This window comes from Sapajus apella, unplaced genomic scaffold, assembly GCF_009761245.1.
Source record: "Sapajus apella isolate SASKATOON/1434 unplaced genomic scaffold, GSC_monkey_1.0 scaffold33, whole genome shotgun sequence".
Classification (NCBI taxonomy): domain Eukaryota; kingdom Metazoa; phylum Chordata; class Mammalia; order Primates; family Cebidae; genus Sapajus; species Sapajus apella.
This window is the reverse complement of record NW_022436973.1, coordinates 23527355-23671533: the sequence shown is the minus strand read 5'-3', so window position 1 is coordinate 23671533 and position 144179 is coordinate 23527355. Positions and strand designations below refer to the sequence as shown.

The following is a 144179-nucleotide window of genomic DNA, read 5'->3' as shown; positions in this document are numbered from 1 at the left end:
CTAATTATTTCTTCGGGTGACGTTACCCTCAATTCTTGGAGACAGAGATTGAATTCTGTGCAGTGAGACCTGGGATGGGAGTCATAAGACCTGAGTCATCATCCTGGTTCTGACTCTGTGACTTTGGGTGACTTGTTTCCACTTTCTGGGCTTTGATTTCTTCATCTGGAAAACGAACTAGTTGATCTCTAAGGACTTATCTGGCTTTAAAAATAAGGGTATTCTCCTTGAAGGATTTTTATTTTACCCATCCTAATCCTGCAATGTATGTAAATTTTACAAGTTTACTGAAAGGAATAGGGCAGGATAAAACGAATAGATTAGGAAATTGAGATGAAGAGAAACTAAGAGGAGGCCACAGACTTACACTTAGCTAGAGATTTACCTTATCCTTAACCTTGAAGATCAAATTTATATTCAAGGTTTCTAGCAGTCAAATCAAAGAGATGGCCAAGAGTTGTGACAGCAACACTGTTAAACAGAAATTTCCGCAATGGAGGAAATGTCCTATAGCTGCGGCGTTCTAATCTAGCAGCTGCTACCCACATGTGGCTATCAAGCACTTGAAATGTGGCTGGCATGACTGAGGACTGGAATTTTACATTCTTATTTAATTTTAACTACTGTAAATTGGAGTAGCCTCGTTTGGCTAGTGGACTGCTATATTGGACAATGCAGTGTTAGATAATTTACAATGTTTGTTCCATGCGGCAATTATAAACTTACTACTTCTCAGCTCCAAGTTCACCCTTTATTGCCTGGTCTGCAATAATAGAGTTGGGCCTTGTGAAGATTTTTTCTTTGCCAGCTAGCACTATGTTAAACTTTGACATTAGGGGACGCAGGAGAGACACTGAAGGAGAAAGGTGTTTCTCTTTCCATTCCCAGTGCTCTTCTCTGTGCTGGCCTTTATGGTGTATGCATCACCTGGTTCTGGATGTGCAGGCTGCTTTTGCAGGTCCCAGTAGCACATGTGGCTTCTCCAGTGCCTGGCTTCTGCAGTGCATCTGGCTTCTGCAGCACCTGACTCAACTCCAGTATCACAAGTGGATTCTCCAACATGCAACTCCTGAAGGGCAGGCACCAATCCCTACGGGGTGCAGCAGCCAGCAGTACCCAAAGGCAAGCAGGGCTCCCCAGAACCTCTTTAGGCAAATTCAAAGTGGAATGCCACAGATGAGGTCCCTCCCTGTGAACAGCCTCTGGGGGCACCCCTTTGGGCAGTTTTCCAGCAAGCTTCAAGGCACAGCATCTCTGCACAGATGCTCCTCACTGGGATGCAGGAGGGCAGATTTCAGCAAGTCCTGCCGGCGCAGTAGCTTGAACACTGCTCTACTAGTCATCAAGCCACGCCATGCCCTCTCCAACAAGTCCAGAGCCAGGGGATCTTCTGTGAGCACTCCATCTCAGTCCTAAGGGGCGTGGGTACTCCTCATACCTGCTATTCCTACATCCTTTACAGCTCTTTACTTCTTACTAGCCAATCCCTTATGACTCCAATTCTCTTCTATAGTTAACAGTGTTTATATCAAACTTTCTCTGTTCAAATTACTGTGCATTTTTTATCCCCTGACTGGACTCTGGCTGACATAGGAGTAGTCTCAGGAAATAGATCTGTAGAGATGGGACTTGTGCATTGGTTTGGTCATGCCCTTGGGCTTGAGTACAGTAATGAGCTCCTTACCCATGGGAAATGGGATGCTAGCAATTCATTGCATGCAGTGCCAATTAAACAAGCTACAACCAACCAAAGCAAGTGCCCAGGGAGCCCAGGAGGATGCTTAACTTGATTGTTACGGCAATAATGATGACTATAATGATTGCAGTGTGGAATATATTCTTTGAGTGGACTTGAATGCTTACAGAAAGTGCCAAACTCAGCTCAAATCATGACCTGAAAACCAGAGAGGTTAAATGAATATTTTATTTCTTATAGATACAAGGCTGATATTGCTGAAAACAAAAATCTAATTGTGCAGATTGCCGAATTATAGTGTCAGTCAGATTCACAACCCTACTAAGTTGCTCAAATGAGAGTTGATTGGAAAAAAATGGAATCATAAAACTGGAAACAGGAACATCTGGTTGGACCTAGATGAAGTTGATGATCGTGAGTCCCAAAATCACTGAACTTCCATTGCCAGTGGAAGGAGCTTGCCCTCTGCTGTATTAGGACACTAGCATATCTTTGCTTGACAGCCCTGTGACAACCTCATCTGAGACAAATGCCTTGAAAAGTTATGGCCTTTCTCTTCCACACCCACCACGACCACCTTTTGTTGCCATTAGACCCATAACTAGGGTCAAATAACAGCATCCTCCAGGGAGACAGGTACACATTATGACCTTGAAGAAAATAGCTTAAACACCAAAAGAATCGCAAAAATTTGCTAATGCATATCAGCATTAACCTGAGTAACACATTTGCGTGTGGAATTGAAAGGTGTTAGACCAAGGAGGGTAGATTATAACACTGTAGTGAGCAAATTCACTGATATGAGTGAACTTACGAGTGACAGGATGTGGGGGAAGCGTGAGAATGTCATATTTTTAAGGAGGATAGCTCTAGCTCGTGTAGACCTAATATTGCTGGAAGTGTCTCTAACTGCTTATTCGGTTGTTGACTAAAACTTGGGTTCAACAGTGACTTGCATTTAATGATGTTGAGATGCCAGAACTTCCCTGAAGTCATACAGAGGAGGAAATTCAAAGGCTTAGGGAGACCAGAAGGTTTGCCTGGATGTGTCATGTGCAACCTGCCCACTCATCTACCAATTGTCTTAATAAGAAGGCCCAGCAGACACTCACTTGACTAAAGTAATGAGAAATACTAGTTCTGATTATTTCCCAAGGTGGAAATACTTCAATCAGAGGACACAAAAATAAGTCCATCCAATTGGAAGGTGAGGCTGTCACTTGGCCATTTCGGGACTGTTTATGCCACTGAGTCAATAAGCAGAAAAGGGGGTTACTCTATGGGTTAGAATGATTGATCCTGATTAACAAGAGAAAATTGGACTGCTGCCACAAAGTGGGGTGAAGAAGATCTATTCCTGGAGTGCGGTGCATTCTATGGTTTGCCCAATAGTAAACATTAAGATAAAACCATAGCAACCCAAAAAAAGGTAGAATAATTGAGGACTCGGGCCACTTGAGAAGAAAAGTTTAGGTTACCCCACCAAATAAGGAACCCCAACTAACTCTGTTAGGGGGCTCTGTTGGAGAGCAAAGAAACACAAATTGAGTAGTGGAGGCTGGGCGTGGTGGTTTACACCTGTAATCCCAGCATTTTGGGAGGCTGAGGTGCGTGGACCACTTGGGCTCAGGAGTTTGAGACCAGTCCATCTCTACAAAAAAATAATTAAAAAATTAGCCAGATGTGGTGGCATGTGCCTGTAGTCCTAGCTACTCAGGATGCTGAGGTAGAAGATCGCCTGAGTCTGGGAGGTCGAGACTGCAGTGAGCTGTGATTGCACCACTGTGCACTCCAGCCTGGACAACAGAGCAAGGCTCTGTCTCTTAAAAAAAAAAAATGGTAACGGAAGAAAGAAACCATGGATATCAACTATGACCTCATGACCTATTACAGAATAAAGCCTGTAGCTGCTCTGCATATGTTCCCTTTGCTTGTTATAAGAATGTGCTAACTATTTTATTCTTTTCCTTCTTATTTTTGTTTTATATTCAAATTTTTGAAGCTTAATTTTATAATTTACCCGTTGGATAACAGAATATTCAGTAGTACTATAACAGATTGAAAGATAATATATCCAACAATAGATATAATGACATCAGGATGGTGCAATTCCTCATTTTGGGGAAAGGGTAAGAACTGCTTACTCTTAATGAGGATAGCTGTTATCTTGTCAGATGGGAAGATGAATTGTTTTATTATATGGGACTCTAGATGTGTGTAGAGGGTCCACATGGAAGCTGAGTAGCTGTGGTGACACAAAAAGAGCATAACCTAGAAGACATCTGGACTGCAACCTGATGAGACCCTGAGCACGAAACCCAGCTAAGCCAAGCCCAGACTCCTAACCGGTGACAACTAAGATCATATTTATATGCTGGGTTTTTTGTTTTGGTTCGACTTGGATTTTTTTGTTTGTTTTTTAAATTTTTTTAAATTATACTTTAAGTTCTGGGATACGTGTGCAGAACGTGCAGGTGTGTTACATAGGTGTACACGTGCCATGGTGGTTTGCTGCACCCATCAACCCGTCATCTACATTAGGTATTCCTCCTAATGCTATCCTTTTCCTAGGCCCCAAACCCCAAAAGGCCCCAGTGTGTGATGTTCCCCTTCCTGTGTCCATGTGTTCTCATTGTTCAACACCCACTTACAAGTGAGAACATACAGTGTTTGGTTTTCTGTTCCTGTGTTAGTTTGCTGAAAATGATGGTTTCCAGCTTCATCCATGTCTCTGCAAATGACATGAACTCATGTCCTTTGTTATGACTGCATTGTATTCCATGGTATATGTGCCACATTTTCTTTATCCAATCTATCACTGATGAGCATTTAGATTGGTTCCAAGTCTTTGCTACTTTGTTTTTTTAAGTGTACAATTCAGTGGTTTTTAGTATGTTCACAATGATTTGCAACTATCACTAGTATTAATCCCAGAGTATCTTCATCACTTCTCACAAAATAACATCATACCTCTCAATTTTTTGCTGTACCCTTCTCTTGGTAACCACTAATTTACTTTTTGTCTCTATAGATTTGACTATGCTGGACATTTTATATAAATGAAATCATACAATATGTGGGCTTTTGTGGCTGGTTTCCTTCACTTAACATGAGGTTTTCAAGGTATATCCATGTTGCAGCATGTGTTAGCACTTCATTCATTTTTATGGCTACTATATGAGCATACCACATTTAGTTTATTCATTCATCAGTTGATGAACATTTAGGTTGCTTCCACTTTTTGATGGAACATTCAATCATATGACCATTCATGTACAAATTTTTGTGTGGATACATGCTTTTCATTCTCTTGGGTATATACCCAGAAGTATAATTGCTACATCACATGGCAAGTCTCTGTTTAACATTTTGGGTAATTGCCAGATAGTTTTCCAAACTGGCCGCATCATTTTTCCATTTCTACCAACGACATGTAAGGTTCCAATTTCTCCACATCTTCAACACTTGTCATCTGTCTTTTTTATGACAACCACCCTAGTGAATGTAAAGTAATATCTCATTGGAATTTTGAAAATTGAAAATTTCCCTTATGTCTAATGGTGTTTAACAACTGACTTTGCCCATTTTTAAATTGTTATTTGTTTCTTTATTGTTGAGTGGTAAGAGTTGTTTTTGTTTTTGTGCTTGTTTTTGAAACAGGATTTCACTGTTTCAAAAGGCTAAAGTGCAATGGCGCAATCTCGGCTCCCTGCAACCTTCGCCTCGTGGATTCAAGCAATTCTCCTGCCTCAGTTTCCCAAGTAGTTAGAATTACAGGCATGGGCCACCACACCTGACTAATTTTGTGTTTTTAGTAAAGATGGGGTTTCACTATGTTGGTCAGGCTGGTCTCGAACTCCTGACCTCAGGTGATCCACCCACCTCAGCCTCCTAAAGTGCTGGGACTACAGGCGTGAGCCACCGTGCCCGGCCAAGAGTTATTTCTATATTCTGATACCAGACTTTTATCAATTACATGATTTGTAAATATGTTCCTTCATTCTGGTGGTTGTCATTTCACTTTCTTAATAGTATCTCTGGATGCACAACCGTTTTTAATTTTGATAAAGTTCAATTGATCCATTTTTAAGTTTGCATTTTGTGCTTTCAGTATCACATTTGAGAAGCCATAGTCTAATTCAAGGTCACAAAGAGGTATGCCTGTGTTTCCTTCTAACAGTTTTATGGTTTGAGCTCTCCTATTTAGGTCTTTGATACATTTCGAGTTAATTTTTGTCCATAGTGTGAAGTGAGAATCCAAAGTAATTTTTTTTGCCTGTGGCTATCTAGCTGTCCCAGCACCATTTGTTGAAAAGACCATTATTCTTTTCTCATTGAATGGTTTGGCACTATGTCAAAAAATCAATTGACTATAGATGTATGGGCTTATTTCTGGACTCTCAATTCTATTCCATCAATCTATATGTCTATCCTTATGCCAATACCCCACTGTTCTGATTACTGGTAGCTTTGTAGTAATGTGTGTTGCCTGCAGCCTCCAAGTTTATGATAATTTGTTACATAGAAAGAAAACTAACGGAGTAACCAAAGGGTAGACTCAATCAGTTCTCAACATATTACCTCTGAGCTCTAACTTTACCCTTCATTCTCTCTCTACGATGATGGAGCTGGGCTCTGTAAATATCTCATTCTCAAGCTTTGTCCATAAAGAATGCTGTGAGACACTGGAGGAGGAAGAGATCCTCTTCCCGGCTCCTATGTGCTCCTCCAGGCAGGTTTCTGAAGCACTGCACGTTTGCCCAGCCCACAGGGCTTTTTTTTTTTCTTTGAGACAGACCTTTGCTCTTTTACCCAGGCTGGAGTGAAGTGGCGCAATCTCTGCTCACTGCAACCTCCGCCCCTCAAGTTCAAGCAATTCTCCTGCCTCAGCCTCCCGAGTAGCTGGGATTGTAGGCACCCACTACCACACCCAGCTAATTTTTTTATGTTTTGTAGAGACAGGGTTTTTGCCATGTTGCCCATGCTGGTCTCAAACTCCTGGCCTCGTATGATCCACCTGCCTTGGCCTCCCAAAGTGCTAGAATTACAGGTATGAGCCACTGTGCCTGGCCCCACAAAGGGTTCCTGATAACGCAAGTGAGCCACTGTGCAAGCACTGGACTGTCTGACTTCTGCCTTCCTGTGAGATAATCAAATGCCTTCATGTTTAAGTGATTTTTACATGACAATTGTTTACTTGCAGCTAAAGTATTCCTAACCAATATAGCTAGGACAGAATAGCTCTCCATCTTGTGAACTGGGCAACCTGGGCCAAATCTCCTGACCTCTCTAAGTCTCATGTCTTAATCTGGGGTCCTTCACACCCTAAGATAAAGATTAAGTGGAAGCAGTTTATTCAAGAAGTGAAGGGAAGGCTGGCAGGAGAATGGAGAGGTGAGGGACAGAAGAAAAGACAGACAACGGATGGTGTGTGATTAAGGCGGCTGCTACCGTGGGCCACTGGAGCTCAGTCCCACTGGGGATTTCTGGAAGATAGTATAGAACGCACACCTCAGGGTTACCCCCGAGGGTCAAGGGAGATAGGATATCAATGCACAAGCTCCCATCAGTCAATGTTTGAAAGCTGCTGGTGAATGGGGTTGTAAATGCCTCTAGCCTGCTAGGCCAACAGCAAGAGGAACCTCTTGGGCAAAGGAATGCAGGTGCTAGCTGTTAGTGTTCACTGAGTTGGTTGAGGCAAGAGGATATGAGTGAGGACCTGAACGTGTCTGTGACACTGCAGTTCCCTCTTCTGCAAAATAAGGAAGAGAATTCCTGCCTCACAGAGTTGCTGCTGTACTGCTGCACTGCAAACTCCAAGGGTTCCTATTCGTATCTTGGAGACCCTGAGTTGCTGTGAAAACTAAAGGAGGTGGTGTAGAGAGAGCACATATGTCAGTAAGTCCTCAATATGAGTCCATTCCTTTTTCTTTTAACAATCACATCACCCTGTCAGGGACTTACTCTGCGCCAAGCACTGTACTCGATGTTAGCCATGCCTGAGATACAGATACTAGCCATCTTTTACAGAAGAGGAAAAGAGGCTCAAGGGGTTTCAGTTACTTTCACCAGGTCACGGAGCACATCAGAGCCATGTCCATGTGACTGCAGAGCCCTTGCTCTTAGCCTCTGCTATGCACTGAGTGACCAGGGCTGATACTGACACACTGCCCAGCTGTGCTTAGTTCAGAGGTCAGGTGCCAAACGGCCTCCATCAGCATCGTCCCTTGTCAGACACAACCCAGATTAGCTTAGGGAGAAGCTGTGGCCAGGAACTGACATGTCCTCTACTGCTTCTCTTCCTGCTTAATTGGTGTCCCCCCAGGATAGCTCAGGGGGGTGGGAAAAAGTCTTATTTCAAACTGCCTGAGGCTTTGGCCTCTTCTGCCCACATGTGCCCCACAGGCATCTCGTAGCACCACCTTTGGAGGAATTAACTTTGGCATCTTAAGCACCACCCTTGGGGGAGTTCATTTTGAATCTCTGCCTCTAGGCTGGCAAAGACAAGTGGCATGGCAAGGCCCTTTGTTCTGTCAAACTGGTTCAGCTAAGCCCCAAAGAAATGAACGTTGTGCCCACTTTTGTCTTTCTGCCTTGGGAGGTCCAAGCTGTGACTGATAACCTTTCTCTCCAGGGCTCCTAGGGTAACCAAATCTGGGTACCTGCACAGAGGAGATTATTCAACCTTCATGGAGTGCAGGCCTCAGGGCAGGTCCTGACTGGGCTCTGGGAATAAAAGTATGATGGACATTGTGGCTGACTCCGTATCGTCCCTTCCATTCAGTCCTACTTGTCGAAAGACTATGGCTTTTAGGATTGCTCCAGTTCCAGAAACAGGTCCTGGTATTTTTGGCTATTCACCACATCCATTTTCCTTTCCTCTGGAGATGCAGCTAGACTACATTTCCCACATGCCTTTCAGTTAAGTGTGGACACGTGACTAAGTTCCAGTGGTGTGCTGGTAAATGTTTAACAACCAGGTCACCTGGGTGAGTGGAGGCCCTGGTTGTGGCATTTGGTGATTCCCATGTACAGCTGATTTCAAGATTCCAATGTGATGTCGCTGAAAATGGAGTTAAGGATGGATGTATGCTAGCATACTATTACAAAGCATTCCTCCATACAGATACAATGGCATTCATAGCTCTAGAGCATGAGTACTACTTGCCAGGTACTGAGTATGTGCTTTGCATGCTGTCACAGCTGAGGCAGAATTTAGCGTGCAGGACACTTATTAAAAAGGGCCCTTGGATCAACACTTGATGGCAGAGAGTGAACACAAAAAGAATTTGGCAAAAGAAGAAGTCAAGCTACGATACAGGTCCAATAACAGCCCTGGCCAAACCCATGGACAACTCTGAAGCTAGAATGGTCCTTCAATGTCGTCCCAAATTGGGCCACTATGCTGCCATGTCAGTCAATCTTTGGATACGAGCCACCATGGGAAGACTAAAACCTTGGGCAAGAAGACTCTCTGCAGCTGACACCCTCCCAGCATCTGGAGCATCTGGAGCTACAAATATTAGAGGAACTCTGGGAAACATACACATTATTTTATTCGACAACCCTATGAAGAAGAGACTATTCACAATCACATTTTATAGATAAGTAAATAGAAGTTCTGGGTGGTTAAATAATTGCCTTAAGCCACAGGTCTGTGTGATTGGCAAGCTCATGTTCACTTTTATTCTTTATATCCTGTCCTGCTTGCCTCCAGCCCTCATCTGCAAGGCAGACTGGGCAGATGGGGCAGGAAAGGCAAAGAGGACTGCCTGGAGCTCAAAGCACAAACTGTCCTTGGAATGTCTCAAAGTTCTTTGGAAAGTCCTTCAGGGCCTGGGGCATTCTTCTGAAGAAATTTCTTGATTAGAAAAATCCTGTGCTTTGAGGATGGAATTGGAGGTGTGGGCACAGCCAAAGGTCACTGGGAAAGGAGCCACAGTTGCAGGGAAAGGGAGCAAACTCAAGAATACCATTAGAGATTGAGAGCCAGCCATGGCTATACAGAGAAGGGCCCAAAAGGACAGTCACCTCCATCAGGGCCATGGCGGTTTCCATGGAGGAAGTCCTAAGCTGCCCAGAGAATGAGTGACCCAAAGTTGCTCATTAGCTGTGCAACCTTAGGGAAGTCACTCCACCTCTCTGATAGTCTTCTCATGTGAAAACTAGGGACAATGACCTGCTCTGCTTGAGGCTGCACAATGGAGCGATTAGAATTGCTGGCTTTCAAATCAGACAAGGAACCCTTGGCTCTGCCACTTACTGTGTAATTTTCAGCAAGTTCTCCAATTTCTCTACGCCTGTTTCCACATGTGTAAAATAAGAATAAGAGTACCTGTGAAATAGGGCTACTGGGACAATTACATGAATTGACATAGTAAAAGGATTTTGAACTGTACCAGGCATACTGCAAACACTCAATAAATTTTAGCTGTTGGTTTTACTACCTGAGAGTGGAGTATGAGGATTAAAGGAGATAGTATGTGTGGAAGGTTTGACATATAATCTGACCTAGAGGCTCAGCTCAGAAAATGGTGGCATTCTGGTATCGAAGGCTGTATCACAAGTCATTCCAAAGCTTAATGGCTTAAAATAACAACAGTCATTAGCTTTGCTCATAAATCTGCAATTCAGGCAGGGCTTAGCAGGGTTAGTTCATCTCTGCTTCATGCAACATCAGCTGGGGAGGTGTGAATGGGGCTGGAGGGTTTGCTTCCAAGCTGCTCACTCACATGGGTAGCAAGTCAGTGCTAGCTAATAGCTAAGAGCTTGGCCAGGGCTATACACCAGTGGCCTCCATTATCTCTGCATGGGCCTCCCTGCAAGGCTTCTTGGGATTCCTCACAACATGGCAGCCAGGTTCTAATAGCAAGTTTTCCAAGAAACAGAATGTGGAAGCCTCCATTCTCTTAAATTCTGGGCCAGAAAATGCATACAACTTCACTTCTGCAATGTTCTATTAGTCAACATTCACTGAATCTGCTCAGATTCAAGGGGAGAAACATAGACCCCTCCTCTTAAGTGAAAAGAGTGTCAAAGAATTTGCAGCCATCTTTAATCTACTATAACTAATTTGCATTCTCACTTCAGGTACTAGCCCCAGGTAACTATGCTCAAACACAGATAGGTAAGTTCTTCTTCCCCAAACCATGTCCCAACCTAGAATTAGATGAATCAATGGGGAATGGAGAATTTACTCCTCAAAATCGAGGTAAGTCCTACTTGTCATTTAAGATTCAATAGAAGATAATTAGAATCTCTGATCTCCTAAGATCCCTGAGTCAAGTGCTCTCTCTGCACTTCCATATCCTGGCTTCTCTGTTCCTGGAGCTGGTCAGGGAGTAGACAGTGTGTTCAGGGCCTGCAAGTCAGAATGGTGAAGAGCACAGAGCTTGGGTGGGTGTCCTAAACTCACTGTCTTTCGTATCTCATCTGGAAAATGAGAATGATAACCCCTACTTCATAAAGTCATTCTGAAGATTAACTGAGGCCACGAGTAAGTAGGGTGAAAACAAATTAACAAGCAGCAAATCAAATGCCTTTCTGTCAAATGTGGCATTATTTTTTGTTTTAGAAATAGATCTCCTCTTGCTCTCCAGCTTTCTACCCCACTAGGTTGTGGTGAGTGGGCAGAGGAAAAGGAACTTTAAATAAGCGATTAAAAGTATGCCTTTCTCAGATGGGAAGCTGTATATATGCTTAGCATGATCTCAACTATGTAAAAAGATAGGCACTAGAAGGAAATGTGCCAAAATGGTAACAGCGGTTGACTCTCAGAGGATGATGAGATGACAGCTGATTGTATCCTATTGCTTCTTTAGACTTTTCTGGCATGACTCTACATCTCACCAATTTATGTGTTACTTTTATAATAAAAAAAACAGACGCACATATACAATGAAATAAATATGTGACAGAGCCCTTCCACCTACACCCACACACTTCCACACAAGTTCATCCCTCTACAGAACAGGCTTTCTACAAATGGTGCTATTGGAGCTTTAGGCCTGACAGTATTCCTATCCTGAAGTCAACCACACATTGCAGGACATTTAGCCTCTCTGCCCTCTGTCCACTTAAATGCCAGTAGCACTCCTAGTGTCAACCAAGAGCATCCCCACATGATGCAGAAAAACGTTCTTATTTTTCAGAGATGCATTTAGGGGTTGAAATGTCATGCTAGTTGCAATTTGCTTTAAACTGCTTCAGAAAAAAATAGATAAAATGATTACAGCCAAATCCCCCACATAACTGAGAAATCCATGTGATAGATATAAGTGTATTTGTTCCAGGATGTTTTCTACTTTTCTGTAGTGGGTGGAAGATGCCCCACCTATTTCCAAATGCCCCCTCTGGTGTGATGTCACACCATGCCTTCATTGCATCTCATCCTCTTTCTCATAAGTATTGCATCTGATTATCAGGTTAAAACCTCTACAGGGGCTGCTTTATTTTTCTTCTAATGTTTTCTCCTCTGCTTCCTTCTCCTCAAGATGACATCAAGATGTAGGGAAATGTTTTCATGGTAATGGGGAGAGGTGGCCCTTGTACAGTCCTTTGAGTCCTGGCTGGTTTCACGAGATGCCCCTTGCCTTGCCTAGCCAGTGGTGTCTTGATGGCACTCACTGCTAAAGCTCACACCCACTGAAACTTGCTGCCACCCCACTCCTGGGTACCTGGGCACCCCTGAGCCCCAGTTGCAACCTCCATCCAGCCCTGCCTCAGCTAGTTACCCCACAGCTCCCCAGGCTCCCTGGATTTCAAGCCCCTCAGCAATCTCCCCCGTCCCAGATCCACAGGGACTTCTAGATCTGTCCCAGGCCATGAATATCCATGACACTGTTCCTAATACAGGAGACAAACTGAGATGAGATAAGATGCAGAAATCGAGGAACCTCAACCCTCCACCAGTACATTACATATATATGGTATCTTACACATGTCATGTCCACTCTCTTTAAAATAACAAATGCTTTCTGGGTTCCTACTCTGTGCCAGGCACTGTACTAAGGGTCTGGGTTCCCCAGCTCATTTCAGATACATACCACATACTTGCTGATATGGGAAAAGGCAAATTTGCCTTTTCCCATATCATGATGCCCCTATGCAAGTTAATATTGGAAAGCTGTTGAAAACGATAAAATTAATTGACATGTGCTGATAAGGAAAGGTGTTCAAGACGTGTAGTTAAATGAAAAGGTAAGTTTCTATACAATAGGTGGGGTACGATCTTTTTTTCCATGAAAAGATATGTATAATAATGAGAACTGTGAGCAACACACTTTTCTCCCCTGCCTTAAACAATACTGGGACCAAGTAACAATAATGTAGCTGCTTGCTCCAGGAAATGCCTGCTCTTGGAAGATAAGACTGAACCAACTAAACATCTTACTTATCAAAATAGATAACTTGCTCATCAAGAATTACTTCAAGGCTCTTGCCTCTCTGGGCTCACCAATCCAAAGCAATTATGTCATAAATTCTGCCCAAGCCCAGCCAGTTTCCTGTCTATATCACTTACCTAAAAATCACCCAGAGCAGCTTAAACCCTATGTGTCCTTGCCTTAATTTCTTCATTTTGAAATACTAGAAGAACTTTTCAAGGTGTTGTTCTCCCTTACTACAGTTAACTTAATAGGCTTAGCTTTGTTTGACCAACAATTTTTTTCTGGTGGGCTTTCAGGGAATTAGTAATCAAAAAGAGTCATTTACTATGTGATGAGAACTAGGCTGAGTGTTTTATACACTAATCCCACTGAGATTTTTAATGTCATTATTCCCATTTTACAGATGAAGAAAGTGAGGATTTGAATTTGAGTAACTTAAGGATATGAACAAACATTTCTTAAAAGAAGACAGGCATGCAGTCAACAAACATATGAAAAAAGCTCAACATCACTGATCATTAGAGAAATGCAAATCAAAATCACAATGAGATACCATTTCATGCCAATCAGAATGGCTGTTACTAGTCAGGTATGTGGCTCATGCCTGTAATCCCAGCACTTTGGGAAGCTAAGGTGGGCAGATTACATGAGTCCAAGACTTTCAGACCAGCCCTGGCAGCATAGTAAAACTCCATGTCCACTAAAATACAAAAAAAAAAAAAAAAAAAAATAGTACATGACTGTAGTCCCAGTTATTTGGGAGGCTGCAGTGGGAGGATTGCTTGAGCCTGGGAGATAGAGGTTGCAGCAAGCCGAGATCATGCCACTGCACTCCAGCCTGGGTGACAGAGTGAGATTGCATCTAAAAAAAAACAAAAAACAAAAAAAAAAGACAGAAAAGAAAAGGAAAAAATAGAATTGCTATAATTAAAAAATCAAAAAACAATAGACGATGGCAAGGTTGTGGAGAAAAAGTAACACTTTTACCCTGTTGGTGGGAATGTCAATTGGTTCAACCATTGTGGAAGACTGTGTAGCAATTCCTCAAAGACCTAGAGGCAGAAATACCATTTGATTCTGCAATTCCATTACTGGATATATACCCAAAAGAATATAAATCACTGCATTACAATGATACATATACATGTATGTTCATTATGGCACCATTTACAACAGCAAAATCGTGGAATCAACTTAAATGCCCATCAATGATAGACTGGATAAAGAAAATGTGGTACATATACACCACGGAATACTATGCAGCCATAAAAAGGAATGAGATCATGTCCTTTGCAGGGACATGGATAGAGTTGGAAGCCATTATTCTTAGCAAACTAACAAAGAAACAGAAAACCAAATACCACATGTTTTCACTTATAAGTGGGTGCTGAGTGATGAGAACACATGGACACATGGTGGAGGAACAATACACACTGGGACCTGGGGGGTGGGGAGGTGGGAGAATGGGAGAGCATGGAGAAGAATGACTAATAGGTGCTGGATTTAATACTTGGGTGATGGGACAATCTGTGCAGTAAACCACCATGGCACACATTTACCTATGTAACAAAACTGAACATCCTACACATGTATGCCTGAACTTAAATAGAATTTGAACAACTTGTTGATCAGGATGGTCTCGATCTCTTGACCTCGTGATCCACCCGCCTCGGCCTCCCAAAGTGCTGGGATTACAGACTTGAGCCACCGCGCCCAGCACAAAAAAATTTTTAAAGCTACCAGGGTATAGTGGCATGTGCATAAAGTCCCAGCTACTTGGGAGGCTGAGGTAGGAGGATTGCTTGAGCTTCGGAGTTTGAAGTTGCAGTGAGTTGTGATCGTGCCACTGCACTCCAACCTGGGGGCTAGAACCAGATCCTATCTCAAAAATAAATAAATAAATACAAACTACCAGTATACATAATTACATTAAAGAATCTTAAAAACATGTTGAGCAAAGGAAGCCAAGTGCAAAAGAGTTTATATATATTATTCAATTCATATAAAGTTCAAGAACAAGTAAAACCACGCAGATAGGAATTAGGACAGTGGGTTGAAAATGGGCAAAGGACTTGAATAGATAATTCTCCAAAGAAAATGGCCAAAAAGCACAGGACAAGATGCTCAGCATCACTAATCTTTCAAGAAATGCAAATCAAAACCACAATGTGATATAATCTCACACCATTTAGGATGACCAGTATCAAAAGAACAGAAAACAAGTATTGGCAGGAATGCAGAGAAATAAGAGTCCTTGTGCACTGTTGGTGGGAATATAAAATGGTCCAGCAGCTATGGAAAACAGTATGGAAGTTCCTCAACAAAGTAAAAATAGAATTACCATATGGCTCAGCAATCCCACTTCTGGGTTTATATCCAAAAGAATTCAAAGAAGGATCTCAGAGATATTTGCACTCTCATGTTCATTGCAGTATTATTCATAGTAGCCAAGATGTGGACACAATCCAAATTTCCAGTGACAGATGAATGGATAAAGAAAATGTGATTTGTAGAGAAACAGGAATATTATGCAGTCTTTAAAAAGAAGGATTTGTTGGTGGGCTTGTAAATTAGTTCAACCATTGTGAAAGACAGTGTGGCAATTCCTAAAGGATCGAGAACCAGAACTATCATTTGACCCAGCAATCCCATTACTGAGTATATACTTAAAGGATTGTAAATCATTCTACTATAAAGACACATGAACATGTATGTTTACTGCAGCACTATTTACAATAGCAAACACTTGGAACCAACTCAAATGCCCATCAATGATAGACTGGATAAAGAAAATGTGGCACATATACACCATGGAATACTATGTAGTGATTAAAAAAAAAAGAATGAGTTTATGTCCTTTGCAGGGACATGGATCAAGCTGGAAACCATCAATCTCATTAAACTAACACAGGAACAGAACATCAAACACTGCATGTTCTCACTCATAACTGGGAGTTGAACAATGAGAACACATGGACACAGGGAGGGGAACATCACACACCAGGGCCTGTTGGAGAATGGGGCAAAAGGGGAGGGAGAACATTAGGACAAATACCTAATGCATGCAGGGCTTAAAACCTAGATGACAAGTTAATAAGTGCAGCAAACCACCATGGCACATGTATACCTATGTAACAAACCTGCACATTCTGCACATGTATCCCAGAACTTAAAGTAAAATTTTAAAAATATAAAAAGGATATCCTGGCACCTGCTACAACATGGATAAACCTCAAGGATATTATGCTTAGTGAAATCAACTAGTCACAAAATGACAAATACTGTATGTTTCCACTCATACAAGGTACCTAAACTAGTCAAAAGCATAGAAACAGAAAATAGAATGGTGATTGCCAGGGGCCAAGAGGAGTTCGGAAAGGAATTAGTGTTTAATGGGCATGAAGTTTCAGTTTTACAGATGAAAAAAATCCTGGAGATCTGTTGCACAACAATGTGAATATAATTAATACTACTGAATTGTACACATAAAAATGTTTGAGTGTAAATTTAATGTTATGTGTTCATAACCACAATTAAAAACAAAAAAAAAATTGTTAAGGAATGGGAACACTGAGAATTGGAAATTGCCAGGGAAGGGGCATGAGACAGCCCTCTGGAGAGCTGGAAATGTGCTGTATCCTGATCAGGGTCATGGTTACAAGAGTGTATACACATAAAATCTTTCCCAAGCTCTACGCTTAAGATGTATGCACTTTATTGTATGAAAGTCTTACCTCCGGTTTAAAAATGTGCCACCAAAGAGGACCCAGTTCTTTTTATATTTTCACTATGACAGCCCCAGTGTGTGGGATTTGTCTTAATCATAAGATGGCAGCTGCAAGAGCCAGGCATTACATGTAATAAGGAATATGTCTGGTGTAAAAAGAGACTCTCTTTTCCTGTGTGTTTTTGAAAAGTAAAGAAACATTTCCCAGAGCCACCACCCCTACCAGCAGATGCTTTCTCACGTATTAATGTCCACAGCTGCATCACACATTCTGGCCTATGCCAATTACTGGCAAGGGAAATGAGACTGTCATGATCAGGGTTTACCTTTCCCCAGGTCACATGGACTGTTGGGTCAGTAATCAATACTATCAATACTATAATCTTTTTTTTTTTTTTTGAGATGGAGTCTCACTCTGTTGCCCAGGCTGGAGTGCAGTGGTGCAGCCTCAGCTCACTGCAACCTCTGCCTCCCAGGTTCAAGAGATTCTCCTGCCTCAGCCCCCTGAGTAGCTGGGACTACAGGCATGCACCACCACACCCCGCTAATTTTTGTATTTTTAGTAGAGCTGGAGTTTCCCCATGTTGGCCAACCTGGTCTCAAACTCCTGACCTCGTGATCCACTGACCTCAGCCTCCCAAAGTGCTGAGATTACAGGCATAAACCACTGTGCCCGGCCAACTCACAATCATAATATCAAGTCCCTGAACAAGGGACGACTGGACTGCCCCGCAGAAGACAACTACAAGGACAAAACAGCATCTCTTCCCCTGCACCTTTCTTTTTTGTTCTTTCTTTTTTAAAAAATATTTTTTCCAAAATGGTATATCATTATTGTTTTTCTGATTATGTGATTAATGTTCATTGTGAAAGTTCAACTAGCAAGTGAAAATAATCCAAAATTAACCCTCCCCACCCCGCCATCATAATCAGTATTAAAAGTCTGATCTATAGTCTTCCAGATTTTTTTCTTGTCATATATGTCATTTTATGTACTTAATTCTTTAAACTGCAGAAATAGGAGCACAACATATGTGTCAAATGTTATCACTGGTCTACATACATAACAAACACTTTCTGATCATTTCCTCTGCTAACAATCCAGTATTCTTCAAGGGCGAAACCAGCACCTTCCCTAGTCCCAGGAGGTGAAGTATAATTAGCATAAAAGAGCAGTTTTGAACCCTGCTACGCATTGGAAATACCGAGGGAATTAAAAATATACACAAAGCCCGGGTCCCATCCCCAGAGACACTGAGCTACAGACTGTTGGTGTGTCGTGGACTCAGGAGCCTAGACCTTGCAGGTAGTGTTGCTAACATGGGGCTGGAGTTAAGGGCTACTGGTCTCAAGTCGTTATTATACTCCTGTTCCCCTTACCATTGACCAGTGAAAGACTTGTTATACTCCTGTTCCCCTTACCACCTGATGGAGCTTCTGGAAAAGTTTTCCCCAGTCTCAAAAAGGCACATGGTAAAGATATTACCTTCTGGAGCAATGGCAACCCTCCTGGGCCTTGGAGGGAATAAGACTAAGACAGGGGTTCCCAACTCCTAGGCCACTGATGAGTACCTTTTCATGGCCTGTTAGGAACCAGGCCACACAGCAGGAGGTGAGTGGGGTGAGCATGCCTTACTGCCTAAGCCCTGTCTCCTGCCAGAATCAGCAGCGGCATGAGATTCACATAGGCGTGCAAACCCTACAGAATCAGCAGCAGCATTAGAGTCTCATAGGAGCGCACACCCTATTGTGAACTGCACATGCAAGGGATCTAGGTTGCATGCTGCTTAGGAGAATCTAATGCCTGATGATCTGAGGTAGAACAGTTTCATCCTGAAAGCACCAGCAGCACCCTCTCCCACCTTTCCCCCCTCTCCCTGGAAAATACGTGGAAAAATTGTCTTCCACCAAACTATTCCTCGGTGCCAAAAAAGGCTGGACTAAGAGGACGAGCCAATGATCTGGGGATAGTAGAACAAGTATATAGAAAGAACTCAAATCTTTGATGATGTATCATAAGGCTGAATTAGCCAACCCTGGAAACACCCTACTTCTGAACCTCTTGAGTGACATTGCATTTCATTTGCATTTTCACATTTGAGTTATATACAGCCAAAAGCTTCCTAACTAGTAGTACAAGCTGGATTACAGTGGCATAATTATAGCCCACTGCAGCCTCTAACTCCTAGGTACAAGCAATCTTCCTGCCTCAGCACCACAAGTAGCTGGAACAGGCAAGTGGCACCACACCCAAATAATTTTTTATTTTTATTTTGTTGAGACGGGGTCTTGCTATGTTGCTAGTCTTGAACTCCTGACCTCAGGCAATACTCTCACCTCAGCCTCCTGAGTTGCTGGGATTACAGGCATGAGCATGAGCCACTGACTGTGGCGGTTTTTTAAAACTTCTTCCTATTTAACTCCTTCAGGTATTGTTTATTAGCTCATAATATATTTTTATAATTTTGTTTTAGAAATAGAAAAAAAGGGAAAACAACAACCGCAGCATCCAGATTGTGTTTATAAGCACGTGGAAGACGATATGATCAAAAAATGATCTAGATTAGCTGGGCACAGTGGCTCACACCTATAATCACAGCACTTGGGGAGGCCAAGATGGGCGGATCAGCTGAGGTCAGGAGTTTGAGACCAGCCTGGCCAACATGGCAAAAGCCCATCTCTACTGAAAATACAAAAATCAGCCAGGCATGGCAGTGCATGCCTATAGTGCCAGCTACTTGGGAGGCTGAGGCAGAAAAATCGCTTGAACTTGGGAAGTGGAGGTTGCAGTGAGCTGAGATCACACCACTGCACTTCAGCCTGAGCAACAGAGTAAGACTCCATCTCAAAAAAAAAAAAAAAAAAAGTATATAAATCACTAAAATACTGATATGTCTCATATAACAAGAAGTGCTGGGTATGCCGTATGTCTGCTCTTTCCTTCTTTCTTCTCGACATCACACTGTGAAGACTCATCTTCAGGCTTTGTAGTCTCATGGCTGTATGCTGTTTGCTGCACTATAGACAGCACTTCCATGTTCCAGACAGAGAGAATGGGGAAGGGGCAAAAAGGCAAAAGAGAGGCAAGGAACAGGGTCTGTCCCTTCCATAAGAGCGTTCCTCAAAGTCTCACCCAGTGACTTCCACTGCACTTCATCAGCTCGGACTCCTTGCTGCTGGAGAGTTTGGGTCACTCAGTTGTGTTTTTATATTTTTACATGTAATTCTGACCTTCAATAAACTTATTTGGGACATAATGAGTAACTTTTTCCCCAAGATAATTTAAAAATATTCTATTGTGTTTTAGGGATATAAATATGTTTTTCCCATGTAGGCATTTGCCAAAAAAGGCGTTGTTCTTGATAGATGTGTATTCTCTCAAGTTTGGGTATTATAAACTAAGAATGATTCCAGTGGAAAATGTTAACCAAAGAACTATTCTGCTGGATATACGTGAATACTGTGGAGGTTTTTCCTCACCTCCAGCTGCACCTTATTTCTGGTGAGTTGCATAGTAAACATACCATTGTGTGGGTAACCAACATACCTTGTCTCCTACTGTTGAACATTTAGAATGTTTCCAATACTTCACAATTATAAACAAGGCTGCATTGAACATCTCTATACAAATACCCTTGACCATTTGTCCAATTACTTCTTTGGGATCCTTGAAATGAAATGCTGAACTCAAAGTTCTACAATTTTTAAATTTTGATACACATTGCCAAATTGCCCTCTGGAAAGGTTGTACCCACTCCACTGCTTCTCCATTGCTGGAATAATGAACATGCATCACAATGGCACCCTGGCCCTCTTACATGGAGAGGAGGATGGATGGTTCTGTTAACGTAGCCTTTGGAAGCAGAGAGCTTCATAATTCAGACACCAATTACATTTGGAAATGAGATTAGTACAAGGAATCTTCCCATTTATCTCTCTAAAAGCTTCAAGGTTCCATTCCTGGGCAGACGAAACAATAAAACAAAACCAGTGAAATAAAGTCAATGTGGAGCCAAGACATTTACTTTGATAAATGTTTCCATTTGGGACCAATTTTCAGGGCAGCTTGCTTAGCTCTGACTTGAAGGAGCATCACTACCATGCTCCACCCACAGTTTCTCTCTATTAGTGATTTTTCTACATAAAACACATACATTGACTTCATTAGATCCCTTCTCAAAAGCATGTCATGATGCCTACCTCACACATGCTCTTGAGAATGATGACCCATGTCCTAGTAGAAAAGTCGCAGTTGTTTACTGCATAGTAAAAACAGCATCAACAATCACATAAAAGCTCGCAGTTACTTAACGGGGAGTTAGTATTTAATGGGTACAGAGTTTCAGGGTAGGGTGATAGAAAAGTCTGGAGATGAATGGTGGTGATGGTTGCACAACAATGTGAATGCATTTATTGCCACTGAATTGAACTCCTAAGGATGATTAAAGTGGTAAATTTTAACTTATCAATTTTACCACAATGAAAAAATAATTTTTTTAAATCACGGACTTCCGGTTTCCAGTTCGGCATGTGAGATGTTGGAAGTTGTCATTTCATCCTAACAAGTCAACAACTGAACAATTTGAATAGGCCTACATCTCTTAAAGAAATTGAATCAATAATTAATAACCTTCCAAAACAGAAAGTACCAGACCCAGATGCACTCTCTGTTGAATTCTACCAAATATTTAAGAAGAAATTGTACTGGCAAAGCACAGTGGCTCAAAACTGTAATCCCAGTACTTTGGGAGGCCAAGGCAGGAGGATCCCTTGAGTCTGGAGTTCAAGACTAGCCTGGAAAACATAGCGAGACTCCTGTCTCTACAAGAAATTAAAAAATTAGCAAAGCGTGATGGCACACATTTGTAGTCTCAGCTACTCAGGAGGCTGAGGCAGGAGGATCACTAGAGACTAGGCGGTCAAGGCTGCAGTGAACCATAATGGAGCCACTGCACTCTAGCTTGGGTAACAGAGTGAGGCCATGTCTCAAAAAAGAAGAAAAAGAAGGAGAAGGAGAAGGTGAGGAAGAGAAAGAAGAAGAAGAAAAAGGGGAAGGAGAAGAAGAAGGAGAGGAGGAGGAGGAGGAAGGAGGAGAAGAGAAAAAGAAAGAGAAAGAAAGAAAGAAAAGAAAGAAAGAAGAAAGAAAGAAAGAAGAAAGTAAGGAAGGAAGAAAGAAGGGAGGGAGGGAGGGAGGAAGGAAGAGAAAGAAAGGAGGAGGAAGAGGAATAAGAAGGAGAAGAAGAAGAAATTATAGAAATTCTCAAAAATCTCTCAGAAAATAGAAGCAGAAAGACTATTTCCTAACTCCTTCTATGAGGCCGGCATTACCCTAATACAAAAAGCAAAGACAATATATTAAAATATCCTCAACAAAATATTAGCAAATCAAATCCAACAATGTATATAAAGGATTATACACACCATGACCAAGTAGAATTTATCCCAGATATGCAAAGATGGTTCGACATTCAAAAATCAGTTAATGTTTCAATAGCAGACAGGTACTAAAAGCAAATTAAAAATAAATAAATGTAATCCATCACATCAACTGACTAAAGAAGAAACATCACATAATCATATTAACAGTCGCAGAAAAAGCCAGTGACAAAATTCAACATCCATTCATGATAAAAACTTTCAGCAAACTAGCTGGGTACAGAGGCACACACCTGTAGTCCCAGCTACTTGAGAGGTTGGGGCAGGAGAATCACTTGAGCCTAGGAGTTTGAGTCCAGGCTGGGCAGCATAACGAGACCCTGTCAAAGAAAGAAAAGAAAAGGAAGAGAGAAAGGAAGGGAGGGAGGAAAGAAGGAAGGAAGGAAGGAAGGAAGGAAGGGAGGAAGGAAGGAAGGAGGGAGGGAGGGAGGGAGGGAAGGAAGGAAGGAAGGGGGGAAGGAAGGAAACAAAAAATTAACAAAGAATATCAACTTTCAGAAAACTAGTAACAGAGGGGAACTTCCTCAACTTGATAAAGAACAGATAGAAAACCTTACAGCTAAAAACATATTTTGACCAAAAAAAACCCTGCTAGAACTAATGAATGATTATAGTAAGAGTGCAGGATACACAATTTATGTTTAAAAGTTAATCAATTTCCTATATGCCAGCACTGAACAAGTGAAATTTGAAACAGAATATTCTTTACATTAGCACCCCCAAAACGAAATACTTCAGTATAAATTGAACAAAGTATGTCCAAAATATATATGAGAAAAAATACAAAATTCTGGTAAGAGAAATCAAAAAAGAACTAAACCAATTGAGAGATATTTCATATTCATGGATAGGAAGATTCAATATTGTCAAGACGCTGGCTCTTCCCAACACAGTTCAATGGATTGAATGCAATCTCAGTTAAAATCCCAACAAGTTATTTTGTGGATATCAACAAATTGTTTATATTAAGAGGCAAAAGATCCAGAATAGCCAACACAATATTGAAAGAGAAAAACAATATAAAAGGATTTAATATAATGCTACATACTTCAGAGGCTGGGGCAAGGGAATCGCTTGAGCCCAGTAGCTCAAGGATGCAGTGAACTATGATGATTCCACAGCACTAAATAGATATAACCAATAAGAAGCAAATTGCTTTCCATTGCACGTGGTTCTGAGTTGTTGAAAAAAAAAAAGCAAATTGCTGTGTCAGATAACACTTTGATTGCTCGATATCTTGATAAATACGGCATCATCTGCATGGAGGATCATTAATGAAATCTGTACTGTTGGGAAGCGCTTCAAAGAAGCAAATAACTTGCTGTGGTCTTTCAGATTATTCTCTCCACAAGGTGGAATGATGAAAAAGACTACCCATTTCATAGAAAGTAAAGACGCTGGCAACAAGGAGGAACAGATCAACAGGCTTATTAGAAGAATGAACTAAGGTGTCTACCACAATTGTTTTTCTAATTTGGTCAGTTAATAAACAGTCCCTGCTCTCAAATTGAAAAAAAAAAAAAATACACACACACAAAGCTACAGTAATTATAGTAATCAAGACTGTAGTATTGGTGAATGAATAGACAAATAAACCAATGGACCAGAATAAACAGCCTAGAAATAGACCCACATAAAAACAGTTGACTGATCTTTGACAGAGGAGCAAAGGCAGTAAAAATGGAGAAAAGATAAGTCTTTCAAAAAATAGTACTGGAACAACTGGTCATTCACATGCAAAAAAAATTAATTTAGACACAGATCTCACACTCTTCACAAAAATTAACTCAAAATGGATCGTAAACCTGAATGTAAAACACAAAACTATATGACTCCTAGAAGGTAACGTAAAATAAAATCTAAATGACCTTGTGTACGGTGATAACTTTTTAGATACAATACCAAAGGCATGATACATGAAAGAAAGAATTGATAAGCTAGCCTTCATTAAAATTAAAAGCTGTTCTTGAAAAGACAATGTCAAGAGAATGTTTTTTTTTTTTTTTTTTTTGAGACGGGGTTTCACTCTTGTTACCCAGGCTGGAGTGCAATGGCGCAATCTCGGCTCACCGCAACCTCCGCCTCCTGGGTTCAGGCAATTCTCCTGCCTCAGCCTCCCGAGTAGCTGGGACTACAGGCATGCGCCACCATGCCCAGCTGATTTTTTGTATTTTTAGTAGAGACGGGGTTTCACCATGTTGACCAGGATGGTCTCGATCTCTTGACCTCGTGATCCACCCGCCTCGGCCTCCCAAAGTACTGGGATTACAGGCGTGAGCCACCGCGTCCGGCCAATGTCAAGAGAATGAAAAGACAAGCCACAGACTGAGAGAAAATATTTGTAAAAGGCACATCTGATATAGGACTGTTATCTAAAATATACAAAGAACCATTAAAAACTCAACAGAAACAAACAACCGGATTTAAAAATGGGCAAAGGACCTGCACACACACCTTTGTGTGTTGTGTTGTGAAGATATATGGATAGCAAATACACATCTAAGCAAACGCTTCACATCATACGTCACCAGGGAACTGCAAATTTAAACAACAATAAGATACCACTACATACCCATTAGAATGATAAAAATCCAAAACACCGATGACACCAAATGCTAGTGAGGATGTTGAGCAACAGGATCTCTCATTCATTGCTGGTGGGAATGCAAAATGGTACAGCCACATTGAAAGACAGTTTGGCAGTTTCTTATAAAACTAAACATACTCTTATTATATGATGTAGCAATCATACTCCTTGGTATGTACCCAAAGGAGCTGAAAACTTATGTCCATGTAAAAACATGCACATGGATGTTTATAGCAGCTTGATTCATAATTGCCAAACCTTGAAAGCAATCAAGATGTCTTTCAGTTGTAGAATAGATAAAAACTGTGGTACATCCAGACACTAGCATATTATTTAATACTAAGAAAAAAATGAGTTTTCAAGACATGAAAATAGATGGAGGAAACTCAGATGTATATTTTTAAGTGAATGAAGACTATCTGAAAAAGCTACATACTGTACGATTCTAACTATATGACATTCTGGAAAAAGACAAAACTACAGAAACAGTAAAAGAATCAGTGGTTGCCAGGGGTTAGGGGGAAGGATGAATAGGAAGAGCACAGAGGAGTTTCAGGGCAGTGAGACTACTTTGTGTAATAATGTAATGGTGGATACATGTCATTCTAGATTTGTCCAAGCCCAAGATACATACAACACCAAGAGAGAACTCTAAGATAAACTATGGACTCTGAGTGATAAAGATGTGTCAGTGTAGGTTTGTTGATCATAACAAACATACCACTCTGGTTTGGGATACTGATAGTCCAGGAGGCTGCATGTATGTGGGAGCAGGGGAAATATGGGATATCTCTGTACCTTCCACTCAGTTTTGCTATGGACCTAAAAGTAATCTAAAAAGAAAGTGTATTTTAAAATTTAATTTTAAAAAGCTAGCATTTAATGTGTGCCAGGCACTATGTACACATAATTTTTTTTATTTTTTGAGACAGAGCCTTGCTTTGTTGCCCAGGCTGGAGTGCAATGGCACGATCTCAGCTTACTACAACTTCTGCCTCCTGGGTTCAAGCCATTCTCCTGCCTCAGCCTCTCGAGTAGTTGGCATTACAGGCACCCACCACCACGCTTCACAACACTGCTATAAGGTGGTTCTATTACTGAGCCTAGCTCACATGACCATGCAATTTTTATATTTTTAGTAGAGATGGGTTTCACCATGTTGGTCAGGCTGGCCTTGAACTCCTGACCTCAGGTGATCTGCCCGCCTCAGCCTCCCAGAGTGCTGGGATTACAGGCATGAGCCACCACGCCCTGCCCATGTACACAGAATTAATCTTCACAAAACTGCTATAAGATGGTTCTATTACTGGGTTGGAATATACTTCTTCAAATGAAATTCTGTACCAAAACTGACCTGCAAAAGACCTCAGGAGTCTTAGAATTGACCATGGTTTATCCCATCTGGAGGACAAAGGTATGAGGCAGAAGTCATTGAATGAATTTTCATGCCTCTCACCAAAACCAGATTTGGATTTTTGAGAGTTTACTCTGGCTACAATACAGGAGATAAATGGAAGAAGAGGAGAATGGCATTTGAGAAGCAAGCCAGGAAACTGAGCAGGCATCCAGATGAGAGACGGGGTGGCCTAAACCTGGGCAATGCCTGGGAGGAGTTGAGAATTTGGGAAGAAGAATCCCCCTGGCCCAGGACTATGTGCATTGCCAGGGCAAGAGGAAGAGTGTCTGGGCAATTCACTCACCTGTCTCAGTTCACTCCTTATCAGTGAGGGTTCCTAACTGCAAGCCACGGACACCAACTCTGATCAAATGTAAGCAGAAAAGAAATAAACTAGGAAGATACAGGGTGGTACAGAAAATTGCCAGAACTGACTAACCAAGTTAAGGGCAGAAACAGGTACTTCAGGTGACCCATGTTACAACTGCTTGGTCCCAGCTGTGATGGACGGCTCTATTCATGTTGATCATGTTCTACTTCAGGGGCCTACTCCATCTCTGCTTTTCTGCCTTGGGACTTTCTTGAAATCTCAGGAGCCTGCTCAGCCCATGCATAGGTTCAGTTCAGAGGTGCAATAACATGACCACTGCTGGAGGCAATCCAATGGGGAAGGATTCTGGTACATAAATGCCTACTATTCTTTTTGCTTCTCAGAGGTCACTGGAGGACTTGAGCCCCATTTCCTTTAAAAGCCACCTTGAGAATGCACCCTTTCTAGGCTTTTCCTGCTATCATTCTCCTTACTTCCTCATACCTACTTCCTGGGATCACCTCCCAAGAAGTAAACCATCTCCACCTGAAGTTCTTGTTTCAAGCTCTGCTTTTGAAAAAACCTGAAGGAAGACAGAGAACTGTGGCAGGTTCTGCAGCAGGGAACCATGTTGAAAATCAAAGTAAAGGACTGACTGGTCCAGGAGGTACACTTCTGATCTGGGGAGGCACTGGACATGGTGGAATGCACCACTGACCCCTCCTACCTGGGAGCTTGGATGCTGCCTCAGCACCACAGCCATCCCTGCTACAGGAACACGTACTTCCTGTGACTACTGCCTCTGTCATGCAAGCCTTCCTCACCATCCTCATTTCCTGTGTCAGTTGCTTTCTCTCCAAAGTGTGGGTGAGTTTACCTGTCTGAGCCTAGCTCACATGACCATCCTGTAGCTGCAAGGGAAGCTGCAAAATTGATATGTCTCCTTGGAGGTTTTCGAATCTCAAGTGGTGTCTGCCTCCAATTAAGACTCATAACATGAGGAATTCTCCAAATATAGCAAACGGAGGCAGGGTGGCCCCCAAATGAATAAATCCATCTCACGTATCACATGGATTAGGGCTGGACCCACTTGGATACTTCATTTTGCTGTCCCGAGAACTGGTAGCATCTGGTGCTGAATCAGATGGTTGAGATGTTGCCTTGACCTTGACTTTCCTTTACCAAGTTCAGATTCACTTTTACAGTATTCAAAAGAGCTTCAATAAACCCAGCCCTACTAGGGAACCTAAGGACAGAGGCACAAAGAGTTGTGATAATTGCCCTGCCTTCCCCTTTTTCTTTTTTCAGACAACACATTCTGCCTTCTGCTGGGCTTTGAAGTGTAATTCAAAGGACTGAGCTGATTTACTCCTAACCAGACCAGCTCTCAGCCCAATTAACAAGTGCTTCATTCTGAGACTAGGGACGTGGGTACTGCTGGGAGAAGCTGGGCTTCTCCACCCAGAGGCAGGAGGCACATCCCTCTAAAGGAGATGGGGAAAGTCAACAGATGGGGAAACACCAAGTGGTCACCTAAACTCAGAAGGGAGGTTGGGGGCCAGGAAACACTTCCTGGAAAAGCTGATATTTAAGGTAAGTCTGGAAGGAAGAGTAGGAATTAACTCCACCTAATAGGAAAAAGATGATCCAGTCAAATTACCTGCATGTGCAGAGGCCTGCAGATGTGTGAAGGTAAGATATATTCAAGGAATAAAGCCAGGGAGAGAGCTTAGAGACCCAGAAAATAAGTGGATGGTTGGTTCTTTGGGGATCTGAAACCCCCTTGAAGAATCAGATTAATTCTACCCCCAATTGAGCCCATAGACCTGCATATACAGAAACTGGCACACACTGCCAAGGGATGCAGGGATCCCAGCTTAAGAATCCATTATGTCGCCAATCCTTCATTTGCAGATGCGCAGCAGCCCCTGAGAGGGCCGAAGTGGAAGTCGCAGCAAAGCATTGTTTCTGCAACAAGATTTGGTTTGGTCTCTCTCATACAGGTTGGAAACTTACCTCAAGGGACTGATGATCTTTCTCTCAAAGGGAGGCAAGGAAAGCTGATGGAAAGTTTAGTAAGCATGGAGAGGGTTCGACAACTGATGTATTTCCTTATAGGGCAACTGAGTGTCCAGCCAGATTTTTCACTGAAAAATTCCAAAGGTCACGATTGCAGACCTATTCTCTGGGGCAGTTCAATTTCTTCACAGAAAGGAGCTCCAGTCCATTGTCTGCTAGGGGATGGGGGACATTGCCTAATGAGCCTAGATGTAATGTTCTGATGCCGGGCTAGGAATGGGCTGGAGGTGTCATCATTCAGGATGCAGCTTTTTAGTTAACCCCTATGTTTGGTTCAGCCCCCTACCGCCTCTCCCCTATATTGCAGCCAGAGTCAACGCTCTCTTTGTGGCCACTAAATCTGAAACCTGTCTGATTCAAATTTCCCAGAGATCAAATCTCCAGTGGCCTCTGGGGGCAAAAGTGCATGACTGCATAAGGTCAAAATGTCCCCACGAAGACTTTCAGTCAGTCCTCATGTTTTCAGCACCCTACTTTCCCTCCAGCTCCTCAATGTCTGGTTCTGCCAACTCCTGAGCCTTTCTGGCATTCTGGGGTGAATTGGATGTTCCTCAAAAGATTGCCCCTTCTAAGGCTGCATGGCTGAGCTTCTTCCACTCTGCCAAATTGTTTACGATTCCCCAACACAGTTTCTATCTTCCAGTGTTTATATCTTCCACAGTTCTATCTTCCACAGTTTCTATCTTTACAGTGTTTCAGGACTAGAGATGTTCTACTGGTTTCATCAAAGATGGAAAGGGCGTTCCTGTTGCATGTTCTCCTAATTGTCTGGAGTGGATTTAATGAGAAGAGAAGTGGATAGAAACAAAACTTGGCTCTCAAATACACTTAACAGTTTTTCTTTACACTTCGTAAAGTTGTTCAGATGGTCAATTTAAGCTATGTTGTGTGTGTGTGTGTGTGTGTGTGTGTGTGTGTGTGTGTGTTTGTTTTTTTTTACCACAATTAAATTTAAGACAAAGAAGCAAAACTCAGGCATTTTACCAGAAGTGGCCCCGCTGAGTTTTCCATAAATTTTGAAAAACAAACACAACAGGCCATTTCCTTTGAAATGTATTTACATGTAGAACACGAACGTGTTAACTCCTCCTAAACAATGCATTGAGGCTATTACAAGGAGTATCTACAGTGGTGCCTCTTGAAGTGTGGTTCCTGGACCAGCAGCAGCCGCAGCACTTGGAAACTTGTTCTAAAAGCAAATAATTCTTGGGCCCTACCTCAAACCTACTAAATCAGAAAGCAAGGTTTCTGAGAGCTAGGTCCAGCAGTCTGTGTTTTAAGAAGCTCTCCATGACAATAGATGATCAGCTTTGTGATAGTTGATGCCCAGTTAATGTTTAATAATCACTCATCTAGAACAATATGGGGGAGGAAACAAACGAAGAAGGTTGAAGATCAAAGGAAGGGTCCAACTTCATAACCTGGAGAAAAGGTAAAGGAAAGCATGAAAGGAGAAGAAAAGGTGACTGCCATTCACTGAGTGCCTACCATGTGCAAGGTACCATGCTTCCCAGTTTATATATGTACGTCATTTAATCTTCACAGTTTCCTTCAAAAGAAAGACTTACTTCCCCCATTTTACAGATAAGAAAACTAAGGCTTAGGACAGGTAAGTAAGTTAGCTATGTAAAAAGGATTTCAACCAAGGGTCTGTCTGACTCCTCAGGCCCTTCTATTTATTTTCCATATGTCACTTTTTAAAAATTAACATCTTCACTGAGAATAACACTGACTATGGAAGACCAGAAAAAAAGAAAACAAAATGTCTTCATTGTTTGGTAAAATCCTATTCTTCCTCCTAAGCAGAACTCAAATGCCACCTCCTCTGGGAAGTCTTCCAGGAGTGCCCTGTTCAAAGTTAACCTTCCCATAGTACCTGGCACATACCAGTATGCAGTATTTCACACACCTTCTTGTAGAAGTTCTCAAACCTTGGGTCCCAAGGCCACTTAAAAATAATTAACATTCACAGGCAAATTTAAACTTTGACCTAAGCCTCACACAAGAAAATTAATTCAAAATGGATCAAAGGTTAGATATAAAATATAACACTATAAAACTTTTATTTTTTATTTATTTATTTTTTTTAGAGACAGGTTCTCACTCTTTCTCCCAGACTGGAGTGCAGCAATGTGATCATAGCTCACTGCAGCCTCAACCTCCTGGCTCAAGAGATGTTCCCACCTCAGCCTCCCAAGTAGTTAGGACTGTACTCACAAGCTACCATGCCCCACTAATTATTTTTTATTTTATTTTTTGTAGAGATGGGGTTTTGCCATGCTGCCCAGGCTGGTCTCAAACTAGTGGCCTCAAGCGGTCCTCTCAAGTTGGCCTCCCAAAGTGTTGGGATTATAGGCATGAGCCACCATTCCTAGCCTATAAAATTTTTAGGGGAAAAAAAAAAAACAACTATAGGATATCTTTGGATATAGATATCCTATAGATGGATGTAGAGCTGGGTGAAAAATTCTTAAACTTGATACCAAAACATGATCCATAAAAGAAAAATAGATAAGATGAATCATTCAAAAGAACAACCTTTTGCTCAAAGACCCTGTGAAAAAGATGAAAACACTGAAAGTATTTGCAAACCACATGTCTGAAAAGGCAATGGTATCTAGGTATATAAAGAACTCTCAAAACTCAAGAATGAAAACAAACAATCTAATTAGAAAATGGGTGAAAGACATGAACAGACATTGCACTGAAAAGGATCTACAGCTGGTAAATCAGCACGTGAAAATAGGTTGAGCATCATTAGCCATTAAGGAAATGTAAATTAAAATCATAATGAGACATCACTACATAACTATAAGAATGGCTAAACTAATACTAGCACCAAATGCTGGTGCGAATGGATCACTCATAAATTGCTGGTAGGAATGAAAACTGGTACAGCCACACGGGAAAAGGACATGTTTCTTCCAAAATTAAACATGTGTTTACCATTACAACCCAGCAATTGTACTTTGGGCATTATCCCAGGGAAATGAAAACTCATATCCACACGTGAATGTTCATATCAACTTTATTTATAATATCCAGAAATCAAAAATATCCAAATGTCTTTCCACAGGTGAATCATTAAACAGATGGTGTTGCATGCACACCATGGAATACTATGCAGCCGTAGAAAAGAACAAACTATTGATACATGCAAAACTTGGATGATCTCAAGGGAACTATGCTGAGTGGAAAAAAAAGACAATCTCAAAAAAGTTGCATAGTGTGTTATTCTACTTGTGTGACATTCTTGAAATGACAAAATGAGAGAGCGAGCACACAGGGATTAGGGATGAGGGAAGGAAGAAGGTGGCTGTGGCTACAAAAAGGGGAGCATGAGAGATCCTCATGGTGAAATTATTCTGTATCTTGACTGTGGTGGTGGTCCTACAAATCTACATGAAATAAAGTGGCATCAAATTAAATATACACACGCACACATATGCAAGTGCTGCCACGCGTGATATCTGGATAAGGTAAGTGGATTGCATCAGTGCCAATTTTCTGGTTGTGAAAATATTGCACTAAAGTTATGCAAGATTTTACGTAATAACACCAACCACTGGTAATGCAGGGAATGATGCAAATGGAGAGAACAGATTGCTCATAAATTGCCGGTAGGAATATAAAATGGTACAGCCACTGTATTTGGGTGAAGGGTATAAAGGATCTCTGTATTATTTCTTACAACTGCACGCGAATCTACAATAATCTCAAAATTAAAAGTTTTTTAAAGTATTGAGGACTCCAAAGAGATTTTTATATCAATATTTACTGTATCAGAAATTAAGAGACATTTCACAAGTATTTATTAGTTTTTGTGTGTTTTTGTTGTTTTGAGACGGTCTGTCTGGTCTGTTGCCCAGGCTGGAGTGCAGTGGCGCAATCTAGGCTCTCTGCAACGTCTGCCTCCCAGGTTCAAGGGATTCTCTTGCCTCAGCCTCCTGAGTAGCTGGGACTATAGGCATGCACCACCACACCTGGCTTATTTTTTTGTATTTGAGGTAGAGACGGGTTTTACCATGTTGGCCAGGCTGGTCTCAAACTCTCCTTTTTTTTTTTTTTTTTTTTTGAGACAGAGTGTTGCTCTATTGCCCAGGCTGGAGTGCAGTGGCATAATCTAGGCTCTTTGCAACCTCCGCCTCCCGGATTCAAGCGATTCTTCTGCCTCAGCCTTCCGAGCAACTGGGAATACAGGCGCATGCCACCATGCCTGGCTAATTTTTTGTATTTTTAGTAGAGACGGGGTTTCACCATGTTAGCCAGGATGGTCTCGATCTCCTGACCTCGTGATCCACCCGCCTTGGCCTCCGAAAGTGCTGGGATTACAGGCATGAACCATCTCGACCGGCCAGTCTCAAACTCTTGAACTCAGGTGATCCGCCCACCTTGACCTCCCGAAGTGCTGAGATTACAGGCCTGAGCCACCATGCCCGGCTTTATTAGTTTACTTTTAATGCAATAATAAATCCATTACATATTAATGTAAACAAAATTGTGAAATATCGAGTATATTTTTAAAAACCAATAGTGTGAAGAGTGGCACTGCCTTACATTTCTGTAACTCTCTTTGATACCTGCCTTCATGGACACCTGGATTCGAGTATCTGTTTCTCTATTACGATGTGTTGATAACCACTCATCAGGTAGCCTCTGAAGGGTTTTCTGGAGGTATGCAGTTGACCCTTGACCAACACGGGTTTGAACTGCACAGGTCCACTTAGACACTGATTTGTTTCAACCAAATGCAGACTGAAAGTACAGTATTCGCAGGATGTGAAAACAGCACAAATGGAGAGCTTTGGTTTCCAGGGGTTCCACAGGGCTGACTGTGGGAATCACGTATGCATTGATTTGGGTATATTCGGGAGTTCTGGAACCAATCCCCTGTGTATACAGAAGGGTGACTATATAAGCATCTGGGCTCGATTCTGGGACAGAACCCTCTGTATACTTGTGAAAGAATGACAGTGAAAAAGGCAAATAATGCCTCAGTGTCATTAAACCTCATAGATCCCTTCAAAGGGTCTCAGGGTCCCCCAGGTAACCCCTGATCACATTTGGTGATGATTTGTCCATGCATGCTCTGTCCCTTACAAGTGAGTTGCGGGAAGGAGAGCATCTTTTTCATCTTTGTATTCCAAGTGCCTTGCACAGTGCCTGGCACAAAGCTGATATTCAATAAATATTTGACAATAGGATATTAATGACTTGTTTGCCATCAGAGAGAGAGGAAGAGAGAGAGAGAGAGAGGCAGAGAGAGAGAGAGAGAGAATGCACCAATCTGGTTGACAGCATATTGCTTTAGATTTCTAGTTCTGAGTCAGAGTAAAGGTCAGAGTGTTCTGATCTAGCTTGGTCTCGTGGAGCAAACACTGTTCTGAGAAACCAGTTTCATGCTCCTAGGACATGAAACATGGATAGGCAATAATGGACTGGCCTTTTGAAAAAGGTTGCACTGGGTCACAGTTTCTCACAAGTCTTGACCTTGAGGCCTCTACACACCATTCAGACCAAGTACGGAGGGCAAGAGGCTTAGTGGGTTATGCAGACATATAATAAATGATTTCCTCCTGATTTACTACCTTTCTTGTAACTCCTGACTCCTGTCTGTCCCCAAAGCACCCATTAGGGGCCAATTTCAGTCCACTTGGTCTGCAGCTGCTTTGGGAAATGGAAAAGAATTTCAGGCCACAATTTCAGATTATAAATTGATTCTCAATTCTCATCCAAAGTACTCTCATCAAAGCACAATTTAGCCAGGAGCACAGAAAATGCAGATGCTGACTTAAAATTGTCCCTGAAAAATGTTTGTTGGTATCTACTGTCTGGCAGACACTGAGTCAGAACTGTGGGAATATTCCAAGATGGCCAAGCTTGGTCCCTGCCTCAAAGAGCTCCTGATCTCGTGGTGAAATGACTTGAGTCTGGCTGGCTGGCAACAAGAACTCTAAAGTGGAATGAGCAACCAGTGAAGAGAAATCAACTCTCCTAGGATCAGGGAAAGGAAGGGCATATGATTTTGTTTTTGAAAGGAAGAGAGGGATGCGTCCAGCAGAAGGAAGACAGCATACCGGAAGGTATTGTATTAGGGAAGATTCTCAATTGCTTTGACATAGATCTTAAGTCAAATAAAATTGTTTTCTTTCTTATTTTTGAGATGGAGTCTTGCTCTGTAGCCCAGGCTGGAGTGCAGTGGTGCGATCTCGGCTCACCACAACCTCCACCTTCCTGGTCCCGGTTCAAGCAATTCTCCTGCCTCAGCCTCCCAAGTAGCTGGTATTATAGGCATGAGCCACCATGCCCAGCTAATTTTTGTATTTTTTAGTAGAGATGGGGATTTCATCATGCTGACTAGTCTGGTCTTGAACTCCTGATCTCGTGATCCACCTACCTCAGCCTCCCGAAGTGCTGGGATTATAGGCGTGAGCCACCGTGCCCAGCCAGTTTCTTTTTTTTTTTATAACAGTCCAGGCTTATGTATTCTGTGGCTCCCACAATGACCCCACAGCATCAAGAGCCCAGACTCCTTCCTTCCTGATGTTCCACCATACCTGAGACCCAGTCCTCATCTGTTTGCATGGTCCAAAGCCATCACATCTGTGTTCCAGCCAGTGGAAACAAGAAAGGGGAGAGCAGGCATGCTCCTCCCTCCTGAGAGCATAATTCAGAAGCTGCAAGCCCCTGCTCTTGTCCCATTGGCTGGAACACAGTTAAAAGGGAGACTGGGAAATACAGTTTTTAAATGAGGGCTTCTATTCCTGCAGAAAAACATTGGGAGACAACTAGAGGTTTCTGCTCCAAACACAGGGATGAGGAAGTGGAGGGGGTTTTAGAAGGAGCCAGTAGCTAAGTATGTTTAAAAATTGTTGGAGGAAGAAAATATAGTAAGAAAGGTAGGTTGGGGCCACAGTTGCCCCAGACTGTGGGGCTACAGACTGTATTCTGCAAGCCAGTGGTTGTAAACTTGAGTATGTATCAGCGTCACCTGGAGGACTTGTTAAAACCCACATTACGAGGCCCCACCCCCAGAGTGTCTGATTCCATGGGTCTTAGGACAGGCCTGAAAATACATATTTCTAACCAGTTCCCAGGTGCTGCTGGTCCAGGAACTTTGAGAAATGTGGAGCCACAGAAAGTTCTGAAGCAAGAAATGGCATGTGTACTCCAGGTAGTTGTCTGTTACAGTAGAGAACAAGCTGTACTGAAGCTTCCCAGAGCATCAGAGCTTCACACCTTCTTGATCCTTCATGTTCCTGAGAAATTGCACTCAAGAAAAACAGGGATGATAAAGAGCCTGCAAAGCAGGTTCATAGAATTTCAACTGCCCAGGGCTGGAGGACTACTCCCCACTTCCTGGCAGGGCTGATGGCACCAGCTTCAACCATCACTTCATTGTTGTGTGTGCAGAAGCCTGGATGCGGGTTGGGCAATGCCCTTTCCTCCCTGCAACCAAGTTTCTCCATCAATAGGAATAACGAGGGCCATTTACCTATGTTAGATGCCAGAAATGATCAGATGGCACAGATCAAAAAGCTGGGCAATGTTCCAAGACTGTGGAGACTCCAGCACTTGCCTACACTGTGGGTTGGGGAGTGAATTGGCATGGCCCCTAGAATGCAATTTGACAATCAAACCAGAATTAAGATGCTTATATCCTTTGACCTAATAGTTCTATTTCCAGGAATCGAGCCTACAGATACATTCATGTTTATGCACAAAAGACAAGGTTGTTCAAGGCCCATAATTTTTACCGGCAAGAGATGGGAAACAACCTGAACGGCATCCACAGAGGGCTGCTAAAACAAATCACGGTGCACCCAAAAATGGAATAATAGACCAGGCCTTAAAAATATTAAGTTAGAGCTACATGAGCCCATTTAGAATACATACATCTCAGAGTACATCTCTGGAAGGATTTAGAGAGACAGTTTGCCTTTGAGGATAGGAATTGGAATGGAGGTCCAGGCTGAACCTTCTGTTTACTTGTTTGATTTTTTTCTCCTCCAAGTATGCATTACTTGCTGAAACACATAAACACACAGGCAGTGCCAGGCGCCTTTCATGCTTTCTCTCACTAAATCCTCAGAATAACTTAGAAGGGAAGCACTCTTATTATTCCCAAGGCACAGTGAGGTTAAATCATTTTGGGGAGGGGCTGCAGGGGAGGGGGAAGGAAGGAGACTTGATTTGTAGAGCTGCCCATTTCCATAGTGTAAATACTCCCACTGTGGCTGATTTCAAGTTCCCAGCATGATGTCACCGAACAGAGTCGGAAGGAGATGCACACAGTCAGCTCTCGCAAGCCCAGAGGAACCAACTCCAGCACACACACCACTGTAGGTAACCTTGCACTCAGAAGTAAGCCACCACTGACTCTTCCCACTTCATTCCTCAAAGAGCTGGTTTTCAAGAACAAAAGAAATGCAAGCCAATACATCACTTCAGGACCTAGGAGCAGCTTTCCAGGATCTTTGTAAGTACTGGAGAGTTGAGTTATAGTGTAAACAACCCACATTGTTTTGCAATGGATTTGAAACAGAAACCCAAAAATTAAAATTAAGCATCTGGGTTTTATATTTGCAAATTGCTTTGTCATTTTCTTTATGAAATACTGCACACAGTTATACAACCATAAGGCAATAAAAGAATAATTAATTAATCAGTGTTAGCATTCTGTCAACACAGCTTCACACACTTACGGAGGGCCAGCAATCTAAATTAGGGAGCTGGTTTAGAAACATTCTCAGTGCTTTAATGGGAGAGGTGAGTCAAGAGAATCAGACAGGGTTAGATTTGTGTCTCAGCTCTATCACTTGCTAGGTACCTCGGACAAAGCACCTCGCCTTCTGAGTCTCAACTTATTCATGTGTTAAATGGTGATAGTGCCCACCATATAGACCTCTACAGGTTGGCTTGCATGTTGAAGAAATGGAGTCTGGTCAGGAGTGGTGGCTCATACCTGTAATCCCAGCACGTTGGGAAGCCAAGGTGGGTGAATCGCTTGAGCCCAGGAGTTCAAGACCAGCCTGGGCAACATGGCAAAATCCAGTCTCTACAAAAATTAGCTGGGTATGGTGTATGCACCTATAGTCCCAGCTACTTGGGAAGCTGAAGCAGGAGGATCACCTGAGCCTGGGGAGGTCAAGGCTGCAGCAAGCTGTGATCACGGCACTGTGCCTGAGCCTGGGTGACAGAGGGAGACCCTCTCTCAAAAAGAAATGAAATGAAGTTAACATACAGTATATACCTGGACATAACACAAGGTATTCCACCCACAAAAAAAAAAAAAATCTCTCAGAAGAAAGAGTTGCGTATATTCAAGTTCTTACAAAGGCTCCCAGAATCTTTCATATTCCCTAGACTCTCTCAATTACTTTCTTTTAAACCACAGAGTATCGTTGGAGGAAGACCAATCTATAGAAGTCATCTGAAGGAAGTAGTCAAAAAAAAATAAAAGCAAACAATTTTTCACATGGATGTAAGTCATTACACTAGGGGCTGACTTCACATACTTTATAAAGATGTAACCCTTAAGAAAGAGCACTTTGAAAAGCAATGCATTAAATGTTTGGATGTTGTGATCACAAATATAAACCAATGGGAGAAATGGAAAAACAATCTGTGCTAAGATTTAGTGCACTGGGACTTCTAAGATAAAATATTTCAGAGACAGCAACATATAAAGGCTCAAAAAGTGCTGGATCACAATTTAGATAGGAGTGAGAATTATGTGACCTAGAAAGTGGGCTGAGTGACACAGAAATCATCCCCAGTGATAACAAAGAGACTGAGATCAAAGGTGCTCAGAAAGAGATGGAAGAAATTGTTTTGTGAAATGGAAGAATGGGAGAGAATCCAATATTTCTAAGTAATCCTGAAAATGTGTATGTACCTAAAATAATAAATATTATACCTGGATATTTATTTATACCATCTTATGAATTTATATATTTGAGTTGAATATATGGGAAATATATTTTCTCTTCTGCAATCTTCTTAGTCTGACAAATGAGAGGGACAGCTTGTATTTTGGGTCACCCAATGTGGAGACATGTCTAATAGGTGAAAGCCCTTTAAATCCCACAAAGCTTTGTATGATTTGCAACAAGTACTGTTACAGTGGTTAATACTATTTTTATTATGACTGTTCTACCACAAGGTGGGCTCTTTGTGCTCTTCTAAGCACTTCTCCAGGTAAGACTCCCCTGATCTAGTTTCCAACTGTGTGATCTTTTCTTTTCTTTTTTTTTTTTTTTGAGATGGAGTCTTGCTCTGTCGCCCAGGCTGGAGTGCAGTGGTGAGATCTCAGCTCACTGTAACCTCTGCCTCCCGGGTTCAAGCCATTCTCCTGCCTCAGCCTCCCATGTAGCTAGGATTACAGGTGAAAGCCTGTAATAAAACAAACAACTCCCTGCCCCCCACCAAACTGGCAAAAGATTTGAATACACATGTCACTGGAGACCATAAGCATGGCAAACAGCACATAAAAAGATGCTCAACACCATTTGCCATCAAGGAAAATTAAAGGTTTTAAATTGAAACTTAAAGTTTTTATACTTAAATTTTAAACATTTTAATTTTTGTTTGTTTGTTTGTCTGAGATGTTGTCTCCCTCTTGTTGCCCAGGCTGGAGTGCAGTGGCTCGATCTCGGCTCACTGCAACCTCTGCCTCCTGGGTTCAAGTGATTCTGCTGCTTCAGCCTCCTCTGTAGCTGGGATTACAAGCGCCTGCCACCATGCCCGGCTAATTTTTGTACTTTTAGTAGAGACAGGGTTTCACCACGTTGGCCAGGCTGGTCTCAACCTCCTGACCTCAGGTGATCCACCTGCCTCAGCCTCCCACAGTGCTGGGATTACAGACATGAGCCACCACACCTGGCCAATTTCCTAACTGTGTGATCTCAAGCAAGCTGCAAAACTTCTCCAAGTCTCTGTTTCCTCATCTGTCAAATAGAGATAATAACAGGATAATAATAACAGGATTGAGAATTCAATAAATTATTATATCAAGAAGTTTTTATAACAGTGTCTGGTAAATGCTTCTTAAATGTTAGTTATTATTTTCACCAAGGGAGAATGGTAATCAGTTTTCTTCACCATATGGTGAGATTTTATCACCAGGGATCCTGCCTTATTCATCCTGGGATCCCCAACTCACACATGGGGCCTAACATAGAGTGAATGTTTGTTGAACAAATAACATTTTCTATTGAGAAAAGGTAGTATATGAAGTTCGGGGCCCAGCACAGACCCTGGTTCCCGTTAGTTGAAAGAGGCACACTGTGAGTGCTGATAATTGGCTCAGCCTCATTTCTCACTGACTAACCAAACTCTAAAACAGCATCACAGTGTGACAGAGCTGGAAAAGACTCAAGCCTGGATGTTTCTTTGTCTTCACCAGAGCATGAGTTATTCTGCAATAGGAACTGAGTTCCATTAATCTCAGTCCCCAGTCTGGCAAACAGTAAGGGCTTAACAAGTACTCATTGACCAAATGAATGATGAAGTACATTCTACATTATTGTATATTACTTGCTTTTTAAACTGAATTTTATTTTTTAATACCTACAAAAAAGAACTCAAATTAATACCCAAATAGACACATAAAAAGTATAAATCATATAAAATTATGCTGAGGCCAGGCATGGTGGCTCACGCCTATAATCCCAGCACTTTGCGAGGCTGAGGCAGGTGGATCACAAGGTCAGGAGTTCAAGATCAGCCTGGCCAACATGGTGAAACCCTGTCTCTACCAAAAATACAAAAATTAGCCAGGAATGGTGGCGTGCTCCTGTAATCTCAGCTACTCAGGAGGCTGAGGCAGGGAATTGCTTAAACTGGGAGGTGGAGGTTGCAGTGAGCCAAGGCTGTGCCACTGCACTCCAGCCTGGGCAACAGAGCGAGACTCTTTCTCAAAAATAAAGTAAAATGAATAAAATAATGCTGAAAGTGAAAGAATCACCTAGGAAGAATTCTTGGCATCTACAGTATTATTTACAGAAATGTTTCCATTATGTATACAAAAATTAACATGTAAGTATGAAAGCTATATCATGTACTAGTTCAAGATCAAGAGCTTTGAAATCAGATATATCAGGGTTGGAATCCAAGTTCCATTACTTTTTAGTAGTACGGGCTTGAGAAAGTAATATAACCTATTTGTGCCTCAGTTTCTATGGAAAGTGGAGATAAAAAATAAAATATACCCTAAGGTTTACTGGATTAATTAGTTATTACATATGAACACTTAGAATCATCCAAATACAGAGAAGTAACTCAGTGAAGGTTAGCAATTAGTACACATGTTTAGGCAAAGTGAGGTCATATTATAGATGCTTGTTTGCATTTGCTTTTTTATGTAACAAAATATTGTGTATATGTATTGTATGGCAGTGGATATAGAGCTAATTCCTTCTTTTGATGGGCATATTGTATTTAAATATACAACTCTGTGTAACCAATCCTCTGCTTTTGGTATTGTTTCTAATATTTTATTATTAGATATACATCACCACAATAAAATCTTTATTGCATATATATTTTTCCACACTTGGGTGAGTATATCTATAGGATAAATTCCTAGAAATGGAATTGCTGATCAAAGTATATGAGTTTTTAATTATATTAATAAACAATGAATTATCAATTTTCCTGTCTAAAAGGCTTTATCACTTTACATTTTGATTAACGAGTATACTTTGTTGCCTTATGGTTGTGTACATTTTAACCAGACTCCCCAGTAATTTATTTGGAATGTCCCAGTGGTTGCAGAATTAAGGACTTTGCCCCACTCGTTTGGCAGTGTAGCCCTTTAGCTTTCCAAAAATCATAAACAACTCCTAAGAACTTAGCAACCAATTTCCTGCAGCAAATATTCAGATACATAGCCTGACAAAGATTTTTATGCCATTCCCAAACAGGAGAGGGAGAAATGTTGGACATTTCTTATTCTTAGCCTTTTCAGTGGCCGATAGGAAGAGCACTTGAAATTAGACCTATCCATTAAGTTTTGGAGACAGGGTGGCTGTTATCTGCACCCATCTTTGTTTTCTGTAACTGAGACCCTCATTTAATAGACAAGAAGCCTCTCTGTTGATTCTTACGGGATGCAGTGTCTCTAATCCAGTATTCCCCCAGTGTGATAAAGGTACTACTGTTAGCCCTCCAGATGTGTTTAGGTAATACAAGGATAGGTGAAACCCTGGCCAGAAGCTGAACAGCGCCACCAAGCTGACAGGCTGCTTCAGTGGTGGCTAAAGCTCATGCCCACTTTTATTTATTTTTATTATTAATTTTAATTTAATTTAATTTATTTATTTATTTTATTTTACCAGGGGAGAGCATGAATGCAGTTCCACTTTTATTTTTAATTTCAAGTTTAATCCAAATAATATACATAATGTTTAAGAGTTAAATACCATTACAAGTTAAATACTACCACAAAACTTGTCACAAAAATCCCGTTTCACCTCTGATCCCATCCCAGAAACAATAACTTTAATTCTGTAGTTATTTTTCCACACTTAATTATGGTATCACTCCTTGATTTAAAAAAATTTTTATTAACTCACAGCCATGGAAGATAAGGATTTAGTTATCTCTCTTTTTCTTCCCCCTCCACCATATACAAAGACACGCTTTCCCTCTCCAAGTCTCCTAATATAATTATATCATAATTTTTTGTTAAATCAATGTGTTTTTACATGACAATGACAATGTAATATTATTTCCAGCTGAGTGTTGTAGTTTATGATGATTACAATGTTTTTCTTATCAATCGTTTTGTTTTCTTGGCTTTAATAATCACTTCATGTTTTATTTGCTTAGTTTCCTAGGTAATTGATTCAGCTCCTATTCATACAGCTCCTATTCATCCTCAAATTCTTACCAGAACTCAAACCCTCTCCAATTCCCTCTGCTTTGTGCTCAGTCTAGAAACATTAGTGTGATGTCGTGGTTCTTGAAGCATGGTTCCAGGACAGCAGCGTCAACATCAGCATCACCTACGACCTTGTCAGAAATGCAAATTAGCAAGCTCTACCCAAGATTTACTGAATTAGTCACACTGTGGGTGGCTCCAGCTATCTGGGTTTTAATCAGCTCTCCAGATGATGCCAGTGGATTGGGCACTTAAGCTTGAGAGCCATAGGTCCAATGGTTGAAAACATGGATACTCAAACCTAAGGCTGCTGGGGTTCCAATACCGGTATTCCAGTCATTGGTGATGTAACAACTTCCAAGCCTCGGTCTTCCCATTTGTCTTTCTTTTTCTTTTGAGACTGGGTCTCACTCTGTTGCCTAGACTGGAATGTAGTGGTGCAATCTCAGCTCACTGCAACATCCACTTCCTGGGTTCAAGCAACTGTCCCACCTCAGCCTCCCAAGTAGCTGAAAGTACAGGCATGTGCCACCATGTCTGGCTAATTTTTGTGTTTCTAGTAGAGACAGGGTCTCACCATGTTGGCCAGGCTGGTCTCGAACTCCTGGCCTCAAGTGATCCACTTGCCTCCGTCTCCCGAAGTGCTGGGATTACAGGTGTGAGCTACTGCACCCAGCCAGTCTTCTCATCTATGAAATGGAGACTAAAACAGCCTCTCCCATGTAGAGAGTTATTGCGAGTTGCATGGTGTTAGGCATCATGACAAGCTCCAGTTTTCCTGGAAACAGCCTTCCTGGAGCCCTCTGAAATCCAGAGCCATTATGAGAGGGGAGCTCTCCAAGGCGGCTGCCTACTCTCCCCCAGGGATTCCTAGTACTTCTTGCTCAGGGGATCTCCTTCACTGAGGCAGCCACCTCAAGCTTCTGTCTTCAGCACCTCCTGCTCCTCTGAGATTCTCCTCCTATACCCCTGTGCCAGCCTCTCTGCCTTTAACCCTCTCCCACTCTCAGTTCTCCCTTCTACAACCACCATACCACCTGATTCCCAGCCCCTGCCCCCATGCCACCTCCAGCCTTAATCCTCATCCCAATCCTTCCTCCTCACTCCCCATAATCCCCCTCCCAGCTACCTGGAGCAGTCTCAGCCCCCTGTCCCCTACCTTCCATTCCTCCACACTCCCTCACTTCATCCACCCTCCCCTCCCAGAACGAAGCTCTCTGCTTTCCCAAGGGACCACCCCCAGGGCTGCCTGCCCCCTGGGTGTCCTCAGTGCCCTGAAGTACAGAGATGAATCAGCCACCTCAGCCTTACTGTTCTGCCCTCTCACTTGCGACAGTTCTTACCTAAGCCTCAGCATTCTCCTGTGAAAGGAGGTGCGATGTTGTCCAGCCACATCACCAACCATAGTGCTTGGCATATAACAAGTGCTCAGTAAGTCCACCATTCTTATCATGGCCGCCACGTCTCAGCCTCGTTATCCGATCCCATACATCCCTCTTACTATGTTTCCCACCACTCTACCCCCATTCACTCAGCTCAGGCCACATTGGCCTCCTTGTCTGCTCCCTCTCACCTAGGGCCTTCACGTTTGCTCTTCCCTCTGATCTGAAAAGCTCTTCCAGTAGAGATGCAATTGATCTGTTCTTTTACTTAAATCAGTTCCCTGCTCGATGGTCACCTTCTTAGAAAGCTTTCCCCAAACCATCCATTCTAAAATACCATCTACCCTATCCCTTGCTATCTTTTGCTTACTTTCTGGTCCCTCATGGGACTATTGTGATGTGAGATTGCATAACTGCACTGTCTTATTGTCTATGTCAGCCCCTCAAAGGCAGACGCTGAGTTTTCTCCTGCTCATCCTGATATATCAGCTCCAAAACTGCCTTGTACATAGAGGATTAAGGGCTCAAAAAATGTTAATTAAATGAATGATTTTTCTTACAGTAAAAGTGTAGCCACTGCTTTATTCAGCCAGTGTTAGTGATTCCTTGTGTGCAGAGAGCAAAGATGGATGGATCACTTGAGGTCAGGAGTTCGAGACCAGCCTGGCCAACATGGTAAAACCCCATCTCTATTACACACACACACACACACACACACACACACACAATTAGCCAGGTGTGGTGGGAGGTGCCTGTAATCCCAGCTACTCAGGAGGATGAGGCAGGAGAATTGTTTGAATCCAGGAGGTGGAGACTGCAGTGAGCTAAGATCGTGCATGCCACTGCACTCCAGCCTGGGCGACAGAGTGAGACTCCACTGCTGTTCTTCTCTTCTTCCTTTCTTTCTTTTATCACTAAATATTGAGCTCAGGTGTTTGGCACTGTCTGCGGCTCCAGGGATATTAAGGCAGGCGTGTTTGCCAACAAGAAAGATGTAGAAGGAGGCTCACTGTAATGCGGACACTGCTTAGCTTGGAGAGGGCTGAGTGGAATAAAGAGGGGTGGAGCGTCTGGGGCTTCGGTTTGAAACCCAGCTGTGCCAGCTTCACATTCAGTTTCTTCATCTGTAAAACGGGGCTAATGAAAGTCACTACCTCATTGAATTGTCATAATTTTTTGTTAATCCCTGTGCCTAGCAGATAGAAAACTTTAGTAAATGTTGGCTATTAGTTACAACACTAAGTATAGGTTACTTCCATAATTTAAGCAAGTCAAAAACTAAAAATTTTGTCAAGCCATCAATAATTTATCAAGGAGTTTGGCCCTCTTAATAGCATATAAAAGGATTCACACTCCTTGTGGTCCTCCCAGAACTTCACATTCAATCTCTCTCAAAATTCAGGTAGGGGATGCAGCTGGAGGCCATTATCCTAAGCAAATCAACTCAGGAACAGAAAATCAAAAGCCAAATACCGCATGTTCTCACTTATATGTGGGAGTAAAAAATGGGTGCTCATGGACATAAAGACAGAAATAGAAACTGTGTACTACTAGGGCAGGGAGGGAGGGTGCAAGTGTGGAAAAACTACTGGTTACTATGCTCAGTACCTGGGTGATGGGCTCAATTGCATCCCAAACCTCAGCTTCACACAATGTATGCATGTAACAAACCTGCACAGGCACCCCAAAATCTAAAATAAAAGTTTGAATTATAAAAAGTAAATAGGCTGGGTGCAGTGGCTCATGCCTGGAGTCCCAGCTCTCTGGGAGGCCAAGGTGGGAGGATGGCTGAGCCAAGGGTTTGAGACCAGCCAGGCCAACATGGTAAAACCTTAGAGGCATGTGCCCACACTCCCAGCTACTCAGGAGGCTGAGGTGGATCACTTGAGCCCAGGAGGTCAAGGCTGCAGTGTGCCATGATCATGCCACTGCACTCCAGTTTGGGCAACAGAGCAAGACCCTGTCTCAGATAGGTGGATGAATAGATGAGACGCCTAAATAAAAAAATGTGTATGTGTATTAGAAAACAAAAAGAAACAAAGTCAGGTAGGAAAACTAGCCAGGAAGAAAGACACTGCTGGCTGTACTCAACCTATGAAGCCAGTGATACGGGGATGGGGCAGGGCCGCACAGTGCAGGCTTCTGTCCTTAGAAACTGCTAAGTAAGGACACAAGTGTTAGTAGCTACAAGGTTTTGGTTTTCTTCACATTTCAATTAAACTTTATTGTGGTATAATTTACATACAATAAAATTCCATCACCCAGAAAATTCCCCTGTGGCCCTTAGCAGTCAATTCCCACAGGAAAGACAAACACTGATATGACTTCTGCCACCCTAGACCATTGTTGCTTGACTTTATATTAATGGAATTATAGTATATACTTTTTCCCCCAATTTTTTTTTTAGCTTTATTGAGTTAAAGTTGTAAAATTGATTTATGTAAACTACACCTAATTTAAAGGGTACAATTTGAAGCATTTTAATATATTCTTCCCTTGAAACTATTACTACAGTCCAGATAACCCAACACCCCAAAAAGTTTCAGGTCCTTTTGTTTTCCATCCATCCTTCCTACCCCAACTACTGACCTGCTTTCTGTCACTATAAATTAGTTTGCGTTGTTAAGAATTGTATATAGAATCATCTAGCAGGTACTCTCTTGTGCCTGGCCTCTTTCACTCAGCCTAACTATTTTGATTCATCCATGCTGTTGTATCAATACTTTATTCCTCCCTTAACAAACACACCCTCAGCAACATTTCTTTGTATGGGAATACCACAATTCGTTTATCCATTCATCTACTGATGAATATTGCAGCATTTTCCAGTTTGGAATTCTTATGGGAAAAGCCACTGTGAATTCCTATACAAGTCACTTTATTAGCAGAAGTTTTCACTTACCTTAGACATGGAATTGCTGGGCCACAGGGTCGATATATATTTAACTTTATAAGGAATTGCCAAACTGTTTTTATTTTTTCCCCAAAATGGGTTGTACCATTTCAAAGGCTTAACAAACGGCTGGTTTAACAACAAGCTTGTTCCCATCTCATGGCTTTTGTACTTGTTCTACTTTCTTCTTGGAATGACTTCCTATTAGTTTTCAGAGCTGGGTTCTTGACATTCAGGTTTCAATTCAAATGCCAAATGCCAAAGGGGCTATTATGGACTGAATTGTGTCTCTCCTCACCCCAAATTCATGTTAAAGTTATAATTCCCAGTACCTTAGAATGTGACTATATTTGAAGATAAGGTCTTTAAAGAGGTAATTAAGTTAAAATAAGGCTGTCAGAATGAAGGACAAGGACCATATGATCATTTCAATTGATGCTGAAAAGGCATTTGATAAAATTCAACATTGCTTCATGATAAAAACCCTAAAAAAAAAAAAAACTGGGGGTAGAAGGAAAATACCCCAACATAAAAAAGCCATATATGATAAACCCACAGCTAGTACCACACTGAATGGGGAAAAACCAAAAGCCTTTCCTTTAAGATCTGGAACACAACAAGGATGCCCACTTTCACCACTGTTATTCAACACAGTACTAGAAGCACTAGCTAGAGCAAGCAGACAAGAGAAAGAAAGAAAGAAAGGCTACCTGTATAGAAAAGGAAAAAGTCAAATTATCCTTATTTGCATATTATTGATCTTATATCTGGAAAAAACCATTAGAACTGATCAATTCAGTAAAGTTGTAGGATACAAAATCAACATACAAAAATCGGTAGCATTTCTATATGTTAACAGTGAACAATGTGAAAAAGAAACTTAAAAAGTAATCCCATTTATAGTGGTCAGGCGCGGTGGCTCATGGCCGTAATCCCAGCACTTTGGGAGGCCAAGGCGGGCGGATCACCAGGTCAAGAGATCAAGACCATCCTGGCCAACATGGTGAAATCCCATCTCTACTAAAAAAAATACCACAAAATTAGCTGGGTGTGGTAGTGTATACCTGTAGTCCCAGCTACTTGGGAGGCTGAAGCAGGAGAATTGCTTGAACCCAGGAGGTGGAGAATGCAGTGAGCTGAGATTGTGCCACTGCACCACAGCCTGGGTGACAGTGCGTGACTCCATCACACACACACAAAAAGTAATCCCATTTATAATAGCCACAAATAAATTAAATACCTAGGAATTAATTTAACTAAAGAATGAAAGACCTCTATAATGAAAACTATAAAACACTGAAAGAAATTGAAGAGGACACCAAAAAATGGAAAGATATTTCACGTGCATGGATAGCAAGAATCAATATTGGTTAAAATGTCCATACTACCCAAAGCAATCTACAGATTCGATGCAAACCCTATCAAAATGCCAATGACATTCTTGACAGAAATAGAAAAAACTGTCCTAAAATTTAAATGGAACCATCAAAGACCCAGAACAGCCAAAGCTACCCTAAGCAAAAACAACAAAACTGGTGGAATCACATTAACTGACTTCAAATCTTCCAATTATACAACAGAACTACAGTAACCAAAGCAGCATGGTATCAGAATAAAAGCAGACACATAAACCAATGGAACAGAATAGAGAACCCAGAAACAAATCCACATACCTACGATGAACTTCATTTTCAACAAAGATACCAAGAACATACACTGAGGAAAAGACAATCTGTTGTGAAAACTGGATGTCCACATGCAGAATGACATTGGAACCCTATCTCTTGCCATATGAAAAAATCAGCTGAAAATGGACCAAAGAATTAAATCCAAGATCTTCAACTGTAAAACTACTATAAGAAAACTTTGGGGAAACTCTCCAAGACATCAGTCTGGGCAAGGAGTTCTTGAGTAATACTTTATAAGCACAGGCAACCAAAGCAAAAATGGAAAAATGAGACCACATCAAGTTAAAAAACCTTCTGCTCAGCAAAGGAAACGATCTACAAAGTAAAGAGTCAACCCACAGAATGGGGGAAAATATTTGCAAACTATCCATGTGACAAGGAATTAACAGAATACATCAAAGGCTCAAACAACTCTATAGGAAAAAAATTTAATAATCCGATTAAAAAATGGGTAAAAGATTTGAATGGACATTTCTCAAAAAAAAAAAAAAAGACATACGAGTGACAAACAGAAATATGAAAAGGTGCTCGACACTGTTAATTATCAGAGAAATGCAAATCAAAACTACAATGAGATATCATCTCATCCCAGTTAAAATGGCTTATATCCAAAAGACAGGCAATCCAAATTCTGGCAAGGATGTGGAGAACATATACTGTCAGTGGGAATGTAAATTAGTACAACCACTATGGAGAACAGTTTGAAAGTTCCTCAAAAAAAACTAAAAATGAGCTACCATATAATCCAGCCATCCCACCACTGGGTATATATCCAAAAGAAAGGAAATCAGTATTTCAATTTTCCAGTGTTTGTTGTAGCTCTGTTCACAATAGCCAAGATTTGGAAGCAACCTAAGTGTCCATCAACAGATAAATGGATAAAGAAAATGTGGTTCTCATACACAATGGAGTACTATTCTGCCATTAAAAAGAATGAGATTCAGTCATTTGCAATTACATGGACGGAACTAGAGATCATTATGTTAAGTGAAATAAGCCAAGCACAGAAAGAAAAACACTGCATGTTCTATTTGTGGGATCTAAAAATCAGAACAATTGAACCCATGGAGAGAGAGAGTGGAATGATGGTTACCAGAGGCTGGGAAGGGGCGAGGGGGAATCAGAGGATGGGAGAGGGTAAGAACAGTTAATGAAGATGGTTAATGGTCATGTTTAAAAAGACCTTCTGATCACCATTTTGCAACCATAATCATTGTTTCAAGCAAAAATCAGCATGAATTCTAAAACCAGTGGGTAAGAGTCTGATGAAGAACAGGATATTTAAATAGTATCAAAATATCTTCCCACAGGATACTTAATAGTTACAAAAGGAAAAATCATAACTTTATGGTGGAAGGTACCTCCCCCTACACAACCTCAACCAAATGATGGAAGTTAACACCATGAATACTGGGACAAATACAATGTCATGTGCCTCCTGATGAAAGGCCCTGAGGAGGCAACTCTTTTCAGTAATATTTCTGCCAGAAAATGCAAACCCTCACCCTCTCAGAACAGCAAGGGAGGGGTAGGTGGTGTGGGGTGGGGGGTGGGGGAGGAAAATATGCATACTCTGAATGTAATCATAAGAAAACATCTGAATCAAAATTTAGGGACATTCTATAACATAACTCACCAGTACTCTTCCAAAATGTCAAGGTCATGAAAGACGAAGGCTGGATAACTGCCCTTCCAGATTAAAGGAAACTAAAGAGGCATGACAACTCAGTGCAACGTGTGATCCTGAACTGGATCCTGGGGAATAGCTATAAAGAACATGATTGGGACAATTAGCAAAATTTAAATATGGATGGAGTGTATTAAATAAAACAATTGTATCATTGTTAAAATTCCTGACTTTTGATCACTGTACAGAGATTATGCAAGATAATGCCTTTTTAAAGGAAACACACATAAATATTTGGAAGAAAGAAGCTTGTTGGAAACTCTAAAATGATGTCGTAAAAAAAGAATATATACATTATATAAGCGTGTGTGTGTGCGCGTGAATATCTATATACCATATACTGATTCCCTTTCTTCTCAGGTATAAACCATATGGATATCCACACACAATATGTGTGTGTGTATGTGTGATATGGAAATGCAGCAAAATATAATAATTTGTTATTCTGGTGGAAAAGTATATGATCTTTATGATTCTTGAAATTTATGTGTAAATTTGAAATTTCATCACAAAAAAATTAGAGGCTTTCAGCTACCAAATACGCTATCAGAAATAGCCTGTCCCCAACAAGCACTCTTTAGCTCATTCTTTTTCTTCATCACACTTATCACTGGCAAAAATTAACCTTTAATACTTAACATTGACTGTGTGTAAGGCTGTCCTAAGTGCTTTATCTGTATAACCTCTGTGAATCTTCTTACAGGTGAGGAAAAAACACACAAAAAGGTTGATTAACTTGCCCAAGGCCACCCATGTGGTTTGTCTCCTGCAGTGACGCAGAGCCTCAACCAAGGCTGAAACTGCCTTGTCTACTGCTCTTTCCCCAGTGACTTAGAACAGTGCCTAGCACATTATAGGTGTTCAATAGGTATCGGCAGATTCAGTTAACAAACACTGGGCACCCCCTAGGCCTACACTGTAATACAATGCACAGAACATAATACTCAAAAATCTGTGCCTAAATGGAGCTTTGAGAATAACTCAGCCCCACACCCAATTAGCCTCTACCTATGTATTTCATTTGGTTCTACCATTCCTGAGAATTAAGACCCATTTAATCCATTTTGCAGAGGATCATCAGATAAACGATGCTCAGGGTGTGGCAATGATTTGCACAAGATCACTGGGCTGGTAGGAGGGAAGGTCAGGATTCCAACCCACTCCCTAACGTTCCCAGACCCGAGCTACGAATCAAACGACCAAGACAATCACCCTATCAGTATTTATTAGGCGCCTACTGCGGACTGTTGGTCTTCACGCAGGTCAGGCGAGAAGAAGAGGTCGTGGTGCGCGGGCCGCTGCGGAGACTGGGAGGCCGCCGCGGATCACGGGAATTTGGCGCCTATTTTTTGTTGGCTGGGTGTTCTCGCCGGTGATTGGGCCCCGGCGAGGCGTGCTGGTGCGCTCGGCTGCGGCTGCTCCGTCGACCTTGGCAGGACCGGGCGGCGCAGGACTCACTCGGCTGGCCTCCCAGGGGATGGGCCACCAGGAGTCTCCGCTGGCCCGGGCGCCGGCGGGAGGTGCAGCTTATATAAAGAGGTTATGTAAAGGGCTCAGCTGGCGCGAACACGTGGAAAGCCACGGGAGCCTAGGAGCCCAGGCCTCCCCGGCGAGCGCCGCGGCAGCAGAAACACCGGCCGCACGCCGGACTCGGGCTACCGCCTCCCGCGCAGCTCAGTCCCGGAGGCAGCCCCAGCGCGGAGCGGACCATCCCCAGTCAGGGGCTCCGGGGGTGAAACGGACTGCCCGGAAGTGGAGGTGCGCGGGCCAGGTAAGGGTGCCGTTCGAGGACTGAAGGGCCAGCACCGAGGCTGGAGTTACTGCCGCTGCCTCCGCGCTCGAGGAGGGCAGTCGGGTTCCTCGGCCGGTCGCGCTCCGAGAAACCGAACTTTTTAGCCAATCTCTTCTACCCGCAGCCCTCGGGGACTTGGGTCGGTCCGCGGGGCTCCGCTAGGGCTTAATTCAATGGACTGTTTACACCCGGGAGAACACAAGGCGGGGCGTGGGGAGGGGCGTCACGGAGGGGCCTGGGCAAAGAAAAAGTTTTCCGCCAGCCGAATCGCATCTTAAGGCGGTTTTCAGAAGGCGTTAAGCTGGCTGTGTCTTCTTTTTCTCATCGCCACACGACAAACTAACAGAAAGAGGAGAGTTTGTGCTTTTTTTTCCGGTTCTCCCTCTGAACTGCTGCCCAGTGGTTCCGTCTTTCCCGCTTTCCCCTCCCCTCCCCCGTTCAATCAGCGGCGGTGGCTTCCGTCTTAAAGGGGCCGCGGCGGCCGGGGGAGGAGGAGGAGGTGGGACGCTCTGCGGCCTACTCTCCTGGCCTCCCCGTCTCGGCCTGGTTGTTTAACCGATTCTTTGGCCCGCAGGTCACAATCCAAGGTCCCGCTCCTCCGCGTCCCGGGGCCGGACGGAGGGATGAGGCAGGGGGGGCCCGGGCAGCGCCGTTGCTGCTCCCCCCGCCGCCCGCAGCCATGGAAACGGGGAAGGACGGCGCCCGCAGAGGTACACAAAGCCCGGAGCGGAAAAGGCGAAGCCCAGTGCCGCGGGCGCCCAGCACGAAGCTGAGGCCGGCGGCGGCGGCCCAGGCCATGGATCCGGTGGCGACCGAGGCCCCGGGCGAGGCCTACCTGGCGCGGCGACGGCCAGAGGGCGGTGGCGGGTCCGCGCGGCCGCGCTACAGTCTGTTGGCGGAGATCGGGCGCGGCAGCTACGGCGTGGTTTACGAGGCAGTGGCCGGGCGCAGCGGGGCCCGAGTGGCGGTCAAGAAGATCCGCTGCGACGCCCCCGAGAACGTGGAGCTAGCGCTGGCCGAATTCTGGGCCCTCACCAGCCTCAAGCGGCGGCACCAAAACGTCGTGCAGTTTGAGGAGTGCGTCCTGCAGCGCAACGGGCTAGCCCAGCGCATGAGTCACGGCAATAAGAGCTCGCAGCTTTACCTGCGCCTGGTGGAGACCTCACTGAAAGGTAGGAGCATCGCAGGCCTTTCCACACTTGCAAGGCCTGGATCCTCTGCTCTCCGGATGGTTTGGCCCACATTGTTCCCGGCCCCCCTAGGCCTCAGACCTGGTTCCTGTCACCCTGTGCCCGGACACACCCTCCTTTCCTAGGCGCAGGAACTCGGCCCTCTTTTCAGGTCCCAGGATCAGTTTCTGGGCCTAACGTTGGCTGGTATTTTAGTAACAAGAGCTTAGGTGCTAACCATTAACTTAATAGGTGCTCAATAATTGTGAGCTACGGTTATTAAATGTCTACTACCTTTTTAGATCGGTCAGGGAGTGGAGGAGGGGTTGGGTTCAGCTAGTAGCAGAACTGCGGAGCCCACTCACCCTCTAGGGTCTCTCTCTTTCCCTCCCAAAACGAACAAAAAGAAAAAACTTCATTGGACCCACCCACACCCTCTCCCTGTCTGGTTCCAAGTTTCCTAACACCCTCCTGCTCCCACCCCTAAACTCTTGTGGTCTAGTCTGCCTTTTCCTCTGAGGCCCCCAGCCCTTCATCCCAGGCAGCCAAGCAAACTGGCGTTTTTCTAGCTTGGTCCTCCGAAGCATGCAGGCTGACAGCCCTCACAGGTGGCCTGAGAGCTGTCACATAACAAAGCATCCAACATCTTTTCCCATTGTTTTACAATCTTAATCTTTTTCTTAACCTCAGAGGCTGGCTGGGAAATGGTTTTACTTAGAAGGAAAATGGGGTTCATTGAGGCAAGAGGTCTTCCAGTCCTGGAAGAACTAATTACCTTAATTTCCTGGTTTTGACTGCAGTTACGGAACGTGTTTACCCTAACTACTCAGTACCCACAAGCCTTGTTCGTACTACTACTATTAGCTAGATGTCTGCACGGAGAGGAGGAGAGGGGCGGTGGAAAGTTTGAGAAGACTGAGGCAGGAGGATCCAGGGGAAGAAAGTTGACTAATCCAAGTCCCAGCTGTGGTCTTAGCGCTGAAGTAATTTTTAGGTAATAACTTCAAAAGTAAATTCTGTCCTGTTTCTATAAATAGGGAAACTAGGCTTAGAAGTGAACAAATAACTTGATCAGGGTTAATCCGCTTGAAAGGGAAGTTAGACTGTGCTCCTGTTTCCTTAGGTTTCTCAGAGCTTAAGTGATGGGGAACCCAGATCTGTTTTGATTCAAGGCCTGGGTCCTTTCAAAGGTGTAATGCTGTTCACCCTACCCTGAGGATGAACTTTTAAGAATGGGTAGGATTTGGGGTGAGTTTGGAGGGGGTGGTCTCCTAAAATCTTCTTTGGAGCTTTTGCCCAACTGAAAGATCCCACAAGCCAAGTCAGTTGTTTGACAGTGGAATTGGAAACATGAATCAGTATCACCTAGATTCCTTTAAATAGATGTCTACCTTTATGTCCATCCCTGTCCCATCCATTCTGAGAAGCCCACCCTCTCCCCAGCGTGAGTGGTTTTGTTTTAAAAAGACGTCCAGCAGGGCACAGTGACTCACAACTAATCCCATCACTTCGGGAGGCAGGAGGATGGCTTGAGCCCAGGAGTTTGAGACCAGCCTGGGCAACAAAGTGAGACCCTGGTACTCCACAAAAAATAGAAAAAAAAAAAACTAGCCAGACATGATGGCACAGCCTTATAGTCCCAGCTACTCAAGAGGCAGAGGCAGGAGGATCGCTTGAATCTCGGAGGTTGAGGCTACAGTGAGCCATGATCCTGCAGAGGCACTACAACCTGGGCTGCAGAGCAAGACCTGTTTCCAAAAAAAAAAAAAGGCTCCCGGAGGATTCTTTTCTTACTTATATTCTAGGAGCATATCACTTATTTCCAAGTCCTTCCATTCTCAGACTGTCTTCTCTACTGCCAATGAACGGTCTGGACTTCCTGCTATAAGACTGCTCGATGTAGGAATTTCCTTTGCCAAATGTTTACTCCTTGTGTCCTCAGTTCATTGATGCCAGTCTTGAACCTTCAACCTCAGTTTGAAGTTCTTGCTTACTCTCTTAACATATAAATACTGTGTAGACTTTCCTCACCCAAAGGATTTGTCAGAATTCCACAATGACTCATGGCAGCATTGCATAGTGGTTACTACCATGGACTTTGGGATTAGACCCTCTGGTTCATCCCAGGACTGACCGCACAAAACATGGCGCAAATTGTTCAAATCCTATGAGGAGCGTTCCTTTACTGTAAGATAGTGGATGTGTACCTATGACATTAGGTACATATGGTCACTGTACAAATGATTAATGTCAACAAGTGCTCCACATAGGGAGGAATTCGCTGCCTTTTCTCAGTTTGCACCATGTTCTGTACCCTTCTACCCTCACCCCTTCAAGTTTCCCAAACTTGTTTCACCACGAACACACCTTATTTTCTGTCTTGTCAGGCACACCAAGTTGACAGAAACACTGGTGTTTTTGTCCTCCCTTTGTGAACTAAAACTGAGACCTAGAAGAATGAAATCGTTTGCTTTAGGCCGCGTACTGGATATGTCCCTTTCGGTTGTTTGACGTCTTCAAAATATTTGAACGACTATGGTGTTCAGGGCCCAGAGACAGAGTAGTGAAGAAAATGTGTATTGTTTCTGCTTATGAAAATGACACTTGCCATGTGTTGATTTTTCAAGTAGTAAATAGGTAATCATTTTTGCTTATTAATAAAATAGCAAAGACCGAAATTACTCCAAGTTAAATTTTCCTTACTTGGGATTCCAAAGCGGTCTTGATCTGTCCTGGGGCCCTGGGTTTACAGCATGCAGATACCATCCAGTAATGTTAGAGCTGGAAGGAATCCTAGAGATAACCTGGTTCTGCCCTCTCATTAGACAGAAGAGTCCTTTGCAATCACCCATGGCCCTGCCTCCTGCAACTCAGAATGATTTTGAAACAGGCCAAAAAGTGGGAATCGGTCTTGAAGTCTCAACCAAACCAAATGCTGGGTCCCTACTGTGGTATTTTTAGGGAAAGAAAAAGCAAAGCAAAACACACCACTCCTTCCCCCAAAGGAACTTAGATTTGAAAAGTTTGAGAACTAGAAGAAGACTTATATGCTATTCAGGATCACTGGAGGAAATGACCAGCCAACTCATTGGCAAGGGCTTTGTACAGAACTGAGAGGAAAGAGAATTGGGAGAAGATGGGCTTGAAAGTAGGGTGCCTAGGATTGTGGATAGACAAGAAACAAAGTGAATCTGTTTCACTATTTGGACAGTAAAATAATCCAGTATCAAAAAGAGAAATGTCTTGAAATGCCGTTCTGAGTCTTACTCCGTTTGGTTTGATAAATGCATTGTGTCCTTTCGTTCTGTGCACAGACCAAACAAGTCCTGCCCAGAAAAATTCAGATGGCAGAGGCCTTGGAGGAATAGAAAGAGGCCTTAGATGTGTGACCTGGCTGTCTGCTTCACAGGAAAAGAAGCCCAGAAAAGGGACAAAACTTAATCCGCAATGAGTTAGTGACAGCACTCAAACCGGCCTCCCAGCTTTTAAAAACCATATTAACAATCCTGTAAATAATTTGATGGGTTGGTGCCTATGTCTTATAAAGAGAGGAGTGAAGGCAACAGCAGTTTGCATTTACCCCTTGTTTTCCATTGCTAGAGGGCCCGTCCTGAATGCGCCTAAAACAAAGTTCAAGATTACTTAGACAGCAGGCAAGTCTGAGTCCTTGTCAATCTCAGAAATTGTTGCCTTAAGGCACACACTGATTCTTGTAACAAATAGCAAGTGAGGATACACACACAAATCCAGGACAAACTCAAGACTCATACAACAGAATAGTTAAAAGTTTGGAAGAGCTGGGGCCTAGCTTACACTCAACTTGATAAAATACTAATTGTTCTTTACCAATTCTGCTTTACCAATTGATTGATATTCATGCCTCTAGGTGACTGGGAACCAAGGCCTTGGAAGGTAATCTTGCCTGCACACGAAGTGGCTTCGAGCCAGGCTACTATATTAGAAGAGGCTATGCAGAGTTTTCTCTGTGAGGCATGCAGGGGACTCATGTCCACATGAACATAATGCAGGGTCACAAGTGGTAGCATCCTAGCAAATGGTACAGTTCTCCGGGAGTTTAGTTGTGGGCATTGGGGAGGCAGGGAAAGGAAGTAGCTGAGGGGGAACTATAACAGTATAGGAGAGACCAGGGTCTTAGCAGTAGACAGGTTGTCAGCCTGCAAACTTCCCCAACTTGTCGAGTGCCTACGAAACCTCAGAGCAGAGCAAGGCCATTCCTTCCCTGGCCCTTAGAAAGCAACTCTGAATCTTATTCTGCGGCTTGGGCCTCAGAGTTTACAGAGCCCCCACGTCAAGAGGCAGTGAGCTGGCTGGCATTGGGGAAACGTAAGTTAATGGGATACAATAGAATGCTAGACTCTGAGTCAGAATGTTTTAGTCCCAATTTCACCTTGTAAATAAGAGCTGAAACCTGCAAGTTGCTATGTATCAGGTGAAGTCTGTACTGTGATTATCTTCATTTTACAGGTGAGACAACTGAGGCCCCGAGGTTAATGAAATTGCCCAATGTAAAACAGCTAGGCAAGTAACCAAGTCAGGATTCAAGCCTAGACATTCAAACTTGAGTATGCTTCCTTAATTGCTGTGAGGTACTGCTGGGACAGGTGGCTTAAGTTCTAGGTTCTTCTGTTTTTCTTGGTTATAAAATGGGCATAATCATATTTTACTCAGAAACTGATGGCTCAGGCTAGACACGGTGGCTCATGCCTATAATCCCGGCACTTTGGGAGGCCAAGGTGGGCAGATCACCTGAGTTCAGGAGTTCAAGACCAGCCTGGCCAAAGTGTAACCCTGTCTTACTAAAATACAAAAAATTAGCCAGGCATGGTGACAGGCACCTGTAGTCTCAGCTACGCAGGAGGCTGAAGCAGGAGAACCGCTTGAACCGAGGAGGCGGTGAGCCAAGATCGCATCAGTGTATTCCAGCTTGGGTGACAGAGCAACTCTGTCTCAAAAAAAAAAAAAACAAAAACAAAAACCAATCGCTCCTCTTTGTTTTTAGTTGTAGATTGATCAGTGTTTGTGACACTGCTGATTTTTGTTAGTTCCTTCTGTGTCTCAGCTGCCAGGGACCCACCTGCTCTCTTTGGTCTACTCTTGAATGATTTGGGGCAACCACACAGACTTCCCTCTTTGCTCCTGACCAACTGCTTTTTATATGCTTTGGGGATTTTAGGTACTCCCAGGAGATATAAGCAAGCCTTCCTTAATTGAGAGCTTTGGTTAATTGGGGGTTGCATTGGGTAAGGCTTTTTATAGTGTCAACTCATGAGGAGTGCTTCCTAAGTAGAACTCGAAGTAGTTGCTCATTTTCACCTCAAATTTGGCCTTTGCTGGTAACTTTAGGGCTAGGAATCCTCTTAGTGACTTCTAAATTCTGGATCCAGACCTAGTTGTCTTTAACTTCCATATTCTACATATACTCTACTACTGCTGTCTGTGTTCTTTCCTTTTTACACCTCTCCAGCTCATGACTTTTATCTTGATTTATTTCACGCTCTTAATGTCCACCTAAGTGTGTGTGTGGTATACTGTGGGGAACCCAGAGACTTCATTTCGTTCCACCGTGAGTGCCTCATCTAATGGAAGAGATGGTTACAGTACAACAGATGTTACTTCACTGCAGCCTGTGAGAGCTTCTCTGGGGGAAACAGCTGCCAGGAATGTGGGCTAAATCTGGGGAAAGGAAGGATGAGTTGTAAAAGGGTAAATCAGAAACAACCCTGGCAAGATCTGAGGCTTAGGTGTGTGACAAGGCCCATGCATATGGAGAGAGATACTTGAGCCATGGATTAGGGGTACTCCAACTGTCTGCCTGGCTGGTGGATTCTACATTTTAACAAACCCCTGTAATGTTTCAAGTAGTAATGGCTAGTGTTTCATAGTATTTTCATATTCCTTTTTCATGTAATCATCTCCACTGTAAAGTTGGTGTTTTTATAACCTGTTCTTACAAGAAAATTAATATCCATCAAGGTCAAGTAACTTGTCCAGCTTAGCACTAGAGAAAGATCAGGGCCTAGGTTTACATCCAGATGCTCTTTCCAGTGTCCATGTTCTTGACAGGCTGCCTTATGACTGTATTGGACAGCTGCCAGTGGTGTCCAGAGACATTAGCATAATTCACACACAGTAGCAGTCTGCTCTGGTGTCCAGGCACCATTCAAGGTGCTTTGTATGTCACAATGAAGCCTTATAGTGATGTGGGTGTTTCTTCTCAATTTATAGAAAATTAAACAGATTATTGATGTCTTAAGAAGTTTGCCTAGGATCATATAGCTATGTAATTGGGAGGTCAGGGGACAGGTAGTAGAGGGAATGTTGACCCCAGGCCTGGCTGGCTTTACAGCCCGTGTCTGCCAGTGGGTTCTCGCTTGTCCTCTTTTGGACACTGTTTTGCCCGGCCAGCCATCGTAACAATTCTGTTAATCTTAGGAAGTACTTTGGACACACCCTGTGGTGTTGCTATGGTACCCGGCCTCTTTATAATGACATCACAGCCCAAAATCATTGTGAATGGGACCAACACTTCGTCCGTATGCTTGTATTGTTTTGGGAAGATGTGCCAGGATGGGTCCATGTCTTTAGCTTCTCAGAACAGATCTTTAGCTGACCCAGCTCTTTAACTAAAGTATTTTAATGTACAACTCGTAATTAAACAGGGATGGCTACAGCAATTATTTATTCAAACTCCATTTTTCTGGGTTCTCTCTAATCCTTTTTCTTAGACATTGTGATTTTTATATTTTGCCTTTTCCCCCCTTCACATTAAAACTTACTTATTATATGCTATGTGAATTTCTTTTTTGGCTTTTTAAGTAAGCTTTTGTTGAAGTATAATACGGTCCTTTAACTTTCAGCCAGTTGGCAATACCGTAGTTAATTGTTCCTCATTCTCATTCTTGAACAGTTTTCCAGTCCTTCACTTTCACTTATTCTGTATGGAATACCAGTTCTGGGTATTTCTGATGTTTGGTGTGTGTTTTGTTGTTGGGTGGGTTGAGGGGGGCTTGTTTGTTTTGTGTCTTTTTGGCACTTTTGGAATAAATTCCTCAAGTGGGATTTTTCTTTCAAATGGATTGAGCATTTGTAAGACTTACATATGTATTGCTGAATTGCTGTCATCCTAGTCCTAATTAGTCCTCTGCAGAAAGACAAATCTGCTTGTTGTGTGGTTGAACCATCACGATGGACTGGATGAACATTAAACTCTTTGGGGCATGCGTCATAGTCCGCTGTGGGAACTAGCACATCCAGGTGCTGCTGGCGCTAAGGCAGTCGCAGTGCTTCTGCTGAGAATCTAGGCTGTGGAAACTGGAGGTCCTGCCCTCAACTAGGCAAGTTACTTAATCTTTTGTTCCTCAGTCTCCTCACCTGTGAGAGGAAGTGTAATTATCATCTGAATAGATAGCAGTTTAGAGTAACAGAAGACTGGGCAGAGCACTCTCTGAATTCCTCCTTTCCATCTGATGTAACAAGTTACAAATTTTATTTATCTTGAACTTTTAAGACCTTTCACATCCTTTTGTTACCTCCTCCCTTGCCAACCCTCACTTCGTCAGGTTTCAGAGCCTCTTGATAAGTCAGCCTGCCACTAGTCTGTCTCCCATCACCAACCCCTCATGCCTCCATACGGAACTTGTTTCATTGTCCAAGATACACTCTCACACGTTAACATCTCTGAAATCAGAGGTTGACTTAGTCATTGGTGTGTCCATAGTGTTTTCAGCAGCCTATATGGCTTACTTAAAATGGTATGGCTTAAAATGGGTGACTTGTAGATTCTGTAAGCAACGTATCTCTAAAATACGTCAGTGGCCAGGTGTGCTAGCTCATGCTTATAATCTCAATATTTAAGGAGGCTGAAGTGGAAGGAATGCCCGAGCCCAGGAGCTCAAGACCAGCCTGGACAACATAAGGAGACCCTATCTCTACCAAAAATGGGAAAAAAGATAGCTGGGCATGGTGGCGCATGCCTGTAGTCCCCGCTACTCCAGAGGCTGAGGCAGGAGGCTTTATTGAGCCCAGAAGGTAAAGGCAGCAGTAAGCTGTGTGATTAACTGCACTCTGGCCTGGGCAACAGAGCTAGACTGTTTCAGAATAAGTAAATAAATAAAATATATCAGAACTTTTAGTCACTTCCCATTTCTTAGAGTCTAAATCCGCCTTAAGAATAGCTCCAGCCTCATTTCAACACATCCATTGGAACTCTTCTGTGATTACCCAGACTACTTGTGTTCCTGGCGCACACCCCCATGCTCCTGTGCCCACTCCCCTCATCCTGGAAGACGCAGCTGCAGGGCCTCTCACAGCTATTCTCAGCCTGCCTTCTTTTCATCCCAGCTTCTCCCCCAACTCCTTCGGCAGATCTGGGCCCGCTTCCTAGTTCTCACAGCTGTAGTCATTCTGCTTCTAACCAGAAGCCTCTGTAAGGGCAGGAGTCCCCCTCATCTCACCACACCACTGTGTCTCAGAGCAATATGGGCTCAGAAATTGTTTAAGTGGGGTTGACTGAAACCTGGAAAGCTAACTTCTGGTGGAGGCTTAAGAATAGGCTTGTAAAATCCAGGGCATTTTGTATTTCTTTCCAGGAAGTGCCTGTCTTTCCAAAGTTCCTACTGGCTTGTCCTTATGCTGAGCCTGCTGGCCTCCCATTTCTCAGTGAAGCCAGCCATGTTTTATTGGGAATTTCAGCACAACCGATCAATTTCCATGACTAATGAGATGCGAGACACCTGCTTAGATTCCGCTTCCTGTGAACTGTGGCATAGGATATGTTTTGAGATACAAAATGTGTATTTTGGTCACCTGTCAGACTTGAGGGAAAGGTAGTAAAACTGTCCCACAGGCTGGCCTGCCTCTCTTGGAAGTACACTTTTTAGCCCTCTGTAAACTGGGAGACAGCATGGTCTGTGGGGAGGGCTTGCTATGGGGGCTGTCCCCTGCCCTCCCCAGTTACTCATGGCAGGGCCCTTGGGCAGGCTCTGAAGCCTTTCGCAGCTTTGGTTGTCCCATGTGTAAAATGGTGTCTAGTAAATTGAGAATAGTTCACATGATAAACTTTTAAAATAATACATGGAACCCAGTAGGCTTTCAAAGGCTAATTTACCTCAGATCCTTTTACTATCTCCAACCTGCCTGTTTTCTCCCTCTCTGGGAAGAAAGCTAAATTTGTGACTCTTATTAATCTCGTACAACTGTCAGATTATACTAGCCAAGGGAATTAGTAAATTTTGTTTCTAACAGTAAAAAAAAACTGAATTTCATGTGGGGATTTTAGTGGTTGCTGCATGTGTCTATTCCAGTTATATATGCTGAAACTGGGGAAATACCCACAGTTGTGGGTGGGGTTGGGGGCCCACTGTGAGTTGGACCTGAGCTTAAAACGCCATGGATCACCTGCCCTGCATCAGTCCCGTTCTGACTGGTGGGCCACAGTGACACTTTGGTTCTTTGGGAATTAGTGTCTTTGTGGAACGTGTGTTCAGTAATCCCCTAAAGTTTGATTACTTTCTCTTCTTCAGTGCACAGTCATCCTGGAAAATGACTGCAGGTTAGTCTGGGGAGCCCGGGAGACTGAGTAAGAAATCTAGTCCCCCGACCTCAAAACATCTGCAGAATGTGCCAGCATTTCTTATGGTTAAGTGGAAAAGTTAAGCCATAGATTGCTAACTGGCTATACCTGGTATAATTAATAAAAACTAAAATAAAAATATGAAACTAGTCATATTTTCTTGGCTGGTCAGAAGAGGAGGTTACTGGGAAATCAAGAGAGTATAAAATAGATTGGCATTGCAACTAGCCTTAAGGTGCACATTTCGGGCCGGGCGCGGTGGCTCACGCCTGTAATCCCAGCACTTTGGGAGGCCGAGGCGGGTGGATCACAAGGTCAAGAGATCGAGACCATCCTGGTCAACGTGGTGAAACCCAGTCTCTACTAAAAATACAAAAAATCAGCTGGGCATGGTGGCACGTGCCTGTAATCCCAGCTACTCAGGAGGCTGAGGCAGGAGAGTTGCCTGAACCCAGGAGGCGGAGGCTGCAGTGAGCCGAGATCGTGCCATTGCACTCCAGCCTGGGTAACGAGAGCGAAACTCCGTCTCAAAAAAAAAAAAGTGCACATTTCAATTGTACCTGCAGAGATTGTGGGGGCAGAGGGCCTAGGTGGAGGGATGACTTCAGATGAGAATAGCCCGGTCTACCTAGAACATGGGTTTCAGCTGTTACAGCTTAGGAAGTATGATGTCTTAGATAGAATCATCTACTTTCATTCTCTGAATTTCATCTTTTGCCTAACATGTAAAAACTTAATTGTATGTCCTGTAGCACTGGGATTATTGAAATCGGTGACTTCCAAGGATTTGGTTGTGGTTGGGTGGAAATGATGCTAGTGCTGGTCAGTGGGTCATTTCCCCAAAAAGATCTTACATTCTGCAAAATGTAGTTTATACCTGACTTAATTCACAGTACTCATGTGGTACAGGTGTCATTCTGTCATTTGATAGATCTAAAGACTGAAGCACCAAAAAGACTGAAGCTCAGAAAGGTTCAGGGACTCGCCCAGGGTCCTGCCTGTCTTTTCATCACACCTCTATCTCCCTGTATTTTCCGTGGAACAAAGAATCCACCCAGTGAAGCAGTGGGCAGAGTTGGGGTCGAAACCCAAACTCCTTGTTTCCTGGTCTGTGTTTTTCCGGTTACTTCACCAAGTGCCTCCAAGTGCCTGGCATCGTCCACGTCCCCTTCCATCTGGTCGTAGGTAGCTGAGACCCCATTAGACAGTCTGCTTGGAGTAAAGGACTAGAATTCTGACATGTCTGTTTTCTCCCGGGCAGCTAGGAGTTTGTGCGTGAAAGCACACACTGCAGCTTCTCATGAAATAAGTCCAGGGGCCCTTCCTGCACAAAGAATTACTTTTCTTTTGAGACACAGTCTTGCTCTGTCGCCAGGCTGGAGTGCAGTGGCATGATCTCTGCTCACTGGAACCTCCGCCTCCCAAGTTCAAGCAATTCTCTTGTCTCGGCCTCCCGAGTAGCTGGGACTACAGGCATATCCTACCATGCCCAGCTAGTTTTTTTGTATTTATTAGAGACAGGGTTTCACCATGTTGGCCATGATGGTCTCAATATCCTGACCTCCCAAAGTGCTGGGATTACAGGCATATGAGCCACCACACCCTGCCAAAGAAGTACTTTTGAGGCCAGGTGCTATTGAGAAGCTGGAACTGAGGCCACTGCACCTGGCCTCAAAAACACTTATTTTGGAAGGACTTTGGGAAGCCAAAGCGGGAGGACCACTTGAGCCCAGGAGTTGGAGGCTACGGTGAGCTATGGTTGCACCGGCACTCCAGCCTGGGTGACAGCGAGACCATAACTTGTAAAAATAATAACAACACTTTTGTATCTGGGACAAATAGCTGTGCTCCCAGTTTTCCATTCTGTCATACCCACTGATGCTGGGTGTGATTCTGAGAATACTTCTTCCTGTCCAGAATTTGCCTCTCAACAAACAGCCGCTGCTGTAGCATCTCCGGTCTAGCTCCTTCCTCAGAGCAGCTCCTCAGTGCAGGGGTCCCATCTCCCCCAACCACTCACAAACCTTGAGTTCTTTTTTTTCACCCTTTTTTCTTTCCCTGGATTCTCATAATCGGACTTAGATTATAGTCTGTTTTGCAGACTTGATTTCTTTTTTCTTGGGTTGCCATAGTTACTAACTTTGTATATAAAATAATCATCATTCCTCATCCTTTATTCTCCCACCAGAAATTTCACTGTTTTCTGATGTGGCCTTTGCAAAAGGAATTGGATGGCTTTTTAATCTTTTCCTTTCTGGTCCCACCTCTAGTATACCTCTTGCTCTCCTTTTTCTGTGTCTTTACGCCGGCATCTGGATTGACTTGGGCTTCGGATTGATGCTTCATTTTGCAGTGTTTTTACATAGAGGGCCTCTGCCCATGACCTAGATAGAGGATTATGAGAGGGGAAACAACTGATTTGAAAAGAACGAAAAACATCTGCCCTAAACTGGTTCTACCTGTATTACTTTGATTGTGAGTAACAGAAGCAAATAAATTACATAATTACAAGGAAAGTGAGGTCTATCCCATTGTGATCAAAAACCTAAAGCTTTTGTTTTGAACATCATATCATCTTGGCTGAACCTAGAACTCTCAGACCACTGGCTTTAGTAGACTGTGTGCCTGGTAATTTCAGGGCTGTTTGGGTTAGCAGAGTCTCACCCAGATCACTGGTTTTCTTTATAATAGAGTCAATGACTAGTAAAAGGAACCCTCTACCAGAAGCTGTCTGTGGAAGTGCAGTCATTTTTGGTAGGGTGAACACTCCATACTGGGGCCAAAGAGAGGACTTCTCGTCAGGTCCTGGCTCAGTTACAATTGACCTTGTGACTACCCAGAGCCAGCATGTTTGCCGGCCCAGCCTCTCCTCATCAGTAAGATAAAACATCTCTCTTCTTAGACTTAAGCTTCAGGGACAATTGTAGTCTTCGAAGAACTTCCATGTAAAGATTCACTGAACCATCAATTGCTTTATGAAGAATATTAAGATTTGCTTGGAGATGTTGGTCACCAGCTTTCCTGGAGTTTCAAGCCCACACAGTTTAATTCTATCTTGTACATCTACTTCAGACTCCACTGTTCCCACCAGACTTCCTGTTTACACCTTTCTGGTGTTTTTGTCCCTGTGTTCATCATCCATTCCATCTTTCAGCCTAGAATTACCTTCCTGCTCCCCCACTTATCTCTTGCCTGCCTTTTACAGGGTAAGTTCAGTCCTGCCCACTTTGACACGTGCCTTCAGATCTGGTGGCTCCTGACCCCCTTCACTGTTTGTAGGAGTTGACCCTCATGCAGATGTACAGCTTTTGATGGTTGCTGCTGTGGATACCTGTCATCTCTTTGAAACTAAACCTCATAGAGATGGGGGCATGTTACATACCTAACCTGTGCTAGGCATATGTTGGGCTTGCAGAAAATATTGGTGGATTGGAGAGTGCCTCTGAAATAAAGGAAATTGTAGTTCCATTCTAGGTACACTAGCAATCCTTAAACAAGTCAGGAAAAAAGAGAGGGACTGTCTTTTGCTCAGCGTGGAGTAACAATGATACTAGAAGCAACAGACCCGTGACAGCGTTCTTGCACGCTTTCCCTTCTCCCATCTGCCCAGCAGTCCTGAAAGGGGTGGGTGGTATGGCACTGCCTGTGAGCAGTAAGGGACTCAGTGCCAGTTGTGCAGGTCCTCTTGGAGCAATTGTCACCAGTGTCACTCTTGAATACACTGCATCCTTTAGTTCAAAAGAAGCATGACTATGTCCATCTCACTCAAGTTCCTTCCTGTCTTCTTTGATTTAGGGGAAAGGATCCTAGGTTATGCTGAGGAGCCCTGCTATCTCTGGTTTGTCATGGAGTTCTGTGAAGGTGGAGACCTGAATCAGTATGTCTTGTCCCGGAGGCCGGACCCAGCCACCAACAAAAGTTTCATGCTACAGCTCACGAGCGCCATTGCCTTCTTGCACAAAAATCATATTGTGCACAGGGACCTAAAGCCCGACAACATCCTCATCACAGAGCGGTCTGGCACCCCCATCCTCAAGGTGGCCGACTTTGGACTAAGCAAGGTCTGTGCTGGTCTGGCACCCCGAGGCAAAGAGGGCAATCAAGACAACAAAAATGTGAATGTGAATAAGTACTGGCTGTCCTCAGCCTGCGGCTCAGACTTCTACATGGCTCCTGAAGTCTGGGAGGGACACTACACAGCCAAGGCGGACATCTTTGCCCTGGGCATTATCATCTGGGCAATGATAGAAAGAATCACTTTTATTGACTCTGAGACCAAGAAGGAGCTCCTGGGGACCTACATTAAACAGGGGACTGAAATCGTCCCTGTTGGTGAGGCGCTGCTAGAAAACCCAAAGATGGAGTTGCACATCCCCCAGAAACGCAGGACTTCCATGTCTGAGGGGATCAAGCAGCTCTTGAAAGATATGTTAGCTGCTAACCCACAGGACCGGCCTGATGCCTTTGAACTTGAAACCAGAATGGACCAGGTCACATGTGCTGCTTAAAATTCAGGGCTAAGCATTTTGGGTGATTTTAAACAAGGTGAGTGCTCTTTGTTGTTGTTTTTTGAAGACGTGGTCTCTCTCTCTCTGTTGCTCAGGCTGGAGCGCAGTGGCACGATCTCAGCTCACTGCAACCTCTGCCTCCCGGATTCAAGTGATTCTCGTGCCTCAGCCACCCGGGTAGCTGGGATTACAGGTGTGCGCCACTGCGCCCAGCTAATTTTTATATTTTCAGTAGAGACAGGGTTTCACCTTGCTGGCCAGGTTGGTCTCGAACTTCTGACCTCAAGTAATCTGCCAATCTCAGCTTCCCAAAGTGCTGGGATTACAGGTGTGAGCCACCATGCCCAGCCTCTCTTTATGTTCTGGATGCACGCTTTCTGGACTGGGTTCTTCATCCTGGACCCTGGGGTAGGCCCTGTGGAGTTAGGGGGGAATACAAGGTTAAAGAAAACCAAGTGCTGCTTATCAAAGATCCCCCCCGCCCATATCTTGATGAGGAGAAATGTGAAATTATCTGAGTACAAGTTGGAAAGCTTAAAGAAGTCTTCTGAGATTGCATTGAAGCTGTATCTCCTTTTTGTTAGAAATGCTTTTTCTCGTCATTATAAATGCTCACGGTAGAAAATGTGTGTGAGAGGTAGACAGCTTTTCAGAGAGTACACACTATCTCTAATTGTAGTACCCACCTACTCACACATCTTCTTCCACATGGTTTAGATCTTGCTCTAGTTGGTCGAGGTCTTCTTCTTTTCTTTTTTCAATTGCAAATTGGAGCATTCCTCCATGTCACACTTTAAAAGTATGGTTTTCAGTGACTGTGTGACATTCCCATTGTGCCATAATTTAACCATTCTCCTCCTTTAGAAAACAGATTTTTTCCATTTTAGATACTATAAAGAATGCATTAGTGAATATTTATTTAGACATCTTTGCTTATTTAAAAAATTTATTGTGAGCTTTCCTTTGTCAAGCATAGTCATGCTCCATATGAACAACATTTTGGTCAACAAGGAATGGCATGTGTCACGTGGTCCCATGGGATTATAATGGAACTGAAAAATTCCTGTTACCTAGTGATGTGGCTGTGGTAATGTTATAGTGCATATTGTGACACAGTGTGTTACCTTTTCTGTGTTCAGACACACAAAAACTTCCCATTGTGTTGCAACTGCCTATAGTATTCAGTACAGTAGCTGCTGTACAGGATTGTAGCCCAGGAACAGTGCACCATACATGTCATCTCAGTGTATAGTAGGCTATACCACCTAGGTTGGTGTGAGTACACTCGACATTACACAGCAGTCTCCTAATGACTCATTTCTCAGAAATCATTAAGCAGCCCGTGATTAAGCGACCCATGACTGTACTGTACTAGGCTCTGGAGTGACATGATGAACAAAATCAGAGACTTTCCCCATCTTCATGAATTCTGCACCTTAATTAGGGAGAGAAACCCCAAGTTGAACTTGGTTTCATGTGCAGTGTTTTCAATGATGATATTTCTGTAGTGAGTCACTAGGACTAATTCTTCCAATCATAATTGTTGTATAGTTGTTTAAAGTGAAGAGGAAGTCAGGGAAATTGGCCATTCAGGTATTGATGCACAGAGTCAAGAGGAGGGAATTGTGGGTGAGGGAACATCCCAGACATAACGGACTAACCTCTGCAAAGGACCTGAAACCAGAGGGAACCTGGCACATATGAGAGACTAGACCAATTTGGGTTAATGAGAAACGAAGACATGTGGAAATGAGAGGACAGGGAACAGTGTAGACAGAAATTGAGCTGGAAAATCCAAAGGTGTATTTTTAGGAATAGCAGAATAGTTCAGTTGGACTGAAGTTTGATGTGTGTGTAAGAGAGAAGATGAAAAAATTGGCATATATGCTAGGTAGTTTCTTATGTACCATTTTGTTTCACCTTTACAACCTTGCAAAGGATTAAGTAACTTACCCCAGATCCTCCTAAGTTAAGGATGAGTATATTTTATTCAAGCATCCCTACCCCACCCCCTTCTCCCTTAATATCAATATGGTAAGCGAGAAGTAAGCTGCTCTTACATTGTGCTGAAGCCTTGATGAGGTGATGGAGTTAGTGCTGATCTTAGTTGTCACAAGGAGCCTCAGGAGCCATAAGGCATGGAGCTTTCCCTCACTTGGGTGAGTTCCCTTCCTTTCCCTTCATTATCCTCTGGTTTCTAGCTGGAGTCAGCGCATACAAAGTTGAGCTTGGTTTCTTGTGTAGTATTCTCAGTGAATGTATTTCTGGAGCCAGTCACTTAGGTTTAATTCTTTCATTCCACAAACATGTATTCCAGGTGCTGGGCCAATTGGTCCTACCACCCACTGGGTAGGAGTACAGCATTCCCCAAAGCTAAATTTAGGCTAAGGCTATATTAGAAGCCAAAAGGGTCAGCTAGACAGTGTTTTAAATGTATTTTGTGCTGTCACTTCCCATTTCCATATCATCCTTTCTGCTTTTGAAAGACCTCTTAAAATTCAGATTTGCCCTGGCGGAGGAAGCTTGTCATTGGAAGAGGGACCTGCATTTGGTTTAGGATTATGGGGCTGTCATAACTAATTGAGATCAGGCTTTCCATTAGGATATCCACACTTGAGATTTGTGCTGTTTTTCAGGGCAAAGTTTTGGCTAAACAGAAGTGATTTCTTCATCTGGGAAAAATAGGTGACCTTGAGAAGAGGAGAAAAGATTAGGAATATGGTTACTTGTGAGTGTCCCAGGCTGTTTTGTTAATTCATTTTGCAGCCCTTACAGCTAATCTTTACAGTACTGGTGGTGCCAGTTTGACTGTAGCCTATCCTGACCTATCTTAGGTGGGCACTTAGAGGCCCAGGCCCAGGTCTGTGACCAGAACCAAACCCTGTGTTGCCAGAAGCTTCAAATCAGTTGTGTGGATGACCCATATCTAGCTGGTCAGAGACTCTGAGGCTTGAGTTGGGAAGAACATTGAGTCCAACCTTCCTGTCCCCTGCCAAGTTGTGTAGATGGGCAAGCTAATTTCATTTATTTGTTCAACATGTTCTTTGGAAACTATTTCCAAGTACCATTTTAGACACAGATAATACATCAGTGAACAAAACAGATACATTTTTGCAGTGTGGAGCTTGACGTTCTATTGGGAAGACAGGCAGTAACCACAGGTAATGTACAAGAAAGTGCCCGGGGCTGGGTACAGGAAGAGGGTAGGGTGGGAAGAATGTAGAGCAGGGTAGGGGAGATTTGAAGGTTAGGAGGCAGGGAGGGGTGGGGTTGCACTTTTAAGTGAAAGGTCAGAGTGGGTCTCCCAGAGATAGTGACCTTTGAGCAAATGTAAGGAGGAGTTGAGGGAGAGAGTCCCAAGGATTTCTGGGGAAAGAGCATCTCAGGCAGATGTAATGGCCACTGTGAAGGTCCCGAAAGTTGGCTAGAGTGAACAAGGGGTGTATAGGAAGAGATAGATAACTAGGAGCCGAGTAGAGTAGACCCCATAAGCCTCTGTGGAGATTTTGGCTTGTGTTTTTGGATGCGTTGGAAAGCCATGGATATGTTTTCAATCGTGTGGTAGCTGCACTTTTGAAAGGATCACTTTGCATCTTGAAATAAACAGTGGGGGTTAAGATGGGAGGCTGTTGTTGTAATCCGGGTGAGAGATGATGATGGCTTGAACAATGGAGCAGAGAAGTGATTATTGGATTTTGGGTGTTTTTTAAAGTCAGAGCCAGCAGGATTTCCAGCTAGATCATATGTGATGTGTGAGAGAAAGGAATTAAGCATCAGTCCAAGGTTTCAGCCTAAGGGATTGGAAGAATAGAGTTGCCATGAAATAAGATGGGGAAGTCATTGGGAAGAATAGGTTTGGCAGGAGAAAGTTAGGTTTTAGTTATCTGAAAGTTTGGTGTGCCTATTTAGAATCCAACTACAGATGTAGAGTAGGCAGTTGGTTGAGTCTGGAGTTCAAGGGAGGAGTCCAGCCTAGAGATACAAATTTAGAGATTGCCACAGTACTGGAGTGGGTGTAGACAAGAGGTCAGAGGACTGAGCTCCAGGTGGTGCAACATTGAGGGTGGGAAGAAAGAAAGGAGCCAGAGACAGGGGAAAGGACAGCAAGAGGAGGAGGGAGCCTGCTGTGGCATCATATGCTAGTTGATCGAGTGAGAGGAATTGGCCATTGGATTTGGTAAATGGGAAAGCGTCAGTATTCATGAACAATTTTGGTGGAGTGATGGGGGAACCTGTAGCTAGGGTGGATTTGATAGAAGAGGAGAGGAATTGGAGACAGTGAAAGAATACATCAGGGGTTCTCAAAGTTTTTGATCTGAAAACCTCTACATTCTTGAATTTATGGACTCCAAAGAGCTTTTGTTTTGGGTTATATCTGTGAATGTTTATAATATTAAAAATTAAAATAGGCCGGTTGTGGTGGCTCATGCCTTGTAATCCTAACACTTTGGGAAGCCAAGGGCAGGCACATCGTTTGAGCTCAGGAGTTTGGAACCAACCTGGACAACATGGTGAAACTTGGTCCCTACTAAAAATACAAAAATTAGCCAGGTGTGGTGGCACGTGCCATAGGCTTAGTACTCGGGAGGCTGAGGCACAGAAATCGCTTGAACCAGGGAGGCAGAGGTTGCAGTGAACCAAGATTACACCACTGCACTCTAGCCTGGTGACAGAGAGGGACCCTGTCTTTAGGAGAAAAACAAACAAAAACCTCTAGTTGCATAAGTAAACACACTTGACCCCTATGCAACCATGATGAAAAAACACCTCGGTGTTTTAGGATTGTAGATTTCAGAGTCACTTTTAAGTCATGGCTAACTAGTTTTAGTTTTTTGCAAAAACAAAAGGAAATGCACTTGGGGTTGGAAACCCGGGATTCCCCTGAAAGAAGTGTTGTCTAGTGACAGTGCAGGGATTGAGTCCCATTTCTTTGTTTTCCTGACTGTGTGGCCTTAGGTAAATTATTCCACCTATCAGGTCCTCAATTTTATTATCTACAAATGGAGTTGATCCTATATATCTTATTAACGTTGTTGGGAGAATCACAAGAGGTTGTGAAAATGCCCTATGTAAACAGTCTGAACTGACAATAAGGTAGAATTGTTTAGATGCACACTTTGGCCCATGTGGAGTATTGCCTTCCATTTCCGTCTGAAGACAGTCATCTTTGGTAGCCTCACTTTTGTGGATTGCCAAATAGCTTTTCCTTTGAAACAAAGCTGTAGTCAAGGCCACCCTGTCCAATCACTTGTTCCAGAAAAGTATCTGTTTTTAAAGATCACTCAGTGATGGGTCTTATTTGTCACTTTTGAAAGGTATTTAATAATTTCTAATGGTTCCTACCAGCTAGCCACAGCCTTTTACCCCAAGCAGGAAGCCAGCCAAACTGATGTTCCAGGTGCCTCCGCCCACATGTTACCAGGGAGAGTGTTGTGGGATGAGGGAATCAGCATTCATGGCCAAGTCTGCTGTCTGATATACAAACCTCCGTTACTAGGGCCTTTGGAAGCCAAAGCCCTCAAATGACGTCTTTTTGGAGTGGGCAGCTAAGGCCTGCTGAAGGAAATCAGATGTTGGTGTGACCTGAGGGGTCACAGAAAATATTCCTTGTTCCATATGAGATCTTGGTAGCTGCCTAACATCAGAGAAGGGAATCAGGTGTAATTTCTTGAAGTAGTAGATGATCTATTTATCCTTGGCCTGGGGTCCAAAGATGTGGCTTTTGGCTAACGTACTGGGTGACCTGTGTTGGCCTTGACCTGGGCTTTAGATCTTCTGTTTTGCAAGATCTCAGGCAATACCCCGGGAGTCCCCAGACCTCTAGTACAACCATAATCCTAAGACAGGAATTCACAAGTCCTTTCAGCTTATCTGACAGGCATGAGCATATTTGCCTATTGAAGCCATGGAAGCCCAGTTCAGTGACCAATTTGCTTGCTTTGGGTTAGAGTTATACCCAAACTATTGTTACTCTATAGCCATCAAGTTAATCAGCAGTGATACTAAAAAATGGAAAAGAAATGCTTAATTAACATGGTTTGTTTTAAACAGCAAAGTAATCAAAACAGAGTCTCTGGAGGATAAATTTAAAAATGGTTTTAGAGGAGAAGTTGGGACCCCCACCCTGTACTAGATAGGTCCACTCTGAGTGTGACTTCCTGGCCCAGCTATCAGATGGCCAGGAACTAGCTCCTGCCTCACAGGCCAAGGAACGTGGCAGCCTAAGGGGTTAGGCTGTGAAGAAAGGGCAGCAATGACAAAGATGACCAAAACAACAATTCACAGTCGTCCCTGGGCTGAGTGCTTTATGACTGATAATTCATTTATTTTCAGGTAAATTCGTGAAGGTTACAGAGCTAAGAAGGGGCAAAGCCTAGCCGTGACCATGGCTTAAGCCAGTTTGGTGTATTGGCTCATTGAATCATCTTTAAATTTAAAATGCTGTCCTAATTGCATTCAACAAATAACTTAGCATCAAACTGCATGGAATTTCCTGCCCACCAAGCCCAGGGCATTATGAGATGCATGGTATGGAACGCTTAGTAGGCTTCAATAGGACATAGTTCCTCTCCATCTCTGAAAAGGTTCAGAGTGTGGCAATAAGCAGCCAGATAGCCCAAAGGAAAGTAGAAGCAAGGAAGGTTCTTCCTTCATGGGAAGGTGTAACTGCCAAGGGGCCGAAGTCAGTGGTTTGGTTTTGTACCCCAGAAGCTGATCCCTTCTTTTCTTTGGTGGAGCCTTGAATACCCCAAAGGGAGGATGGGAGAAGGGAAATGCTAGGCTGTGCCCTAAAGTGGGTAAGAATAGAGGTTTTATTAAGAACAGAGAGATCATGGGGTAGTGGTGTCCCTTGAGGATCAGTTATTTGATCCAGGCAGATCCAGAACCCCTGAGCCTCTTTGAGCCCCTGCTCATATAGTGGGGGGTCACAGCCTTTCCACACCCCCTCTCACTAGTACTAATCAGCTTCAGAAGGCATGGGGGGTGGACTGTGAGTGAAGAGTTGGAGTGTTTGTTTCTCTTTTCTCTCAGGATATGGAAGCTCAGTCTTCAACTGTGAAGACCCTGGTGGCTCTGGGTACCTGTATACAAAGAGAGGTGTCCCTTGGCGCCTGGTCTCTCCGCTGGTATTTTCTGAGGAATTGTCCTCCCAGGTGGGAAGGCTGTTATTTTATTTTTCTTTGTAAGTCCCCACAAGCTCTCCAGTGGCCTGCTGTTGCCATCTCTTGATTGTTTCTGCCGCATCAACAGCAGGAAGCTGAGCTGTCAGTTATGTAATGGGGCTGATGGCCCCCCCAGGGATAATCTGTCCCTTGCAGCTCTGCAGGACATGAAAGCATCCATGAGGGGACAGGCCTGGCCCGGGGCTGTTGACGTCAAGGCCCAGTTGCTGCTCACATGTTCTTCCTCTGTGGCATCCTTGGCTCCACCTAACCTAGATAGCATCCCTTTTGGCAAATCAAAGTGGCTCTTGTAATTGTCCAGCTGTGTGCAAAGCTGCCTGATGGTTCAGGGGTGCTTCCAGCTCCCATTTCCTCTAATCCCAGGGACTGAAAGATACTCCCACCAACAATAATAACTACTGGTTATCAAAACCTGCTTTGAGGGACCCCTTGACTTGTGCAGGGCAGAGACCCTCCCTTTTTATTCCGAGCCCTGAATTAAGCATTTCACCGTATCATTATCATACATCATCTGCTTAGCTATTCTTTTACGTGCCCTCTTTTCTGCAGATAAGGAAGCGGAGAATCACTTTCCTAAGGTTTTGAGAGCCAGGATTTGAGACAAGGTGTATCTGGCTAGAAATTGTACTACTTCATGCTGCATTCTGCAGCCTCTTAAAGCCACTTTTAATGGGTTTCTATTCTGAAGCAGATGGTGGGTTCTTCTCCAATAGCATCACACAGTAAAGCATCCTGGGCTGCCAGGGGTGTCCTTTGCACTCTGACAGCTGGTTTTAGCACTGGCACACTGCAGCCAGGCCACCAGCCTTCCCTTCAGGTGAGGTCAGCCTGCATGTGGATTTCTCCTGTGTCACAATGATACTGCCCCAAACAGCGGCAGAGGAGGAAAGGCTGGGATAGTGTGAGGTAGCCATATAACCAAAGTCTGGCAGCAGAGTAAGGCAGGAGCCACATATGCAGCCAGGTCAAAATTGCCAAAAGGTTGGAAAGTAGGAGATCCAGAGCACACTTCCGCTCCCCAGCAGCTAGGAAAGCACCCGGCACTGAGGGAGTGCTGTCAGTAGGCCAGTGTCTGGCACCAGTTACAAGGAAAGGGCTCCAATAGGACCAAAGGCATCGTACGTGTCTGTGGTCCTGGTGCCCTGGCAGAAGCCCATTCTGAGTGAACCCAGGGATTTAGGGTTGATGAGGACCCAGCAGAATGGTAGTGGTTGCTCTGTTTCTTTCTAACAAATCATCTAGCTCACTCATTGAATCCTAACTTAAACAAGGGATTCCATCACTCATACATACTCTGATGGATGTGGCTGCCCATAGCCCTGTGTTGAAAGATTCTAGAGCCAAGTCAGATCTGGTAGGCAAGAGCCCTTCTGGCACACAGTAGGCACTTGCCCAGTGGAGGCATTGATTGTTTAGACCCAAGTATGATCTCCTAGGAACCTAGTGTAATAATGCAGATAAGACACAGACACTTGGTTGTAGTGGGTTATATATGGCCCAGTAGGAATACAGGAAGACAGGAAAGAGTGGAGAAGGTGATATTTCAGGCTGGTTCTTGAAGGTAGGTTTAGAGGTACCGTGTAAGCCAGGTGAGATGTGAAGGGGCCACTTCTCGGGGTACATACTCGGGTTTTGTTTGATTACAGTACTCTTAGCTGTGGGAGGAAAAGGTACTGTTCAGGTGGTGAAATACCTAACTGGGGATACATTGTGGACAAGGACCTGGGGAGAGTGCCCCAGGTTCTGTCTTGATGACTAGGGCAGCTGCATTCACCCCTGTTTTCATTTCCACTAGTGAGTCTGCCATGGTATTACAAAATCAGAGGAAATGGAGATCTCCTCTAGCGTTTCTAGAATTCAGAGGCATGGCAGGCCTTAAAACTGCCAACCAAGTTTAAAATAAATCAATACCATAAAACACTGCAGTGAATTTCCCAACTTTAAAGGAATTTCACTTTCAGTTAGAGGTGCCAGGGGAAAGCCATAACTCAGCCTGCATCGTACACAGGTCAGGACTCTGTATTTTGTTTCTTTATTAAAGAAAGTGATGTCTAGGGACATGGGGGGAATGGATTAGGGCCACCCTGGCACTCCATAGGCCATAGTGAGGAAGATGAAAATGCTTTCATTTTCCCAGGCTGCAAAAAGCATCTTGATATGGGGCCTGGGGAAGTAACCTTATGAATAGTCACTTTTTTTTTTTTTTTTTCCCCGAACTCAGAGGCATGGTAGTGTAGCAGTAATGGAAGGCAGGCTGGCTTTGGTATATGGTGTTGGGTTGTAGTATTGATTATCTATTTCAATGGGAAAATCACAAAGATGATGTGAACTAGATGACTCATTCTGCATTTACTTCCATCTTTTTGGTGAAAGAAAACCCTTGATAGCCATGTGCTGCACCCCTTTGTTTTTTCTTTTCTACTTTTTTTGGATGTGCCTAAGACATGCCCTCTCAGAAAGCTAGGCATGCCTAGGGCAAATCTAAGGCATGGAGTTGGGAGTGTGGTGTCCTCAGATCTTGGCAGATTGTATGGGCATTACCAGCACAGCACAGCCTTGCACCAGACATAAAGAGAACTGGAAGTCAGAAGTAAAGACTCTGTTGTTAGTAACCAGATTGCATCTTGGATCCGATGATGTTTGGAAGGAACCCTTGGTTTGCATAGAGCAGCAGAAATAAGTGATGATACCACACCCCAGACAAACAGGCAAACTTTAACTTTTTAAAAAATATATTTTGGAGTCTACAGCAAGTGCCTAAACTGAAATCCAGATGTCACCAATGACATGGTCCAGAGGTCCTTCTCCCTCTTCTGACCTGAGTGTCTTAGGGCTGGGGTCCCAACAGGTATAGCAGGAAAAGCCTTCAGAGCACATAGCTCCATCCTGCTGCTTTGGAGTCCTGTAAGCAGGACAAGAGCTGTCATGATAATGCCAGACTCCCTCCTGCTCTTAGAACTGAGTTGGGATCGATGCCATAGGGTGACCCAGATGTGAGTCTTCAGCCTAATTCTATGAACCTGGGTGAAGTGTAACCATGGTTAAAAAGATTGCTTTCATTTTATCTGCAGCAGGAACACAGGATGTCATGATTAAGGAGCATTGGTGAAGATATCTTCAAGCCCTTGTCTCACTCTGCTCCTCCTCACTGAATCCCACCCCCAAGCACACAGTGTCAGTGAGAAACCCTAGCACCAGTGGTTCTCAGGATATGGTTCCCAGACCAGCAGCATCACCTGGGAACTTGTTAGAAACGCATATTTCTGGCTCCACCTCAAACCTACTGAGTTGGAAACTGGGGAGTGGTATTGTATCAGCCCTCCAGGTAGTGCTGATGAACACACAAGCTTCAGAACTGCTCTGGCAGAAGAGGGTAAATGTGCAATCAGCTACCACATGCAGACCATTGCCCTCACCTTTTACTCATTTATCTTCAAAAAGCTTGGACCTTGGCCTAAGAATCAGGAGGGCCTGTAAGGTCCTGGCTTCTATAATTCCTTAAGTCATTGTATAATTACCTGGCTTCTATAATTCCATAAGTAATTGTATAATTATGTAGCACTTGGGCAAGTCACTCCTCTAGAGAACCAGGGTACCTGAAGGACCACTCTTGTACCCTTTCTCCCATTCCATCTGCCCTGGCATGTTCCTACTTCCATGGTGGGTGTGGTTCTGGGACCCTGGGACAACTGACTCCTGCTCATTTTACTTCTCCGTGGACTTCCCTGGGGAAGAGAACTTCTGAACCATAATAATGATGAATGTCTTAAGGTGACCTAAGGTGAGTACCATCAGAGCAACCACAGGATCCCTGTGAAGTTTGAATGGTAGGGAGATCACCCCTAGAGAAAGGAGAAATTGAGAAGGAACAGGGAATAGGGAATAGGGAAGCATCCCGAAGCACAGGTGGAACTGAGATCTCTAAGTGGAAACTTTGTTTTTGTTTTTGTTTTTGTTTTGTTTTGTTTTTTTTTGAGATGGAGTCTCGCTCTGTTACCAGGCTGGAGTAGGAGTATAGTGGTGCGATCTTGGCTCACTGCATTCTCTGCCTCCTGGGTTCAAACAGTTCTCCTGCCTCAGCCTCTTGAGTAGCTGGGATTATAGGTGTGTGCCATGACACCTAGCTAATTTTTGTATTTTTAGTAGAGATGGGATTTTACCATGTTGGCCAGGATGGTCTCTATCTCCTGACCTCATGATCTGCCCACCTCTACCTCCCAAAGTTCTGGGATTATAGGCGTGAGCCACCACGTCCAGCCTCTAAGTGGAATCTTAAACGTGACTTTGAATCGTGACTAGCAAACTTCTGTATCTGTTCCACAGACATATATTGAGCACCCACTGAAAGCCAGGTTTGGGCTGTGGAGTGGAGAAGAATTCCAGCCTCAGTCCACATAAACCCTGGGCATCTCTCAGCCTCTGAGTCTGCTCCATAAAGGGGGGCTTGCTAACACCTGGAGGGATTGTCGTGGGGATTAAATGGAACGTGAATGAAAGCTGGTACATGCCTGCCAGGTGTGCAGCAGGTACCACACAGGTGTTGGGTCCTGCTCCCCTTTCATGCCAGTTCTTGGGCACACTGGTGGCAGAGCGAGAATTAGCATCTCAGAATGTGTGCAGGCTCATGTGCTTTCCCCTTCCCCACCAATAAAAAGGAAAACATGCATTCCCGGGGGTCCCGTTAATTTTTTGGTTAACTGTGTTTCAGGCACTGTGGTGGGTGCCTTGTTAATAACACACTTTAAGAAAATAGACATGATCCCTACCCTTGAGGCACTGAGTTGGAGAGACATGTCATGTGGGAGTACATAGGTATAGTTTCAGCTGTGTGTTAATGAAGAAAATAGCAGAAAATGGGGACCTGCCTAAGGCTATCAGAGGAGGGCTGTCTAAGGAAGTGGCATTGAAGCTGAGACCTGAAGGATGAGGCCTCTGCTAAGCAGAGGAAGAGGGAGTTGGCTGGAGTGTGGTGGTCAAGGCCTGGGAATCCAGGAGGAGGTCACTGGCTGCTGTGCGGCCAGTAGAACTGGAGAGAGGCTCAGGTAGAAGTAGGGAGCCCAGGTGGGGCTGTAGCTGTCCAGGTTAGGGGAGATGATGAAGTGGGAATGAATTCAAGATGCATTTTGGAGATTCAAAAGAGCTCTCAGATGGACTGAATTAGGAAGGTAGGACAGAGTGGCTCGGGGTGACTCCATCATCTGTGACTGGGGTGACTCCATCATCTGTGACTTGAGTGACTGCATGGTGGGGACAGTGCCATGTAAGAGAGAGTGAACGTTGCAGCAGGAAAGGGTTTGCGGGGGGTAGAGAGATAAGTAAATGTGTCTTGGGTGTACAGACATAAGACTGTATTCTCTCTTCTGCATGGGTATTTGTGGTAAGTGGCACCCATTTCTTTCTTTCTTTCTTATTTTTTTTTTGTTGAGATTTTGGTGCAAACCCGTTTATGTTTTTTCTGGGTCTTCTCAGAGGACTGTTGGATCTGTTTTGGTGCTGAACAAAGAGCACCTTCACGGGCACAGAATGACCACTTGGACTCATGGCTGACTCTTGCTGCATTTTGTTCTTTTCTTGTTAATCAGCTTCTCATTAGGTGATGATGTGTTGCTCTTCTGTCCTTATTTGCATCTGCACTCTGCCATAATTGTGTCTCAAGAACATGGCGTTTCGTTGTTTTTGTACTGTTTTGCTTTTTAGAGCTGAAAACCTGTGCGGGGTCCTGTCACGTGGGTAGCCTGGTGATCCTGTCACGTGGGCAGCCTGGTGATCCTGTCACGGGGCAGCTTTCCAATGTGGGCATCTCACTCTCTTTATTTATTTATTTTTACTAGTTATATAACATCAGAGTCATGATTGTTGGCTGTAAAATTGATTTTGAGAACCACTTTAATTTGTAAATTGGGAAATACTTTCTATTTCGGGTTAGGGAAAGGCATACAGGGGAAGGAGGTGGGGGAAGAAGGTCTGTAGTCCCTGGTTTTGGTATTCTTCGGCTTTCTAAGTGCAAGCACCAGGAGCAGAGGGGCAGCCTCCAGCCTTATATGGCCATTCAGCCAGTGGGGAAGGGGCTTTGGAGTCACTCCCTTGGCCATCCTTACAACTGTAGTTTGAATGACAGTATAGGGCATGGGTAGAGGCTGCCCCATCTGCCTGTTCACCAGACCCTTTTCCCTGGAACCCTGGGGACCCTTGGTCTTTACACAAATTCAGCAAATGGTTACTGAGAATTAGGAGCTTGCTGATCATCCTGCATTCACTATATAGTCATGTGTCACTTAATGAGAGGGATATATTCTGAGAAATCCATGGTGAAACGATTTTGTCTTTGTGCACACATCATGGAATGTTCTTACACAATCCTAGATGGTATAGCCTCCTACACACCTAGGATAAATATGGTAAATAGAACCTATTGCTCCTAGGCTGCAAACCTCATAGCATGTTGTGGTATTGAATACTATAGGCAGTTGTAACACAATGGTGTTTGTGTATCTAAACATGTAAACATAGAAAAGGTACAGTAAAACATATGGCATAAAAGATAAAAAAATGCCTGGGCTTGCTAGCTTATACCTGTATTCCCAGTACTGTGGGAGGCTGAGACAGGAAGATCAGTTAAGCCCAGAAGCTTGGGACCAGCCTGCGCCACAAAGGGAGACCCCCATCTCTACAAAATTAAAGGTTGTGGTTTTTTTCTTTGTATTAAAAATGGTATACCTGTGTGGGGCACTTACTAGAAGTTGCTCTGGGTGAGTCAGTGAGTGAGTAGTGAATCAATGTGAAGGCCTAGGACATTACTGTACACCACTGTAGAATTTCTTTTTTAAAAAATAGATTAACCTTAGCTTACTGTAACTTTTTTGCTTTCCAAACTTAAAAAAATTTTTTGACTTCTTGATTCATTAACATTTAGCTTAAAACACAAACATGAGACAAGGTTGCACTCTGTCACCCAGGCTGGAGTACAGTGGCACAGTGGCACGATCTTGGCTCACTGTAGCCTCGACCTTTCGGGCTCAAGCTATCCTCGTACCTCAGCCTCCCAAAGTGCTGGGTTTACAAGCCTGAGCCACCATGGCTGGCCCTTTTTTCTTCATAACCTTATTCTATAAGCTTCCTCCTGTTTTAAAAAAAAATTACTATGGTTTGTTTTACTTTTTAAACTTTTTTGCTTAAAAACGAAATCCCACACATTAGCCTTGGCCTGTGCAGGCCGAGCGTCAGCACTGCCCACTCTTCTTTATGTTGTGAAATCCTCATCTGTGTCCTGGGTATTGTTTTTCCCCCAACTCTCACTCCAGAGAAAGGAAGTGATTTGCACTGGCCACGTGGCTCACTCGTGCCAGCTCAAGAGCCAGAGCTCCAGTGCTCATGCTCATTTCCATCGAGCTACCCCAGAGAGGTCATTGGAGCAAGTCCATGTGGCACCGGCCTGTCTCAGGGCCACCAGGAGCTTAGAGTGGGGAGCTAGCTTTTGCTGAAGAAGTGATGGCAAAGTAGAGGACACATGACTTAAGATGGACCTTGAAGAAAGGAGAACAGATGAGGATATTTTAAGCAGGGGACATAGCACATCCAAAGACAGAACACAGGAATTTGTGAAGAGTACGTATCCCTGGGTGGGTTCACACACAGGCCAGAGTAGAAAGCTAAATAGGGCTAGGTTGCCAAGAGCCTTGAATGCCAGCCTGAGGAGGAACTTCATCCTACAAAAAAAGGCAAGGGAGAGTGGGTGGTGGTGAGAAAGCTGTATTTTAGGCAGGTGAGTCAGTAACAATGAGGGAAGAACTGACAGTCCCCCAGGGGAGGACGATGAGATGCCACACTGGCGATACATGTCTCCAGAAAGTGTGAGACTGCACAGCCACCTTCCAGAGCACGGGAAGGCAGAAAGGGCAACATCTGAAGAGGATGGTGAGAAACATGTGCTTCCATGTTGTCAGGACATCAAGAGACTTGATGTTGAACCTGTTGGACTGGTCAATCAAGGTTGAAACTGCAGCTCTCCTATTTACTAGCTGGGTGGCTTTGGGCAAGTGATCTACCTTCCCTGGGCCCCCTTTCCTCACCTGGTCAGCACAGTAAGTGTTGCTCACTGTAGGCCGTGTCCAGCGCAGTTCTTAGCTCCTAATGAGAGTTCAGTCAATGGTGGCTCTGCGTATTGCCCTCCTCCTGCTGTTTTGTTTTTGCCAAATCCTTGTAGGTTAATCATACTTTTTCACTTTGGTTCTCACTAACAATTTGTGATAGCATTCTTTCCCCCAAAGAGATCTCCAAGCCCCTTAGCAAGTGCCTCTAGTGAGTTCCCCTTGGCTTAGTGGGCTTTAGCTCGTTGTAACCAAAAGTACATATCGATCTCTCTGTGGGTACGACCTTGTTGGAATCTTTCTTTTTATAACCACAAATTGTTTTGTCCCCATATGGAAGAGTGACCTCTCCCCTTTAGCTAGTAACAGCACCTTAGCATCTTCCTCCTGGCAAGGGCCCTGAGGACCTCAGCCTTTTCTTTGGCTCTTTCTTTGCTAATCACAGCAGCCACAGCTGAACGTGTCCCTCTGAGGACCAATTGAGGCAGTTGGCAGATTTTATTCTCAACCCCACACTTAATAAGTTGAGGAAGGGAATTAGGGTATCCATGTAGCTAACTGCTAATTGCCTGGGCTGTTTCTGGAGACAATAGTTCCCCTTAGTTGGTGTTGAGTTCCACCCAGTGCATGTGTATTAGCTAAAGTGCTTAGGGAAGCTACCAACGCAGTGCCCTATTGCCTCTTGATTTCCCAAGGCCAGAAAGACATGGTTTAAGTGAGCCTGAATTCTCAGACGCAGACAAGATGACTCAATGTGCAGCCCTGCCTACTGGTCACCACGGAGACCTCCAAATCTCAGAATCTGCAGTCTTGCCTACTGTTTCTCGGTGTGCATTTGGCGAACATTTTAACACTAGCACTTTTGGCAGTGTACTCCAAGGAATCAAATCATTTAAAACAATATTAAGCAAGCTTTCATGTCTAAGAGCTTTCACAGTAACTGCTTGCTCCACTGCCCTGACTGACTGTCTGGCACACTTGAGATACAGCTGACATCTCTTTGCAGCAGCCCGCTGTCTCGGCTTTAAGCTTTGCTGAGACCGTTTGCCTCAGTAAATCATATCCTGCTCTACTCTGGGCCTGCCACTTGTTGCTGTGAGAGTGTGTGTGTCTTCCTTGTATAAGTGGGACGTGGATTGAGCTTCAGGGATGCAGCATAGAGCCTGTCTCCTCCTGATAACATTCATCCACTTTAAAGGGGAGTCTCAGGCCAGGCACAGTAGCGTGAGCCTGCAATCCCAGCTATTTGAGAAGGCTGAGGCAGGAGAATCGCTTGAACCCGGGAGGCAAAGGTTGCAGTGAGCTGAGATGGTGACACTGCACTCCAGCCCAGGTGACAGAGCGAGACCCCATCTCAAAAAAAAAAAAAGACAAAGGGGGAGTGTCAGGTTCTGCTTGAAACTTTCAAGGAGGAGGGGGCCCTCACTGTTGCCCTGTTAGAAAGGGCTCTGGTGCATTGGGCTGAAGTCTGCCTCCCCCCAGACACTCTGGCCTAATTTCCCTCAGCCCGAGCCACACAAGTTGTACTGCTCACCTGTGCTGGGGGCGCCCTGCTTAGAGCACTCCTGTGCCGCTGTCCGGTGAGTTTTTGCCTTAATAAATAAGGCACCTACAAAGGTCCTCTTGGTTCTCAGTGTTCTTTGTGCCATGTGCCTTTCTCAGACTCTGAATGATGTGTTATTGTACCAGAAAAAAAATGCCTGGGGCCAGGTGCAGTGGCTCACGCCTGTAATCCCAGCACTTTGGGAGGCCACGGCGGGCAAATCACCTGAGGTCAGGAATTCAAGACTAACCTGGCCAACATGGTGAAACCCCATCTCTACTAAAAATACAAAAATTAGCTGGTGTCGTGGCACACGCCTGTAATTCCAGCTACTCACGAGGCTGAGGCAGGTGAATCACTTGAACCTGGGAGGTGGAGATCGCAGTTAGCCAAGATCATGTCGTTGCACTCCAGCCTGGGCAACAGAGTGAGACTTCGTCTCAAAAAAAAGATTAGCCAGCTGAGGTGTTGCATGCCTGTAGTCCCAGCTACTCAGGAAAATCACTTGAATCCAGGAAGCGGAGATTGCAGTGAGCTGAGCTTGCACCACTGCACCTCAGCTTGGGTGACAGAGCAAGACTTAATTAGCTGGGCATGGTGGCATGCACCTGTGGTCCCTACTCAGAAGACTGAGGTGGGAGGATCACTTAAGCCAGGGAACTCAAGGCTGTAGTGAGCCAGGATCATGCCTTTGCACTCCAGCCTGGGTGACAAAGCAAGGCCCTATCTGAAAAAAAAAAAAAAAAAAAAAAAAAAAAGACATCTTGGGAAATCCACAGTTTTAGACTAAACCGCAGCGTTCCAGTCCTAAGTCTGTTCTTCTCATTAACCTTTTACTGTAACTAACTTGGACTCGGGGGATACATTCTGAGGTCAGGCCTGCTCCAAATAGCCACACTTGGATCTCAAGGACCCCCTTCATGTAAAACAGATGTATTTGCTGAAGTTGGTCATCATCTTCCCCTTGAAAGATGGCCCCTGTTCAGAAGTCAACAGGAGCCCCCGGTTGGGTAACTGATAGGCTCTGTAATGTCAGGATAATCTATAATCCCTGCATACCTCATTTCTCCCACCCAGCTCTGAAGGTGTGAAAGAGGGGAACAGCACCCTGTAGCATGGTAGAAAAATAGCATGGGCTTCCGACTTGGACACAGTCCCAGCTCTGTCCCTTACCAGCTGCTGGAGTTTGGATAAGTGGTCCAGCTCTCTGAGCATTACTGTCCACACCTGGCTTGCTGGGATTTTCAGTGGGAACGTGTGCAGAGCACTTGGCAGTGATGCAGGAACTCAACCAAAGGCAGAGATTTTTTTTATAACCATGTGTTTATGTTAAAACCCTATCGTGGAGTGAATGATTCTGTGAAGTTTTACTGCTGTGTACTAATTCCCAGTTTCTAACAATCGACTGGTATTTGAGCTCTTCCCAAAAACCCAGCACTGCTGCTTGGTCACCTGAGAGGCTTAAGAGAAGCAGCAGACTCTCCCTGTCCTGTAGGAAGCTCAGGTCTAAGACAGTAAGGTTGGAGCACATGACATGGCTAGTGGAATCTGAGGACATCCATGCCTGTTCACTAGGCAGGGGGACAGAAGAGTCCCCGTAGAGACTGGGCCCTCTTGGAGTGTTTTCTGGGGAAGGCGTGTGGAGGGGAACCCAAAGGGTGAGTGCGATCTGAGTGACAGATGGGGTTGGGAGTTGGGGTAGCTAGACCAGCAGGAGCTGAAGACCCAAAGCAGGAGGGAGGCTGTCACCTCAAGAGAAGATCAACTTGAGGCCAAAGCATCTTGTCTGGAATTTTTGCCCCAGCAACAGGGTTTGGTTTTGTGTTTCTTGGATGTGATTTGCAGCCACTGTCCTAGCTTATTAAGGTACCTCCTGTGCATCTCACTCTGCCTGCTGTATAGACTATTACTGGTCTTCATACCCGGCAGAGAAGACATTTCCTCATTTTAGGCTGAGCAAACTGAGGCTCAGGGGACCCTGACTTGGTGAAGGTCAGACCTGGGCTGTAAATTTTGAGTTTCCCTACTCCAAAGCCAATGACTTGAGAGAACACCATTTCTGAGCCATGCTTCTCTGCATTGAGGGCCTGCTCCTGGATGCCTGCCTGTCGGGGAGCTGCCTTGGTTTGGTCTCCTAGTCAGGGCTCAGATATTGTAAGGCGTGGACCTGTGGTCTTCTGGGTTGTCACGGAGCACTGCAAAGCTTCTGTTGTATATATTGATCTCTGCCCTCTTGCTCCTCTTTTTCCTAACATCATGCCCCTTCTGTATACCTGAAGACTGAAAACAGTGTTATCCATTTGTCTGTATTCCCATCCTTCGACCCCGACAACAGGCAAGTTCGCAGCACAGACATGCCTGTTTTTGCCCTACTTTAGGCACCATAGTTGGGAGCTCAACCTTAAAGGAATGATGCATCAGAAAGCGTGATTCCCTGGCCTCGCTGCCTCTGACTGATAGGAAGAGACATTCGTGCTGGGGCCACCGAACCCTCCGGGGCTGGCATGTTAATGTCTGAGTGTGAAAAGCCAGATGCTTTGGTATATTAAAAAGTAAAGAATGACTCATTTGGAAGCTAACCCTGCTTAGAGAAGAGGAGGACTGCCCTCTGTGACCCTGACAGATGACTTTTCCTCTCTGCTCCTGTGAGCCTGCTTGCTCCACAGCATGGTATGCTGAAAATTAATAACCTGAGCCTCAGTTTGCTCATCTGTAAAATGAGGATAATTCTTACATGGTCCTTTGGACAAATGAGGTGTTGCATAATCTTGCACAGCTGCTAGCATGTCATAGGTATCATTAGCTACAGTGATACCACTACACAAGACTGGGTGAATTTAAGTAAGAGTGAATTCTTGGCTCCCCACCCAATAATACACCACTTTGAGTTTATACTGTGCCTTAGTCTATGAGTGTGCCAATGAGATGACTTTCTTTTCTATTAACCAGATCTGAGAGGCAGGATAGAAAGAGGAAACTGGGCTTTGGGTTTGAAGTCTCAGTCTGTGATACCCTAACAACCAAAATGAATGACGTGAATGATGGCAAGATCGATCTTACTGAGTGTCCATCCTGTGTTAAGTGCCATGACAGGCAATTTACTTGAAGAATTCTTCACTTTTCACAGCAGGCCCCCAAAGGGAAAAGAGTTCCATGCCCATTTTCTAGGTTAAGAGAAGGAGACTCAGATCATGGAAATAGTAAGTGGCAGAGCTTGTGTTTGAACCAGGACTGTCTGCCATAGAACCTGTGCTCTTCCCTGAGAAAGTACTGAAGTGAGGATCAACCTTGTGATTATCAGACTTCCACATTTCCTAAGACAGTGCAATTTTAAAAGCTGGGGAGGCAAGTCTGGGAGGGAAGCAATTTTTAAAACCATACTTACTTTCACATCATTCCATCAAAGAAATTATGTTTAGGCCAGGCATGGTGGCTCATGCCTGTAATCACAACACTTTGGGAGGCCAAGGCAGGAGGATTGCATGAACAAAGCCAGGAGTTCAAGACCAGCATTGGCCACATAGCAATAACCCTATCTCCCAACTACTTGAGAGTCTGAGGCAGGAGAATCACTTGAACCTAGGAGGCATAGGTTGCAGTGAGCAGAGATCATGCCACTGCACTCCAGCCTGGGTGACAGAGCTAGACCCCATCTCAAAAAAAAAAAAAAAAAAATTTAGCCAGGTGTAGTAGCATGTGCCTATAATCCCAGCTGCTCAGTAGGCTGAGGCAGGAGGGTTGCTTGAGCCCAGGAATTTAATGCTGCAGTGAGCTATGATTGCGCTACTGTACTCCAGCTTGGGTGACAGAGTGAGACCCTGTCTCTTAGAAAAGAAAGACAAAGGTAATGACATTTTGACATCAACAAAGCAGGAAGGCCATCCTTTTAGAGTAAGGGATAATCACCAAGGTATTCTGGGCGTGCAGGCTGAGGAGTAGGGGAAGGAGGTGAACACGTGAGCCACCCTTGTCCTTAGCGCCATCCTCCTGTGCATGTTCCCCTCAGATCTCCCAGGCTTCTGTTCTCCAAGCTGCTGATGGCCTTAATGAGAGCCCTTCAGTTTCTCAGTCTCCTTAAACAGACCAGACCCCTGCCTGACTGGAAGACCATTCACTGCCAAGTTGGCACCATGTCCTCCCCTGTCCCCCAAGCACTAGACCTGTACACAGGCACGTAAGCCTTCCATGAGCCTTTTTCGGAGTGAGGCTATTTATAAATGAAGGGATTAGATGGGTTTTAAACTCCACTTAAGCTCTTCTTGTCTTCTCTAGGAAGGGATTTTACATACATAGTTACATGTCAAAAGCAGGGGCTTTGGAATGAGACTACCCTGAGCTATACCCTTTTCTTTATTACTTACTGGCTGTGGGGCTGCTCTCTGAGCTTCAGTTTTCTTATCTCTAAGACTAGGGGGACAGTAACCCGTATCTCTTAGGGTTGCTGGGATGAAGTAAGGCAATGGATGTAAAAGACTTGATCCTTTAACAGTGATTGGAATGCAGTGCTGCTTTACTAGGTTGTTACCTACAAAGCACTTAGAACTTGCCTAGCACATACAAACTGCTCCATAAGTGGTTGCCGTTATGCCAGTTATAGAGAAATACGAAGGTGGGATGCACTGAGAGAACTTGGTCCAAGAGCTGAAATGAGAAAGGTAAGGATTCATAGCAGATATTACCAGATCATTGACACCTGCCACCCCCAAGATCATCTCAGATGCAAGCTATCGGAACCATTGCTGAGCCAGCTTTGAAGCACTGAATGAAGACTGTCATAGTGCAGAGACTTTGGGTAGTGAAGCTTGAAAACTTGGGATTAAGTGCTGGTTCTACTCTGCTCAGCAACTCTGGTGTGGGGCAAGTTGCTCCATCTCTCTGGGCCTGTTTTCTTGTTAAAACTGGCCAAATCCATCCTCACAGTAATCATGGAAGTGTACAACAGATGTCAGTTGCAGGTTCATCACATCACCTTTTTTCATTATGCTTAGCAGGTGTGATTTTTGCCCTCAGGGAGCGGGCTCTATGGTCAGAAGTAGGGCTTCCACAGAGACGGATGAGAAAAATCCCAGTCGAAGCTGGTAGCCAGGCAGTCAGGCACAGCCTGAGCGATCAGAGAGCTGAGATGTGGCATTTGCTAGGATGAAGTGCCACAAGCTTAAGGCCTCCCCCAGGACCCACTGGGGCTGAGACCTATACCCTTTATAGGTCTGCTGCTCAAACCCAGAACCGTGTGGTCTGAGCTATTCCTGTTCAAAGCTGCAGAGAGTGCCTCCACTACCTTCAGTGAGCTTACTGTGCTGTTGGCTCCCTGGGAAAAGTGCTCCTTCTCTGATGGCAGATGGGAAAAGAACCACCAGCCAAGATCCTCTCCACAGTAGAGAGCTCTCTTATTTTCCTTCTTTGTGCCCACAAGAGAGAACCAGACTCAGACCTGTGGGCTGTTCTGAGGCTTCCAACAGGAGGGCCAGAGCCAGTGCCAGAGCTAGAGGGAGGGTGGAGGAGCCTTTGGGAAATGTCAGCCTCACTTCCTGGCATAGGACCCAGTGATTACAGCGGTCATTACAAGCTGGTGTCTCAGGAGTTCTTGCAGAGTGCCGTGCTGTTGGTCTGACCTTCTGCAGTCATCACACTATGTTCTGCTAGTTTTTATGTAAAAAGGAACCTCTGGCTTCTGAACCTGCCTCCTTGCCAACACTGCTTTTCAGCTGCCATGTGCTACCTTCCTGCTGATGGGCATCCTTTTCAGGAGATTGTCCTCAGCTAGGGCCCTATGCAGGGAGGGAAGAAAAGAATGCTGGAAAGTCATAACTGGTCCCAAAGATTATTTTAGCACATCACATGTGACCATATAATTTCTCGTCGTATTTCACAAGGTCTTAATGCCTCGATGGTGAGGGCCCACCCTAAATACCCTCTTCCCCCATCTTCTGGTTGATCTGCTGTGTCTACAGAAAGCACAGAGAGAAAGCAGTAGGCATGCTAAATAGAGCTAGAGTTTGAGATGGCTGCTGAATCATCAGGGAATATGTTTATGATGGTTTTCTTTTTCCATGTCAAAAACTGGGATACAAGACCTACAAGTGGATTTTTTTTTGAGAGGAATTAACAGGCTGAGGAACAGGAGCAGCAGAGTAAAAGGCTGGGCCTGAGAAATCCTGTATTTTCTTTCCAGATGAGCCACACCCACTTCCTTCCAAATAGACGCTGGGTCACCCGCTACCTGGGCAGTAGAGCAGGGAATCGCGCAGTCTAACCTCCCGTTTGGCATTGTAGAAGCTCGCCCTTGTCCACTGGGCGTGGAAGAGTCCAGACAAGACCACACGTCTGGACCTTTCTGTTGGAGCTGCCAGCTTTTCTTGTTCATTAAAGTACCCTATTTTTCCTATTAAAAAGTAAAATGTGACATTGGTGTGTGTTGAATAATAACAATCAGAAGTAGGGGAAGAAGAAAATCCAGTCACAACAAGCACAACATTTTGTTGTATTTCTTGGCAGATGTTCCTGCACTGGAGTGTTTGTATTTTTCGTAGTTACGGTCATGCTGTGTGCTACACCATTTTGTACCCTACTCTCTTCCACCTGCCCAATGGAAATGGTTTTGCCATCATCTTCAAAACGCCATACAACAATCTCATTTTCTCTGTAGTATATCAGTAAGTTGAAGGATCAATTGCTTACTTAATCCTTGTTTTTGGACTTGTGAGTTAGTGCCTTATAATTTAAATAATACTTCAGTGAACTTCTTTATCCATAAAGTTCTTTTCATATTTAGGTTTATCTGTTAAGCTTGACTTTCAAGAGTGGAATTTTAGAGAGCCACCAATCTAAACACCTTTGAAGCCCTAAAAACAGTACCAGACTTCCCCTCCTCCAGCAGTGTGGGGAGGACCCTTCTCATGGTACCCTCACCAGCCAGAAGCACTTTTGGTGGTTGCATGGCTGAGAACCATGGCCTGTTCAGAGTTAACACGTTTATAGTCTCTGGCTGGGGACAGTTGGCTAGGAAGGGGAGGACTCATTGAGTATGCTTGTACCTGCTATGGGCCAAGAACCTGATAGTCATCCCACTCAGACCTCAACAAAGAGCCCCCAGTGTTCAGGGGAAGAAACTGAGGCCAACAGGAAGTACATTGTCCAATACTGTCCTATCCTGCTGCCTCTTGAGGGGACTACCTAGGTCCCTCGCCAGGAGCTGAGGACAATGAGCTGGTGTTGTCAGACTGCACAGGTGGCAACTCAAGGCAGCCACAGTGCTGGCTCTGCCTCACAAAGAAAGGAAGCTGCTAGGGGATTGCTCACACACAGTGAAAGACTTGTCTGCTTTGGTCATTTAGGCTGAGAACAGGCACTTTAAGAAACTCCTTAGATGGGCCAAGGCGGGCGAATCACTTGAGCCCAGGAGTTCAAGACCAGCCTGGACAACATGGCAAAAAACTGTCTCTACTAAAAATACAAAAATTAGCCGGGCATGGTGGTGTGTGCCCTGTAGTCACGGCTACTCAGGAGGCTGAGGTAGGAGGATCACTTGAACGCAGGAGTTCAAGGCTGCAGTGAGCTGTGATCAAGGCACTGCACTCCAGCCTGGGCAACAGAGCAAGACCCTGTCTCCAAAAGCCTCGATGATTCCATGTGCAATGAGACTGGAGCACCGTTGCCCTAGATGGCCTGCCCTGCCCAGGACAGCACTATACTTAGCACTGATCCGATAGCTCAGAGCAGGGGCTGCCCAAGACTAATCTCTGTGGGCCCTTGGATTCTAGGCCTCCAATAGAATAAGCCCCTGAAGGGCAGGCTTGTCTTATTCCTGAGGACTGGCACTAAGGCAGTTTTCAAATAATAGCAAATACTAATAGGATCAGGCTCTCTTCTCAGTTTTACATTCATTTAATGTTCATCTAATCTTCATAGTAGTCTGTGACGCAGGTACAGGTGATGAGACCAGGGAACAGAGGACTTAAATTCCCCCTCAGTGCACGGCAGCAGACAGTGCAGGCCCAGTCCAGCACTGCTCCTGGCTGTGGGACTCCGGCCTTTCTTAAGACCTTAGCAGGTAGCCTGCTTTGGGTTCTCAGAGGCCTGAGCTTCATTCTTTTCTTTAATACAAGATAACTAAACCTAGAGAGGGTTGCTATGGCATTTCTAACAAACAGCACAGTTAGCTACAGAGAGTGGGGAAGAAAGTGTGGGTGGAACCAATGCTGGCAAGGTCCATGGGGACAGAAAATCCAGGGTGGACCCTGCTGTATCTTCTCCTGATAGTACGAGGAAGTCAGGATCACGATCAGTTTGGCAGCTGGAGCCAGCATGCTTGGGTTCTCAGCCAGTGTCTGCCCCTTAGTTATTGTGAGTTTAATTTACTTGTGTAATTTACTTAGCCTGAGCCTCAGTTTCCCTGTCTGAAAAATAAGCATGTGTGTCTAGACCTGGGAGGTTGAGACTAGATTTACCCCGTCTATTTAGAGTGCTCCCCCACAATCCCCAGCACACACAGCCTCAGCGTTCCTCTGGGTTGGGAGCTGGTGGCCAGGCCTGCTGACCAATGTCTGTCTACTCCTTACATGCCTTCTGTCTTCCAGGTCGATCCCTTGGGACCCACAGTCTCACCACGTCTCCTACAGAGGACGGCAGAGGGTACAGGTGGTGGCTTGGCCGGTTGGCGCTCTCCTGACAGCTGGATCTCCGGCAATGTGAAGCTTTTGTTTGGGTTTCCCCCCTTCCTTTTAATTTTTCTTCTTCTTTTTTTTTTTTTTTTTTTTTTTTTGGTCTTTTTAATTTAAACCATTGAGACTTCAGAAGAACAGGAAGCAATGCTGTGGTGTGGACAGGCACCAGTTTCTTTGAAGAAATTCAATATGGATAAGGCATATGCATAAATTTCACTTTTAATTTGTATAAGGGGTTAGGGAGCTATTTTCAGTTTTGTCCTTCACTTTCCCTCTGTCTTCCTTCTTTATAATTCTCTCAGTTCTACTTATGACACCTCACTTCCCAAGAGAAGGCCTGCCTCCCCATAGGGAATCTGGGGATTTCTCCTGGAACGGGGCATGAGGACATAAGGAGGCCTCTGGGCCACACCTCCCTACCAGATGCAGGAACTCCTGGACTCCTTGGTGGGCTAGCCCTTGGGCCTGAGAGATAATCAAAAGCGAAGAACCACCTGGAAGAGGAAGACCGAGGTTTGGTCAGAACTAAAAAGGTCTCAACTCTGGGCTTTGTTCTCTTTAAGCTATTGGGAGCCCCAGGCCACACCAGGACTTAGAGCGGTGGGAATCCATTCCTCTTCCACCCTGTGTTGCAGGGAACTGGGAGGGAAGGGTGGAGAGTGACTGTCTCGCACTTGCTGGCGGTCGAGCAGCCATCCCCCCACTCTGTAAACCTGCCTTTCTGTTGGGAAAAACTGTTGTGCCAAACTCTGGGACACAGCCGGGTCTTCAGCAGGCATCTGTCACTGCTGTGACGTCAGCACCCCTCACCTAACTGCCTCCTGGATCGCCATCTTCCCAGATGTGTCCCATAGTGTCCATGTGTCACAGAGACGACCTGAGACCATAAGATCTGGTTGCGACTTTGTCATGATAACAGGGTGTCCTGAACTGGCTGCCATTGTGGTGTCCTCACAATGTGCAGGGCGTGCCCTGTGTGCTGGGGTCCATGGTGTCATATCAAGCGCCATTCCCCTCACCCCCAGAGACTGTTAGGTGCCTGTCCTCAGCATAGATGTATCTGATGGGAAAATAGCGGACCTGCCCAGAGCAGGAGGTGTGGGACTGGGTAGACCCGCTGCAGCGTTAGGGGCCCATTTGTGGGCTCACCACCTGCAGGCTGCCACCGCCACCACTGCCTGTCTGTCACAGCCATGCTTGCACTCTCCAGCAACCCTCTCACACCTCCCTAGGGAAGCCTCCCTGTCCCTGGGCTGCTTCTCTGAACACATCTGTTCTCCCGCTGCCAGAAGGGGCTCATGTTGTCCCTCTGGACTGGACGGGACTGGCCACTCCGAAGACTTTTCACCCCCTTATGGCCAAATAGTATAGGGTCCCTGGGGAGGAGCAAGGGAATCCCTTTGTGTTCGTTTTTGTTTGTTTTACCTTAACCAGCATTGGATGGATAGGGGAGAGGGTTGGAGGGCATTTCAGTTTCTATGTGACCAAGGCAGGGGCTTTTACTTGCTAAGCAGCAATCTTTTGGCCCTGAGAATTTGGGAGAGAGCAGTGCATCAGGCCAGGCTCGGCAATATGTTTGCACACATTCTTTCAGCCTTCTCTCAACCCCCTCAACACCAAGCTTCCTTCCTTCTTGTGGACGGAGGGTTGGCTGCTCTTAGCAGGATCCTATGGTGATAACCAGGCCCTTCCCTTCCTGGGCTGAAACCCATTGTGACTGCCTGTCTCTCCTGTCTCTGACTTCTCAGGCAGTCTCCTGAGTGCACTGAGTTGTAGCCAAGAGGTTGGGAACAGCGGCATCCCCTAATTGCAGTGCACGTTCCTTCTCTGCCCGCCACCCTGCTTTCCCTTGGGGGCAGCTGTGTCTGTACATGAGCAAATGGGAAAAACAGTCCCCAAACCCAGCACCCGCCTCTCCCTGGCTGCAGCCCATGCTGTAACATCCCTAATGAGCTCCAGCCTAACGAGCCCCTTGCTTTCTTTTACTTCCCTACCCGGGTCTCGTAGCTCCAACTAAATAAGTTATTGGAGCCATCGTCCTTCCCCTTTGTTATTTTTCTTGCTCTCAGAGTATCTCCTGTAGGTGACAGGTGGGCAGCCTGTTAGGGGTCGCCAGCCTCCATGCCCCCTTACCTTCCAGGACCCCCAACCGGTTCTTGCTTAGTGGCACAACCTCTTTCCGTAGTGCAAATGCAGGCCAGCTCTTTAGCCTCAAGTGCCTGCCCCCCCCTCGCTCCCCTGCTTTCTCAAACACTTGCCCACCTCAGGCACTCAGTCCTGAGCAGACGCGGGCCCTGCCATGGTGAGAACTGGCTGTGGCTCAGCCCCGAGTAGCACCTGTAGTCTCAGTGCCACTCCACTGTCCCCACGTGGATCGGCTTCTCACTGTCACATCCCCCTCCTGCCTCTTCACTGGGTCTCAGGCTGCCGGCAGCTCTCTGGTGCATCATCTCAGCACCACCAAGTTTGTAGGACCTGCCCCAGTTCTAGGAGTTTTCAAACCTTAAAATGGCAGTCATTCGTTCTCCTTGGCTCTGTGGCAAGGATAGACCATTGGAGGGGGCTCTTGACCTCGGCTGTTAGGGATCTGAGCTTGGGTTTCCCATCAGAAGAATCAGCAGGACAGATTGTAGTGCCTTATTCCATTGTCCTCCCCTGACCAGGCTCCTGGCTCAGCTGGAAGTGCGTGGCTTCTTTCTCCCTGTCTGTGTCCTCTGTCACTTGCTCTTTCACCAGCTCTCATTTCCAGAGAGCCATCGGGGAGGGATCACCCCCTCACCCCCCACACCCTCCTTCTGAGGGCTATAGCCAGGTCCGCAGCTCCCCACCATCACCAGGGGACTCACTTGCGGCTACAGCCCAGGACAGAAAAACTGTGCTTTGGACAGGTGCACACTCTGCCTCTTACCTCTAGCCAGGAGGATGCTTCAGTCTGTTCATTCGAGACTGGCCGTGTCTGAACCCTCTCTGGGCATTGGGGACTAAGGTTGCAGGCCTTAGCCTCGTCTCATCCCAGAGGCATTGGGTCAGGAGAATGAGAACTTTTTTCCTCCCACCTGGACATAGTTTGCCCCTATGGCTGCCTTTCTGAGGGAGTATATTAAATGTTTACTTAAGAAACACCCTGTTTACAGCCAGAGGACAAACACACCGAGCACCGGGTGGAGATTTGACTCTGGACAGGGCCTGGCCTCCTTAGTGGCACTGCCGGGGGAGGCCCCAGAGCGAATGAGGGCACAGATGCCCAGGGCAGGGGCGAACACCCTCCGCTCCCTCTGCTCCCGACCCTGTGGTGCTAGGACCACTCCCCACCTTCCTCATAGCCTCCTCGCCCTGCACATTCCCCGCCTCCACATTCCCTTCCTCCAGGATCACAGCTCCTTAACATATCAGTTGTCTTCTAGCCTAGAAAACCAGTGTTTGGAGCAATAAGATGATTGTTTTTGCTTGAATCTTTTTCTAAGAGAAGGAAAAGAGCTGGCATTGTGGCAATTTTCTTTCTTTTTATGCCATTGGCTGTTAACCTTCTTAGAAGACATCTTAATACATGGATGTCTGGGATTTAGCCTTGGGGTATCTTTTAGAAACTTTGAAAAGCAGGAGTCAGCCTGCCACCCCCTAAGGAGGGACCCTAACTTTCTGCCCTTCCCTGGATCCATATGGTTCCTTTCAGCCCTGCCCACCAAGTGCAGCTCCTATCCTGCCCATGCACCCCCCTTCCCCCCACATCTGGGGCACTGGTGGCTCTTACGCTAGGTGGGTCTCAGACTATCCCTCCCCTCGACTGGTTTTCCCTCCTAGGCCTGTAGGACATAGCTCCTGGGAGTCTTCTTGGCCCTGGCAACCTTGAAAGAGCTAAGCTGACATTTTTTAGCTCTTTAGGCCACTGGGTTTTGGAGGCAGGTTGGCTCTGCCAACCTGTCATACTGGGCTGTGGCACAGCCTTTGAGACAACACAGGTGCATCTCTGATCCTGCCCTACTTGGGCTTTGAGGGCGTCTTTCTGGAGAAATGCCCTCAGAGGGTAACCACTAGGTGTGGCAAAGAATTGGCCAGTGTTAGCATCTACAGCCGTCACCGAGAGATGAGTCCGCTGCCGTCGCCTGCCTAAGGTTGCAGAGGGAATCAGCAAGGAGGCCACCCTGGTGGTTTTCTAGGAGAGGCCACAGGAGGAAGGAAGCCTCTTCAGGGGCACTGGAATCTTTTGTGCCAGGGGCTTCTTTTCATCAGAGCCAGGGAGTACATTTCAGTGACTTCTGAAACATTGGTGTGGGATAGGCATGAGTGTGAGGGAGGTTTTAAGCCAGGCACAAAGTTAGTTTCAAATACTAGTTAATAAATCTATTTTTCTTCATTTCCTTTTTTTGCACAGAAGCTGGTAATCTAGGACCTACGTGTGAACAACTTTATATGAATATTTTTTGTACTTGGTTTACTTGGGTTGGTATGATACATTATATTTAAGTTCCTTGAACACTGTGGATCCCCCTAATGTGTATGAATGACTGAGGCTTTGTAAATTAAGGGACGTTTGTGTGAATAAAGTTATTTGATGGGGTCAAAGAAGCCATATGTGATTTTAAAAAGAGTGTTTTGTGTTTTGTTTGTGCCCTGTTTGGGAGGAGGAGGCCAGCCCATGCTGCAGCCCCCATCCCAGCCGGTGGGTGGCATGAGAGAAGGATCCTTGGCCACTTCCATGTCCCTGTGTTTGAGGAAGCTGCCTGGTGGCCTTCAACTGGCCTTCCCATTCTACACCTGAGAAACCAGCACTTAGAAGTGGAAGAAGCTCCTGAAATCGTGCAGCCACGACTGGGAATCCTGGATCCAAACTAAGCCTGGTCTGTCCTTCTAGGGGTTCCAGGGCCTAAGCAGACATTGTGGGCCTCTCCTCCACACATCCCAGAAGCCCCCCTCAACCCCAAGTCCTGTGGTTCTGCAGTTCTACTTTGAGAGAGTTTTAACCAAGAGCTAAAATAGGTGGGTCTCCATACCACAGCAGCAAGGGTGTAAGGACCAAGTTTTGGAAAAGCTCAGCAGAGAGGTCGGTTCCATCAGAGGTGGCCTGCAGTTGGTAGCATTCATGTCCAAAAAGCAAGGGATCCAATGAAGCCAGGCCATCCTGGTTGGATTGGGAATGGGAAAAAGCACAGCCCATCTCTCTGTGTGGACCAACAAAAGCCATATTCCATGAGGAGCAAGGACTGGAATTTATGAAAAGCCAGATGCTTTTGTGACCACCATACTGCCTAGTAGGTGTGATGTGTGCTCCTCTAGGCATGAGAAAACAAACCCAGAGAACTCAAGACTGCTGGGTGAGTGCTGGCTGGGCTGGGAGAAGAGCCCCCGCCACTTGCCAGCCAGGACAGGTTGCTTAGCCTTGTGGAACATCTACTTCCTCAACGAAAGTGGGGGTGGTGATAGCTACCTTCAGACAAGTTGCAGGCTAAATGAGAACCTATTATTGGGCCCAGCACACACATAGTAGGCACTCAACAAATGGTTTGGTGATTTTCCCAAAAAGATAGGTTTGGTATTCACCTGGGGTCTGCTGAGCGCTAAGCCCTGACTCCTGGCATCGCACAGCCTTGGTGAAGCTTACCAGTCTGGTGAGGGTTGATGTTTACCATGGAGCCCACAATTGAGGGGCTCTGCCAAGGAGACCCGGGAAACCCCGGGAAAATAAAACTCCTGCAAGAGGATGGAGTCAGAACTTAGGAATGTGTGAGCTGGGGGAAGAGATAAGACTGGCCTGCCTAATCTGCGAGTGAGCAAGCTACATTCTAGGTCCAGTGGCTGCTGGGGTTGGGCCTTCTAGAAGGGGATACTTCTGTCCTTAGCCTGAGCGACACCCTGGAGCTTGAAGGACAGCCCACAAGTTTGTTTTCTTATTAGCAGATTTATTGAGAGAATGCATCCTTCTGAAGTGTACGATTCAGTGGTTTTTAGTGTATTTGCAGAGTTGGGCAGTCATTACAATAATTCCAAAACATTTTATCTCCTCAAAAAAGAAAAAAATCCATGCCCATTAGCAGTCACTTCCTAGTCCCCCCACATTTTTAATTTCCTTGGGTATATACCGAGCAGTGGAATTGCCGGATCGTATAGTCACTGTTTGGTTTTCTGGGACCTGCCAAGCTTTTCCCAAGTAGCTGCACCATTGTCCATTCCACCGGCAGTGCGTTAGAGTTTCAGTTTCTCCACATTTTTGCTATATTGCCTTTTTTGTTACAGTCAATTGTGTGGCTGTAAAGTCACAAGTTGTTAAAGATGTCTACGCCATTGTACTATGGGTTAGTAGCAGATAAGGGAGAAGAGCCGGTAGATGCTTTAGATTCTTGACCCAGACAGTGATGGATGCAGCAACCATTGGGGGCATGGCCCGCGCCTAGGAGGGTTAAAAGAACTGGCTCTGCCCTTTACTGGTGCTGCCCTTTACTGGCGCTTTGAGGCAGATCACCTTTCTGACTTATTTTTTCATTTACAAAGTAGTAAATAGCCACTTCACAGGACTAAAGGTTTTTCTTGCAAAATGTTTGGTGGGCAGCCCTTCAGTGGGCATGTCCTCCTTTCCGTGTGTCCTACAGAGTTAGGGCAGGGTTCAGAGTTGAAGGGCCTTGGAGGAGCTCGAAGCATGTCGTGTTTGGGCGTGGATGGTGAGGAACGTGGGACATATCACTGTGATACAGGGTCTGAGGTGTGTCGTCCAGACCATGGAGGGAAGGATCTGGAATGCAGAACCAGGCCAGTGTCCATGCCAATGCAAGAAACAAGACATCAGAGCCCTCACTGATTTCCCCTCCTGAGCCACTGCTGGCTGTCCTTCCAGGGCTAGCCTCTGACTTAGTCTTTTGATTAATACCCTCTCCCAGCCACCTACTCAGTGCTTGTGAGTCAGGCCTTGCCAGCAAGAAGCTCCCGGCCCACGGAAGGGGAGTCAGAGAAAACGGGCACATCCTCATAGCATGCCAGGTATGACTGACAGAGAGGGAAGCTCCAGGGGCTGTGGAGTGTGGAGAAGGCCCCACTGTAACCTGAGGGCCCTCTGGGAGACTTCTGGAAGAGCCGAGGCCTGAAGGGCCACATTCAGTCCACCCTGCTGCCTGACCTCAGCCTGTCCCTCTCCAGGCCCTGCTGCAGCCCCCGAGCCTGCAGTGCCCTGACAGACTGCTTACCACCATGGCGCCCTCACCCTCTTCAAGCCTTTCAACTTGGAGAGCTGCAGGGTCTGCTGGGCTCCCGTGGAGTCTTTACCTCATAATATCTCACCCTGAGAATCCAAAAGAGATCCTGTGGCATTGAGCTCCGTCCCTCAATCCAGTCTCCCAGCAGATTTAATTTTAAATCAGAACAGGTCATGCTGTGGCACAGAACACAGTAAGTTCCTATTATGCCTAAGATCTCCAGACCCTCTTCTCCTTGGCCTACCAGGTCTATTTCCTACCCAGTACCCCCTCAGGCTCTGCCTCCAAGCCATCTTGACCTTATTGCTGTCCTTAAACACACAGGACACTTCCACCTCAGGGTCTTCACACTGGCTGTTTCTGCTACCTGGAATGAGTTATTTCTTCACTGCTTCATATATGTCTCTGCTCATTTCACCTGAGAGACCCTTCCTGGCACCCTTATCTAAAGAAACACCTCACCATCACCACTTCTTTAGCATGCTTTATTTTTACTTAATAGCACTTATCACTAGCAGAAAGTCTTATATATTGTACATATACACAAGTGTGTATATAAATCTGTGTGTATGTATGTGAGATGGATGGATGGATAAATACAGATATGCGTAAGCAGTGTCTGAGAAGGCATATACTAAATGTGTAATATGTATTTATTGATTGCATAGCATATCAGCGCATGCTAGTTCACAGCCCCAGTAGAAGAAGCCTGCAGGGTAGAGGGCGGTGCCCGGACAGGAACCCAGGCCTCCCGAGCCCTGGCCCATCCCGTGCCTGGCCTGCAAATTCTCTTCTTTCCTGAGGCTTAGTCACAGTCCACTTCATTCCCACCAACCCCTGATAAATAGGAATGAAACCAACTACTTGAGAAGGAAATCACCAGATGTGAATGATTATATTACTGGGCTCTGATTTCTTTTATCTGGAAACAGGGGTCAGCACACATTTTCTGTGAAAGGTCAGAAAGCGAATATTTTCGGCTTTATGGGCCATAGCGCCCCTGCTGCAGCTCCTCAGCTCTGCTGTCGGAACATAGCAGCCACAGACACTGTAAACAAGTGAGCATGGCTGTGTGCCAGTAGAACTTTATTTATGGGCACTGACATTTGGATTTCACATAGTTTTCACCAGATTGTCGCAAAATATTGTTCTGTTTGTCTTCAACCATTTAAAGATGTAAAAACCACATACCTAGAGTGGTCTAGGGCTTGCTTTTGAGTGCTGGGTTCTGGACAGCGTGGCCCACGATGGATGGGTCCGGCTCAGGGACCAGTCCGCGTGTCAGGTCCTTAGGGGAAAGGAGAGCTCATGTGCATGTTGGTGAGGAACAGGCCCAGAGGTTCTGCTTCATCCCCAGCTGGTCCCTTGGCCACAGCTCTGGTGTGTGGGAGGGAAGTACAGTGTAGGGAGATAGATGGGCATCACCCACCATCTGGCACGTCTGTGACCTAGAAGCAGCAAAGTACGAAACAGCAATTGGAAAAGGAGTCAGAATAACTGAATCTAGATCTGTCATGGCCTCCTGACAGCACTGTGGGACGCAGCAAGTTACCTCCTCTCTGAGTCTTAACAGTGTGGCGGATTCTATAATTAGACAGAAGGGTTTGACCACTGCTTTACCACTTACAGTCTTGTGACCTTGGGCATGTTACTCTCTGAGCCTGTTTTCTCATTTATAAAATGCCAATGCAAGTACCCACTTCATAAATTTTCCTGATAATTAATAGTGCATATATACTACATAACAGTACTTGGCATGCAGTAAATTATTCATAAATATTATCTATTGATAGTATTTTTTTTAAAAATTAGAAAGCCATCCCTTGAGATGCTTCTCAAATAAAAGGGCTCCAACTTCAAATAATGCTAAAGAATACTATATCTTTCATTCCCTTCCTAGAAGGTGCCAATGCATGCCGATGGCTCTGAGAAGCCCTGTGATAATCCTGCTTCTCGAGTGTCTTGGATCCGTGCTGCTTCTGCATTGAACACCTATTAACATCTTCTAATTGTAGTGTTTTGGGGGAAATGCTTCAGAGCTCACTTTGGGAGACGCTACTAAGACCACCTTTGCAACTCTAAAATCCTAATTCCCTTTCAGAGGACGTTAGCTGCCCCATCCTGTTTCACGTGGGGCTAGAATCACTTTCCTCTTGTAGAAGCCTCCAAAAATTGCCTTTGCTTGGCCTACTGCTTCCTTAAAGACAGACCAGAATGTGAAGCATTTAATAACTGCAGTGAGTGCCCTGCCACGCGGAGTGTGCCCCTGGTTCATTCCAATAACGGCTGGGTATTGTCATTACTAATGTTAGCCCTGCAGACCTAGGCAAAGACAAGAAAACTGCCTAGACCTTGTCTGTTGGCATATCATTTATTCAGTAACCATGCGTGCCATTTATGTGTCAGCTCTTTTCTAGGGCTGGGAATACAGAAGAAATGCAGGAAGAGGCAGTATCTTGTTACTAAGAGAATGCACCGAAATTCATAACAAAGTTTGAAGAATGCAGGAAAGAGATGGAAGAGAGAGAAAAGAAAGGATCAGGCAAAAACAATCATGCTGAAAAAGGGAAGGAAAAGCTAGAAACTCTCGGTGGAGGAAGACACCAAGGAGGATACGGAGGAGAAGAAATAAATCGTCTTATTTCCTTTTCCTCTTTCCTTTCCTTTTTTTTTTTTTTTAAATTTTACCCTTCCCATCTTTTTCGGTTTGTTTTTATTCTGTTTCGTTTTTACAAGGGACGTTATATAAAGAACTGAATTTAAAAAAAAAAGAATGGGGTCTGAAATACGGAGCCTGGGTTAGAATCCCATGCTGGCCACTTTCTGTGTGATCCTGAGAAATTTATGTAACTTCTGTGAGCTTTGTTGTCTTCATCTCTAAGATGAGGAAGATGATAAGAATGCCATCACAGGATTCTTCTCAGGGTGAAACACATTAATACAAATCAAGGGCTTTGAATACTGGGAGGGAGAAGGCTCTGACTCCTTCAATGGACCCATGTCCTAAACCTGCTCCATGAACTCATGGAGCTGCTTTCTTTGCTTTGCTTCTACAAAGCTTTACTTTGCTTTCATCTGCCCACCTTAAGCATTCATTGAGCATGGAGTCTGCTAGGTACTGGGGATTCACAGATGAAACACATGTAGACCAGTGTCCCCTAACCACACAAATGTTTCCTGACCCCCTGCTACGTGCCAAACTCCATGCACCAGATGACAATACTGAAAGAGACTTGGCAGAGTTGTGGAGGCAGGTGTGGGGTATATTGAGGACATACCTTGAGAACTTCTGTTCCAGGCAAGAGGGATCTAAGGGGCTAAGAAAGGAGGGTCTGGTCCTAGCTCTGTTGGTGGGAGGTTGCATGTGGACATCTATGTTGCATAATTCTGGACAGATAGCTAAGCCTGACCTGTGGTTGGGGCCCGGGAGAGGAGGACACCCAATTCCAGCACAGAAAAGTAGTACTGTATTCTCCTGGGTCATCAAACGAGCAGTAATCTGGGAACAAAAGATGATTAGCCATGGATGCCTGCTGAGCTGAGCCAGTTGCCTGCACCCTGGAACCCAGCCAGTTCTCTGCTCTCAGGGCCCCAAACTTGCTACCCTGGACTGTCCTTTGAGACTCTCACACCCACTCTCCAGCCAGCTTTGGAGAACAGTTAAAATAGCAAGTTCTACCCATCTATGTCAGTTCCAAGGTCTCCTTCAATATATGTTTCATGGTAAGCAACAGAATTCCACTGTGCACGGTTTACAGGCCTCACTAAGATGCTGCAGGAAGGATGTTGCAGGAGGAAAAGGCTCCTACAATATCCTGCATGGGTGAGAGGCAAGGAGTCCACAGTGGATTCCTCCCCTAGCCATAGGCCCAGAACACAATTTCTCTGTGACCTGCAGCCTCAGTCTAGTTTTAACCTTTCTACGGCCTGTTAAAACCACAGCCCTCATGTGGCCTGCACACAGTTGCCTGTGGCTGGGGTCTCACATCCCCAACAGCGCTCCGTCTGCAAGTTTATGTGCAGCCCTGATTGTCTAAAGACCTCTTGCTCCCACTAGTGCCTGGACTCCCACTGCCCATCCAAGATGCCGCGTGCCCACGGCAGTGGTTGCTGAAGGCTTTGTCTCCTTGACCACACTCTGGAAGGACTATCACATACCCAGCAGCTCCAGACCAGCTCCAGCCTGACTATACCATCAAACTTCTCTGCTATCTGGTGGCTGAACTACAGCTTTTCCAACAAAGTCTAAACTCCTTCCAAGTTCATCCTTCCTTGGGCATTTATGAAAAAACTAGACCTAACATCATACTAATGGTAGAAGACTGAATACCTTCCCTCTCACATCAGGAATAAGGATATCTACCCTTATCATTCGACATTGTACTAGACTTGCTAGCCAGCGCAATCTGCAAAGAAATAAAGAGAAAAAAGGCATGAGATTAAGAGAAGTAAAACTGTCTTTATTTACAGATGACATAATCATCTATGTAGAAAATCTAATGAAATTATTAAAATGCTATTAGAACCAAGTGAATTTAGCAAGGTTGCCAAATACATGATCAATATACAACAATCAATTGTATTTCCATATGCTAGCAATAAAGAATCAGGAATTGAAATAGAAAAAATAATATCCATTTACAATGTCAAAAAGTATGAACTACATATAGATAAATCTGGCAAAGGAAATCAAAGATTTGTGCAGTCTACAAAATATTGCTGGGAGAAATTAAAGAAACTTAAATAAATGAGGAGATATACATCGATCCTCACTGTTTTGTATTTGCAAATTCACCTACTCACTAAAACTTATTTGTAACCCCCAAACAACCCCAGGGCTGTAGCAGTCACCCAGAGATGTGCAGACAGCAAACATTGTGAATAGCCAGATGCTCACATTCCCAGCTGAAGTCATACAAGGCAACACTCTGCCTTCCTGATTCAGGTCTCATGACTATTGACAAGGATCCTTTCCACAGTCTATTGAGCGCCATGTTTTTCACATGTATGCTTTTTGTTGGTGATTTTAAACAGCCCCTAGGCATAGTGCCAAGGGCTGCCTGGTGTTCCCACATACAAGGAGGCTGCAGTGTGTCTCATGCAGAAGACGTGTGCTAGGAAAGCTCCGTTCAGGGGTGAATTGGTGCTGTTGGGTGTGAGCTGAATGTGGATGAATCAACAATAGCTATTACAGGCCAGGTACACTGACTCATGTCTGTAATCCCAGCACTTTGGGAGGCTAAGGCAGGTAGATCACCTGAGGTTAAGAGTTTGAGACCAGCCTGGCTACCATGGTGAAATCCCATCTCTACTGATAACACAAAAATTAGCTGGGCGTGGTGGTGCACACCTATAATCCCAGCTACTCAGGGACCTGAGGCATGAGAATCGCTTGAACCTGGGAGGCGGAGGTTGCCGTGAGCTAAGATCATGCCATTGCACTCCAGCCTGGGTGACAAGAGTGAAATTCTGTCTAAAAAAAAAAAAAAAAAAAAAAAAAATAGCTATTACATAAGGAGCCTTTAAACAGAAACGCATACAAAGCAAGGTAATGTATTCTCAGTGGGTGAGAATGTTGGAACCAGAAGCTCATAGGAACTGCACTCTGTATTTCCCCTAGCTCGGATCAGTGGTTCAGTATTTGCTAATTCAGTGTTCATGGACACTTTACAGAACATAATTACCATGAATAACAAGAATTAATCATATTTTGTTATGTGTCAGAAAAAAAATTGGTAAGATGGCAATTCTCTCCTAACTCACCTATAGATTCATTGGAATCCCCATCAAAATCTCAACAGGCTTTTTTTTGTAGGAATCAACAAGCTGATTTGAAAACTCATAAAAATATAAAAGGGCCTAAAATTGTCAAAACAACTCTGAAAAAGAACAGTTAGTGGGCTAACACTATCTAATTTAAAGAAGTATTATGAAGCTACATTAATCAGAACAGCATATTATCATAAAGATAGGCATATAGATCAATAGCCAAGAATAGTGAGTCCAAAATTAGATCCACACATATTTAGACAACTGATTTTTAACAAAGTTACAAAGGCAATGCTGTGGGAAAAGGCTTGCGTTTTTAACAAATGATGCTAGAGCAACCCAATAATTATATTTAAAAAAATAAACTCAACCAATGCCTCACACTATATACAAAAGTTAAATCAAAGTGGTTCATAGATTTAAATATAAAATGACAAAACTTCTAGGAGAAAACACAGAAAATCTTGATGGCAATGGCAGGTATCTCTTATATTACAGCAAAAGTGTAATCTATAAAAGAACAAATGGATAAACTGAACGACATCAAAATTTAAAACTTCTGCATTTCAAGAGACACTATTAAGAGAATAAACAGACAAAACAGACTGGGAGAAAATCTTTACAAAGCATATATTTAATAAAGAATTTGTAACAAGAATATAAAGAACTGTCAAAATTGAATAATAATAAAATGAACAGCCACCCCCCCAAACTGGCAAAAGATTTAAATAGACGTGTCGCCAGAGACCATAAGCATGGCAAACAGCACATAAAAAGATGCTCAACACCATTTACCATGAAGGAAAATTAAATTTAAAAGTTTCAAATTTAAATTTAAATTGTTTTATACTTAAATTTTAAACATTTTAAATTTAGATGTAAAAATTAAATCTCCAATAAGGTGCTACTTGCTACACACCCGTATTGGCAAGTAGAAAGAGGAACTGAAACTCTTACGCCCTGTCGATAGGATGGAAAATGGTATTGCCACTTTTGAAACACTTGAGTAATTTCTTAAAAATTAACCATGCAATCTAGCCCTTCCACGTCCAAGTACTTACTCAAAAGAAAAAGAAATCTATGTACAGGCAAAGACTTAGATAAGAACATCTTTATTTGTAATAGCCCCAAACTGGAAATAACTCGTCTGTCCGTCAGCATATCAGCGCGTGGATAAAAGAATTGCGGTATAGCCACACACCCGAATGCTACTCAGAGCACAAAGGAAAATTAGACATACATGCAATAACATGGGTGAGTCTAAAGTAACTATGCTGAGGGAGAGGAACCAGACACAAAGAGTACAATCTGTATGATTCTATTTATATAAAACACTAAAAAATGCAAACCAATCCACGGTAACTGAAAGCAAGTCAGTGGTTCCTTCAAGATGGTGAAGGGCTGCAGGGGACTATTACAAAGATACCTGAGGAAGGCCAGGTGCGGTGGCTCACGCCTGTAATCCCAGCTACTAGGGAGGCTGAGGCATGAGAAAGCTTGAACCCAGGAGGTGGAGGCTGCAGTGAGCCAAGATTGCACTACTGCACTCCAGCCTGGGCAACAGAGGGAGTCTGTCTTAAAACAAAACAAACAAGAAACCGGCCGGGCGCGGTGGCTCACGCCTGTAATCCCAGCACTTTGGGAGGCCGAGGCGGGTGGATCACGAGGTCAAGAGATCGAGACCATCCTGGTCAACATGGTGAAACCCCGTCTCTACTAAAAATACAAAAAATTAGCTGGGCATGGTGGCACATGCCTGTAATCCCAGCTACTCAGGAGGCTGAGGCAGGAGAGTTGCCTGAGCCCAGGAGGCGGAGGTTGCGGTGAGCCGAGATCGCGCCATTGCACTCCACCCTGGGTAACAAGAGCGAAACTCCGTCTCAAAAAAAAAAAAAAAAAAAACAAGAAACCAAAGATACCTGAGGAAATTTTGGAGTGACGGTGCGTTCACTCCCTGGAATACAGTGATGATTTCATGTGTGTACACACATGTCAAAACTTATTAAGTTGTATATTACAAATATAGGCAGTTCATTGTGTGTCAACTGTACCTCAATCAAATTGTTTTTAAAAAGTGGGAAGGACTTAAGAATACGCCTGAAGGGGCCCCACCTGGAGGCCAAACTTGGAACAATTTGAGCATCAAATAAGAACAATGATGATAATGGATTTACAACACATTGAACAATAATAATAATAATTTTTAAACTCTGTGTGTGGTGATACTACAGAAGCAGGGGAGAGGGAAAGGAGAGGAAAACTTTACAGAAGAACAGAGAAAGGATCATGGGACCATCTCTATTTTGCAGCCACTAAATGCAATAATTGATTCAGGCAAGACATCAATAGCTGCTAAAATCACTATGTGAAATTTTGTGAAGAAACAGGATAGTTACATGTCTCAAATATCATAATTAATCACACAGATGATTTATTATGTACAAAGGGAAAGATTCGCTTTATAATGGAGAGATCTTTGGGAACACATTAGTCAAATGATCACATCTTAACGTTACCAATGATGGGACAAACTGGCAGGAGGCCCTCCTTATATAACAATGGGAGACGCAGCCTCTGCAGAGTTAGTGCCCAGAATGCTTAGCTGAGTCTAACCACAAGGAAACAATCAGACACACCCAAAGTGAGGAACATTCTGCAGGACACCTGGGCTGTCTCTTTGACAAATGTCAATGTCACGAAAGGAAAACAGGTGAGGAGGATAGTACAGCGGGGACTCTGCATTCTAGATCAGACCCTAAAGGAAGGCAACCCTAAAGGAATGTAGACACAAAGGAAATGTCTGATCCTTGATGGAATCCTGTATTGAAAAGAATAAAACAGCTATAAAGGACATTACCTAGACATTTGGGGAGCTAGAATATGAGCTGGATGGAGACAGCCTTGTAATGACGTTAAACATTGTGGTTATTTTGGTATTTACTATTTTTGTTGTGTGGGAGAATGTCCCTTGTTTTAGTATTCTGCTTGATTCATGGATTCATGCCCAAGCGGTTAGGGGTGAAGCTTTATGATATCTCTCCTGCTCTCCCTCCCACCCCTCACCACATACCTACCTACCAAGAGAATAGCACAAATATGACAAAATGCTAACTAGGGAGTGTGCCGAAGGGTGTACGGGTATTCACTGCATGATTCTTTTAACTTCTCTGTAGTACGAAAATATTCCAATTAAAAGCTGGAGGGGAGGCTGGGTGCAGTGGCTCACGCCTGTAATCCCAGCACTTTAGGAGTCAGAGGCAAATGGATCATTTGAGATCTGGAGTTCAAGACCAGCCTGGCTGACATGGTGAAACCTCATCTCTACTAAAAAAAAAAAAAAAAAAAAATTAGTTGAGTGTAGTGATAGATACCGGTAATCCCAGCCACTCAGGAGGCTGAGGCAGGAAAATCACTTGAACCTGGGAGGCGAGGGCTGCAGTGAGCCAAGATCACGCTACTGCACTCCAGCCTGGGTGTCAGAGCAAGACACCGCTTAAATAAAAAAATATATAAGTAAATGATGGAGGGGAAAGGTAGGGGTGCTGGTCCAGAGGGGTCCTTCCAGCTCCAAGCGTCTGCTACGGGCTCTGACCTTTGACCGCCAGTACCTGGGCCCTCCTGCCCATCTGGCAGCATCTTCCTTCTCGCATCAGCCTTGGTGCTGTCTGCCCTGCCAGACCTGGGCCACTGCGAGCAGGAGTCACCTCCTCCTGCCCGTAGCTCAGAATGAAAGCACAGGTGAGTTGCAGGGGAGGGAGCAAACACTGGGAAGTAATAGATGGGCAGGCTGAGGACAGGAGACAGCATGGCCTCAGGATGCAGGGGACCCCCAGCTCCGTTCGTAATGAGAGACCCGCAGCCGCCACACTGTGCATGTTGACAGGACCAGACTTGCCCTCAGGTCTTTTAGCTGGAAGCCTGCAGTAGCGTCCATTCCTCCGAGTCCTCACCATGCATACACCCACTACTCCCCTCTCCCCTCACCCATGCCATTCCAGCCTCCCCACACCCCACCCCGCCCTGAGCTGCTGTGTTCTAGTGAGGACACACAGGCCCGCCCCAGGGCCTCTGCACTTGGTCACTGTCCTGCCCCACTTGCCCCTGCCCCTGCCCTGATGCCTGCCCAGCCACACCCTTGCCTCTGTCTTCCTTGCTGGCTTTGTTTTTGTTTTTCTCCGGAGCACACATCACCATGCGACATCCCACCTACGTGCCATGCTTCCTGTCTATCTCTTCCCCCACATCCCAGTTCCCCAGGGGCATCATTTTTGTCCGTTGTGTTCGTTGCCGTATCCCCAGCATCTAACAGGGTGCAGGGTACATGGTGGGTGCTCAATAAAGAGTTTGTGAGTGAATGACTCCAAAGCCAGGTTTCTACTTTCCCTTGGACAGTGGGGTCTGCGTGTGCGTGCGTGTGAGTTGGGCAGTTTAGGGGGTGTCCAGTCAGCTGGTCTTTCCTCGGGACTCATTTCCTGGGGGGCAGGCAGAGTTCTCAGAGGGCTGTGAGGACGCCACTTGCAGCATCAACATGTTACATAATCTGGCACCGGGCAGGGCTGAGAGGCAGGCAAAGCCTTTATTATTCTGTTTTTGCCCAGAGAAACCTCCCCAGGTCATGTCCTGAGCTGCCAGCTCTTCAGCTTTGTGCTCTCTAATTGTTCTGACAGGGCCCACCACCCATTCACCCGGCCCACTGGCTCTGAAAGGAGCCTGCATGGGTGACGCTCGGAGCTTGGGAGGAGCCCAGGCCCTGGTATGTTCCGGATGCTGTTGCCTGGGGCCTCAGCCCCACCCAGGCAGCGATGACCCTGCGAGGCCCAGCATCCCGTCCGCCTGTCTGTACCCATGTGCGCAGGGCTCCAGGTGCTCTCTCGGGCGCCGCCCCGCTGCCTGCTGAACTTTCCTGCACTTGGACTCATGGCCTAAGCTGCCCCTGTGGGCACAACCCAGTGCCCAGTGCCTCCCCCTACCCACAGAGTAGCTCAGGGCAGCTCATCCCTGTCCACCAGGGACTAGCGCCATCACTGACCTTTCAGAGTTATGGGGACGCAGTGCATGTCAGGAGCCCGGCTCCTTCTCAAAGGTCAGTGAGTGACAGTCCCTGAGGATCTACGGTGAGCAAGGCCAGGCCAGCTTCTGAAGGTTCAGAATCATCCATTCCCCCAGTTCCTGCTTTGTTGGCACCCGGAGCCTGGTACAGGGAGGTACATAGAAATAAACAAACGTATGCATAGACATCAGGCAGGGGGCACTTTGAAGAGAGAAGTCAGGTCATGGAATACGGAAGGCCAGGCCATCAGGGTGGCCTCCCTGCAGAGGTGACAGTTGAGCAGAGGCCTGACTGGAGTCGGGGTGAGCCAGGCAGTGGCTGGGAGGGGTGCAGCAGGTCCAGAAGCCCTGAGTGGAGGGCCGGGGGCATCTAGGTAGGCTGGCTGCAAGCAGAGGAAGCAAAGGGAAGAGGGGAAGCACAGCATCAGATCAGGGCTTTGCAGGCCTTTGCATGCGCCTCGGCTTTTCCTGTAAGTAGTGAGGGTACTTTTTTGTTGTTGTTTGTCTTTTGGTTTTTGTTGTCGTTGTTGGCTTTTGAGACAGAGTCTCACCCTGTTGCCCAGGCTGGAGTGCAGAGGCATGATTTCAGCTCACTGCAACCTCCAGGTCCCGGGTTCAAGCAATTCTCCTGCCTCAGCCTCCCAAGTAGCTGGGATTACAGGCGCCCACTACCATGCATGGCTAGTGAGGGGCACTTTGAGGGTTTTAAGCAGACTGGCAGGAGATGGCTTCCATTTTCAAAGGGTCCCTTGGTGTCTATGTTAGGAGAAGATTGGGATGGATATGGTTGCAGAAGCAGGCAGATGGGCCTGGAGGCCAGCCGCATGACCTCCGCAGAGCTAGAGGTTCTTGGGCCGGGCTGTCAAGGGTGGAGGCATGAGAAGTGGCCAGAGCCTGGAGAGCTCCAGGAGTGGCCAACAAGTTGGCCATGACACCAGAACCTAGGCTGTCGCAGTCCAGAGCCTCACCCTCCACTCGCTGCCCACTGAGCCCAGACGGAGCTGTGGAAAGGTCGATGCCTGAGGCGCGTAGGAGGTGCTCCACAAATGTCAGCTCCCTCATCCTGGTAGGGAGGGGAGAATGCGGTGTCAGGAGCACAGCTGTTGAGTCTTTTGTTGTTGTTGTTTTGGGTTTTTCTTGACACAGAGTCTTGCTCCATCATCCGGGGTGGAGTGCAGTGGCACGATCTTGGCTGACTTCAACCTCTGCCTCCCGGGTTCAAGCGATTTTCCTGCCTCAGCCTCCTGAGTAGCTGGAATTACAGGTGCCCACCACCGTGCCCAGCTAATTTTTGTATTTTTAGTAGAGACAGGGTTTTGCCATGTTGGTCCGTCTGGTCTCAAATTCCTGACCGCAGGTGATCCACCCTCCTCTGCCTCCCAAAGTGCTGGGATTACTGGCGTGAGCCACTGCGCCCATCCTGCTGTTGACTCTTAAGAACTTCTCTGTGTCATGCCTTGATGTACTGGGTGCACTTCTAATCTCCACAGCACTCCTGAAACTGCACACTGTGGCCCTAATTTAAATAGAGAGGAACTGAGGCTTGATGAGTGGGGAATGACTTGAATTAAGAGCAGCTGGTTCAGCCTAGGCACCGGCATGAGGGTTGTCCCTCCCTTTCGCAGAGACTTCCTTTATAAAGAGGCTGTGGTCGAGGCCAGGACTCACCTCCACCCCATCAGCATCTCAAACTGTTTTCTCAAGAGTCACATAGCACTTTCCTCTGAGAAGAGCAGCTGCCCAGCATGGTTTTCCCTACCCCACTGCAAGGCCAGTGACATCTCCATGCCTTTTATCCATCTGTGCCTTCCCCCTTCCCCCAAACGTGCCCATACCTCCACCCACCTGTCCAAGGTACCTCAGCTCAATAGATGAAAGGTGGCGCTAACCACCCCTTCCATCTGCCCCCTCCTTCATCTGTCCCCTAGGGACAAGGATGCATAGGCTTCTCCCAGCCCTTGGTAGGTGTTAACTTACTCACTGTGGGCATCTGCTCTAGGAGGCAGGCACCATAGGTGACCCCATCATACAGATGAGAAAAGCAAGGCACACAGATGTGAAGTCACTTGCCTGAAGTCAGCCGACTGGTGACTGGTGGAGCTGGGATTTGAACCTAGGCAGTCCTACTCCAGAGCCTGACCCTTCATTCACTGCCCACTGAGCCCAGATGGGACCGTGGGGAGGTGGAGGCCGAGGTGCATAGGAAGTGTTTGACAAACGTTAGCTCCCTTGTCCTTGCCTTCAGACAAAATACTGCGGCCTGGAACGACTCACTGTGACACAACACTGTGACACGATTGCAGGCTGCCAAGTGTAGTCTGCTCCTTTTCTACAGATGAGAAAACCAGCGCTGCTGGGTCGTCAGCCAATTCTGCACAATGAGAAGGATGGAACCTGAGCCTGACGCCGAAGCGGCAGACCTAGATGAAGAGTCCCTTCAGTGTCTTTCCTATGTGACTATTAAGCATGCGTGAGGGAAGCATCAACCCGGTACATGACAGTCCAGGCGTCGGAGGGAAAGCCAAATCCAAGCCCTATTTTATACTTTGAGTTTTCCTCTGGATGCATAAAACAGTTCATTATTGAGATGGCCACTGAGTCCGGCACCCGAAACGTCGATAGCCAAGGTAATTGGGGGCCTCTGTCGGCCACTCAGTCCTTGAGAAGAATTTTCAGGTAGATTTCAGCCGGGAGCACTGAATTTCACTTAGAATGTAAAATGCATCTGTGAAGTGTTTTCTCTGAAGTGGGAATAGGTAATTGATTTTTTAAAGAAAGCCACCTTTCTGGATTCTGGGAAACACTTTCAGGTCTGTCTCTTATTTTTCTGTGCATAAAGGCAATTATCCCAGGTCAGCACTTCCCACAGGAAATGGGACTCTAATTTTGCACAACAAATGTTTTACTGTTTCATTTTCCTTATTGCAAGAGAGATTGCTGTAGCAGCTTGTTTCACATCCGAGTGAGAAAAACCAAGCCCTGCCTTAAACAGTGGCTGAGGTTAGAGACTCCACAGGGTTTGGAAAATCTCCTCTCTGTGTCCAACTCACTGTGTGTTGCTGGAAGAGTCGTTTTCCTGCTCCGTGCCTTAGTTTCCCCATCTGTATAGCAGTGATCAGCACAGCACCACCTCTATTAATTCCCAGCAGTGGTAGACGGTTAAAATGGCCACACGATTCCATTCCTCTCTATGCCCTTTGGAAATCTGTTCCCACCCTGGCAAGGGTCACGGCCATGGGACTGGCTTTGGCCAATGGCGACAATAACAAACCAAATGCAAGCTGAGGCTTGAAAGCACCCGCTGCTCTTTGGAACACTGAGACCACCATGAATGAGCCTGAGCTAGCCTGTTGAAGGTTGAGAGGCCACATGAGACAGAGGTGAGCCCTCCCAGCTGTACCAGACAGAGGCCTGAGGACATTCTAGATGAGCTGGTCCAGACCAGAAGACCCATAGAATTGTTAGGAATTGCTTATTTTTGTTTGAGAAAGAGTCTTGCTCCTTGCTCAGGCTGGAGTGTGGTGGCGCGATCTCGGCTCACTGCAACCTCTGCTTCTCGGGTTCAAGAGATTCTCCTGCCTCAGCCTCCCGAGGAGCTGGGATTACAGGTGCCCACCACCACCCCGGCTAAGTTTTGTATTTTTAGTAGAGACGAGGTTTCACCATGTTGGCCAGTCTGGTCTTGAACTCTTCTTGACCTCAGGTGATCCGCATGCCTGGGCCTCCCAAAGTGCTGAGATTATAAGTGTGAGCCACCGCACCCAGCCTGCTTGTTGTTTTGATCCACTCAATTTAGGGGATGTTTTGTTCCACAGCAGCAGCTGACTCACCCTCTTTTGTTCTAGAACCTGTTAGGGTCTTTGGTTCTTGGGAGATTGGAGAATTTATTGGAGAGTATTAGGAAATACAGAATTGAGGCAAAGGCTGGAGAGGCAGGCTTGGAATCAGGAAGGAACCAGAAAAGAATTTTCCTGATTGTCAGGGCCACGCCTGTGGGATCAGAATCCCCACTAAATCTCCCACCCGTCATCATTCCAGACGATTACGTCCCATATGGCGAGATGGTGAGGTCGCACATCCCGCTTTGGTTGTGAGAGCGCAGCAAGAGGCGGGGCCTAAGGAAGTGCGCTCGCAAGGCAGTGAGAAGGCTTGGCAGCCCCAGCGCCAGGTGATCGCAGTTCAAATCCCAGTCTGCTTCCTCCTAGCAAGTTCCTGTTTCTCTGAGCCTTGCTTTTTCCCTGGAAGAGGGCTGGGAGCTGCATCTGTGTCTGCATCTGGGTTTAAGGTTATGGTGAAGATTCAATGAAGTGTCTGTGTAAAGCACTTAGAACAGTACCTGGCATTAATAAATAAATGTTATTATTATTATTATTTATTATTATTAACTTATTCTGCAGTGGGAGGGGAGAACTGTAATTTATCTTGGGAGATGTTGCAAATCGCTAAGACTCCATAGGATGTGGAAATCGGGGTACTGTGAGGAAGGGGAGTAGGATACTGGGTGACTAAAAATGACAGATGTCCCCTCTGGCGGTGTTGTGAGGCCCCATCTTGATCATTCCTGTTCCTGAGCACCCACTGTGCGCCAAGCCTGACGCGGGTGAGGCAGACACAGGTGTCAACAAGAGGGACCTGGTCCCTGCTCCCCTGGAGCTGACCTTCTAATGGGGTATAGACTGGCCATGAATAAGTGAATCGATAAATCACATGATAATTTCTGGGTACGCCAAGTGCAAGATGCATGAGAAATAAAGGGACAGGAGGCTACTTGGTAGTGGATGGGGTTGAAAGAAGAGGCTCATGATGCCAGTTTAAAAGGAGTGATACAGCATTTATTAGCTGCTGCACAGTCCCTATCAAGGAGCTGGCAACACGTAGGTCCTCTGGATGTGTCGTTTCCGATCTACAAGATGAGGAGCAATGGGAACCCACAGTGGGGAGGGGTCAGGGGTCCTGGCTCCCAGTTCTTTTTTTTTTTTTTTTTTTTGAGACAGAGTCTCACTCTGTCGCTGAGCTGGAGTGCCGTGCCGTGCCGTGATCTCAGCTTACTGTAACCTCCACCTCCTGGATTCAAGCGAGTCTCCTGCCTCAGCCTCCCGAGTAGCTGGGACTGCAGGCTCGCACCACCATGCCCAGCTAATTTTTGTATTTTTAGTAGAGACAGGGTTTCACCATGTTGTCCAAGATGGTCTTGAACTCCTGACCTTGTGATCTGCATGCCTCAGCCTACCGAAGTGCTGGGATTATAGGCGTGAGCCATGGCTCTCTGCCGGCTCCCAGTTCTTGTTGTGTACCTTGGGCAAGTCCCTTCCCCTCTATGAGCCTCAGTTTTCACATTGATGTCATTAAGGCGCTGAAGGGTCATCAATTTCCCAAAAACACTTTAGCCTTTCTTTTTTTCCTAGTGAGACCCAAACAAAATAGATGAAAATGAGGAAGGCATACCAGTGTCACTATGAGCTCAGTGTCTCGTTCACGTCCCCTCCGAGGCCCTGAGACGTTTCTGCAGATACCTGAGTCTCCAAGGAGTCCCACCTGCAAACTACAAGGGTACATAAAGGATGCTACATTCATCTTGGAATAGACAGACCTGGCTGGAATCCTAGTTCTGCCCCTTGCTGCATGACTGTGAGTCAGTCACTTGACCTCTCTGAGCTGTCTGCATTATCTCACCAGTAGGGATGGTAATTAGGAGATCAGATCTATGCTCTAGAGCCCATGCTGTGCCACTGATGTGCTCTGTGTCTTGGTGAGCCCCTTCCCTTCTGTGAGCCCCAAACCTGGTGACAGATTGGGATTTCTCATTCTAGCCTCTCCTGGATTGTCTCTAAAGGGGCACAGCAACTTACGGAGTTCCCAAAGCAGAGCCCAAGGTTTGCTTTTCCTTCCACAAGGCTTGAGCAAGGCAAGGAATCTAGGAGGCCACCGGCAGCCCCCATAGCCCAGAAATAGCAAGCCAGTTGGTGGGCGGCTGACCTCGGGGCTCAGGGCCTGAGCTGAGGCCTGTTGCTTGGCAACAGCCAGCATCACACATCGTGGGCAGCCAGGGCTCTAGCAGTGGCCCACGCCTACCGCCCAGCCCAGATCTGCCTGGGTGCTGGAGAGGGCTGGCGAGTGTCCTTGAGGCTTGGAAGCAAAGCCTCCATCTGCAGGACTATTTGCATGTGGTCCTCCCAACTTCTAGCCTTCTAACACCTGTTAGAAGGGCCAATGACTGTGTAGTTACTATTAGCTTTAATCCTGACAATAGGCCCATCATGCCTTCTTTATAGGTCAGGGAACCGAGACAGTCTGGTGAATGTCTTGCCAGGATCAGTTGTTGAGTCTGCAGCACAGCCCCTCCACCGTGGCTGGAAGAGGGGGAAGGGTGGAGGGTCTGTGGGTCCTAGGTGGGGTTCAGTGAGAATCGGAAGGTGAGCAGAAGGTGATTAGAAACAGTGTGTGAACTCAATACCCCCCAAGTCCTGGCGATGGAAGGACTGCAAGTCCAGGGTGTGACTGCAATGGCGGTGGTGGCCCCAGAGTGGTCAAGGCCCTCAGCTCCTTGCAGTGGGATGGGCCTGCATGGCACCCAGGCCATGGCTTGGGGACGCAGTCCCTTTGGTGAACCGGCTTGGGATCATGGGCCTGGGAGCACTAAGCCCCTGGCTACTGACCTATTTCTTCAGACACCACCACATCCAACACCACCACAACCCAGCTTGGATCCTTAGGGAGTGCTTCAGTGTGTTGAACAAAGCCCCTGGACTGTGTATTGCACGAACCTCAGGCTCAAGCCTGCACGTCTCTGCTTGCTGTGTGTGGGGTGCTTCACAAACGAGGCCCCCCTTCTGGATGTTATGAGAATTTCTCATGAGATGCCTATCCTCCTTCTGTTATATGTATTATTCCACAGTTGATCCTACTGAACTCAGAGATGTTAAGTGACTTACTTAGTCTCACACAGCTGGGAAAGGGCAGAGCTGAGATTCATGTTTATTTATTCCAGTGATCTATTGCTGCATAACAAACCCACAACATAACGAAGAACACAGGAACACGTACTGTGTGCACAAATGTACAATTTGGGTAGGGCTTGGCAGATAGCTCATCTCTGCTCCTCTTGGTGTTAGCCGGACATGGAGTTTTCTGAAAGCACATTCACTGTGTGTTGGGTGGTGGGTCTCGCTGTCCCCTGAGACCTTAGCTGAGCACCTCTCCATAGGGTCTGGGTTTCTTCCTCACAATGTGCTACCTGTCTCCAGAGCCGGCATTCTTCCTCCCATCAAGGACTGAATGAGTCAGGAAGAAAGCATTAAGCCAGGCGCAGTGTTTCGCACTCTCAGTACTTTGGGAAGTTCCGGCAGGAGGCTCGCCTGAGCCCGGGAGTTCGAGACAAGCCCCGGGAACATAATGAGACTCCATCTCTACCAAAAAGAAAAAAATTAGCTGCAGTGAGCTATGATTGCAAGGAAGGAAGAAAGGCAGGCAAGGAGGAAGGGAGGGAGGGAGGGAGGGAGGGAGGGAAGGAAGGGCTAAGAGCTGCCTAGAACTGAAAAGTTTCCGTATAGGATAGAAGTAGAACTGTTCTTGAGCCTGCAGAACCCTGGTAAGCCTGGAGGTTAGGATGGAAGCAGCTGTTTCCATAACCTCCCTCCTAAAAAGAAGAGGAAGGAGAAGGAACTGGCCCTTGAAGTCCTGAACTGGTCAGGTCAAGGAGCCAAATCAGAGAGGCATCAGGCAGAAATGAGCCTTTCAAATGCCAGACTGCCCCTGACACAGCTGTTCCTCTTAGATGTCTTGGTTTAGGCCAAGAACCAGGAGCTGCCCTGCTTCCGCTTCTCGCCCCCACTGTCAACAGTGCCACCTCCCAAATGTGCTGTGTCCACACACTTCCTCAGCCCCCATGGTCACACGGCAGCTCTGGCTTGGACTGGTGCAGTAGCCTCCTCACTGTCACTGGCCCAATTCTAACACATTCCCACTCAGCAGCCAGAGAGATTGTGAAAGTGTAAACCAAACATCACATCGCATCACTTGGCTGTTCAAACATCTCAGGACTTCCTGTCCTTAGAATTAAATCCAAACTCAAGAAATAAAAACAAGCCAGCCATGGTGGCCCACACCTGTAATCCCAGCACTTTGGCAGGCAGATCACTGGAGGTCAGGAGTTTGAGACCAGCCTGGCCAAGATCGTGAAACCCCCGTCTCTACTAAAAATACAAAAAATTAGCCAGGCATAGTGGTGTGTGCCTATAATCCCAGCTACTCAGGAAGCTGAGGCAGAATAATTGCTTGAACCTGGCAGATCACTGGATGTCAGGAGTTCGAGACCAGCCTGGCCAACATGGTGAAACCCTGTCTCCACTAAAAATACAAAAAATTAGCCAGGTGTGGTGGTGTGTGCCTGTAGTCCCAGCTACTTAGGAGGCTGAGGCAGGAGAATTGCTTGAACCCGGGTGATGGAGGTTGCAGTGAGCAGAGATTGTGCCATTGTACTACAGCCTGGGTGACAGAGTGAGACTCTGTCAAAAAAAAAAAAAAAAAAAAAAAGGAAGGAAGGAAGGAAGGAAATTAGAAAGAAAAAAAAAAAGAATTAAATTCGAACTCTTCAGACTCAAACTCCGACAAGGCAGTGCTGCATCTCACCTTTGCCCTCCCTGCTCCCTCTGCTGGGAACCATCTCCCACATCTATCTGTGCTCGGCTGGTCCCGTCTTGTCCCTCTGGTCTCAGTACGGAGGTCGCCTTCTTGGAGAGGTGCTCTGACCACATGGTTCAAATCAGTCCCGACCCCCACCTTAGATCTTTATTATCTGGTGACATTACTTTATTTATTTCTTGCTTTTTTCTTTGCTCCCCTCTACCCAGCCCTGGCCTCATGAGCTGTGTCCCAAGTATCTGGGGAAGGGCTTGGCACAGAGTAGATACGCAGTAAGCCGAGTGAGAGTCGAATGAACACACACACCTCACTCAGGCGCTCTCACCCATGTCCACTCAATCACATACTGAGACCCTCTGCCACACTTGCAAACATAGGCACACATTTCTCCACCCCTAGACTGATCCTTCCCGGGAGCGCTTAGATGCTGGAGCGCCTGTAACCAGGGATGCTGCCGTCCCCTGCTGGAGAAATTGGGAAAGTGCAGCCAGAGTCTTGCTGGGAAACCACTCCAACGCTAACCTCAGGCAGATAGCTGTCCCTGCTCAGGCCCGGTCTCCAGATCATATCTGCTACTTGGCCTAGGGCCTGGGCTGTATGTTCTTACCAGACGCAGAGGAAGGGAGGAAGGGAGGAAGGGAGGGAGAGAGGGAGAGAGGGAACTGTGATGCAGGTGAGTAAAAGCATTCACCTCTTTCTGTCTCCAAGGCTCAGTTTCAGGATCATTGTCACAGGTCTGACGTGAATCATGTGCAATAATTGTTTGTACATTCATAGGTTTGGTACAAGGTATGAAGGGCTTTGAATGCCAGAATGAAGCTTTGGATATTATCCTGCAGTTGTTGGGAGCCACTAAGAGTTTTTGAGCAAGAGAGGGACAGGAACTGTGCTTTAGAAAGATGAACCAGCCCATGTGCATTCACTCATTTGTTCATTCATCTAACCAAAATGTGCTTTAAACATCTTTTGCATGCCAGGCCCTGAGAATACCGCAGTGACCAGAGGTGCTGTTGGCCTTCATGGAACTCATGGTTTTAAGTGACATGTGTGGGAGAGGGCACTTAGACACAGAAGAGGCATCACCCCAGTCTTAGGCAAGGTGAGTCCTGGGGCAACATGAGGCTTACATAGGAGCTTCAATTTCTGCCCTGCATGTGGACAGAGCAGGGTGGGAGACAGCTAAGCAACTGATTTAAGTACAGACCTGGCCGGGCGCGGTGGCTCATGCCTGTAATTCCAGCCTCTTGGGAGGCTGAGGTGGGCAGATCACCTGAGGTCAGGAGTTTGAGACCAGCCTGATCAACATGGAGAAACCCTGTCTCTACTAAAAATACAAAATCAGCTGCGCGTGGTGGTGCATACCTGTAATCCCAGCTACTCAGGAGGCTGAGGCAGGAGAATCACTTGAATCCGTGAGGTGGAGGTTGCAGTGAGCCAAGATTGCGCCACTGCACTCCAGCCTGGGCAACAAGAGGGAAACTCCATCTCAAAAAAAAAAAAAAAGTACAGACCCTGGGGCAGGTGCAAGCTTGTTGGTCCTCAGCTCCCATTCTAGGTCGTGAGAGGCCAAGTGGACCAATGCAGGAGCTGTATCTGTTGATCCCCCTCCCCAACAATTAGATGCAAATAACATGCAAGAGGTCTGAACTCAAAGTATGTTAGTGTTAAATAAATGTATTATGGTCTGCCTGCCGCAATTATAGTCAAACTCAACATGTAGGATGTGACCCACATGAAATTCTGAACCGATTTAGTATCAGACAGCATACTCACTTCAGAGACGAGAAGAGGCAGGGACCCAGGGACACACCATATGGAGACACGCTCACACAGGCAGGTGTTCGTGAGTTTACTGCATTCAGGAGGTGAGAAGAAAAAGGAGACACATTTCACTCTCAGCCAGGGCTGGAGTTGCAGTCTTTCCTTTGAAGGAACATGGCCGAGGAGCTAGAACTCCTAGGCACTAGTCCCCACCGCCGCCACTTGGTAGCTGTGTCAGTTCTAACTAGCCACTGTTTTCTCATCTGTACAATGGGTCCAATGACAGGGAAGCGTGAAGGAGACCATGGAAGTGTCTTAGGTTGGGATCTCCAGAAGCTGACCCTGAGCCAAGGATTCCCACAAAAATGACTTACTGTGAAGTATTCCCAGGAACAGCTGGTGGAGGAAGGGGAAGCAGGCAGGGAATAGAGGAAAGCCAGCAAGAGTGTGTTATCGCCAAGCCTCACCAGGTCAGCCCTTCAAAGGAGATGGCGTAGGTCACACCTCAGAATTGGCCCGTTTGGGGGGACAAGGGAGTGGAGGTATTTATACTCCTGTGCTCATCAGAGTTTAGAGGGAGTAAATTCCCCTCTGGAGGACATACCTCTCCAGGCACTTCTGGCTCTCCACACATGCAGGCAAAGCTGGGTCCAGCAGGCTACGAGCTGTCCTCTGAAAGACACAGGTGCTGGCCGCTGGGAGTGAGAGCATCCTGGGGGCTGCTGTACACAGTATGGGACTCAAGGGATGGTCTGCCCTAGGACAGGAAGAGCTATGTGAACTGTGAAGTGCAGTGCTGAGATGGAGGAAGGTCCTCAACTGGGACTTCCTGCAGCTCACTGACCCATCTCAGGAGAGCTGTCTCTCCTCGTGGGTCTTTCTTCCTGAGCAATTGAAGGCAGCAACACACACGGATTGTCACGGGTGGAGGGGTGTTGGTAACAGTCTGGTGGTGAGGCTGTGGAGAGGCGCGCACCTTTATGCACTGCTGGAGGGAGTGCGAGTTGGTGTGACCTTCTGTGGAGGGCAGTGTGGCGATGGCTGGAAAATGACAAATACACAAATCCCTCAACCCAGCAATTGTATCTGTAGGATTTTGTCCTGTGGTAGATACTCACACACATGATGCTGCTCTCTGTAATAGCAAATAAATTAACACAACCTAAATGTTAAATACATTATATACACTCATGAAATGGAATATCCTACAACAATAATAACAACAAAAAGAGAAAAAGGAAGTGGCCTCTGTACTGTCACTGGATGATCTCCAAGCTCTACAGTTAAGTTATAAAAGTAAGTAGGATCAACAAGTACATGATATTTCTTTAACAGACTTTTCTACAGCCAGGTTTTGTCTTAGGTGCTTTACAAATAGGAATCCACTTAGTCCTCCTGACACTCCTGAGATACATATCATTATGTCCACTTTACAGATGTGAAAACTGAGGCACACAGGTTAAGTAATTTTTTAAAAAAACAGGTGTGTACCACCATGCCCAGATAATTTTAAAAAATTGTGTGTGTGTGTGCATATGAGATCTTCCTGCGTTGCCATGGCTGGTCTTGAACTCCTGGGCTTAAGCCATCCTCCTGCCCCAGCCTACCAAAGTGTCAGGATTATAGGTGTGAACCACTGCACCCAGCAGGTTTAGTAATTTGACAAAGGTCAGGAAGCTAGTAAAAGGCAAAGCCAGGATTTAAAGGGGAAGGAGCTCCAGGAGCCATGCTTTTTGTTTTAGCTTTATTTTTTAAGTTATTATTATTTTATTATTTTGAAAGTTTTGGGGGAACAGGTGGTGTTTGGTTACATGGCTAAGTTCTTCAGTGATGATTTCTGAGATTTTGGGTGTTCATCCCCCAAGCAGTGTACACCGTACCCAATGTGTATCTTTTGTCCCTTACCCCTCCCACCCTTCCCCAAGTCCCCAAAGCCCATTGTATCATTTTTATGCCTTTTCATCCTTGTAGCTTAGCTCCAATTTATGAGCGAGAGCATACGAAGTTTGGTTTTCCATTCCTGAGTTGCTTCACTTACAATAATGGCCTCTGACTCCATCCACGTTGCTGCAAAGGACCTGTGCCCTGTATCCCTAGGTTGTGTTTCCTCTCTGTAGCTGAAGATTACTCCTAACCCATCATAACTCCGTTTTCCATGGAGTGATTGGTTTGAGGAGGGCACACAACCCAATTCTGGCCAATGAGATATGAGGGAATGTCTGCTAGGGAACTTCTGGGAAAGATTTTCTCACTGATGAAAAGACTGTTCAGGGGAAGCCGTTTCCTCTGCTTCCTGAAGTCACAGGGAAGCTGTGGATGGAGCAGCCATCTAGTGATTGGGAGAGTCCAAGCCTGAAGTCAGAGGCCCACACACTGAAGATGGAGGAATGAGCTGACAGACATAACCTGGGGCCCTATAAAGTCATTGGACCACTGAAATAACCAACCCTGGCTGTCTTGATTTGTGTGATAATAGACATCTTTACTGCTTGAGGCACTGGATCTCAAACTGGAGTGGGCATTAACATCACCTGTTTTTTGTTTTGCAATGATGCAATCTTGGCTCACTGCAGCTTCCACCTCCTGGGTTCAAGCAATTCTCCTGCCTCAGCCTCCTGAGTAGCTGGGACTACAGGAACCCGCCACCATGCCTGGCTAGTTTTTTTTTTTTTTTTTTTTTTTTTGTATTTTTAGTAGAGATGGGAGTTTCACCATACTGGCCAGGCTGATCTTGAACCCCTGACCTTGTGATCCACCCACCTCGGCCTCCCAAAATGCTGAGAATACAGACATGAGCCACTGTGCCAGGCCAACAGCACCTGTTAAAGCACAGGTGGTTGGACTCCACCCCCAGAATTTCTGATTCAGTAGGTAAAGCCAAGAGCTGGCCTAACAGGGTGATGCTGATGCCAGCTGCTCTGGAAACCACACTTGGAAAACCATCAGTATAAAGCATTTTAACTTAGAGTTTTTGTTCATTAACGCAGCCAGGCATGGTGGAGTGCACCTGTAATTTACACTCAGCTACTCTGGAGGTCAAGCCAGAAGGATCGCTTGAGCCCAGGAGTTTGAAGCCAGCTTGGGCAACATAGAGAGGCCTCCATCTTTAATTTTTTAAAAAACCAGAGGCATCCTGTGACCTCCAGTGATGTGCCTTTCAAATCCTCCGGAGTAAGGGATGCCAGGGGTTGGGAATCAGAGCACCAGAACAGGGCCAGGAGCCCAGGATTCTCCAACCCTCCTTGTGACCTTGTACAATTTATTTCTTCTCTGCAGGGTCTGCTCCTATTTGTCATGGGAAGGAGGTCAGAGGAGACCACAGCTAACTTTCCTTCTGGCTCCAACACTCTGTGTTCCAGGATTCTTCAGAAGGGAACAGTCGGACCTTGGGGATTCTAGCGGGATCAAATCAGGTCCCCTTCATCATCTCCTCTCTTCCTCTCATGCCCCGGGAGGCTTCCACTCCCACAGCATCAGGCACTAAGAGGCAGAGTCCAGCTCCACAGTCATTTTTAACATATTCAAGTTCCTAACAGAAAGCTCATTTGAAGCCTGTGTTTGTGCCGGGAGAAGAGGGGCCAGAGCCAAGCCTCTCCCCAAGGGGATTTCATCTCCCCCTGCTTGAGCAGAAATGCGTCGTCATGAGCCAGCATCCGAGAGGCACAATGCCCAGGCCTGTGGGGCCACTCCCGAGGGGTTCTGAATATGAAGTCGAAACACGGACTTTGGCAGTTTCTCCCTCTGTCTTAAAACAGCTTCTGAGTACTGGCTTCTGCCCACCAAGTGTCATTCACATCTGCCAGGCTCACTATCTCTTTGCCCCAGATTCTTGGAACAGGCTCTAACAGGTCTCACTGCCACCGGGCTTGCCCCCTGTGCCCTTCTGCCCCACTCTTTTTCTTTTTTTTTTTTTTTTTCTGAGACAGAGGCTCACTCTGTTGCCAGGCTGGAGTGCAGTGGCGCAATCTCAGCTCACTGCAACCTCCACCTCCCAGGTTCAAGCGATTCTGCTCCCTCAGCCTCCCGAGTAGCTGGGACTACAAGTGTGCACTACCACGCCCAGCTAATTTTTGTATTTTCAGTAGAGACGGGGTTTCACTACGTTGGCCAGGATGGTCTCAATCTCTTGACTTTGTGATCTGCCCGCCTCGGCCTCTCAAAGTGCTGAGATTACAGGTGTGAGCCACTATGCCCGGCCCTGCCCGACTCTTAACACCTGATATGGCCTTTGGATAAAGCCTAGACTCCTGAGCATGGGAGACCCACAAGGCCCTTTAGTCTGGCCCCTGCCACCTTCTCTGGCATCCCATACCCTTTGCGCTCCACTGAACCAATGTACTACAATTTCTGGAACATACTAGGCTGTCTTTCATCTCTGAGCCTTTACACATGCTGTGTCCCCTGCATGGAGCACAGAGCTCTGCAGCCTACCTCCCTCCATGCAGCACCCCCAGGTCTCAGGGGATATCATTCCAGGCAGGACCTGGTACCTGATTGGTGGGGCTTAGTGCAAAATGAAAATGTTCAAAATTATTAGGAATTTCAAGATGGCAACAGCAAAGCATTAAACCAAGTTTAGAGGCCAGGTGCGGTGACTCACACCTGTAATCCTAGCACTTTGGGAGTCCCAGGTGGACGGATCACCTGAGGTCAGGAGTTCGAGACCAACGTGGCCAACTTGATGAAACCCTGTCTCTACTAAAATTATAAAAATTAGCCGGGTGTGGTGGCACTTGCCTGTAATTCCAGTTATTCAGGAGGCTGGGGCCGGCGAATTGCTTAAACTAGGGAGGCGGACGTTGCAGTGAGCCGAGATGGCACCACTGCACTCCAGCCTGGGTGACAGAGTGAGACTCTGTCTCAAAAAAAAAATAAAAATAAAAAATAAACCAACTTTAGGGCCCTTCCAAGGGTAGGCTCCATGTGACCACACAGGTCACATGCCCACGAAGCCAGCCCTGCTCCAGGCTGTCACCCCAGAGTGTCCACCTAGGGTCTCCTCTGTGTCCCCACAGCTCTCTGTGTGTCCCTGTCTCAGTATTGATCACCTGCAGAGGCCTTGTCTATTTTTCTTCTCCCACTAGACGATGAGTACCAGGGGGTAGGACTCCCTTCTGTCTTATTCCAGGTATATCCTGTATGCCTGGCATAGAGCTGGCAAAGTAGGCACCTCAAAACTATTTGTTGAATTGCCATCCAATGCGTAAACAATCTGTTCAACAAATGCTTTTCCAGAGCCTCTGACGTGCCAGGCACAACCCTAGGTACTTGGACTATATCAGTGGACCACAGTCCCTCGCTCCTAGGCGTGCACATTCCAGCAGGGAAGACACACAGTACCTGCTTCGCAGTGGGTTCTCTCAGAGGCAGACCCTGAGGCTAGGATTTGAGCGTAAGTAGGCTCTTTGAGAGGGACAGGAAGCACCTGGTTCTCAGGCTTTCAGATTCGGTTTGAACTAACTGCGCCACCGGCTTTCCTGGGCCTCTCCAGCTTGCAAACAGCAGATAGCGGGACTTGATCCATAATCACATGAGCCAATCCCTCGTAATAAACCATTTCTATTTGCCTATATCTATGTGTAGATATCCCTTTGCTGCTGTTTCCCTGGAGGACATTGACTGCTGCAGGGTTGGTGTCCCACCTGCGGAGCGAGGGGAATGGTGGCATCTATCCAGCCCCTTTTGTTCTTTAGTGGCCAAGGGCTGCTCCCATGGCCCTCAGCTCCTGGGCACTTCCGGGCTGGCCCCGTGCAGGCTGAGCGGCTCATGCAGCTGGAGGAAGTCCTCAGGCAGAGTCAGCTGTGTTGCCATGAGCAGCCATGGGCAGGGAGAAGGACAAAAGGGCCCTGAGGGAGGCAGGAGTACCAGAAATACACTAAAAATGAAGCGGGTCTGAGTGAAAGCTGTAAGTAGAGCACGGTGAGGGGGCTGGGTGTGCGTGTGGAGAGGGGTCTCAGAGTGCACTTGACCTGGAGCTGACTTCTCAGACCCCAGCCCACCCACAGCTCTTGGCAGCAGCCGGCGCCCCCCCACACTCAGTCCCTACCCTACCCGCACCCCTGCCCTGCCCCAGCCCTCTCTCTCACGCCATGGTGTTTTTCTTTTAGCCTTTAATTCTAGCCATAAATTACAATTTCACAGGCACCGATGGCATGAGAGATGAGGATCCAGATTGCCAAAGACTTTTAATTTGCCGCTGACAGTCCCTCCATTGGCCCTGCCAATCTGGGAGAGCTCCGTGTGCCCCTCCCTTGGGCCTGACGACCTGGAGCAGCCTCTGACTGTCCGATGTGGAGGAGAGTGCTAACCTCGGTGATGTCAGCGGAGCCTCAGCTTCCGCAGAGGGCAGGCACACCTGGGACATGGAGACCAGCTGCCCCAGTGAAATCTCATTTGTCTTGATTTTGCCTTGATCTTCAGCCCTCGCACAAACAGGATTCTGAGGTTCAGCACAGCTGATTTGCAAGGCTAGGTTCTAACTTGCTTGTAGGAGGACTGAGTCACCCACTTCGAGCCGGAACATACCCCTCCCACTGCCTCATACAGTCACTCACAAAAGGAGAAGGCTGCGCACCCACCTGGACAGCACGTGCCACACGTGCCCGATTGTTTCCTGTCTTCTCACATCTGTGATCTTGTGTGCCCCCAAAACCAGGCTACAGCTTGGGTGGAAGAAGTGTTACTATTCCTGTCTCAGAAACAAGGAAGCCGGCATTCAGGCCACTAAGGCAAGGTTGCTCAGCCGGTAAGTGCTGGGCAAGTCTAGAACCCGCACTTCCTGAGCCTTTGTTCAGTGTCTTCTCCATGACACCAAGCCGTGTCTGCCTTCCGTGAGCCCTCTAGTCAGGATAAGATCTTGGAGAAGCAGTGTTTAAATTGAAATATAACATAGATCATAAACATATAGCTCTATGAGTTTCACAGAATGAACACACCCATATATCCATCATCCAATGTCCAGGTCAAGAAACAGACCATGTCCTCCAGAAGCTCTAAACCTTGGCCACCACCCGTCACTATTCATGGGCAAGTACTTTTACTTTCGGTTTTGCCTTTTAGCCACATCATTACCCCCAAGGTATAACCCTTCCAGAATTTCCATTTTTGGTGGGGAAAAAGAAAAACCGTTTCTGAGTGTACGTAGTTTAATGATAAGAGCTCTAGGCTGGGAGTCAGGAGGCTGGGTTCTCTCTTGACTTGGTTCCAAACTCACTGTGTAACTTTGGGCATGTCATCTCTCTTCCCTGGACCTCAGTTTCCCCATCTAAAAAACTCAGTGATTTCCTCTAGCCTCTCTGCTTAGAACTAGAGCTGGAACTCCTCTTTGTGGGCCCCAAGTTTCAGGTTTTCTATGGGACCCCAGCTTTCTACAGCAGCTGACGGCCTACCTGCAGTCCATACTGATCCCTAGTAACCAGCCTGTACAGTCCCCGTGGGGCTGGGCTCAGCATATGCTTGTCCCCTTTGGAATTTGCTAATAGAAGTCCATAATGGGTGTATGTTCTGTTTAGGATGAGAACTGCTAATGCCATTTTGGGATGGACCAGTCCCCTGTAATTGCCAATACCTACAAGCTTTTCCCAAGTGCTTGCTGTATCCTAGGAACTGTGCTAAGAGCTTTACATACATACCTCATTTCATCTCCCAGCAGTTCGATGAATAGGTATTATTCTTATCTCTTGTGTGTAAGCTAGGGGTCCCTTTGACTGCAAGTAAAAGAGTGCCTTTTTAAAACAGGATATTTGGCCAGGCACAGTGGCTCATGCCTGGAATACCAGCACTTTGGGAGGTTAAGGTGGGCGGATCATGAGGCCAGGAGATTGAGACCATCCTGGCCAACATGGTGAAACCCTGTCTCTACTAAAAATACAAAAATTAGCTGGACATGGCAGCGCATGCCTGTCATCCCAGCTACTTGTGAGGCTGAGAGAGGAGAATCGCTTGAATCTAGGAGGAGGAGGTTGCAGTGAACTAAGATCGTGCCACTGTACTCCAGCCTGGTGACAGAGCTAGACTCTGTCTCCAAAAAAAAAAAAAAAAAAAAAAATCAGGACATGTAACTCTATCATATAATGAAGTTGGAAGAAGGGCTGTTCTATGTTGTTGCAACAGCTCAAGGGTGTCATCTCTGACCAGACTTTTTCTGTTTTTCTCTTCTTTTTTTTTTCCCACAGACTACGCCATTCAGATCTGTTTTTCTCTTAACCATCCTTGTCTGTTGTGCTCAATTGCAAATGGCCCCATCAAGACATTTCCCCACCTCCTGAGCCCAGGCTGGCTGTGAATGTCTTTGATCAATAGACCACAGCGGAAGTGAGAGTGTAAATGTGCAAAGCCTAGGCCTCCACTCTTGTCCACTCTTGAAGTGCTCCTGCCATGTGAACAAGCCTGGGCAACCTCCACCTCATGGAGAGAGAGACTCAACCATTCCACTGGACACCCCAGACGTAAAAAGGATCCCAGGCAATACCATGTGGAGCAGAGATGAGTCATCCCAACTGACTCCAGCCCAAATTTCTGACCCACAGAATCCTGAGCAATAAATGTTATTTTAAGCCACTACATTTTGGAATATTTGGTTTGCAAAAGCTCACCGATAGAGCTGTGTTGGCTTTTTGTCCTCAGGTTTGTTGTCTGTCTCATGGTTGCAGAATAGCTGCTGACATTTCATAAAACCAATGTCAAAGAAGGGGGAAGGAGATGGATCAAAGAGGAAGTGTTTTCTTGCAAATATTCCTCACTTTTATCAGGAATGAAAATTTTATTTATTTATTTATTTTGTGATGGAGTGTCTCTCTGTCATCCAAGCTGGGCTGCAGTGGCGCAGTCTTGGCCCACTGCAACCTCCGCTTCCCAGGTTCAAGTGATTCTCCTCCCTCAGCCTCCCAAGTAGCTGGGATTACAGGTGCCTGCTTGCCACCATACCTGGCTATTTTTTTGCTTTTTTTGTATTTTTAGTAGAGATGGGGTTCCACCATGTTGGCCAGGCTTGTCTCAAACTCCTGACCTCGTGATCCACCTGCCTTGGCCTCCCAAAGTGTTGGAATTATAGGTGTGAGCCACCGCGCCCAGCCGTTTTGTTGTTGTCGTTTGTTTTTTTGAGACAAAGTCTTGCTCTCTCACCCAGCCTGGAGTACAGCAGTGCCAGTTCGGTTCACTGCAGCCTCCGCCTCATGGGGTTCAAGCGATTCTCCTGCCTCAGTCTCTGGAGTAGCTGGGACTACAGGCATGCACCACTACACTCTGCTAATTTTTGCATTTTTTAAGTAGACATGGGGTTTCACCATGTTGGCCAGGCTGGCCTCGAACTGCTGACCTCAAGTCGTCCACCAGTCTTGGCCTCCCAGTGTGCTGAGATTACAGGCATAAGCCACCATGCCCAGTCGAAATGAAAATCTTAATAGCTCTCATGCTCCTAGATACCTCACTGGGACTTGTTTTTAAGCTCACTAGGCTGTCATATTTAAGCAATGTGACCCCATTCCACCCACCATAGCTGATTAGATTCTTGATCCTGGCTGAACCAATCTCTTTCCTGGGGATATTGATTTGGGACAAAGAGCTTAGTTTGGACTGGCCTCCTGAATGGAGGAGCTATCATATCAAAGCATTATAGCTGTTGGTGGCAGTGGCAGAGAAGCAGAGAAAGCCAGTTTGCATTGAAGGAAGGGTACAGCAGAACCCAGTGAGTGACGGTCTTTTGCAGGCCTTCTGGGTCCCAGGTCTGGGCTCTACCTTTGTCCTGGGAGCATCAGGAAAAACAGCTGCGTCACTATATACAATTTTCCCTTAAGCTACAGTTGTGTGGGGGTCTCTGTTATTTGCAACCAAAAATCCTAACTTTTGTAATGGGATTCTGTAAGACTCAGGGTTGAAACTCAAAGGCAAATGGGCTCAAAGTCACGCAGGTCTTGGTGCAGGGAGGACCTTCTTACACCTACCTCAGGATTCCTGAGAAACCTGGTGAGATGATGGACACGGAAGCCTTGTGTGGGATTATATATATACTCATACTCATTTATACATGCTCACTGCACAGAAAAAGAAGAGGAAACTCTCCACCTCAGGATGTATATACATAAAGAAGGTCATGGTGAAGGGGAGGTGTGATAAGACTTTACGATTGGCTGAGCTTTGTCTCAAATATCAAAGTCCCAAGACTTTATGATTGGCTGTCACTCATTTGTTTTCTTTTCTTTGGCTGAAGGAGCACAGGGTGGTGATGACGGAGAGGATGGAGCAGAATGAGAGACATTGGAAGGTACTCGGTGTGGAACAGAGACACCACTTGGGAAAGCAGGTGCTCAAAGCTGGAATTGACATTGAGGCCATCAGCCATCTTCCTACCTAACCCTGGAAATTCAGGGATACCTTAAGGAAATCTTTAACAGCCCAGTGTTCTAGCCAATAGTGTTGAGATTTTGAGAGGTAAAGAGGCCCCAGCTCACACAGGGGTTGGATAAGAACATAGAAGATTGCAACTCCAAGCACTAATCCCTGAGCACAGCTACAGCAGCATGCGAAGAAGGCTGAGGTAGACAGACCCAGGAAGAGACAAGAATCATGACTGCTCAAAGCCAGCTAAGGGTGGCCTTGTGACCCACTTCTGGCTAATGAGACCTAAGGAAAAGTCTGCCAAACTGGATATAGGGCGAGGGTGGGGTTCTCAAAGTTTTTGCTTCTCCCCCTTCTGTCTTGAACACAGACACGATGGTTGGTGTGGTGGCGGCCATCTCTTTACCACGAGCGAAAGGTCAAGAGAATCAGAGTCATGTCTCCTAACATAGCTGAGCTGCTAAACCAACAGTAGCAACCATCTGCCTCTGGCCTCTTACATTAGGAAAACAAACCCCTATTGGTTTAGAACCAATATAGTTAGCCTTTCTGTTTCTTGCAGTCAACACATTTCTAACTGGTATAGAGGTGGATGAAGGCAACTGCTCCCAAAGGACTTGGTTTTACTCATGTTTGAGAATTAAAGACAAATTCCAAGGACAATTTAATCAGATGCCTGGAACCACAGGCTGAGCTCTAGCCCCGGTAGAGAATGGAAAAGAACTGCCAAGTCTCATTACCAGAGGCACAGAACAGCCCTCCAGTGAAGCATCAAAGTTAATGGTGTATCTCAATCTCATCCACTGGCAAATCCAAGGCAGAAAAATGACTCCAGTGATGGATGCCACCATATCAGCTGTTAGCTTGCTATGGTTTTAGTCCCTTAATCACCAACAGCTTCAGGATCCTACTGGGTGATCAAACATGAGGTGAGACAGCTGAGAAAGGGGACACTGCGTCTAGCTTGCAGGAACCAGAGTAGGCATTCATTGGCAAGAAGAGTCCATCAAGAGCAGGTAACTATTGTCCCTGTTTTATGTGTATAAGAAAACAGAGAAGATGAGAGTTGTAAGAGCTTTGTTTGTGTTTAAATTGATTATTCACCAAACACGTATTAAGTACCTGCTGTGTACCAGGTCCTACGCTGGTGAGATGCCCTGAGTTTAGTGAGGGCAATAAACTGTGAACACAAATAACTACAGCATTAACCAAAGGGATCCTGGGAGTTTTGTCAGAGGGAGAAAATGCACTGGTGTCTTGGGGAGGGAAATAACTTTGACTCTGCATTGCTAGTGGATGGGAAGAAGTGACTCAATTCAGCTCCTCAATTACTTTTGGGACATATATGATGTGAACATACAAAACTAAAAGGAGAAACAGGGAGAGAATGAACTTATCCATGAGGACAGGGACTCTGTTCCTGATCAGTCCCTAGCACTTATAACATGCTAAACGAACACGTTGATTAGGCATGTACAGTATTGCAGAGGCACTATGCTGGGTACCTTAGGTATGTGGGTGGAGGAGTTATTGTCGTTTTTCAAAAGAGAACTGTGCCCCAGAGAAATGTAGTATTGGTCAAGGCCTTATAGCCAGTGAGTGCTAAGTCAAGATTTGAACCCATTTATGTCTAAATCCAAATTAGGTTCAATCCGTTGCACTCCGCTGGGTCCTTCTACTAGTCAGGACATGTTCAGAAAATTCAACTAAAATGGAATTAAACAGAAGAGGAAATTATAGGACCATGTAACCAAAGAGTCCAGGTGTAGGTTCAGGTAAGGGTTGATCCAGCAGCTCAAATGATTTCACCAAGGGCCCAGTTTCTTTGGGTCTTACAGCATTGTATTGCTTAGATTCTTCCTCTGGCTTTACATTTGCACCATCACAAAATAGGTCTTGGTTCTCCTGTGCAGACGATGGTTCTCCTGTTCCAGACATCGTATCATTTACGATATTGTCTAAGGGAAGAGAAAGGGCACGTGCTGGTAGGCTTTGTGAGGTGGGGAACCCCTCGCCTCTCCAGAAATCCTAGCAAACATTTTCTCATATCTCATTGGCTCCAGTGAGTCATGTGCCTATCCCTGAAATATCAGTGTATGCCTCCTGAGGATACTTTTAGACATGGATAAAACTATTTTGATTCCTTTAGATTTAATATTAAATGTATTAAGGTTAGAAATTATTACTTCTAAGAAAATCTTAGTTCTTTAAACTTTTAAGTCCAGCTTATAAATCTTATCTTTTTTTTTTTTTTCCCTCTAGATCTAGTAAACTTTAATAACCAAGTTTAAGGTAAGGAAACTTTTGCAATTAACTTAAACATTTTTAACTGCGTTAATAAATTTAATGCAATTGCTTTTCTTTTTAGGTACAACACTTGTAATATAGTGACTCCGAGCCTTCTTAAATGTACCAAATCAGTTTACACACTTAACAAAATTGCTTATACTTTTTAATGTAAAATCATAAATCTAAACATATTACTCAATTACACATTATTTCAATTAAAATAACGAGTTAATCTCTTAGATACTCCAATATGCCAAAAAATCTTAAATATTACAAGTACTAAAAAAAAATAGACATACACAAATTGTTTCTGAACCAAACATAAAAAATTCAAGTTGTGGGTATGATTTATTCATTATTTCTATGAACAATGCTAAAACTTTTTGGAGTTAGACTCTTCCCCACTTCAAAGACACTTATAGCATTCTTGGCGAGACAGTGTCCTTGTCACGGGGCAAAGCATACAGATAGACTTGTGAAAGATTGGGCTGCAGCCAAAACATGATTCAGGGCTGAGCTGCTGATGAAATGTACTTGCTGAAACATACTTAAGAGTTGCCACAATAGGGACCCCATAAATTCTACCGAGGTTGTGGCAAAGCAGTATTGAGGGGGTACGGGGCAGTACTCCAGTCACATAAGATATTGTAGCCCATCATAAAGACTTTAGCCCTGAGTAAGAAGGGAAACCTTTGAGGATTTTGAGCATAGAAGTGATATTCCCCTGATATTAAGGTTGGACATAAGACCCAGTTCTTACCAATGAGTTGTGAGAGGGAGTGTGCCTGAAGGTTTCTGAGAAAGGTTTTTTCAATCTTAAAAAGAAATATGAGAAAGCAATTTCCTAACACACACCATTTGACTTTCCTCTAGATACTGTCCCATGAAGATATGATACTTGGAGCCATGGCAATAATTTGATGACTATGAGGAAGTTAGATGAAAACAATCTGACACTAAATACAACAAAGATGAAACTTTTAAAAAGCAGCTTTATTGACATATAATTCACACACCCTATAATAAACCTACTTCAGTGGTTTTAAGTATATTCAGAGTTGTACAGCCATTATTTCAGACAATTTTGGAAGATTTTCATCACTACAGAAATAAATACTTTACCCATTAACAGTAACTTGCCATTTCCTCTCAACTTCCCCAACCCTAGGCAGTCATTAAATCACCTTCTGTCTCTATAGCTTTGCCTATTCTGGACATTTCATATAATGGAATGATATGACATGTGGCCTTTTCTGGCTGGCTTCTTTCACTTAGCAGGATATTTCCAGGTTCATCCACGTTGAAGCCTGTAACAGTATTTCATTCCTTTTTACTGCTAAATAAGATTCCATTGCATGGGTATATCACATTTCATTTATCCAGTCATCACTTGATGACATTTAGGTTGTTCCCACTTATTTAGGATTCCAGCTTTATCACTAAGTATTTTTTTTCTTTTTGATGCTTAAGTGAAATTGTTTTCTAAATTTCATTTTTAGATTGTTTGTTGCTGGCATATAGAAATACCTTGTATCCTGCATAGTTGCTGAGTTGTTCATTTATTATAATAGTTTTGAGTGCATTTAAAAAATTTTTCTATATACAAAATTATGTCATGTGCAGTACCAATAATTTTACTTCTTCCTCTCCAAGATAAATGTCTTTATTTCTTTTTGTTGCCTATTTTTTTCTGGTTATAAATATATCCAGAATAGAACTGGCAAATATCCTGTGTTAGTTTGCTAAGGATAAAACAAACAAAGCAAAAAGCAACAAAAAAAAAGAAGTGGCAAATAGAAGTGTTAAGAATGGACATCTTTTTCTTGTTCTCGAGCTTAAGGGGAAAATATTCAGTCTTGCATCATTATGAATGATGGTAAATGTGGGTTTTTGATATATGCCATTTATCAAATTGAGGAAATTCATTTGTGTTCCTAGCTTGTTGATCTTTTAAAATCTATACAACTGTCATATTTTCCCAAATGCCTTTCTGCCTGTGTTGAAATGACCATGTTGTTTTTGTCCTTTATTCTATTAATATTGTATATTACATGAATTGATTTTGGGATGTTAAACCAGCCTTGCATTCCTGGGATAAATCCCACTTGGTTATGCTTTATAATACTTTCTGTGTATTGCTAGACTTGATCTATAGGAATTTTGTTGAGTATTATTGCAGGTATATTTATGAGAAATATTGGTCTGTAGTTTTCTTGTAATGCCTTTGCCTGATTTCAGTATCAGGAAAATATTGGTTTCATAGGAGTTGGGAAGTGTTCTCTCTTTCTGTATTTTTTTGAAGAGTTTGTGAGAGATTGCTGTTGATTCTTCCTTAAATATTTGGTAGAATTTACCAAGCCATCTGGGCCAGAACTTTTTTTTCTTTTCTTTTTTTTGACTCAGTTTCGCTCTTCTTGCCCAGGCTGGAGTAAAGTGGCATGATCTCAGCTCACTGCAACCTCCATCATCCGATTTCAAGCGATTCTCCTGCCTCAGCCTCCTGAGTAGCTGGGATTACAGGCGCCCACTACCATAACCAGCTAATTTTTGTATTTTTAATAGAGACGAGGTTCAACATGTTGGCCAGGCAAGCCTCAAACTCCTGACCTTGTGATCCGCCTGCCTTGGCCTCCCAAAGTGCTGGGATTACAGGTGTGAGCCACTGTGCCTGGCCCAGAACTTTTCTTTGTGAGAAGCTTTTGTTTCAGTATCTTTACTTGTTAGGGATCTTTCACAATTTTGGTGGTTGTTCCTTTTTAGGAATCTGTGTGTTTCATCTAGTTTACCTAATTTATTGGTATATAATTGTTAATAATATTCCCTTTTTAGATTTTATAAGGTCAGTAGTAATGTCCCCTCTTTTATTCCTCATTTTGGTAATATGAGTTTTTTTCTCTCTTTTGATTTTTTGATCTAGCTAAAAGTTTATCAATATTGTTCCTCTTTCAAAGAACCAGTTTTGGTTCTGTTGATTTTTCTCTACTGTTTTTCTATCTGTTTCACTTCCTTCTACTATAATATTTACTTTTTCTTTCATTTTGCTTTAGTGTGCTCTTTTTCTTGTCTCTTAAATTGAAATATGGTGTTATTGATTTGAGTTTTTTCTTCTTTTTGAACATACATATTTACAGCTATAAATTTCAATTTGAGTGCTGCTTTACAGTGTTTTTTTTCTTTGCCACATATTCATATAATTCTTTGCCTGTCTCACAATTTTTTTTGCCTTTTCTATGGCACTGGACAGTTTTTTTGAAAAGCGGACATTTAGATACTATATTGTAGCAACTCTAAATACCAATTCTCCATGCTCCCACAGATTTGTTGTTTGCTTGTTTATTTGATTAGTAACTTTGCTAGAGCAATCCAGGACTATTTCTACCGATTCAATATTTCTCCCAATTTGAAAGGACAAGAGAAATAAAGCTTACTTCTACAATAAATATTCTTTTTATATTTCATTAAAGTCTATTTCCCCCACAAGGTGCAGCATCTGATGTTTTTCAGAGAGCTCAGCCTTAGGCATAAGCACAGCCTCTCTGGGATGCCACTGGTTTTAGCAGGGCTCTCTTTGTCTTTTTCCTTTATTTCTTTGTTATGCTGTCTGCCTCTGTTGGTATCATACCTAGTTATTAGCCTTTATCAATTGATGGTTGATTGTTCTATTGTTTTTGACAATGCTGTGAAGCAAAAATTGCTCTACACTAAGATCCTATGAAATTTGGGCCCCTTTACAGGCATAGTCTTTAAGGCCAGTCTTTTGAGTCTCGTTCTGATCCCAAGAAGACTCTTTTTAACTGTCTCTTTCCCCGATTCTTCCTGTTAAACTACTAGATGGTTTAGACATGTGATTCTTTTTTTTTCAAGAAGCTACTTGTCTCCTCATAATTGCTTACTACCAAAAGATCCATTGTTTTCAAGAGCATCATTTGATTTGAACTTCCCCGTACACTCTGTTCACAATAAAGCCAGTTCCCCTGTGGGAGAACATTGAAGCTCTCTGTTCTGAAGCCGTCTCTCTCCCTCTCGACAAAATCTCTACACCACTGCTGCAGAGCTGGGGGTGAAGATAGCAGGCTCTTCCTCTTGCGGCAACATCCAGACTTTACGAGTAGTGTGCTGCTGGTGGCGGTTGTCTCTGGTCTGCTCAGCTTGCCTCTCCCAGTGCAGAACTTCTCCCTTACGAGCAGCATGAAACAAGGGCAATCAGGGTTCCAGTATTCTCAGACTGACATGTTTCGGCTAGAGCTCCTACCCTGTGAGCGAGTGGGGACTGGGTAGAGAAAGGAACCCCAGATCTCTCAGCTGGTCTTGCCTGGAATTTAGCCTCTACATGAAGCTAGGGGGATAAGCATTTCTGGTGACCTGCACTATTCCCTCAGCTAGGATCTGGGGGAAGAGGAAATCCTGTGTTCTTGTCTGCACCCGCCTGTGGCAGGGCTTCATTGTGCTGAGCTGGGGGAAGGGAAAAGCGGAGGGAAGGGCCATGGCTCAAATAACCCCAGACTCATGCTATTTGTACCATGAAAGGTTTCTTTATCTGCTATATGTCTTTTTTTGTTGTTGTTGTTGTTTTTGTTGTTGTTGTTGGTCTAGATTGAGTGATAGAGTCTTACTCTGTCACCCAGGCTGGAGTGCAGCAGCACAATCTCAGCTCACTGCAACCTCCACCTCCCAGATTCAAGCGATTATCCTGCCTCAGCCACCCAAGTAGCTGAAATTACAGGTATGTGCCACCACACCGAGCTAATTTTTGTATTTTTAGTAGAGACAGTGTTTCACCATGTTGACCAGTCAGATCTCGAACTCCTGACCTCAGGTGATCTGCCTGCCTCGGCCTCCCACAGTCCTGGGATTATAAGCGTGAGCCACTCTGCCTGGCCTATTTGCTGTATTTTTCAGACAATTTCCAGAGACTATAAATGCTTCTTTTTAAAAATGATTTTTACTAGTTACAATTTTTTCACCAGGGAAATGTCTACAAAGCTCCTCATATGGCTGTTCCAGAAATTGTTTCAAAGGTAGGACTTGGATCTTTTAATTAGCCAACCCTGGAGTTTCTCTGCCTACTGACTTCTTCAACTTCTTGTTATGTGAAGTTAAAAAAGAATTCCTGGCTGGGCATAGTGGCTCATGCCTATAATCTCAGCACTTCGGGAGGCCGAGGCAGGGTGGATCTCTGAGGTCAGGAGTTCAAGACCAGCCTGGCCAACATGGTAAAATCCTGTCTCTACTAAAAATGGGAAAAATTAGCTGGGCATGATGGCGGGCGTCTGTAATCCCAGCTACTTTGGGAGGCTGAGGCAGGAGGATCGCTTGAACCCAGGAGGCAGAGGTTATAGTGAGCAGAGATCACACCACTGCACTCCAGCCTGGTGACAGAGCAAGACTCTTGTCTCAAAAAACTAAAAATTAAAATTTAAATTTAAAAAATCCCTATTGTACATTTCTGTTGCTCATGGCCACCAGCAGAGCTTTTTTCCATCTAGAAAGGTGACAGCAGGTAAGGCCTAGCCTAAAAGGTATTCATTCACAACACCCGTGACTCTCTAGTGCTCCATTTTTCTGTTTAGTGGCATATCTCTCCCACTAGACCATGATCTGTTTAAATCGAGATCACATGTCTATTTTGTCTTAGAATTTCTACTCTCCAGCACTGGGCCTGTTACTTTGCACATGTATAAAAAATTGGTGAATTAATGAATGACTTTTGTCAGGGTAGCTCAATTACTTTAGAGCTATTTACCTTTTGTTCTGTCCCCACAAATGTCCCTGATTCATTTTGGTGCTTTGCACTGGGAACTGACCTACCCAACCAGTCCTATTTATCTCTGCTACTGAGACATCTGATGATGTAGGGCTTAAGGTTTGAATTCTGTCTCTGTTACTTTGCCTAACAACATGGGGCACATGCTTTAACTTCTCTGTACTTCAGTTTTTCATCTGCGTAATAGCGTAACAATAGCAGTCAACATTAAATGTTATAATAATAGTAACGAACATTATTGAATGTATACTGTGAGTCAAACACTGTTCTAAACTCCTTACATGTATTATTAGCTGCTGTCATTCTCACAGTTACCCTACAAGATGAGTACTACCATTAACTATCATTATCCTCATCTTTCTTTTTTTCTTTTGATACAGAGTCTCTCTCTGTCACCCAGACTGGAATGCAGTGGAGCGATCTCAGCTCATTGCAACCTCTGCCCCCCAGTTTCAAGCAATTCTCCTGCCTCAGCCTCCTGAGTACCTGGGATTACAGGCATGCACCACCACGCCCAGTTAATTTTTGTATTTTTCATAGAGACAGAGTTTTGCCACGTTGGCAAGGCTGGTCTTGAACTCCTGACCTCAAGTCATCTGCCCACTCAGCCTCCCAAAATGCTGGGATTACAGGCATGAGCGCACAGCACCTGGCAAATCCCCGTCTTACACAAAGGAAAACTGAGGCATACAGAAGTTAAATAATTACCCCCAAAATACACAGATAGTAAGTAATAAAGCCAGGATTTGAATCTCCAGAGTTCTTACCTGCCACCTATAATATGTGTATATATATGGCCCTTTGAGTTCAATATATGCATGGAAAATGGTTTGCAATAGAGACCTTTTTAAAACAAAAATCTGGTTATTTCACCCACCTACCACTGCCACCCCAGTTTAAAATGGATCGATGGTTCTACTCCACTCTTAGGATCAGAGCAAAATCGTCTATTACAACTGACGAGCCTCATCGCCCGGTCTCTCTCAGATCACCCTCCCCATTACTGTCTCAGACACTCTGGCATCCTTCCACCCCTCACACTACCAGGCTTCTTTATCCTGCCACAGGACCTGTCCATAGACTGTTCACTCAGACTAGAATGTTCTCCCCATCATCCTTCCTCCTCTCCACTCTTAACTCCTGCACATTCGTCACTTCCTCAGGGCAGCTCTCCCTATCGCACCGAACTAGATCAGGTCCTTCTGTTAGAGGAATTCGGGGCACCAGTTACTCTCCTGGCCCCACATTCACATTTTGTTTGTATGCTTATTTGGTAGCATTTGGCCTGTAAGCTCCAGGAAATAAGGTGCATTGCTTGTTTTTGATAATCATTATATCTTTAATGTCTACTTAGAGTCTTGTACCTGGTAAGGGTTCACTTAATATTTTTTGGAATGTGAATGAATGATTATTCATTGTGACCTGGACTGTAGCACCAGGCCAAGGGCAGGAATCCCAAAGCTGTGTTGAAACTTGTTCAATGCCTCTGGTTACTTCAGCCAAGTATATCTTGACAGCCTCATCCATTTAGTCATCAAAGATTTATTCAGTCTCTAACATGTGTTTACCATTGTTCTAGCAGTTGGGGATTCAGTGGTGAGCAAAACAGTCTCTGCTTGTATGAAATATATTTTGGCTGTGGGGGGTGGGTCACCATGGCTCATGCCTGTAATCCTAGCACTTTGGGAAGCCAAAGTGGGTGGGTCACCTGAGGTCAGGAACTTGAGACCAGCCTGGCCAACATGGTGAAACCCCGTCCGTCTCTACTAAAAATACAAAAATTAGCTAGGTGTGGTGGTGTGTGCCTGTAGTCTCCGCTACCCAGGAGGCTGAGGCAGGAGAATCGCTTGAACCCAGGAGGTGGAAGTTGCAATGAGCCGAGATCATGCCACTGCACTCTGGCCTGGGTGACAAAGCAAGGCCCTGTCAAAAAAAAAAAAAAAAAGAAGTAAGTAGGTTGAATAATGTCAAGAGGGAGAAAACTTAAAGAATCGAATGGGGTGGGGTCTACTTTGGCTACAGTGGCCAGGAAGGCTTCTCTGATGAGGTGGCATTTGAACAGAGACCTTCATACAGTGACAGAGCAGGCCTCTGCAAAAACCTGGGGAAGAACATTCTAAGCAGGGAGAAGGGCATACACTTTCGGAAGGGCAGAAAGGCCCTGGGCTGGAGCCTGGGGGCAGAGCTCTGGGGCATCACAACCCAACCTCAGAGGGCAAGCAAGTTGACAGCTGCACACCTTTGTCGCTGTGTGCTTAAACTGGTTCAGGGCCATCTCTTTGAGGTCCTGCCAGAAGCCTCCATTCAGAAACAATGGAGCCAGCAATGAGGCTGTTTAAGAGCCACTTGTGCTCGGGGTGAAGCAGGCCGCTGTCCCACTCACTCAGGATGTCTTTCTCTGGAGGTGCTTCTAGCTGTAGAATTGTTTACAAAACAGAAGAATGTTCTGAATTCTGCCTTCCCCAACTCCCCTCTGTCAATCTATTGATTATGTGTGGGATGAACCAGAGAACTCATCCAGGAGATGAAGAAAAACCCTCAGAAATCTCAAGGCCAAGAGGACATGGTGGAGACAGACTTGGGGACTACAGGGCATCTCTGCCCACCTACTCACGAGATGATCTATTAATAGCTCAGTGGTTCTCCCACCTGGGCAGGCATTGGCATTACCTGAAGCTGTGCTGACGCACTAATGTCTCCTGATTCAACAAGCCTGGGGCTGGGCCTGACTTTCTTACAATACAAGTGATGCATTTCCTTTTTTTTGAGACAGTGTCTTGCTCTGTCACCCAGGCTGGAGTGCAGTGGCGTGATCTCTGCCCACTGTAGCCTCCCGCTCCAGGGTTCAAGCAATTCTTGTGCCTCAGCATCCTGAATAGCTGGGATTACAGGCGTGAGTTACCACGCCTAGCTAATTTTTGTATTTTTAGTAGAGACAGTGTTTCACCTTGTTGGCCAAGCTGGTTTGAATTATGTTCAAAACAGAAGAACGTTTTGAACCCCGCCTCCCCCCAATCCCCTCTGTTCAATTGTTTTGAAACAATTGAAACATGGAGAACACCCATCTCTACTAAAAATATAACATGGTAATACCCCATCTCTACTAAAAATATAACATGGTAAAACCCCGTCTCTACTAAAAATATAACATGGTAAAACCCCGTCTCTACTAAAAATATAACATGGTAAAACCCCGTCTCTACTAAAAATATAACATGGTAAAATCCCGTCTCTACTAAAATACAAAAATTAGCCAGGTGTGGTGGTGTGCGCCTGTAATTCCAGCTACTCGGGAGGCTGAGATGGGAGAATCTCTTGAACCTGGGAGACAGCGGTTGCAGTGAGCCAGAATAGTGCCACTGCACTCTAGCCTGGGTGACAGAGCAAGACTGTCTCAACAACAACAACAACAACAAAAGTTATAGGGCACTGAGCAAGTTAGGTATCCTCTGTAGGCCTCAGTTTCCACACTTATGTCAGAGATATCTTGCTTAACCTCAATTTACATTGCTCCCTTTCCTGATTTATAACATATAATAAATTATTATAATATAATGGAATATGAGGTGAGAGATGATGACAGCTCCCATTTCATGAATTTGCTAGGAAGATTCAGTGAGTTCCCTTGTCTTCGGAAGAGTGTCTGGTACATAGTAGGTGTTGAGTTAATCTTTGCTCAGGTTTTTCTGGGGTCATTCTGGTGAATGCTCAGGTGTGTTGGACCCTCCTTATTTGTACACGGGTCAGAGTGGACAACCCTTATCAGAATCACCTGGCTACTTGTCAAATTAGAGGATTTCTGCTCCCCAGCCCAGATCTGCAGGATCCTAAGATGAGGGAGCAGATGAGGCTCTGTATTCTGCATTTTTTTAACCATTGCCTCTGGGTGATTTTTATGCAGAGTAGGGAAGAGAACAGAGTGGAGTTGAATGAGCCTGGGTTTGAATCACCGCAAGGCACTCAGTGCCAGTGGGGCCCTGGGCAAAGCTGGGAGGCAGGGGAGCCTCACATACTGATGGAATGAAGGGTGCAGATGCCCTGGTACAGGGAGCCATCTGCCCTCTGCCCCATCCCTGGTGTGCCAGGAGGACTCTACCACGTGGTTGTGGGCTCCTGGCAGCTCTGTCTCCTCCAGAGAGCCAAGCCACACTAGACACTGCCTCAGCTCTACCAGAATTGGCCTCAGAGTCACCCAGACAACTCCGGTGGGCTCACCCCTCCTGGGTTCCCATTAATGAAACATGGCCCTGCTCCCTCTCCTCCTTCTTTCCCCGGTTATCAACACCTATGGCGTGAGGAACCCTATGTGGGGGACAGAACAGGGTTAACGGAGGAAACAGAATCACAGAGAAATTTTGCACATACGACTTCTTGTTGTAAGTACCTTCATAAGAAAAAGCATGCTTTCTTTGTGATTGAACAGTAATTACTCTTTTGAAGTCAGTTGTAGGGTGTAAGCTATTAAAGCTAAATGCTGGATATGGGAGAAATGACATGAATGAATGAGTGAATGAATGAATGGATGGATGGATCATGAACTGATTAATAAACAGACAGAAGTCCTTTGCCTGAGCAAAGAAAGCAGTCCCAACAAGAGGTGGGCGGCAGAGATGCTCTGCACCAAAATCGCATCTGGACCCCTGGAGGGGAAAACTCTGTTCCTCTTGTCCTCACTGGCCCATTGCCCATATAAATGTCCA

The 144179-nt window shown here is 45.1% G+C and overlaps 1 protein-coding gene and 1 long non-coding RNA gene across 4 annotated transcripts; one reads left to right on the top strand and one right to left on the bottom strand.

Moving 5' to 3' along the window:
• Window positions 1–46088: 46088 nt before the first annotated feature.
• LOC116563014 lies at window positions 46089–51455 on the bottom strand. The gene is made up of 3 exons (XR_004274165.1): window positions 51366–51455; window positions 50103–50232; window positions 46089–47171 (listed from the first exon to the last, which is right to left on the bottom strand). It is a non-coding gene; the product is annotated as an uncharacterized LOC116563014 (long non-coding RNA).
• On the top strand, window positions 51353–100208 carry STK35 (serine/threonine kinase 35). Of its 3 annotated transcripts, XR_004274164.1 has the most exons (5): window positions 51354–51924; window positions 52520–53117; window positions 66502–67251; window positions 92605–93871; window positions 100197–100208. XR_004274164.1 is itself a non-coding variant. In XM_032295630.1 (4 exons), exons 1-3 carry the CDS (start codon window positions 51631–51633, stop codon window positions 67212–67214), a joined length of 1605 nt encoding a protein of 534 aa, XP_032151521.1. In that variant the 5' UTR covers window positions 51353–51630; the 3' UTR covers window positions 67215–67251; window positions 90201–90431. The 3 variants fall into 3 exon arrangements, 2 of the variants coding, with proteins under 2 accessions (XP_032151521.1, XP_032151519.1); XM_032295630.1 differs by lacking the exons at window positions 92605–93871; window positions 100197–100208 and adding an exon at window positions 90201–90431 and having other exon boundaries at window positions 51353–51924; XM_032295628.1 differs by lacking the exon at window positions 100197–100208 and having other exon boundaries at window positions 92605–97277.
• Window positions 100209–144179: the final 43971 nt, after the last annotated feature.

Bases quoted from the DNA above. Each gene is read 5' to 3' on its own strand.
- STK35 (XM_032295628.1), top strand. From the start codon at position 51,631: ATGGGCCACCAGGAGTCTCCGCTGGCCCGGGCGCCGGCGGGAGGTGCA. The intron at 51,925-52,519 runs GTAAGGGTGCCG...TTTGGCCCGCAG, and splicing joins AGTGGAGGTGCGCGGGCCAG to GTCACAATCCAAGGTCCCGC. The intron at 53,118-66,501 runs GTAGGAGCATCG...TCTTTGATTTAG, and splicing joins GGTGGAGACCTCACTGAAAG to GGGAAAGGATCCTAGGTTAT.